Source organism: Charadrius vociferus, unplaced genomic scaffold (assembly GCF_000708025.1).
Source record: "Charadrius vociferus isolate BGI_N301 unplaced genomic scaffold, ASM70802v2 scaffold30, whole genome shotgun sequence".
Lineage (NCBI taxonomy): Eukaryota > Metazoa > Chordata > Aves > Charadriiformes > Charadriidae > Charadrius > Charadrius vociferus.
In genome coordinates this window covers 1699693-1843871 of record NW_009646636.1, presented here as the reverse complement: position 1 = coordinate 1843871, position 144179 = coordinate 1699693, and the positions used below count along the sequence as shown (strand labels likewise).

Here is a 144179-nt window from a genome sequence, read left to right as displayed (position 1 = left end):
TTTTTATTTTAAGGATTATTTTTTGGATAACAATAATAATGATTTAAAAAGTAAAACATTTAAATTTGAAAGAATTTGAAGGAGAAACTAAAAATATGGAGATTAGGTACAAAAAAGGAAATTATCTTCTTTCAACATAATAAAACAAGTAGGACCTGCAATTCAGTAGGGGTTTTAAAAAATGAAGAGGTATTTTCTGTGGAACAAGGGGCATCTAAAAAAGTTGAGAAGTGAAATAATGAAAAATCTGAATGCCAATGCCAGATAGTTTGCTTTATAAAGAAAATACAAGACCAGAGTTAATAAGGGTGCTTCACTAATACTAGGAAAATTGAAGTGCAATCTATAACTTTTCAGGAGATTAAAAGCAGCAAATTTGGCAGTGTCCTATAAATCTAGCTTGAGTTTTAGGGCTGAAGAAAGTTTTTTATAAAGATTACAGCCTTTTCTTACAAGTCAGCATGCATTTATGTGTGTTAAAATGTGGATAAAAGGTGCAGAAATATGCTCCAGCAGCATGAGTTCCTTTATCCTACTATAATACGGCCAAAAAAGAACAGAATTTTTTTTTTTCTTTTACCATGGATATTACACTAATTCTAGAAAATTGAGAGTTGTATTTTTCATTTTTATAGATAAAAATAGAATTGCTTTTATATATGCAACCATCAGTTTCAATGTGTTACTTTTGTTTTTCATCTTTCTTTTTACCATTGAATTTGACAAACTAGATTTAACTGAATAATAATATGATTTAATATGGAATTGCATATAACTGATTAGGCTTGTCACCTTGGTTTTCCATATATGAACATCCAAAAAAGCAAGCCAGAAATGGTAAATGGATACTTTTGAAGACAAATGGTTTATCAGTTTGTTTCTCAATGCTGATACTATTTAATCAAGTATGGTATAGTAATAATAATAATAGCAACAGTAAACAATGATAAATACTATGGAACATACAGGAAAAGACTTTGCAGGTGAAAATAGCAGATTGTGTAATAAATGCACAGTGTGATTCGTAGGTTTTCTAGAACTATTAAAAATTGTCATATTGGTAATTGCCTATGGTTTCCCTTTTTATTCGCCTGCTTGAATCATTGCATAACACTAACAATAGCGTTCTGTAGTAAACTTAGTAGCTTAGTTTGCTGCAGAACACTTACAAGTTTTTTGGTTGTTGTTGTTTTGTTTTGTTTTTCCTTCAAAATAAGGGTGTTAAAGCATTCAAAATTAAGACACCTAAATGTAAAGCTCTACACGAGGGTGTGTTCATAAAAGTTAGGTGTGAAAGTTCCAATGCTAGTGTTATTTTGGCACACCTGGGCATCCAATTTTCTTTCCAGATCCATAAAGGGTCTTAAGTTTATAAAAGCAATCTCAGTCTACAACTGTAAAGATAATTCCAGTAAAAGAAGAGCTGTATTTATAGCATATAAGGCACTTGAAAGGGCTCATCCATGCTTATGAAAGATGAACTGAAACTGTACCAAGGAGGGCTACTCTAAAAACAGAGGAAAGGGACAGCTTTACTGGAAGAAATTAAAAGTTTTGCTATCTTAATCTATTGAAATGAAAGCCAGAAGGGACACACTTTGACAATAGAAATGCATCCTGTGGATGAGCATGATGAAAAGAGAAAAACTTCTCTAGCCTTGAAGAGGCAGAAATGTGTTTGGGCCCTTTGGAGGATTTCTAATACATGATGATGAATGACATAGCAGTTTGGGAGACACAGAAAACTCATATTTCACCTCCTAAGAGACACAAGGTCCTTTTCATGTATAGAAGTCATGCTGCTTACACAGTATGTGTACTCGCAGCCCAGAAAGCCAACTGCATCCTGGGCTGCATCAAAAGAAGCGTGGTCAGAAGGTCGAAGGAGGTGATTCTGACTCTCTACTCTGCTCTTGTGAGACCACACACCTTTTCACTGTGAGGTGAGGTGCTGGAACAGGTTGCCCAGAGACATTGTGGAAGCTCCATCCTTGGAGTTGTTTAAGGCCAGGCTGGATGGGGCTTCGAGTAACCTGGTCTAGTGGGAGATGTCCCTGACCGCAGCAGGGGAGTTAGAACCGCATGATCTTCAGGTTTCTTCCAACATAAACCATTCTATGATTCTGTGATTCTATGATACCTGCTGGGCAGATATGACTTGCTGCACCTGAGCTGTGCACATATCGAAAGCTCCGTGACAGTGTCAACAAGATGCAGATCTCAGGTTTATAAACCTTACGGGGGAAAATGGTTCATTAACTGAAGGGGGTTTGCTTTGTTTTTTTTTATTTTTTTCTGTGTTAACAGTCTCATAGTCTTTGGTCATCTCAGAACTTATACAAACCAAATTCACATAAACTGAGAGCTAAGGCAAAGCAAAATTACTTCATAATATATCAGGAAATAGAATATATTCAGAATATGTCAGATGAATTCACAATATATTAGGAAAATATAATTATAGGGCTTTGTCATGGTTTATTCCAAACTGGCAATTAAGTACCACACAGCTGCTCGCTCACTTCCCCCTGGTGGGATGGGGGAGAGAATAAGAAGAATAAAAGTGAGAAAATTCATAGGTTGAGATAAAGACAGTTTAACAGAGAAAGTAAAAGCCTTGAGTACAAGCAAAGCAGAATAAGGAATTAATTCACTTCATTCAACAAGAAGTTGTCCAGCTATCCCAGGAAAACAGGGCTTCATTATGCATAATGGTTACTTGGAAAGACAAACATCATCACTCCAATCATCCTCCCTTCCTTCTTCTTCCACCAGCTTTTATTGCTGAGAATGATGTTATATGGTAGAGGATACTCCTTTGGTCATGTGGGGTCAGATGTCCTGGCTGTGTCCCCTCTCAACTTTTTGTGCATTCCCAGTGAGAAGCAAAAAAGGCCTTGATGCTGCGTGAGCACTGCTCAGCAACAGATAAAACATCCCTGTATTATCAACGCTGTTTTCAGCACAAATCCAAAACATAGCCCCATACTAGCTACTAAGAATAAAACTAAGTTCCTCCCAGCCAAAACCAGTACAGGCTTGACTAAAGAACATACAATTTAGGTCATCATAGAGGAACGTTAATTACACTAACACAAAAGAACAGTTATGCTAATACTGAAATTTTGAAAGAATACCAGCATGGTTTACAAGCAAAGGATAAGGATGTTTTAATAGGGAAATATTTAAATATACAGTTGGCTATATAACCTGTGCCTGGGTTTCTGACTATTTAAATATACAGTTGGATATATAACCTGTGTCTGGGTTTCTGACTATTAGGGCAAGTCAAATTTAAACTAGAAAAAAATGGCAAATCTTTACCAGAGATTACTTTTGATACTGGAAAATTTTATGAAATATGTAGTGGATTATTATTACTGAACCTTACTAAAAAGAAAAAAATATTATATATTTGTTTGTTTATTTGCTTGTTTTCCTGAAAGATATGTTCTAGTCCGAGATCAATACAGGGAAGTACTAATCCTGTGTCATATGGAGGATTAGGCTAAGAAGAAATAATCATTCCACCCGGCTTTGCAAATCTATAAATCTATAAACCTATAAATTTGCAAATCTATAAATTATGTTGAGTGCATTTAGAATTTTGAGCTAGGGAGTGTCACCTAGCATACTGCAATATGGGCTGATTCTAAATATATAAGTTTGGGAGGTCTTAGAAAAATATTATTAGCAGAAGATTGCCATATAAGTTAGAAATTTGTGAACATAATCGCAGCATAAGATATTTAGGCATTGAAGGAAGACCAGACATTACACCAGTAAATCTGTAACTTAATGTGATAAGGTGTGATACTCCATTTAATACTGTTACTTATGGTATAATGAAGGTAGTGATGTTGTGTTTATTTCATCCACTTTTATATGGCTTTTTCAAAAATTAATGGTACTCTATCTTTAATAAGATACATCCAAATTCCTATCAAATGTTATTATTAATTCATTTTGGGGAATCTTTCCTTGGAATTATTAAATAATTGTTCAAGTTTAGTAAATAAAAGAAGTATCTAAAAGCTGACATAAAAAGTACTGACACTTTAGGAAAAAAATTGTATTTAGGTGATTGGCTATGCATTGAGAAGTTCAAAAGTATTTCCTTCTCATAAGAATTCTTTCATTATAATTCTGAAGCAATATATATTTTCAGAAGCTACCTTTTTGTACATTCTATGTTGATGCATAAATGTATAAAAACTCTACTAATAGATGTTCTTGTTCTGATGCAATCTCATCTGAAATTCTTTGAGATGACATAGCAACACTAGTTTGAACCCATAGAAATAGCAAACAGCTTCCAGCAAGTGCAAAGCAGTACACTGATTATTATAATCACATCTTAGGGTTTCAGGAGAAACTATGCAGTCTATGTGTTCTGATATGCTGTCCTTTGAAACACTAGCTATTTAGACTGGCCCATCAAAATAACATGTGAACAACTATGACTGTCCATCACATCATATTATTAACTATTGTGTTCTATTAATGTTGTTCAATCACATCAAATTATTGTTGCATTACACCATGATGAAATTAAGGCTTGTAACATCCTGCTAATAAAGCAAAACATTTAAATAATAAAATATTGCAACTAAATATTTTTTGAACTTGCCATAAGAACCAGCATGGTAAAAAATGTCCACCTTTTCTTTTTTCGCTGACTACTTTGTACAAAGGATTTGAATTCTTCTGGGGTTTGAATGTTTTTTAAAGAAATGACAATAAATAAATAAATACCACCGGTATCCTCGTAGATAATTGAAAACTCATTGATTCACTCTGCAGCAGAAAACAGTTCCCTCCATCTGAAAAGGATGGGACAGTGTCAGCAAAAGATGCTATTCCTGTATGAATCAATGAGATGTACTTTGAGAAAATTCCAGTACAAAAATAAATACTAAAACACCAGGGAAAAAACAAAACAAAACAAAACAAAACAAAGCAAAACACCCCCCCCCAAAAAAAAAAAAACAAACAAAAAACAAAAGACGGGGAAAAAAAAAACACAGAAGATGTAACAGTCAAGGAATGATATTTCAACAGAAATATACAAATATTGAGATAAAAAATATCTCCCCACCCCCCAAGAAAAAAAAGGAAACAATGCTAAAGAACTGTTATAGGAAATTGAAACAGAATCAACATTCATTAAGGGCCGAGGTATCTATTACTTTTAAAATATAATTTGAAGGAAAACTCTAGAACTAAAAAACTAAAGACATTTTTATAAATAATTGATCAACTTACAAATATAATAGACAATTGTATTTTCTAGCATGGGGGTTTTGGGAATGATTTATAAAGCCCATAGGAAAACATTAGCGCACTGTATTAAATTTCACAGTTTTTCCAGAATAATTTCTTCAGAACTGTCACTAACTTCAATAAATCCTCTTGGCTTCTATGAAGGTCTGTACAATTTTTCATTAATGCTTTGTATGTGGATATGTTAAAAAGTTTTCAGTATCATTGAAATACTACGTGTTTTGAAAATGTTGACCCATAGATTAGACTCAGCAGGAGAACTCACACAAAATACGTAGATGACTTAGATATAGAGGAAAGATAAATTGCATCCAGATCAGTGGAAATTTGACCCATACACGATTTTCTACATACATTTTGTCTTTGTCTCCTACAAGTGCCACTTGCAGACAGATGACAGAAATGTAGTGCATTTATCATACAAGGAATTTGTTCATTACTTTGCTGCTCACAAATGTGAACTTCATACAAAGCACTGCATCCTTCACAGAAACAGAAAAGAAACACAGTTTTCCATGCTTCCCCTTACTTATACCTTGCTCACAGGATTTCATGTTGTTTTTTATAAAGGTTATGATGACCCTTCAGTTCATATTAAAAAAAAAACACCAAAAAGCAACAAAAAACTCGCTTCCCTTTGGTTAAACTGAAAGTTTCTGATTAATTTCAGATTCACTTGAAAAAGAGGCTATGAACGAGATTAATGATCCACTTTCTGTCTTTGAAAGAAAACGAGCTGCTGTATAAGACAGAAAATTGTTTGTGTGATATAATGGACTGAGAAAAATATGTAATTATAGGTTTCTTATCCTTTAGCAGAGCCACTCTCAATCCTGCTCTCAAGGGAGCAGGGAAGACAACACCAGTAAATTTGAGCATTTCTTAGCTGCTTTTTTGCATCCTAATAACAGTCCCAGGTTTTAGAAAATAGCCACTAATTGCATATTGCTGATTAATATTCTTTGAAGGTTTCTTTCTTCTTCTTTCCTTTAATCAGTTTGCTTGCATAGCACTGTCCCTGACTCATACTTTATCTAGAGAAAGCCAAAAGCATGTAGAGTAAAAATGCTGTCTCGAGAAAATTAAAAAAGAATAGGATTTATCTTACCTAACTTCAGGTCTCCAGAAATCTCTCTTCTAGTTATTCAAATTTCTTCTACAGTTAGTGGAGAAATATAATAACCCTTCAGGGAATTACTTGTTCCAACTACATGTGTTACAACCATGAACGACTTGATGGAGATGGCTTGCTCTCTCCACTACCAATGGAAGCAGCTTCCATCAATAACTTAAACTAGACACCTGACTTTTAGATGGCTAAAATTAGATGAGAAGAATCCTATAATAGACAACAGTAAACATGTGTTTGAAATCTTTTTATTCTTCAGATCTGTGGTGCCTGAATTTTGACTGCACATGGTGCCTCTGTATACTCAGAATGTAAAATCTGGAACCACTTCTTAAAGGTAGGCATATACAAAGAAGATCAGCTATGATAGACTTCTCCTATATCTTATCATGGTCAAAAGACAAAAAAAAAAAAAAAAGCCTACAAACATTTCCTTGGTGTTTCAAAGGTGGTGTTATAATTAAACATCTAAGTCAATCACGGGATGTTTTGCTTTGCAAACTTAAAAGACGATAGTGTAATGTACTGAACAACTCTTTATATTAAAACTCAAAAGGATGAACTAGACCATGATGATTTTGGTGTTCAGTTTATCTATGTGGCTAATAGAAATAAGGCATTTAACTAGTTTGAAGTCTCTTTCAGACTTTTGAAATCTCATAATAGAACAAAATGTCTTTCCTGGACAAATTAAAATATTTCCTTTTCCCCACCAGTAAATTAATAAAAACAAAGAAAATCAAAACCACCTGATGCATATTATAAGAATCTGAAAGCTTCTGATTTTCTATATATATTATCAGGAAAAGATAAATCTAAGAGAAAGAAGTTCGGTACCTTCCCTGAGGATTTTGCTGGTATTATATATCATTTGAGGGTCTTTCTAAGATTTCAATAACCTTTTATTAGAAAAGAAACATAATATATCATGAGTCTTAAAAAAAATGTGTGTGAAAGGGAAAAGACAAAGTGCATTGTGTAGCTCAGAGGTGCCAGAAGTAGTCTTCAAATGCAGATACCACTTGGTATATTGCTTATATCCTAAACAGAACATCTGATGCAATGAAGGAAAGAAAAAGAATGAAGCCAAATTGTTGCATCATTGTCCTTTAATACACATTGTATAGACTCTGTGAAATATTTCCACATGTGGATTAGGACATCCATACAGCCTAAAGTACTTTCTGTTAGAAGATCTGCACATATTTGACAAAGCAATATATATACTACACATGCAACAAGACAAAGGAAAGTGTGAAAATGCAGAGAAGGTCACTGTATTGGGTGTAGGTGTCAAGGTTTTGGCAGTGATGGGCACAGAGGAACCTCTGTGACAAGAGAACATGGGCTGCTCTGTGCTGGACACCAACAATTCTAGCTGCCCCAGCAGACCCACCACAGGGCACAACTGAGCCCCTCAGCCAAGATATTGGTGCCTCTAGGAAAATGCACTTAAGAAAAGGAAAAATGCTCCACAGGAGGGCGGAGTGAGGGGAAAAGAAAAAAAAAAGAGAAAAAAAAAAAAAAAGAGAAACAACCCTGCAGACACCAAAGTGACAGATGAATGATCAGTCACTGAAGCGAATTGCTCAGGAGCCAGTCCAACCCTCTATGGAGTGGCAGATCTCAGTGCACAGGTGGTTTTCTTCAGGTAGGGAAATGTCAGGGCAGTAGAGAGACCTGCCAGGAGCTGGCAGCTCTCATGAAAGATGCTGGCAAGACCTGGGATTGCCAGAACCAAGACCTCCCCCACGCCTGTAAAAAGCATCCTGGGGAGTGCAAGCGACCAGGAATGCTGTGCACAGAGTGGGCAAACATGGTGTGGCATGTCAGCCAGGGTGTGGTATGCCAACCACGGTGTGGCATGGCAGTTTGCGCGGCAGTTCACACAGGAAGGGTGCCACCCTACCAGCTCAAGAGGTGAGAGCAATTGGTGGTCATCACCCTCTCAAAAAGAGCTCAGCTATGGTACCCTCATGGCAGAAAACCACGTCCTCTGCACTCAGCTCAAAAGATGCGGCAACCCAAACAGAGTTCCCACGAAAATATACCACCATCCAGGTCTCGGGTTGCAGGGAGTGCCAGAACCTTTTCCTGGTAATGGATGGCAGTAATGAGAGCGGCTGTGTGAAGCATCTCCAGGCGGATGATCTGCTCAGCCTGGTGGCAGAGATACAAGAGGCAGTAGAAAGGTTAGGGAGCATCAGGGAGTCCGAGAAAGAGATAGACTGATGAAACCGTGCTCTCCCCTCCCTGAGACAGAAACAGGAACAACCACCAGGAAAAACACAAGATCAAGGATATCTTGTATCCTCCCCTCGACAAACTGCAGGCAGTAGCTTTAAGAAAAGGAGTGAATGGAGGCAAGTCCACACCTAAAGTGGCAGAGGAACCCCCCCTTTGCCTCCCCAGCCTTCCCACGTGCCTCTGCACAACAGGTATGAGGCTCTGGATATGGAAGGCCAGTCAATGGATGATGATGTAGATGATGGTCCGTATTCACCAGAGGTGCTGCCAAGGTCAGAAAGGCCTACCCCCTGTATCACGACCCCCGTATCTCCCTCCAAGTGGGAGAAAAGATGGGTTATTGTTGTAGGCGATTCCCTTCTGAGGGGAACAGAGGGTCCAATATGCTGGCCACACCCTGCTCTTAGGGAAGTCTTCTGCCTCCCTGGGGCCTGGGTTAAGGAAATTGATAGGAAAGTTCCTAGTCTGGTATGACCCTTGGGCTATTACCCACTGATGCTCTTTAATGTGGGTGATGATGAAGCCACAATGCGTAGTCCAAGAAGGAAAACCTTGTGGTTGGTGTCTGCTACACGCCGCCTGATCAAATGAGACTTCAGGTCCTTGGGACTTTAAACTAAGCTTGAGGGGGGAGGGGGGCAATATCAGGCTTGTCTGCGACAAGCTCTGGGATGACACACCAAAGTTAGAAGGACAAGGTGTTACCGAGGGCTCTCAGCCTGTTGCTCTGAAATGGGCTGGGTACACAGAAGCACACTTTAAGTCTTACAGAGATGAGACAGGGGCTCCTGAGGTAACAGGTTCCCTGAGCCAACAGGGAAACACCAGTGAAATACCTCAGAGGAAATGAGGGATGTTTTTCTAAGAAGGTGATACGGCCAACAGTCCAGCTGAAGTGCCTCTGTACCAATGCACAACAAACAGAAGGAGCTGGAAAACACTGTGCTATGACCTAGTTGCCATTACTGAAACCTGACAGGACTAATCTCCTGACTGGATTGTGGCTGTTGATGGCTACAGGCTGTTCAGAAAGGACAGACAAGGAAGGACAGGCAGAGGCGTAGCCCTCTACATCAAGAAATGGATAGAGTGTGAAGAGCTGTCTCTGAAGAATAGTCATGAACAGGCTGTGGTTGGTGTCTGCTACAGGCCGCCTGATCAAGGGAAGCCTGTTGAGGAAGCCTTCTTACTCCAGCTACAGAAGGCATCGCACTCCCAGGCTCTCGTCCTGCTGGGGGACTTGAACCACTCTGACATCTGCTGGAAAAGTGGCACAGAGAGCTGTAGGCAATCCAGGAGACTCCTGGAGTGCGTTGAGGGTAACTTCTTAAGCCAGGTAATAGACAGCCCCACCAGAGGAAATGTGATACCGAACCTGATGGTCACCACAGCAAGGGAGTTAATCGGTAAAATCAAGATTGCAGGCAGCCTGGGCTGCAGTGATCATGCACTGGTGGAGTTCGCAGTCCTGAGGGATATTGGTCAGGCAAAGAGTAAATTCAGGACGCTGAATTTTAGGAAAGCAAAATTCCAGTTCTCCAAGGAGTTAGTCAATAAGACCTCCTGGAAAACTGCCCTCAGGGACAAGGGAGCAGAACAGAGTTGGCAAATTGTTAAGGATGCTTTCTTTAGAGCACGAGAGCTCTCAATCCACAGGTGTAAGAAATCAGGAAAGGAAGGCAAGAGACCTGCATGGCTATCAAGACCTTCTGGTCAAAATAAAGGGCAAGAAATAGGTGCACAGGCAGAGGAAACAGGGACAGGTATCCTGAGAGGAGTATTGGGATGCTGCCGGTTGTGTAGGGATGGGGTCAGGAAGGCACCCTTGGAAATGTACTTGGCAAGGGACGCAAAGAGTAATAATATGGACTTCTACAGGTATGTCGGGCAGAAAAGGAAGGTCAAAGGAAGTGTACTCCCTCTGATGAGCAAGACTGGCAAACAGGTAATAACGGATGAGAAGGTGGCTGATGTACTCAAAAACGTTTTTGGCCTTAGTCTTCACTGCAGCCTCTCTCCCCACACCGCTTGAGTGGATGGTCAGTACTGGGCCCAGTTTTGTTCAACATATTCATCAATGATCTGGATGAAGGGATAGAGTGTACCATCAGCAAGTTTGCTGATGACACAAAACTGGGAGGAGTGGCTGACACGCCAGAAGGCTGTGCTGCCTTACAGCGTGACCTCGCCAGGCTGGAGAGTTGGGCAGAAAGAAACCTTATGAAGTTCAACAAGGGTAAGTGTAGGGTACTGCACCTGGGGAGGAATAACCCCATGCACCAGTACAGGTTGGGGGCTGACCTCCTGGAGAGCAGCTCTGTGGAGAGGGACCTGGGAGTCCTGGTGGACAACAGGATGACCATGAGCCAGCAATGTGCCCTGGCGGCCAAGAAGGCGAATGGCATCCTGGGGTGGAGTACTGCATCCAGTTCTGGGCTCCCCAGTTCAAGAAAGACCGGGAACTGCTAGAGAGGGTCCATCAAAGAGCTGCGAAGATGATTAGAGGATTAGAACATCTCTCATATGAGGAAAGGCTGAGGGACTTGGGTCTCTTTAGTCTAGAGAAAAGAAGATTGAGGGGGGATCTTATTAATACTCACAAATACTTAAAGGGAGGGTGCCAGGAGGATGGGAACAGTCTTTTTTCAGTGGTGCCCAGTGACAGGATGAGGGGCAACGAGCACAAACTTGAACATAGGAAGTTCCATCTTAACATGAGGAGGAACTTCTTTCCTTTGAGGTAGTGGAGCACTGGAACAGGCTGCCCAGAGGGGTGGTGGAGTCTCCCACTCTGGAAACATTCAAAACCCGCCTGGACACCGTCCTGTGCAACCAGTTGTAGGTGACCCTGCTGTGGTGGGGGGGTTGGACTAGATGATCTTCAGAGGTCCCTTCCAACCCTGACCGTCCTGTGATTCTGTGATTCTGCGATTCTGTGAAATATTCTTACCCTAAAGAGAGCTGATTTTAGATAAAATTTTCACATTTTAGTGGAAGGATAATAAATGAATCACAGTTAAACACCTTTGATTTAAGGGTTGATAGCATGATAAACCAATTTTCTCCTCATTCATCTTTTTATTGATAATCTCTGCCTAATTATTTCTCAGTTCTATCTAGTCTCTGTGTTCTATATATAAACCATCCCTGGGATTTCTGTTGGGTTTGTTTGTTTGTTTGATTGATTGATTGATTATTTTTTTGTTGGGGTTTTTTTCCCGTTACCAGAATTATTATCTTCTTCAAATGGAGACTTTTACAGCCATATATTCAAAGCTATCTTCCTGACATTGTGTTCATTGTTCCTCAAACCAGTTTTCTGCAGTATCTAGTTACTAGAGTTGCTTTGGAGTTTTGCTTTGTTTTGTTTTGTTTTTTTTACCAAGACATTGCCAGTCTTTTGTTGACAATAACTTTTACTCCCTGACTTCAAAACCAGAATACTGACAATAATAACTATTATAATTGAAAAAAAAAATAAAATAGAGATCTTGTAAAAAATATTTCAGCACACCAAAAAGGTAAATATTTAATGAAACTGGTAAGAAAACAAATGGTCTATTGTAAACTCTGATTGAAAGACTAAGAACAGACTAATAGAGAAACGGATTAAATGATAGATTTTATGTGTTTGTTGCACTTTTGTAGATATCATAGTAGCATGGAATGGGGTTCCTCATGAGCTTCACCCAAGAAAAGTCACAACCTGAAGGAGATCTTGTTTTTGAAGAATTAATTTTACGTAGAATGCCAAAGGATATCTACAACCATAGGTGAGTGACATGGACAAGGCACAGATTCTTCAGTATTACTTCCAGAACACCATACTAAGTTGCCCTAGCCTGTCTGAAACATTCACAGATGGCCGGTACAGCAGAGAGGAATTAAAGAAGACAGGGCATGAGACAGAACATGTTGCAGAACCTATAGGAGACCCAAGCCCTGTATAGCAGCAGCTGGGGAACTCACAGTACTTGTTGAATCTTTACATTCATCACATTAAACTTAACTTCTGATGAGGAGATCAGAGACAATTAGCAGGAAAATGTAGCAGATTTTCACTGTGAGAGAAGAATGGTCTGTCTTAAGCTTTGAAGGGTTAGACATAAGGCAGAGCAAGGCCATGGACAGTGTTGAAAGCAATTTAATCTCTAAAACAGGATTTGTATAATCTTGATAAAGCTGAAGCTACTTGCTGTAGGACTAGGCCTGGAAACAAATATGTGTGAAGTTAAATCCATTCAAGAAGTTGTAAGGCCACTTAAAGAGTCAATAGTATGCAGTAGTCAGGAAAAATGCAAACTTAGCCACAATTTTTAGTTCCAACTATTAAAAGTCTTATTTAAATGCCATCTATATATCATTTATCAGTGAACAACTAAACAGCTTCCTGATGCTGAACGTTTTTTAGTGGGTTTTTTTTTTGGCCTATTGACTGCAATTACATACCTCTCAGAGAACAAGTACTTCAAAAAAACCCCAGTTTATCAATATATGGATCCCAGGTGGTAGAAAACATAATATTAAAGGTGCGAGCAGATGTCAAACTAAAGTACAATAGCTAATCATGCTAATCACTCATGTACCTCATTTTTAAAAAAATATTTTTAATATAGATATCACTCATCATTCTGTGCACATTCCTGGAAGAAGTGCAAATGGTCATGAATTTACATATGAACCTATGCAAGATTCCCCTTCACCACCCAAAGGCCTTTTTTTTTTTTAATATTGAAAAAGCAAAAAGGTAATAAATTGGCAATGACATTCTCTGCCTCACTGTTGTCCTCCTTCCTCCACTGTCATTTCCAGCAACTCTGCAATTCTCTAAACACATAGTTTTGCAAGTGTAAACTGTTACTGAATTAACATGGTTTTACTCAAGTATGTACCAATTTTTATATAGGGTTCTACTAACAAAAAAATGCAACCATGAAATGCTGGGAATAGCTAACAATAAATAAGAACAGAAGGAAAATGTACACGTTATGTTTCTTCCACAATTTCACTATGTGCATCTTTACATAATGATCACATTTCTTTTATAGAGATACTCTTTAGAAATGGTCTTGTTAATTTATAATGAAGACTGATTTCTTAAATGAAATTTACTGTGGGATCTTTGTTGTGTTTTGTTGTTACTGTCTATAGTACAGAATGTTGACCTTGGTAGAAATTAAGTAACTGGGATATGAACAAAAGAATCATCAATGAATCCTGGCATCATGTAGCACTGATGTGGAGAGGGGAAAAAATAAATAAAAAGTCTTAACATTCACTTCTTTAATTTTTGCTAGAGCTGCCTGATATGTTATAAATTTTTGTAACTTACATGGAATCTCATTTTGATCAATGTTATTCAGCCTTTGTTCAGTATTCCACGGCAGAAGGCCATCAGGCAATATGTACTCAGTTTTGGGTTGTTTGAATAGTCTGTGGTTTATTGGAACTTAGATTTCTTCCCATTAGAAAAACCCTGAGAAGACTATATTGTTTTTTATTTCACTTTACATTATTATTAGTAGTAGTATTCCATTCAGAGCTAGAAATTCTGCAATAATAATCTTTCTATCATTATTTTATCTTTTTTGGATCTAAGTTGCAGATATAATCCTTAACAGAAAATGAAAATAAAAGGCAAACAATTAAGAATGTCCAGACTGCCTACTGATTAACTTTAGTTGTGGTTCAGTCTTCATTTTCCCTGTTGCATGATATTATATCCAGTATTTAAAAGAAACTTTGCTGCATACTTTCAATTTTTAAATATACTCACAATATGGTCACTTAGGAAAGGATTAACTTCTTGTATCTTGAGTTGCTTCAGAGGCAGCCATCTAGGTTCTCTCTTCTGTCAATGGAAAAAGCTAGAAACTTCTAAGAAGATATTGATCTTATTCTGTGTTCTTAATCACTTTCTAATCTAAATCACAGTTGATCTAAATTAGATGAGCTGAATCTTGGATCATTGGTTGCTGTGATACACAGTTAGCATATGTAGCTATATGTAAGTCTGCAATCTCAGAGTTTGAAAACTAATTGCTTAAATCCCTAGTTAGGCACCTGATTTCAAAAGCATTACTTGGATGTTCACGTTTCTAGAATCCTTCCTAAGATTTTCTAGGAGTCTGAATACAATCGTAAACTAGAACACGAACAGGTAACCAGATCTGAAAATCTCTGCTCTAAAACTCTGGCCTAAAAGCCAGATGTTGGAATGATGTTATGATGTTGGAATAAACGTAACAACTAAAAGATGTTGTGTGTTAATTGTGATGCACATAGGCCATATAAAGCAAACAGATGCCTTTAGGAAAAAAAAAAAAAAAAAGCTTAGGAAGGACAGTCTTTGAGAATTCTGAGTGTTTGTATCACTACCAAACTCCAGGGAAATAATTCTCAAAAATAACAACGGAATAGTAACAGATAAAACAAGCTGGCCTGCAAAAAAAAAAAAAAACCAAACCAAACAAACCAAACAAAAACACTTCTATCACAGTGACTCTTAAAATTACACCAGTTCTGAAGATAAATTTGTGCCAAAGTCTTAGCTGCTGCCAAGTAATATAGCTATTCTGAAGTGAGTTTGGTACTCATGGAACACTGCCATTATGTCTACTGTGACTCCTCTACCTCACATGAGTGTATTACAGTCACATCACAGTAATGTTTCTGAAGAAGTCAAGGAACTGGGTGATAAAGGCTATACATAGATGCTGGACATAAAATGGGAAATTTCCAAAGGAAGAGAAAGATGGAAACATCTCATATAAATTTTACTGTGTAAAAAGATAGATGATTAGTCTAAGCCAGGTATAGCTGTATCTAAAGAGGAGAGATAGGCACTTTCAAAAGTCTTGGACAGGCGTTTGAGATAAATGGGATAAATCTCTTTATACTGACCACAAAGTCACTTGATGCTCTTGTTTACATTGGATTTTTTTTCTTTTTGTGCATTTAAAAGAAGAGGAACTTATCCTAAGATATTTATTTCCAAATATCAAAACAAAATTACTACACAGAAATGCACAAGGACATATTTGGCAGTGAGGTACCAGGTGCTGTGGAAAAAAAAAAAAAAAAGTTAAAATCTTACTTACTAAGAAAGCATATGTACAGTTGATATGTTCTCTGGGAGTCCTGACTCCTGTGAAAGGAAGGCCCTTGATCCATTTAAGGGTCTAGATGATTTGGTATAAACTGAAGGTAGGTCTGGGTTTTGTTATGGGTGTAGTCCTGATCCCTGATTGTTCAGGATGGGGGACCTGTATACTAGCTGGGTTTCTTTCCAGTAGGAACCATAAGACATGCAGCAATGCCCTGCACCTGAGTCTTGTCCCAACACAGATTCAAGGTAGTGATGTAATATCGGTCTATCTTGGGATAGACATGGGATCTGGAACACCATCAGGATCTCCCCCACTTCTTGGAAGTATACATTAAGCTATTGGCTATTTAAATTTCCTAACAGACATTGCAGTTAAAAGTGTTGGGCATTAACTGCATATGCACATCTTCACCAAACAGGAATAAGAAACTGAAAAAAGAAATATCTCAGAAATATCTTCCTATTGGAACTCTGAATATGAAGGTGATCTAACTCTTTTGCTAATAAGTTCTATAACTAGGGCTATTGATTTAAAATTTCAGGGTTAAAATTGGAGACTATGCACACAAAATGAAAATGTCCTGATTGAATTAAAATATAATGCAAGAGAGAGCCCTACTGGCAGAGCTTAATAAATACAATCACTATTTTAGTAGCCTAAGTAAAAAACTTGCCTTATAATAAATAGGAGTGAAATACGTATCCTGGAATATTTGACTCTTTGTATCCTCCTTCAGTTTAGATGGTTCAATGAGAAATCAGATAATATATTCATACACTATGGATGCTTCATTATCCCATTGTCCATGTTAGTAGTGCTATGATGTAACGTGTTCCTCAATGGAATAAATGGACTATGAAATATTTCACCAGAAGAACATACACAAGCCCTCTCCTTCTTCCCTGTACTTTTAGTGCTCTAAAAGAGTGAGGGTAAATGTGAACTTTTAAGGTGTTAATCACTCTGTATTGAAACTTCAGGAAGTTTTAGAAATGAGGACCATAAATAATGCATCCAGATAAAAAGATAGAAGGCTGAAAAAGGAACCCTTTGCTGCTTATGTGGGTAGCAAGGAATATACAAAAATATCTATTCAGTTTAAGTATCTAAACTGTAGCTTTCTGCAGTACGTTTCTGTCATGTGTGGGTGGTGTTGGGGGTGGCAGGTGTTCCAGCAGATTTTATGTGTGCTTAAATTGATTCCTCTGTATAATAACATGAAAAATACCAAGAGCAGTTGGATTTGAATAAAGCTGTAGTAAACAGGCCAGCATCAAATCTAAATGAAGGTGAATGCAAGCAGCGTACCATACATACAAGAAAGAATTAATTACTGGTAAAAAAGAAGGAAAAAAAAAAAAAAAAAAAGAAGCTTGTCTCATTTTACATTATGATTTAGAAGATATATTACTCTCACTCATCAGCTTATGAAACAATCACTACAAGTGAAAAATTTGAGACTGGAGTAAAAGTGAAAAGATTTCTTCATACCTATTCATTGCCCTCTTTTCTTGTTAATCTTCCTTCAAAACATTTGAGACAGCCCACTAAAGAACAGGTGCAGCACTAAATCCTTTAATTTGTATGGAATATTAATTTACTAAACTAATTCATTCAGTAGTTAAGATTAAGCATCTAGTACAATATGAGACACTAAAAGAAATCCAGAGTACCTGCACGAGGTTGGCAGACTTGACACAGAAACTACAGGAGAACCACAACCATCTGGAACACCAGGTGGAGGGCATATAAAATACCTTACAGCCTCCCAAATCACACTAAAAGTCTTTGTCTAAGGTTTAAGATACTTGTGTGCAAAGGTGTCTAAGCTTTTATTACAATTCAGTGAGGAGCTAAGGGAAGAATCAGTTACCTAAATGTAAACAACTCCATGACAAGATGGCTCAGGGTATCCTCTCTGGCCTCTGGCTGCTGGTCCATAGGGTGCAGATCTCCCTGAATCATACCTTCTGGACCTCTGCAGATGTCCCAGACACCCTAAGACATCACAAATAATACTGGAAGCCCATATTTAGGCAAGTAGATCAAGATCCTTCTCAGTACTGACAGTGGAGACTAGAGAGCAATCCAGCTCATCCGGGAAAAGGTATTTACATCTGGACAGAACAGCTCCCAGAATCAACAACTGCATTGGCTGAATTGTCCCTGATTATAATGGCAATTTAGATGAATTAATGGTTGATTTAGTAACCTTTTTCATTTGTTCATTAGGAAAATAAATTGAAAGTTACTACCGAATGCAGTTTTATCCTGGGAAAATATAAGGCAAGTAAGACAAAAGGTCATTCTTGGAAATGTATATTTTGGGAGATGATGGCGAATAAACAACACAGAATAAAAATATATATTCAATGTAATTCACTTATGGCTTAAAGATGCAGAGCCCAGATTGTCTTTAATGGAATGAGTTGGCTCATGCCAAGATTATACATACACTTTTTTGACATATATGATTTTGTGATGGAGAGTAGGAAAAACTAGGAATGTAGAGTAAGAATAAAGATGAAGACATGAGTGCAAAACAGGAAGGGTAGTCTATACAGCCAGTCAGCCAGTCTATACAGTTTGTATCACAAACCTGGGTAACAGGTTTTGGAATGGTACACCAAGAATTTCAAAAGAAGATTAGCTGTGGTCCTAAGCAATATATACAGGACCTAAAAAAAACCAACCTATTAGAATTTACAAATACATTTACCAGAGCTGCATTCAGTGCGATCTTCTGTTTTAGCAAGCTATAGATGGAACCAATCCAATTATGTAATGCAGAGAAGCTGTACAGATACACAGCTTGCCCATGACAATGGTTTTCTAAATGAGGTATCTATCCCACTGTTGTCACTGGTAGGCTGTGTATCTGTACCTTTACAGGAGAAATCCCGTCATTTTCATACCTTTTTTTGTACTTTCTCATTTCTATATGCTTTGAAATAATGGGACCCAAAGAGAGAAGAGCAATCAAGGTCTGGGTGTACATTATGTATAAAATAGCTCAATGATGTTCTTACCAGCAATTCCCAACTTCTGTTTTCTTCTTTGATTTCTGGTAAGCAATGAGCTGAATATTTTCACAAAACTATCCATCATAAATTCAGTCAGTGGTCAGCTCAGAGCCCCTTGGTTACTTCATAAGATATATAAATAAAGTAGCGGGAAACGGAAAAGCTAGGACAGATCAAGTCATCCATACAAAGCTGATTAAATGAACAACTAAGGAAGATCTGAGTTAGTTTCTCAGCTGTGTGAACAAAAGTAAATTTTACTGCACCAAAAGGAGCAGAAGCCAGGTTGTTTCTGAAGAACATGGAGGTAAAAAGGGAAAAGGAAGGGAAGGGAAGGGAAGGGAAGGGAAGGGAAGAAGGGAAAAATATATGATGAGGAGTTAAGACAGGCCCCTGGACCCCTGAAGAGCAGGATTGTGCAAGAAGGGAAGGGAAGGGAAGGGAAGGGAAGGGAAGGGAAGGGAAGGGAAGGGAAGGGAAGGGAAGGGAAGGGAAGGGAAGGGAAGGGAAGAAGGGAAAAATATATGATGAGGAGTTAAGACAGGCCCCTGGACCCCTGAAGAGCAGGATTGTGCAAGGGCTATCAGTAGGGAAAAACTTTAGAAGTCCCTTTACTCTCTTTTCTTCTTTTCTCCTGTTTTGTTTTTGTTTCTCCTTTCAACAGTAGCATACATTGTTCAATCCCACACTTTCATGAGCAGCAACTGCAACTTCTTTTACTTTCATACAGCTGAAGTATGCAACTGATCTGTATTCACTTTGTTACCCTGTCAGTCTGCTGCCCTAACTAACTTCCTAACATTTCCCATGCCTGAAGCCAACACTGAATGAATACAGCATGGAATAAGGAGCACGAATTACAGAAATGAGGCCAACTAAGGTTATCCAAATTAAGAAGGATTTTTGGAGATGACTAATTAAAAATCAGTCTCTTTGTGAGTGAATACACATTTTTCTTCCTAAGTCATTCCCCACTGTACTGCTCGGTTTATGAAGATTTTTTTTTCCTCACAAACATTTTCAAATTAAGCTTAAGGTCCAAGGTTTTGCTTCATCATCCATGTTAAAGATTCTTCAGATCAAGTTCTCTCTTATGGGCTGTCATTACATTATTCAAATTACATTCTGAGAAAGAACTTTTCAATCCTATTATCTCTGGCAGGATACACAGTGCAAAACAAGGGCAGAAACTGTAGACAATGGGATAGCACAAGTATGCCTTTTCCATTAGAATTTGGGTAAGAATTCTGCTGATTGTGAACAATTCACTTCCCTCTCCCCTTGGCCCCAGACTATATTTCTTCTGCAGCCCTGCAGTCATAAAACTTTTTTTTTTTTTTTTAATAAAATGAAGACAACAGATCTCCTGATAAATGACACTTCCAGATATTCTTTTACACGCGGAGTATGCTTCAGAGTGAAACAGTTTTAGGCCAAACAGAATTAGGCCAAAATCTATTATCTAAAATTATGTTTAGTTGGGTTTTCAATTTGTGTCATAAATTTTATATAGTTCAGGGCTACAAAGCGACCACCAAACCTCTAAAAACTTCTGGATCGGAAACAGACATTATATTTTAAAAAGATTTCCCAGTTAATTTCTTCTTTTTCTAAATCTCACTTAATTAAAAAAAAAAAACAAACCACTTTTCTTAAGCAATTTATGTGAAAATAGATTACCTTTTCATTTACAAATTTGCAGTTTCATTCAAAACTGAATCTACCTAACTTAAGTTTTGAGTCTGTGCATATTTGTCTGTCCACTGGAGACTATTGAAAACCCCTGCATTACCAATCTCTTTTACACCAGTACTCAATCACTTCCAGGTCTTCTGTTCAATAAACTGAATTGATTGTTTCTTAATCATCTTATCATAAAATTTATAATCCATTTTCTGCATCATATTCTTTTTTTTGTCTGTTCCGAGTAAGTCCTGTTATCTTGCCAGTATTCCAGCAGCCTTCTGATAACAGTTCTCTGCACAGACTACATCTCCTTCTACTGCTTTTAATTATCTGAGAGACACCTTACTCTCACTGCACAACCTAGTTCCTGGCCACTGACTCTAAGTACAGTTGGAAAAGAAGGAAAAAAATTTCAAAGCTTTTTTTTTTTTTTTAACAGATTTTCATTCTTTTAATTCAATTAACGTTTCCAATGAACATCATTTATGCAGTTGTAATTCAATTCAACTGTGCATCTTCATTTATGTACAGGTGCGTGATTCTCAAGGTTCTGATGTCACATTGTGTTCAGTGTCCAGCCCTTTGAAGAACAGGACAGCCATTTAATAACTGAGCAAATACTTGGCACTTGTATAACCTCAAGCTCACTGTCTGCAAGGACATTCCTATTCATAACTCTCCAGCTACAAATTTCTAAATGAGGGACCTAGGAGCACTTCTCATTTTCCTGCCTTTTCTATGTACACTGACTGTAACCCTATTGTGTGTTGAAATGAGATACTATTCCATGCATGTAAATATTATGAAGTGTGAGTAATATTTTGCTCTCATTTTCTTCAGAAAGAAACTCTGGCAAATAACTAAGAAAGAAGTGATGATGTGCTGCCTCAACATGAATGTCTAGGGAGCAGCACTGCAGATTTTTGACACAGCTTAGTTAACACACCTAAAGCTGATCTGTTTTTTCTTCTCAACTTTATAAATTCTTAGGAATCTCTCAGTGAGGATATCTGAGTTGGCAGAAATGCCTCAAGGGTAATATTTTTCATCACTTGGATCTCTGCATTGGAAAAGGACATACGCAAGGCACAAGAATATGTTACTCTCTTGAACAGTCTCAGTAGAAAGTAGAATGAATTCTCTCATTTCAGGCATCTAGTGACAAAAGTTTCTGGCCAAAGTTTAACCTGCGAAGAGCAACACTTCTTTTCTTCTGCACCCAAGAACCATTTTGCTTCTACACACTTGAATGATTTTCACCATTAGTCTATATCCCAAGTATAAAAACTTTTACCATAGTGACCGTGAACATAAAGCCATAGATTTGAATGTAACTGCTTTAACCTCTATTATGAACACTTCTATTCCTTAATATTTCTAAGTATACAAGAGGTCCATCCTTTAAGTGCTTCTTGATATCTAAAGGATAATAAGCATGCTGTCACATTATGCAATCAGTGAAGTATGAAAAGAAACTACAGTGTTTAAAAGAGAATATTGGGGAAAAATAATATTTTTCTTGTATGTATTTTGAACATTTCATATTATCCCTAGTTTATATTCTTTTAAAATCTCGTATTCAGATGTTACCACTGTTGTCCCATACATCTTCCTTACGAGTCACATAGCTAAGTACTTTCCTTAATGGAAAAGTTCTCTTTAATTTAGAAAGACCTGTAAAAAGAAAAAATTATATCAGTGCAAAATTATTATTCAAACTTATTTAAACTTCTTAAGTTTTGAAACTATGATTTTTAAGATCTTGCAGCAAAAAAATCTTTTTTTACTTATTTTTTCTGAAATTTTGTATGTATAGAGAGAATGATAATTTTAATTATACCAGTTTTTAGCAAAATTTTTAAAAGCATAAGGTTTACAGTGACTTCTGGCTTTGTATATATCAACATTCAGATTATTAGACATATTTTAAAAAACATTGTTTCTTTTTATTTCCTACATTTTATTTTGGGGGTTTCTTGTTTATTTTTTTAATTTAAAGCTTCTTCCTGGTCATTCTCATATATTTTAATAGCTACTTGCAATATGTGTAAATCTATAAATTATGGGTTTTTTTCAGAGTCTTACTTATACTATTTTTTCAGTATTTGACTCATCTTTTGTTACATATCTGCTTGTTAAAATATTATCAATGAGAATTCAGCAGTGAGGAACAATCCTTTTTAAATTAACTTTGCTATTTTTAGCTGTATCTTTATTTTCTTTTGTGCATTTCTGATGCTCTGATTTTCCAGTACTATACCATAGACTTGATGGATGAGGAACGTTACATGAGACTGGAGCTATGGTAAGGGATACATGAGAAGCATCCATCCCTGAAACCACTTCAGGATGGAGAACCTAATTCTTACTAGACATGCTGCCGCTGTGCAGGCAGGAGAATAATGAAAGCCATTAAAGCCCAATGTATTGATTTTCCTCACCCCAGTGTGTTACTAAGACTTACTGTCAGCAACTTTCTTTTGCTTTTGCCTTTTCGCCTGCTTCTCACAGTGTCTTCCAACTGCTTCAAGCATTTCCAGTCATCAGCTGAGCCCACCTTCTGTGCAGGAACAGCATGACCACACACCAAATGAAGACCATGGCCAGTGACCAACAGGGCTGGCTGACTGAGGGAGCACTTTCAGCTTACTCACCAGCTGATCCTTAAAGGTGGTAGGAAAAGAAATTTGTGTAAGCAAGCAAGAAGCTATTGCAGTTTACCATATCACTTCAAAGTACAAATGGGACTTACAAGATGGGACTTACAAACTATACAGATAGAGCAGATCAGCTCTGGGTCTGCTACAAATAACCTAATCTTTGGTTAAACAAAGTTTAATCAAATCTCATACAAACCCTTAGGGAAGTCCAGGTTTTAATGCTACTTCTCAAGTTCTGGTGTTATTCTTTGGTGATGTCAGGTCAAGAAATTATTTTCTGGTTGTTTGTCCTGTTGTTCCTTTTTTCTGCACTCTCCTAAACCATCAATCACTGCTTATAAGCTCCTTGGTGTTATAAAACACTGATTTCTTCTACCCATCTTGAGCATATCCAATGCAGTTGACCATCACATCACACTCCCCCCAATATGCTGAGGCTTATAGAATTCCAGTTTACATTATCATTAAATTAGGTTCAGTGCAAGTAAAGGCATTCTTTGCTGCACTCTCAGCTTTTCCACAGTTCCTTGCTTGCCATATTTTTTGGCCAGGTCATTCCTGATGCCTTTTTTGTAGTCTGAATTATAACTTATCCACACTGACTCTGCAGTGCATCAGTGATTTACCATGTGCCCCTAAAACTTCTTGACACCTCCACCTGCAGCAGCACTACCTTCAGGCTAGATATCAGGAAGAAATTTTTTTATAATGATAGTGGACGTTTCACACTGGAACAGATTGCCCAGAGAGGTGGTAGATGCCCCATCCCTGCAAACATTTGAGGTCAGGTTAGACAGGGCTCTGAGCAACCTGATTTAGTTGAAGATGCCTCTGCTTATTGCAGGGTGGTTGGACTAGATGACCTTTAAAGGTGCCTTCCAACCCAAACCATTCTATGATTCTATGTTTCTATGAGACCTTGTGCTAGAGGAGAAACACCTCTGGGTCAGATATTTTGGCTGATCATCATGGTTTTGTACAAGACAGAATACCTTCCTTCCATTCAGACAGCTTACTAGAGGATCTCAAACAAAAAAAAAAGGAATTCCTTTCTGACTATGCAGTGTCAGTGGTTAATAAATATAGCAGGGTCATTTAGTTTAAATGGATGTTTTGAAGAAGACCCAAAGGTTGGTCTTACCAACTAAATGTTGGTCCTACCAACTAATTGCTCAAAGCTGACCTTCATGAATCATCACATGTGATTATGTGGGGAAGAGGAGAATGCGTAAATGTATGCCCATATATTGTGCAGTAAGAAGTTTGGCATGAGAAAAGAGGGAAGTTTGGGGGATTTTGCTATCTTCTGGTATAGCTAAGCATAATATATGTTTCAGCTCACCCCAGTCATTGAAGATTTTTTTTTCCTTTTCCTATTCAGCTGAAATCTGTAGAAGACAAAGGCCTAATAGTCTGATGAGCTATCCATAGTTCATTAATAATTTTGATAAAAGTTTCTCATTATTTTTCAGTCCCCATCAACTCACTACTATCAGGGCATGATTTTTTTAATAAATCAAGGAAAACACTAAAAGGACATAAAGATGAATAAAGAAAGTGAAAATGCATATCTACTCTGAATGCCTCTGTCTCCCAGTCAGTCAGGTATCTAGTGAACAATTCTGGGATTACCTCCAATGTAATTTCACTGTGAGTGCACACGAAGATGTTGTCTCCTAAGGATTGCATGTCCCTTAATCTTGTTTTGTTACATTCAGCAGTAATTTTTCTGTTTCAAGAATTTGTATCTGAATTGCATGTAAAATTGTATGAAAACTTGCTTCTTAAATTTGTTATTTTATTGTCACTGTTCAGGATTGATGCTTCTTTTTATCATACATGCCTGTGTATTTTAGTAAGGCAGTCAAGTGTGCTGACACTGATGCATAATTTATGATGTTCAAGGTACCTCTCATGCACATTTCTGAAGCTTCCTTTTTGCATTACTGTACAGCTGTTTCCTCTGTTTCTGTAGTACCTGTTTACTTCATGAAATGCAAAGTGGATAGTAGACGTTTCAGCCCAGTAAGTCTGATTTTTTCCCTTCACTAATAGAATCCCAGGCATTGTGTTCCTGGCAGTGGCAGGGAGGGTCACTCTCGGGGGCCAAGGATGCCTTGGCTGGCTGAAGCCAGTTGGAGCTAATTAGAGCTGGTCAACACTCACCCTGCCACTTCTGTCACCATCCCACTGGAGCTGCCACTGGCCTGGGGAAAACCACGAGCCCACCAAGGGGAAATGAGTTCTTTGGGTCCCACTATGGGACTCCCAGAAGGAGTCAGGGGAGAGTACGGGGGGAAAAATGCCCCCTCAGAGCTCCAGGCAAGGGTCCAGGCTGAGGAACCCACACCTGCCATGGACACCCCTCTCCTCCCGGCAGGTATGACAGGGCTGCCACAACTGCCCTGACCCCTGTGTGTGTAACGCTGCCAAGTGACTGCACAATTATTGCAGATACACAGACTTCATGAACACTTGCTGAAGGGGTTGGCTTTCTTTTATATAAATATAGATGTCTATGTCTACAATAAGAAAACCCCAGACTATTTTAGTAGCAGAAGGGAGATGCAGCTGGCAAGGAAGAGGAATAAAACTTTCCCTTTTAAAAAAATGACTACACTGGGAGAGTAACCATAGATTCAGTGTCCTCAATACTTACAGGGGAAAAAAAAAAAAAAAAAAAAAAAAAAAAAAAAAGGAAAGCCACAAACTTTGTGTTCAGATCCTTGCAAACAAATCCCTGTGAAGCCAGTGAAAACTATGAAAACATGCCTACACAGAGTTTGGGCCCTTGCTGTTTAATGGCACAGTGGTGAAAACTGGGAATTGAATATTTGAGCCATGGAACTTCTATGTAGTTCCCTAGTTGCATCTCACTGATCCTTAAAGGATCCTTTCAGTTGCCAACAAGTAGTCATGCAGCACTATGTGTGATGGCCTACAGCATTCGAGGTATCTACACAGAGCTAGGAAGCATCATATGGGATTTTGAGGGCAATTGTAGCAGAAGGTTTAGTGCATCTCAAAGGGCACTGGGCACCTGTGCAAGAGCAAACAAAGTGCACCTGGAGTGCTTAAGAATTAAGGATGGGTTTCATATTTTCTACTGTAAGGTATCCGAATGTCAGTCTTCTTATCTAAACTAATGAATAGAGATAGATAAGCACCTCGTAGAAACAATCATATTTGTCTTAGACACTTGCTATAGGATAGAAAAGCTTACCTTTTGGAGTTACCTGTCTCATTTCTTTGACTTAGGGGGAACCTAGGTGATGTGTTCGGGATGTTTGTCTCTAAGATGGGTAAAGTCACACAAATCTCATACTCCATGTGTCGCTGACAGGTATATCACAGATGGAGGCATAACATAGGTTGGACATTATCATATAAGGTTGGCATCAAGCTTCTGGCAAAGCACTATGCAAGATGTAGGAGTACAGTAGTCAGGTTTTACATTTCATCTCTGGAGCATTACTATATTTTCTGTTCTCATTCCTCTCCTCAAAACTACCAGTTTTATCTAGACATGCTGTAAACTGATTAAAATTGTGACTCTTGCTTGACAAGTCAGTGCACCGTAATATGGATTTCTGATCTTACCTTCACATTAATATTGACCTCTGAGTTACCTTGGTACAAGCCACATCCCCAGAAAAGGAGCATAAACACACACTATGTCATATGATGAGAGATGAAGGGAATGCAAATCTCCCTAATCCATACAATGGTTGCATGTCCGGTCATACTGTTCAGGAGGGCACTGGGTTCAGAAAAGACACTGACCTTCTCATATGTCTTGTGATGGGATCCTGCTCCGTGCAGAGGCCCATGGGAGACAAGTTTGCTGGAAGGATGCAGCCACAAAATCTTTGCACAAATCTTTCACCAAGTCTCTGAGAGGCTTTGCAATATCTCAAAATTTTCTGAAGAAACAAGTTCACAACCTGAATCACAAAATAATAGAGTGTATGAAAGAGTATTTTGCACTAACATTTTTCTCTTTAAATGCAAAAGAAATAAAATATTTTCCTTCAAAATCTCCAGATTATTTAAAAATTTCCTTAAAGAGAAAGAGGTCATGAATCAAACACAAAAGCACACAGCCAAATAAATAAGCTGATTTATTTTCCCTGTTACAAACTGTGACATTCCACTTGAGTAATGTATTTACATCTTTATGACTTCAAAATAGAATGGTAGTTACAAGTCTACATTTGGCAATAATTTGAGTATAATGGAATTAATAGAATGTAAAGTATAATTAAAAGCACCTTTGTTTACTTAGTTTTACTAGCTTTTTCACTTTTTTCTTTTATCTGTGAAATCATTCAAGCTATTATTTTTTTCTTCATTTGGAACAATTAATTTTAGATGGATTACATTAAAAATATGGAAATTGAACTATTACGCTATATCCAATACGGTTGGTGTGAAAAAAAAAGAGTTAATTTTAAAATCAAGTTTTAAAGCATTCATTCTTGCATAGTTGGGCATCTGACATGCTGTGATCAGTGCTTATCATAGTAATCAATATTGACTTTTTTCTCTGTGCTTCTGCTGTATAATACCCACCTGTTGCCTTTTGTTTTGCACTTAGATTATTAACTTGCATCAGCCAAGACTGTTCACAACAATAATAAATAATAATATCCCATGAAAAATTTGCTCTGTTGGGACTCCAAGGAAATGAAGCTGCTAGGGGTAAAGCCAAAACAAAGTTTGATTATTTGAATAAAATATTCAGGTAGTTTTCTAAGTGTGATAATTATAACTTCAGAGCGTCTTTTATTTTTCTCTTACACTCAAAGTATATGTGTGTATCTACATATGTATAAAAGCTATCATTCACTGTAAAAATGGCATTTTCACATAAAAGTATTGACATGAGGAATGATAATCCGATGAATCATGAACAGCACAACGAAAAATAGAAGGCGAATCAGGATTTATAGCTGGAAAGCTATACAACTTAGGGCATCAATACCTTCAGGTTAAAAACATAAAAGGAAAATAGTATATAAGTCACCAAAATAATAGTAAATTAACATTAACATCACAGTACTCACAAACAAAATTAGATTTGAATACACACATTCCTAAGTTAGATATAAAGGTGATGTAGTCAGCAGTAGTAAGTCAAATCCTATGCTTTCTTGTGAAAAAGGCCTGATCCTGCTTTTTTAACTGCAAAAATTCCGTTTACCAAAGAACAATTGGCTGTAGATCTGTCAGGTTTTGTGTTTGTATTACAGTAAAAAGTACTCCTTTCGCTTTGATCCATTTTTCTTTGAAAATTCACCTGTCTTAACAGCTTCCTGGATGCTTCTCCAAGAGTATTCTATCCCTCAATTAAAATGTTAAAGTTCACCTAACCACAGATCAACCATACATGTGGTATCACCTTTTACCTGTGAGGATGCCTACAAAAGCATGGCAGTGGTGCAGCGTCACCTGCTTTTTTTTCTTTATAATAAATGGGTACCCAAAGATCTTTCAAGCATTTTTTACAAAATGTGACAGTGATTATGACACATTATATTCACTACCTGTCTTATTATGATTTGGCTGAAAGGAGATTTAGTATTTTGCAATTATTTCATTTAGTGTAAATAATAGAGATTTTGTATCAGGTTCACTGTACATTCAAAATACGTGCACCCAATGTCATTGGCATTCTATTGAAAATATTGTAGTTAAATGAAGATAATAAGGATGTCAGGTCTACATTGATTAAACATGGGATGTGAATCTTCAAGAGTCTTACTCTGTAGATAAATGGGGAAGTCACTATTCTAAAGTACCAGTCATTGTTTCAATTTCTTTTCTGTTGGAAATATTGCATGTTATCTGAATAGATATTAATTGAGACCAAAAAAACCCCCAGCCTATATTTACACAAAGGTTAATTTAGAGAAGTTCTGAGATGTGTTAGACCACCACCTAGCGTTCTTTTCTAAACCTTGAAATGGATGAACAGTTATTTTGTAGCATGAGCCTGCCATTGGGCACCAAACAGTTGATCTGCTAGCTTTGCAAAGCTATTTGTAAACCAAGGACAAAAGCCTAAGCCTTCTTAAAACAAATTCTGCCTGTCCAGAAAAGCCTTTTTCCTCCATTATGATCTTATTCTACAAGAAAATGCAGTATATACTTGAATTTATTTACACAAATAGTACCACTAAAATTTGAACAAGTACCTGGATAGCAATGCTACGCATGTGAGAATCAGTGACACACTAGCAGTGCTAATGGAGCAACTTTATTACCAAGCCGCAGTTAGCTTTCCTGAAAAGGCAACTTCTTTGTTTCAGTAATTTGTAAAAACCAAAAAGATAGGTGACATTGAAACCAATGACTAAGTATACAGAGGGAAGGATATAACTACCCGGACATGTCATGCATGCAGAAAACCTACTAATACAAATCATTCATTACTATCAACGCCAGCAAAAGGTAAAACTGTAATAACAAGAATTAGATCCGAGAGATTAAATAAAAATGTCAAAATTAGTAGCAAATCTCATTACCAAGGCATTGAAAAGAAAAAGAAAAAAAAAACAAAAAAACCCAACAACTTTTCTCATAAACTCCTTGTCTACTACCTCGAAATATGAAGAAAAGACAATATAAGATGCATGTATGTGTATCTGTAAACAGATTAAGATTTTCAGTTCTCTTTCATAATTTTCTGTATATTGATTGCCATACAAATTAGACACAATTACAGTCTCGTGCCACTTTCCAAACCAGTGAGCACTGAGCATCTTAAGTGGAATTTTGTCTGGTTAACACTGATAAAAGATTTATCAGAATCAGTGACAAGGGTGCGTTTTCCTATGTGTGGCATCACTTCAGCAGATTGTATTTCCTATGTATAAAATAGATTATCAATTCATCATTATATTTTATGTACACCACGGGATCCTCAAACTAATACTTTCATACAAATCAGTCAGTTCATACTTCAGGGTGGTAGAGAAAAAGAGGTCACCTACACTTACAGAGTTCATAAACTCTGTCTTCATGCAGGATTGCATAAGAGCAGAGCTTTAAATTGCTGCTGAATGCAAGATGAAGCCTTGGTTCAGAAAAGATTGAGAAACAGTCTTCAGATAACATTTTGGTCCATGAGTTATCTTGGTTTTAATACTCTTTTTAATACTGAGTGTTGTATTCAACACCTGTAAGGTCTTCTCTAAATGAGTCATCTGAACTTTATTCTCCCTGATGAAGGCCACTATTCTTTAATAATAATATGGAACGAGGTCATTAGTCCAATCTGATATTTTGCTAAGCATTTGGACTCTATTGAATTATACTACATTGAAATGAAAAATGAAAATGTCATATTTTTCAAGGACCAAGAGAGATAATGTATTGCTGCCAAAGCATTCTCCTGGCCTCAGCCAAAGTTTTCTTTTTCATTACGCACCTGACCAGAACAGTTTCTATGTACTTGTGACACGTTTTGGCCCATAGCAGTTGGACAAAACTTTGTTTGGGAACTAGCCAATAATCAGGCATTTATATAAAAAAGATGTGGAAAAAACAAGAAAAAAAATCTCCTACCAGATGTCTGGCTCATGATGTTTTTTCTCTGTTCCATCTTTGAGTCTATGATCATTTTTCCAAAATAAATACAAACTTTTTGTTTGTTTGTTTGTTTGTTTGTTTTGTTTTGTTTGGGTTTTGGCTTTCTATTAATGCTGTCTAGATCACTGAGCAGGAAAAAAAAAAAGTTGCTCAATAAAAGCATGAATACAAAGAATAATAGGGAGAGGAGGGTCAATTTGTACCCACACGAAGAACAAACTCAATATGTTTTCTTTCTTCTGTTAACGATATGGATTGGTATCATTAAAATATTATATAGAGTAAAGGACCTTTGATTTGCAATAGAGATTTCAATGTGACTTCAATTAAAACAGGAGACAATTAAAACAGGAGATTAAAAGTAGTATGTACCTTTTCCTGTTGAATAAGCAATGTGATGACAGACAGCGTATCCGGTACATGGACAGCAAAATTTTCACAGTGATAAGCTTATTTTTCCAACCCTTGGAACACAGTACATGGAGTAGAATACTCCTAGTAGCAACATCCACATCTCTTAGTATTTTAATGAAAAATTAATGCAAGTAAAACTGATGACTTCAGAGGCCATATTATGTAAAATACTCATGGGCATCTGCAAGACAACTAAGTCATAATTATTTTTTTTTTAAATTATTTGTTCTCCATAAAACAATGGAGAGTTTACAAAATTTACAGAAAGATAACTGACTACCATGAACATGTGTGAGGTCACTGTAGACTGCAAGAACTGTTTACTCAGGAAGATAAATGTTGTATGAATTCCTTTGAATGTAAACCCTGAAGTTCAGAAATAAATACTGTTGATATAATTTACATTAAGATGCAGAGTAAGGCCAAACTCAAAGGTTTTTTTTCTCATGTTCAGGGAAGATTTCTAGGTAGGCTAAACAAAAGTTTAGCGTGTCATTATGCTGTTAAAATATCTCCAGCTTCTCAGTTCCTTGTACAGGAAATAGACTTTATGTAAAATGTTTGTTTTCTTTTGCACTTTAGTCATCCAGTTTCCATTTTATTAAAGGTACCTTTTCTGTTTGAAGACCTATATATCAGTACTTGACATATATTTCTGATTCAAGGAAAACAAGATCATTCAGAATGATAGAGTTCCATATAAAGAGCACAAAAACCACCAACAACCACCTCTATAGTAATATGAAAAATCTGTAAAATTATAAGTCAGAAGTAAAAGCGATGACCCAATGAGACATAACTGATCTCTCCAGTAAATTTCATAAACCTGAAGCTTAGTTCTGAGTCTGAATAGTTTTATTGATAGACACTTTCCCGCACAACTGTTTTTGTTGGTTTGGTTGTTTTTAATAATTATAAACATATATTGTATTTTTTTCCTGTACAGCTTTATTTACAAAAAATATTTAGTGAAAATATTATGCAGCATATCAACATTGTGATAGTTTTCTGTGCATGCGCAGGTCTCGGTAGACAGCAAGCTGAACATGAATCGGCACTGTACCAGTGCAGGAAACAAAGCCAACAGTATCCTGGGGTGTTTTACAAGCAGCACAGCCAGTAGAGCAAGGGAGGTGACTATCCCTTCTGCTCAGCACTTATTAGACCACATGTGGAATACTGCATCCATTTTGCTGCTTGCTATCCCTTGCCAACCCCTCCTACTACCAAACAAGAAAGGCATTGATCCGCTGGAGTGCAGGTCCAGGGAAGAGTCACCAGGATGAACAGGGCTAGCACACTTGCCATGTGAGTAGAGGTTGAGAAACCAAGACATGGTCAGCCTGGAGGCTGCAGGGGCAGCAGCTCCCAGTGCCTGTGGGAAGGTCATCAAGGAGACACAGTCAGGTTCTTCATAATGGTGCATGGTGGAAGGACAAGAGACAACAGAAACAAAAATATTTCAGACTGGATATGACAAAAAATCTTTACCCCCGTGAAGATAGTAGAGCATGTTTTCCCCAGGAGTTGTGCAGTCTCCAACCCTGGAAGGGGAAGAGGTTTTCAAGACCTAACTAGATACAGCCCTGGGCATCTTCCTTTGACTTCACAGCTGATCCTGCTTGCAGCGGGAAATTGGCCTAAAGACCTCCTGAAGTCCTTTGAACTTAAATTATCCTATGATCTTATGATATTTTTGGTGGAAATCAAAAGATTTTGAAGTGCCTAAAGTAACACTTAAATTGCTGGGAATATCTATGTTCCTCTGAAATATGCAAAGTTAAGAGGCATAGAAGAACCTGGTTCTTATGGGTAACTTCAACTACACAGACATCTGTTGGAAGAACAGTACAGCAGCTCACATGTCATCCATCAAGTTCCTGGAATGTGTAAAGGACTGCTTCCTCATACAAATGTTAGATGTGCCAAAGGAATGAGGCACTGCTGGACTTGCTACTCACAAACTAAGAAAACCTGCTTTGTAATATCTTGGTTAGTCACAGCCTTGGCTGCAGTGATCACAGTATTGTGGAGTTTGGGGTCTTCCTGAGCACACATAAAGTTAGTACTGAGACAAAGAGTTTAGATATTAGATATTAGAACGGCAAACTTCAGCTTTCTTAGAGCTCAGCTGGGAGGGATTCCATGAGAAGCTTCCATGGGGAATAAAGGAGCTAGCAAGTGCTGGGAGTTTTTCAAGAATGCTTTCCTGGAAGAACAAAACCAGCCCATACCTTTTAAAGGTAAGGGAAGTAGGCAGAGCAAGAGACCCCCTTGGCTTAACTATGAGCCTCTGAGTCTGCTCAAATCTAAAAGCGAAGCATTTAGAAGGGAAAAGCAGATGTAGGCCCATTGAGAACTACAAGGGCATTGACAAAGCATGCAGAGATCAAGTTAGAAAAGCAAAAGCTCAGGTCAAATTGAAACTGGTCAGAGATGTCAAAAACTACAAGAAAGGGTTCTTCGGGCACATAAACAACAAGCAGAAACAGAAGGAAAATATTGGCCCACTGTTATTAAGGCAAGGTGAATTCGTCACCAACAATGGAGAAAAGGCAGAGGTTCTCAACACTTCCTTCACCCCTGTCATTATCAGCACTGTTGGGTCCCAGGCCTTGGGAACAGCAAGCCAGGATGATGCAAACACAGAACCACCATTAGTGAAGAAAGAGTTGGTATGTAAACTATTACAGGAGCTTGACACTTACAAAATGATGGACCCTGACAATATCCACCTGAGGGTGTTAAGACGGCTGGCTGACATTGAGAGGCCACCCTCCATAACCTGTGAGAAGTTGTGGAGACCAGGGGACATCCCAGAAGACTGGAAGAAATCTATTGTCACCCTCATCTACAAGAAGGGCTTCAAGGAGGATCCAGGAAATTATAGGCCCATCAGTCTAACTTCAGTTCCTGGCAAAGTTAAGAAATGAATCCTCCTGGGGGCTATTGCAAGTCAAATGAACCGCGGTGTTGGGAGAAGCCAGCCTGGAGTCACCAAGGGCAAATCATGCTTGATAAACCTGATTACCTTCTACGACAATGTAACCTGCTCAGTTGATGTGGGGTAAGTGGTAGATGTTTTCTACCTGGATTTTTCCAAGACTTTCAGTATGGTTTCCTACAGCCTCCTCCTAGAGAAATTGATGGATTATGATCTAGACAAGTGGCCTGTGAGGTGGGTGGGGATCTGGCAGACAGGTCACACCCAGAGGGTGGTAGTAAATAGCTCCTTTTCAAACTGCCATCCTGTCACAAGTGGGGTCCCCCAGGGACCAATACTGGTCCAAACGCTGTTTAACATCTTCATAAGCGATCTGAATGACGGGATCAAGTTTACCCTGACAAAGTTTGCTGATGACACCAAACTGAGTGGGGAATTGGACACTTTGGAAGGGAGAGCCAACCTGCAGTAAGTCCTGGATAGGCTGGAAGAGGGGGCTAACAAGAACCTTATGAAGTTCGACAAGGACAAGTGTAAGGCCTTGCACTGAGGAAAACATAATTCAGGAGTGCAGCACAGGCTGGGATCTACCTGGCTGGGGAGCAGCTTTGTGGAAAGGGACCTGGAGGTCCTGGTGGACAACAAGCTCAATGAGTGAACAGTGTGCTGCTGCACCAAAGAAAGCCAACAGGATGCTGGGTTGCACCAGCAAGGGCATCACCAACAGAGCCAAAGAAGTCATTATCCCACTCTGCTCAGCACTTGTCAGGCCACACCTGGAATACTGTGTTCAGGTTTGGTCCCCCCTATGCAAAAAAGATATAGACAGGCTGGAGAGGGTCCAGAGAAGGGCCACAAAGATGATTAAATGACTGGGAAGCCTGCCGTATGAGGAAAGGCTGAGAGAACAAGGCTTGAGAAAAGAATACTTAGGGGAGACCTTATCACCTCGTTCCAGTATTTAAAAGGATTGCTAAAAAGAAGATGGAGACTCCCTTTTTACAAGGTGTCACACAGAAAAGAGGAGGGATAATGGGTACAAGTTACCCCTGGGGACATTCCAATCAGACATAAGAGAAAAAATTTTCACGATGAGAACAATCAGCCACTGGAATAATCTCCCCAGGGAAGTGGTGGATTCCTCATCATTGTACACTTTTAAGATTCAGACGGACAGGGTGCTGGGCCATCTCCATCTTGCCTAGACTGTGCTTTTGCCAAGAAAAGTTGGACCAGATGATCCTTGACATACCTTCCAATCTGGGATTCTATGGTTCTATGATTATACCAGTAGAAGATTCATTATTTTTTGATTGGGGAGAATGGTAACAGAAATATGGTCAAAACCAATTTTCAAACAGCCACTTCAGTGTTCTCAGGCATATTAAAGTCTATTATTCTCCATAAATTATTTGAGATTTATTTTGGAGTCATGTTTTTTTTTTTCTAATTATATTTCCATTTAGAGACATTTCACTGTATGCTGTATAATAAAAAATAAAATATAGGGAAAAAATGTGGAGGTTTATTTCATCTTTGATTTTTCTATTAAAAAAAAATATCCGGCATTTAAAATCTTAAAATGGTTACAAAATTCCCACCCAGCCTACGGTTTGCACCTAAACATGTATGGAGCATCATTGAGAGTGCACTTGAAATGATCAGTGTTAAAGTTAAATGCAGTTGAATGTCAGCATTATTCCATCTCCTGTACAAAAAGATGCCCAATCTCCTCCTTCCTATTCATGTTCTTTTTTAACAAATGTCTATGATTTTAAGTAGTATGCCTACATCTGAACAGAGAGTAAGTGACTTCCACCTTTTTGAGAATCACACTGTTGTAATAGTAGGTCATTAAAATCAGCATTATTGTTACATTTAAAAAATGAGCTGCTAGAACTGCACATTCACAGCTTCCAGAGGCTCCATCTGGAACCGAGGCTGCCGACTCTGAAAAGTCAAGTTTGGACTTCTGCAAGAAAGTGCAAGGATTTGACTTTCACATCATGAACAATGTCTTTTAGAAACTCACCATTCTTAGAAAGCAAGCAAGCAAAAGTACACATACATTTCTCCTTCCAGATAACTATAAATTATTAGAAACTCATAAACACTAAGTTCATACCTCTAGTCTTTCTCCTGTCTTATATATTAGACAGCAATGACATAAAGGGGCTGTGAGTTTTAAGTGAGCTTTAGATTACCGGTGCACTTCTCTAACTCTGAACTTGGTATACACTGTGAAAAACAGCATCCAGGGTATTCTTTCACTGCAGGAGCAGAAAGATGATATAAAAATTAGACACTATGATAACTCTGTACCATATGGGATATCTTTAGGGCTAACTGTGATCTTTGAGGTAGGTATGAGAAAGAATAAGGGGAGAGAGGTAAGATGAGGTAGATACGTATATCTATCATTTCTAAAATGGAATCACAGATTCACAGAATGATCAGGGTTGGGAGGGACCTTCGGAGATCTAGTCCAACGCCCCTATCAGAGCAGGTTCACCTACAGCATCTTGCACAGGAATACATCCAAGCGGGTTTTGAATATCTCCAGAGAAGGAGACTCCACAACCTCTCTGGGCAGCCTGTTCCAGTGCTCTGTCACCCTGAAAGTAAACCATTAAACCATTTAAAGTTGCACAGTCATAAAAAGACACTGAATTCTTCATTCTTCAAGGAGAAGAAAAAAAGTGAATCCAACTGCTTTTAAATTAGTAGTCACTTAATAGAAGATCCAGATATCTTTAACCTAAAGATATGTTTTAACAGGAGAGGAGATTCTATTAGGAATCATATAGTTTATTAAGCTGAACTTCTACTAAAAATATAAATATCAGAGTTTGTGTTTGCCAGAGTACAAAGGAGCCAAAAGCTTGGAAGAATGTTTTAAAACTTTTACTTCTACTTTTATTCCTGAAATATTTAATTTTGCTTTACAGACTCTAGAGTACATGTTGTTTATCAGTACATTAAATAAAAAATGGCTACTTTGGTACATTGGCCTTATTCAGCTACAAGGCTTTCTTAGTATTACACATTCACTGACAGTCCTACAAAATGTTGCTATTTGTAGTCCATAAATACAAGACAATAATAATAGGGGTAAATCGGACTTTATGAATAAGGAATTAGAGACCTTTATTACTTCATCAGATACATACAATACAGATCAGCAGAATTTCAGCAAACACCATGAGGTGTTCCTTCTGCTCTATCGGTTATCAGTAGAAAGTGTCAATACTTACTTTTTCTGCATGAGGGCCTTTCAAGGCGATATGCAAAAAACTCAGAAGTCTGTGACTACAAATCATGGTTTATTGATTGCAGAGAACAGTCAATGCCTCTGTGTTTTTCAAACATTTTTTTTTTTTAATTACTTTATCTGCCTGAGAATGAAGAAGCTGATCTTTGGGTCTAAAAACATCTGTTAATCAAGAAATTTAGTAAATGCCAACAGAACTGTGACTTAATCACCATGCATGTGTTAACATTCATCAAAAAGCTGAAAATTTACCTAAGAGTTAGATCTCTGAAGTATTTTTTTCCTGAGCTGTACAGTGGAGAAAGGCTAAAAATTATGTATATGGACTATCATGCAATAGGTAATTTGTATTGTTAAAAACATTATTTTCTGAAGTAACTTCTGGTTGTGAATTTTCCCATGACAGCATATGGCAGAGGAATTGGGTAAAATGATATGCAGGTCCAGTGCTGCTTTCAATGATGATGCATATGGGTCAATATTAAAAATTATTAAGTATTATCAGAAAAGTAGGGATGGCTCTGTGGCTGGGTTACAGTTCAAGAGATAAAATCTTTCTTTGTCTTTTTTTTTTTTTTAATTATCATTCAATTCCAGGTAAGATGAAGAAATTGACTTAAACCAGATCTTTGAAGATACATGGATCACCACTTTTATTAATATTGCTTTCAGAGAGCCGAAGTCACTTTTACTTCTTAGAATGGGATCCATTGACATCAAACTATAAATGTGAATAGATTATAGAAAAGATATGCATAAATATGTATCTTACATGTGCATATGTAGTGCAGGAAATCTGGGGAGCAACTGTCATACTTCAGCTGGGAACCAAGGTGGAGAGAGCAGACAGGAATATGAAAACACACTAAAATAGTCCTAGGATGACCCAAGAATGAGCAAGAAGGTGGCACCACCATGAACATTCCACTCCTCCTCATGAGTCTGGGACCCCAACAACTCACTGTTACACCCTGCCATGTCTCTGTTTGAAGAAGACAAGCACCATCAGCATTAGACCAAAAGGCGTGCACATAGAACAGAAACAGATAGTAGAACCTTTATGTAAAACATTTTAAACTGCCTTATTAATGAGGCTTTTCTCTATGCATTAGGTGATTTGAACTATTAGGCTGCTAAAAGTGAATTGAAATAACAATGGCTCCATATAGATGTGTTCCTTTTTTACCCATTACAAGATTTTGAGTGCAACATAGCCAAGCATGGTATTTTGTTAAAATGCATGCCACATCATAACATAAATATCTGTCAAACAATCAACAATAAAGTATTAATCAGAACAACTGAAAAATATTATAGATAAGTTTAACATTGTCAGCCTATATCTCTTCCTTCCTTTATATAAGCTTCTGTCCTTGTTTTAATCTTCCATAGAAAATGCAGCACAGAATCTTTTATTTTATATGTAGATTCTGCAGTCCTCACTATGATACCTAAATATTAAAACATTCTACTAAGAAATGTGTTTGACGACTGTCATGGTTTGTGGGTTGTTTTGGTTTTGGTTTTGTTTTTTCTATAGTATCCTCAGAAAAATAAATAAATCTGGAACACTTTTGGGTTTAGATTTTGAATTTTGTGGGTTTATTTTCATAAGAAGCAAATGTTACTGTATATTGTGATGTTACTCAGTGCTGGTGAGGCCACACCTCGAGTACTGTCTCCTGTTCTGGGCTCCCCACTACATGGACGTACTGGAGAGAGGCCAGCAAAGGACATTAAGATGATGAGGGCACTGGAGCGTCTCTTCTATGAGAAAAGACTGAGACCTGGAACTGTTTAGCCTGAAGAAGAGAAGTCTCAGGGGGATCTCACTGATGTCCTGTAAACACCTGAAGGGAGGGTTCAAGGAAGAAGGAACCAGTCTCTTTTCAGTGGTACCCAGTGACAGGACCAGAGAAAATGGGCACAAACTGAAGCACTGTAGAGTGTCTCTGAATATCAGGGAAGAGTTTTTAACTGGGAGGGTAAGCGAGCACTGGCACAGATTGCCAAGGGAAGTTTTGGAGTCTCCCTCCTTAGATATATCAAAAAACTGTTCTAGACACAATCCTGGGCAGCTTTCTGTAAGTGGCTTTGCTCAGGCAGGGAGGTTGGACACAATGACCTCCAGAGGTTCCTTCCAATCTCAACTATACCACAGTTCTGTGATCTCTAGCAGTGCCAAACTTTAAGCAAAGACTAATACACAAAGACTATCACTCCTCTTTTACCTCTCAGGGGCTCTTTCCGTCCTGCTTCTATGTGGGATATTCACACGAAACCTTGCCTTTACTCAGGACTGTGATTCCACACGTAATGATACCGGAGTTAAGTTCATGAATGGACACACAATCCTTTTTTTAAGATGAGAGTGCTATGGCATCCTGTAGACTTGTTATCTAATATCTGACAATTGTGCATTGTCCAGCATAGCCCCTTTTGCATCGTGTACTGTCATCTTTGTTGTATTATAAGCATATATATGGGGTCTCTTCTGCAAGACAGGTAGAAACTTGGGGTTTTGTTTAAACCAACACATTCAGAAACAGCTTGATGAGAATCCTTTAGTACTACCAAACTGCTATTACATCTCACTGGAGGCCATATTTCTTTTGCCTCTTGCCTGAAAAACACCTCAGAATAGATTTGTGCCTAGCAGTGATGGTGTAACACGGCAGCAGTGAGGCTGTAATGTGGCTACAGCATATGTTAGGGCTTTAGGGAAAGTGTTTAATTGATTAATAAATTGTTCATAACTTTTCAGTTTTACTGTAGCTACTACCAACACCATTCAGGTGTGTAGATCATCCAAATTCCCTCAGCTGCTTACCTTTCATTTCCTTCAGGACCTTGAGCATCCACTGCATTGTAAGTCTGCATCTCATATATATTCAGCAAATCTTTCTTTACTGTGAGGGTGTTTAAATCAGTAGAGTCCAACAAACCTTCAAAACCATTAAAATTATCTTCCATCCAAACGAGCACAGATAGTAATCAAGCTGTTGCTGCCTCTTGTTTAATGAAATCTTGTTTGCAAAATTGCCCCTTTAAACAGTAGTAGGTCATATTAGAAGTCTGTGTACTGCTTTTCCTTCAGAACACTCTTCTTGATCTCCTAACAACCAATCCAGTTGATGTTCAGAGAAGTATTCCGTTTCCTTGGTCCAGTTGCTGTTGAGATAAGTGTTCTTTTTCTTTGGTCTTAAACCCAATGAGCCAAATTTTTTGTGCTGTAAGCTAATAACTTTAGAAACATTTGCTACAAAATGACTTTTGCTGAGCACACAGTGATGTAAAAGATGCTTAATGTCATGTTTTACAGCTGCTGCCTTTATGGCCTATGCTTTTTTACGGTATGAAACGTTTACTGTTGCATTTTTCTACTTCAATATGCAGCAAAGAAATTAACTGAAAATATTACAGACATGATGTAGCTGATGAAAACAATAAAACAGGAAACTATGTAAGTGATGTCTCAGCTATGAAGATATATTTTTAGTTGCAACTTTTGAAGAAATTTTGGTTTTGTTCATTTGTTTTAAATTGAAGACCACTAGTACACCGAGAAAAAAATCTATGTTCATCATTAAAATGTAACAAGAAATATAAAAGCACATTTATGCACTAGTGCACTCCATGCAAAAGCTTCACCTGCATAGTACTATATGTAACGTAATCAGGGGTTTCTGAACTTTCAGATCTTCTTTTTCCATTCTTTTCTGCCCTCCTGCTTCATTCAGAGGAAGTAAAAACTGTTTTACAGTATGTAACAACATAGACCATCTTAAAGTAAATTTTCTATCGAATATTGGGTACGAGACTGAAGTACCTGAAGATCATAAGACAGGGAACTACTATGGCTGACCTGTTCTTCACATTTATTAAAAGTTTCTACAGGCCTCTCTTGCTTCCTGGTTTTTGGGCAGCCTTCCAGAAAAGGATCCATAAGTGCATCTTTAAATGTATCCTTCCTTTAAGAGTCCTCTGAGACTACAAGTTTTCACATAAATGTCTACAGGTGATTACACGGCTGTAATCCCCTTTGACTGTAATATCATTCGACATTAGTACTTGTTAATGTGTTGTCCTATCTTACATTAACAAAATATGCGTGCAAAACAAATTATCCGCTTGCAGAGAACTGATGGCAAATTTTTGTTTAATGTGCTGAGTGTTATTTTGCTCTCACTGGTCATTATTATTTTTTTAACCTGATTTGACTCAATTGTGTCTTCTGTGATTATTGCTGTTTTGAACAATGCTCCCCAAAAGGTTAATTTCAAGGGCATTTGGCATGTTTAAAAAACAAGTAGTGAGTCATTGAATAAAGACAGGTACTCCAGAAATGTTATCAGCAGTAGAGTAGTAATCTCCGTAGGAATATATGTAGATAACTGATCATCTCCCTACAACTAGCTGACAGTCTTGCATTTGTAATCGAAGGATCTTCTTTGTTGTTTTAGTTAGTGTCACATTATGATCTGTTATCGTCTGACATAATTCCAACAGCTGTACTTGGATTCAGTACTTTACATTCATGACATATTGCAAGTGAAGTCACAGTGATGTTCCTAGATGTATAATGTAGTATATGAATACAGTAATGTCAGATACCCCAAAATCCATTTTACAACATTGCATAAATTTCATACAGCTAACATATTCCTGTGATTATTTGATAACTGTTAGTTACTTCTGGTATTTTGAGACACTAGTAATCTTAACATTAGGGCCCTCAGATGCTATTTGATTCATTAATTGCTAAAAGTAGAATGGAATTTATGCAGCCTCATTTAGCTGTCTAAAATGGTAGCAGAGGTGTAAGTAGTGTTGTCTTCCATCAGCGAACAGAGATAAGCACATTCAGAGCACAGTGTGTCTTACTACAAGATAAGAATCCAAGGCTGATAGGAAAAATTGGCTACAGTCTCTCTATGCACCATGGAGAAGTGGAGGTCTGATCACTAGTGGTCAGAGGAGGTCTGACCGCTGGTCCAGACTGGTTTCCTAACTAGTGCTTCTTTAAAAGGAAACCTTAATCTGTCTGTAGTTTCCAGTGTCTGATTTTGATTTTTCCAGTTTGCTATTTGTTACTTTTCCCCCTCATTCCCTTTCTTTCCTACTAACCAAAGAACAGATTTCAGAATTGTACTTTTCCTAAAATTCTTAATTAAAACTTTCCCCAAACCTCTGAATCGTTTGTACTTTACATCTAGCTATTTCTGATATTCAGGGTTGTTCTTTTTTTTTTTTTTTTTAATAAATATAGAACAAGACGATATATACTTATACTTAGTCTATTATCAGGTTTTAGTTACACTATAGCTATCAAATCTTAAGTAAAATCAGTTCAGCTGATTGCTTTATTTTAAATTTTAAACAATTATGCATAAATCGTAAAGACATTATACAAGCACAAAATAAGACTTCTTATATTTACTGCCTTCCTTAAAATCCACTATGATAAACTCAGTTTTAGTGAAGTCCTTAACAAAATTAAGCTTACATAAGTTAACTATCTGTCCATCTGTTTCTCAATATTTTTTTAAATGATTGATCAATTTCTTCCAAATTTGAGAAGAGTAGAACTCTCAAAGACAATTTATCTTCTGTTTCATCAGTTGGGTGGCTGGAAAGGAAAGGCTGGCCCATATACTTGCAGTCTGAGAAAGGCTTCAGCTCATTAATTTTCCATTCTGTTTGGCCTCTTACCAGCCAAAAAATAACAAATGGATCAACATATACCACTTCTCATGTAACTGATAATTAATGGGTGAACGGGGAAGTCTGAGGTATCTTGAGAACAGAGCGTGCAAGGTCAGAGGAAAAAAATATAGACAAGTGTGAGAAACACTGAAAGGGAAAATATAGATACAGGACATATCAGGGGAGCTGAATTTGTTCTGTCATTGGAGCATAGTACAGAAAGCTATGGGAAATCAAGCTGCACTATTTTCACTGCTCAGAAAACAATTTCATCACTCGTTATAGATAAATGTTAGAGAAATTACTCATCCTGTTGCTTGTCTGATTTGCCAGTCTACAGCTGACCTCTGCCAATGTATCAATGTGTGCCTTGTTTCATACTGTATTTATATTGATTTTCACTCACAGCAAGCCCTGCTCATTGCTAAGTTCTCTATGAAGCCTACGTCCTTAACTCTCCACTCAAATGTAGCAGAAGGCATATACTACTGTGGAATAAAGAATAATTGACATTATGTTGCATCCTAGAAAATAAGAGGTATTTTGATTTTCCTTGTTTCTTTCTTGGTTATAACCTCTTATTTAAGGACAATCATTTACCGATTGTTTATATGGCGCTAAGCTATTGGAGGAATTACCACACTACATGTAATGGCAACAGTTAGCTCTAGTTAAAAGGGAATGGACACAAAAGCACTGTTATATATTGAATTCAAACTAATATAAAATATAACAATATTAAAAAGTATTTTTTGGAGAATGTCTGTCCAATGGCACTGATCACTTGTAAGTTTTCATCACCTATTTATTACATTAGACCCTCTGCAAATAGCATTGTTTAACTAACAAAATAATTAGTATTCAGGATTTTAAGCTTCATTATATCCCCACTGTGACAAGCGCATTTTTAAATAAAAGAGTAATTTATTTAATGAGATAGCAGAAACTTAACAGCCTATAGTTAAAGCATAGATTCCAGTTCCTAGATGGACATACAGGCTTCACTACTTCACTTATATCATCACTAATTCCCATATTTCAATGAATGCAAACTGTTTTCTTTCTTTTTTTTTTTTTTGAGTCTTCTTAATGTAATGAGTCCACTTCTATTATTTTATTTCAAGCTGCTGACAACACTGCTGCAGAAGCATAGCAGTGACAGGTGGCTGCAGTAAATAGGTCAGAGCAATTATCTCACACCTTTCCTTTCAATCTCCTATCACTTTAGGACATTAGGTGTAGACATGGTGATGAAAATATCTTTGTCCAGCTCAGCAACATGCTGTGAGAGGCAGCTTATGGAATAAGATAGTGAAAAAGACAGCAGCATGAGAAAGTGTAAAAATATAACAGGAGGGACAGAAAGAAAATGTCTCTGACATTAAAGCAGTATAAAAGGGTGAGACCTGATTTTCTTTACAGTCGCTATTTTAAATCAAGAATAATGATATCAAAGCAGTGAAGTTAACAATAGTTTATCTGAGAAGATATTCAAAAATTTAATTTTCAAACATAGCTACCCTTTTGTCTAGGGAAATAAAATATGGCAAAGTTATGTTATGAGGCAAAAGGTAGTTTTGGAAGTCTAGGCATCAAAATTAATTCTTCTTTTAATTTTGACCTTATGTGAAACTTGCAGGTCAGTGTACAGGGTGTACACTGAACTCAGTTTATCTTTTATTGTTTTCTTTAACAACAAACTGTGTACATTGACATGGACAGGGACTTAATAAATAATTTGAATGTCATGATATTTCAGAAACCAAGGCATGTGAGCTGGAAAGATGACTACTGACTAAAGTAGGGTTCTATCGGGCTTTTTCATAACTGTGTTGAGAGGAAATATATTTCACTAAGTTGAACTGAAAGTTACTGATTTTTCTGCATAGAAATACAATAAGGAGTAAGCAATTCAATCAGCAATGGAAACTGATCAATGAACCCATTCCCACTGCTATCAACATATGAAACCTATTAGAAATGCTGAAAACTCAGATCTTACATGCACAAGACCTAAAATAAAACCCTTCAGAAACAGCTGTATATGTTTTACTGATCATGGAACAATTTCTGCCTTGCCATATGTGCAATTAAAGGTTTTGTTCTTTTTTTTTTTTTTCTTGCTTATTTTAGAAATACTGGTGTAGATAAATATCTATCATAAAACTGAGGGATTCTGTTGGGCAACTGCCTGTGATTTGCAGCTGACAATTTCACCTGTTTCCAAAAATATTCAGAAAAGCAAACTGGTTAAAATGCAAAACCCAAAACCAAAATCAAAGAGAAAGTATATTTTAATGATTCAATAAGAAACACAAGACACAGATTACCCTGAGGTTTTATATTTGTATTTGACATGCTTAGTGTGGAAAATCATATTAACTTATTCTAGGTCCCTCCATTCAGTTATTATCCTATTTGCAATACATTTTCCGAGAAAAGTCTCCTAGAGTGGTTGGAAAAACATATAACAGATCTAAAACCTGTTTTTCTCAGCATGAACTGCTTGATATCTCAATATCAAACAGCATAAGTTCTAAAAATTTGGTCTTTTGCAAATTTCTGGGGTTTTTTTTTTACAATTTTTTACCAAGTTTGAATGTCAGCTAAAGCAGTCATTGACACATATTCTTACTGAGTTTATGTTGCTGCAACAAATAAATTGGCATGACTCTACCCATTAATGCTGTTGTAATTTGCAAATCGATTTTTAACAAGATCTAATTTTTACTTTTGGGGTTTTGGGGGGAAAACCAGAATTCAGTGAAAAAGGTTCAGTCTCTCAAAGTTATGACAACTGCATAAAAGAGTTGTTGCATGGTGTCTTTGTGAGGCCTATTGGTTCCTCATAAGCTTAAACTGCATTACAGCTGTCTGTTTATTAAAGGAGCATTCATGCTAGAAACACAAAAGTAGAACACCAATGGGTAATAAAGGTCTACAGAGCACTGTCTACCTATGCATCAGTTATCCCTGTCTGATGTAAAGAAGGAAAACTTTTAAGAGGCTAAAAATGTCAATCTCATAACTTTAAACATTGCATTTGATGCCAACTAATACTCTATCAAGGAATAATTGATCTACAAAATGTGTTTTCAGGCATTTTGCCCCTGTGGGCTAACTAGCATTCAAACAAGATCAAAAGCGCCTTTGAAATCCTATATTCAGAGAGAAGGCAAAAATGTGTCAGATGATCTAGGGCACAATAACTAACATACAGAGAAAAAAGATTAGTACATTTCTCCTCAGATGGTGCATCAGATCAAGTGACGCACTGCTGAAATGCTGAAGTAACATTGGTTTGAGATGGTAGCGACTTCTGTGAGACTTTGAATAGTGTAAGATCGACATGATAGAGTCTTATGAGGAGCAGCTGAGAGAATTGGGGTTGTTCAGTCTGGAGAAAAGGAGGCTCAGGGGAGACCTTATTACTCTCTGCAACTGGCTGAAAGGAGGTTGTAGTGAGGTGGGAGTCGGTCTCTTCTGCCAAGTAACAAACAATAGGCCAAGAGGAAATGGCCTCTAGCACCAGGAGAGGTTTAGATTAGATATTAAACTTCTTCAGAGAAAGAATGTCAAACATTCGAACAGGCTGCCCAGGGAAGTGGTGAAATGGTCATCCCTGGTGCTATTTAAAAGATGGGTAGGAGTGGTGCTTAGGGACATGGTTTAGTGGTGGTTTTGGCAGTGTTACATTGATGGTTGGACTTGATGATCTTCAAGGTCCCTTCCAACATAGACAATTCTATGGTTCTATGATCATAAACACTAGGTACATAGCAGATGACCAATCATCTAGCCGATAGATTTCTGTCTTAGAAGTGTAAACATTTTCATGTTATGCTATGTCATGTCACGTCATGTCATGAACTGAACTAATAACCTTTAGTTTCCCAAACAAGGTGTGGATGACTATTAGACTTTTTGGTATTTTTCTATGGAAAGAGGCTGCAGCTACCCAGGAAAACATTTATGAATGCACTGTGCCATTACAGCAGAATGCTAGCAAATGAGATTTAAAATTCTTCACTTAACATCCCATTTGAGATACCTGGGATGGCTTACAGCTATGTTTCTAGGTGCTTAACATTCTAACTTTAATTCAACGTGATGTTCATTTTTTCTCATAATAGCTTGTATTCAAGTTCCATCTCATGAACAAGGGGCTAGAACCTGCATCTGCTATATTCCAAGAAAACAACTTTAAACACAGAAGGTATTTGGATAGCATGTTTTCCATTCTCCTATAGAAGCTGGGACATTCTTTGTTTAGTTTGTCAAGCTCCACAGTTTAGAGGATGTATAGCTCATCGGAAAATTCTAAAAAGAAGGATGACTCGGTTTCTACTGATAACTGTACTTTGAGGAATATAACTCTGGACACATTCTGCCTTCTGGAAAGGAAGAATCTAACACCAGTTAAGAACATGTGAGAGAAAAGACATGTAAGCTGTTCCAAACAGCAATCTTCTCCACACTTCCTTTACCTTTGTTACTATGCATAATAAAATTCAAGTTTCACTCAACAACAGGATCATCTTGGCAGACTAGTACTTAGGGCACTCACCCGGAATAGCTGAGACCTGAGCATCTTGTGCTCTTTATAAATTTTATCTGGTGCTTGTTTAATAGAAAATTATAAATGCACATGAAGCCTCATGAAAACATACACACTCTTGCCCTGCCTTTCTGGCTAAATAAGTTTTTAAGCTATTTGCATTTTCAGTTGATTTTTTCAGCCTGACCTAATATAACAGTGCTGGTGGACAGGGACACAATTATGCAAGTTATTTGACACCTTGTTAGAATCTTCAGGGAACTTTTTTGGATAATAAATGAATCTTAAAAAAAAAATAAAAAAATCCAAAAAAATATGTTTAAAGTAGCTGAAAGAACTCAAAATTAAGAATCTAATCAACCTCTCTGCCCAATTCCTAAGCACTTAAATATTTCTAACTTTTTAAGAATGAAATTACCTGTATAAACCTGCATTTCATAATGATGAAATTTCATATATATGTAATATATATATTATTCATTATATTATATTGCTTTGCACACACAAAAAAAGAATTAGACAAGTTTTCCACCAAGAGGGACTTCCTGCTTGTTATTCTGCCTTGACCTCTCTAGCTAAATTATAAACTAGAGTTTTTCTAAGGAGAGCAACTTTTGAAAGAAAATTATTATTGTTCAAATCCCCTAAAATACTGTCAATTTAACATAGCATAGTATTTAATGATTGTCCGACAAAACCCTCAGAGGATTCCAGAGTTTTTCATAAAATCTAAGGGAACTTAAACAAGTTTTAAGACTTGTGCTATACTGCAGTTTCAGTGACATGTTCTGTAAAAGCAGACACAATAGAAAATGAGCCATGTAGTCAATTGTTTGTGTAGTTTTGCTGTCAGTGATTGGTAGCTAAGAGATATTATTCTGCTTTCATTTGTCAGATATCGTAGTACTGACAACTACTTTTCTCTAGCTTTGACCAGAGCAGATTTCACTAACAGAGCCAAACCGCAAGATTCATCAGGCATCACATTTTAAAAGTGTTCAGCCTTGAAAGTTTATAAAATTATTTTCATTATCAAGTTCATAGAATGCCTTTGGACAGATGTGATTTGATTAGTTAATACAATGTGTGGGTTGAATTAATGATTAACACAGTATAAAATTTGCTGAATATGTTAAATTTTCAGTTGTTCTTGGTATTAATGAAAATTATCAGTCCTACTGACTATAAATCAAAATTACCATACAGGAAAACAACCACTCTGCTATTTTTTGTGGGGTTTAAATATATTTTTATGGAAAACAGTTCCATACTAGAAACATAGCTGTATAATATGGTAAGAAAGATTATAAAATTGCATAGCAGTGGCTTATAACAATTTTCAAAATTACTTGTCCTTATCCAAAGTCAAAAACATACTATGATGTACAGGATACGTAAGAAATAATACTTTTGCATTATACCATTTTTTATACCTTTAATTTTAAGTAGTGTGGGTTAGTGTGTTAATAAAATAGTAAAAAAATGTCTCTTAAATAAGATAAAACTTTTCTCTACCCTGTATGTGTAAAAAGATTACGGTGGTTGACTTCTTAAAAGTACAAGGTTTACAGAAGAACTGGAAAAAAAAACAAACCCCAACCCCAAAAATTACATAAGATGTTTTGATTACAGAGACTATTAATGTCAGTAAATTGCGATACTTGTCAGATTTCAATTTCCAGTTGTATAAAATTATTGACTTTATCATTCCTATCTAGTTGTTTGATTTGCCACAATAAGTAAGTGCTGCAAATTTGACCTCATCCTCATGGTGTGTCAAGCAAGGACATTACCTCACAGACATGTCATAATGATGAATTAATTAAAGCTGGGGAAGTGCTCATATTATGCCAATGAACTCTACTGACAAAGCTAAAAATAAGTAACTTCAAAAATAGCCATGGAAACCTTTCGAGAAGCAATTATTTAATTACAGGGCACCTTTAAAGAAATGAACGATAACTCAAATGAATATAATTATTTTTCCAGTTATGCAACTTCACAACAGCAACTAAAAAACAGCATTCAAAGTAGAGAATTTCAGGTGACATAGATCAAAACAGCTCAATGGAGTTCAGTTCAATGACAACTGTTTCTGATAACTGTGCATTAACGTTTTAATTGTTTAGTTACTATAACTGTGTTTGACATCCAAGATGTCACTCAGCTCCCTCTTAAATTTATCATTAAAAATAGTATAAAGGTATCATGTACTAAGCTCTTAAGATTTTGTTACACATAGAAGCCTTGACTGTACCTTCAGAAAACTCCCAGTAGTACTGAAAATGAGTGATACATTAATTAAAGTAACTATAACGCTCAGACGTTATGATAATCCAGTCTTAATGGGTTGTTGATGGCGTTTTACACCATTCATTTCTGTTTACTGCAGAGGTGATGCAGAGGAACCAAAATGGAACCCCACAACAACTTTACACTAAAAATATTTAGGCCAGACTGAAAGAAAAAACTTGGTAGTATTTAACCACTTCAGTTCAGCTTTTGTGATTGGAAAGACACCTGCTAAATGGCTAGCTAAATTCAGTAGGTTCTTCCCTTTTTGATGTGAAATTTTCCTCCAGAGTTCTTGTAGCAGTAGATATAACTTTCCTGATCTGAGAAGTCAGGTTATTTGCTCTCCAAATAAGACCCACTGGAATTAGAAAATAGGCTGACAAGATCTTAATGTCCTGAGGGACACAGTTGACAAGTAATGCTCTAAAAACACTCCGCATATACAGATTTCATTGAGATGCCGAAAGTAAACCCAGAAAAAGCACAGGTGTCTAGGCCTCTCATTTCAAAACACAAGGGGTAGAGATGCTTTCTTTTTATATAATGTCCTAACAAACAGATAGCTTCAGTCTGACAGCTTTGGCATACCTCAGTCCACCATGGTTCAAACTTGCTTTCAATGCTCAAGGACATGACTAAGTCACCAGGTCAGAAGCTAAATGAAGTGTTGCAGATGTTCAGTTCTAGTGAAAATGAGCTGCTCTGTAATGGGCCAAAAGACAAAGAAAAATACCCTCATATGTCATGCTTTGATTTCCACAATTATCGTGCTGTTTCTCGTATGAAGTTTGACTGTGGGCTTTAAACACAGTTGAAAGTAACATTTTGTATTTTCCTCTATCGCTGTGCTATAAAAAACAAAGATGTCAAAGGAACAAGGAAGATAATAGATTCACAACTTAACACTCAGGCAACTGAGCCTTTTATGCAACTCCAGCCAAACCAACACACCCCCACACATTGGGAAAATATTAATTGCACAGAATGAAAATATAATCAAAACAAAGAGTATTGAAAACCTTCAAGATGCTAAAACAGTTGTTATAGATATCTAAGTGCAAGGTCCTACATCTGGGTCGGGGCAATCCCAAGCACAAATACAGGCTCAGTGGGGTATGGCTGGAGAGCAGCCCTGAGGAGAAGGACCTGGGCGTGCTGATTGACGAGAAGCTCAACATGAGCCAGTAATGTGCGATCACAGCCCAGAAGGCCAGCCGTATCCTGGGCTGCATCAGAAGTGTGGCCAGCAGGTCAAAGGAGGTGATTCTGGCATCCCTCTGATGGCAGGGAACTTGATGATCTTCAAGGTCCCTTCCAATTTAAACCATTCTATGATTCTATGATTCTGTGAAATTTAAGGATTCCCTTCTAGAGACAGAAGAGGATTTATGTTTTTGCACCTTTCACTTGCTATACCCTAGGATAGTCCTATAGTAGATTCCTGGGCTATTAGTATGAAAAGGAAAATGAGTTAAACTGTCTGTGATAGAAACGAAGAATCCCTGAGACTGATGAGGAAACATTTGTTAAAAATCACTATATAGAACTCAAAGCTTTTACTACAGTATTTAGAATACATGCCAGAGGAGAAAGGAGATAGGGTATTCTGGGCTGACTACTAATTTTGCCTGTTGACATCCTGTCTTTTTGGGACAGCTGCCTTTTCTTCAGGTCAGCAAGCAAACAGTGTAGAACTGATAATGCACATTTCTCTGAACAGGGGATATCTTATTTTCAATAATTTCTCCAAAATATCTTAACGTCAAACCAAAATTATTTTAGGTTTGCAACAATTCTTCTTCTCTGAACCACACTACCCATATAGTTAATATAGCATCATAAAAGTGAGATCCCAGGAACTTCAGTAGTATTACACATTTCCATTACAGTAGAAGCAGGCTCAAACAAATTGATCCTTTTTGGTGGATTTTAGTGTTTTGTTTTGTTTTCCCCCTTGTCACCTCTTTTCAGATGTCCAAAAATGTTGGAGTTTTGGAGTCTCCAGCATCTAGATTAGTCTGTGTTATCTACCGTCAGAGATAACATCAGAAGCATAACTGTTCCTAGCTAAAGGTCACTGTATGGTGTGCAAATATAACCAATGTGAAATTCTCATAAGCAATTGTAAAGACAAGGTTATAAGATTTGTGACCACATTTTTACCAGTGAATTTAGCCCAGTATTTTAACAATAAGGATCCATGGATTATGGATCAAATTGGTATCGTGAGCCTAGTGCTTGTTTTCTCTTGATTAGAAAAAGGACTTGTTAAAAATGTACAGTCACTATTTCTGCATTTTCTTATTCTGAGAAAACCCACTGGCTTCTGCTCAGAAGACACTTGATATTCTTTTTCCTATTCTAATCAGTGGTATTATGTACTACTTAAAGATAAATCTCTTGCTTTCTTCGTTGGTATTATAGTTGTAGTAATGAAACATATTTGAAGTCATCATCTAAAACTATGTTTATATTTATTGTCTAATGATTTTTTTTTCCTTTCTTTTATGTCTAACATTTAGGGCCTGATTATGTCTAGAGAAATATTGTATATCTTTATTCTCCATGAAGCCAAGAAATGCACCATACAGTTGTAAGAAGATACCTGATGTTCATCTTCTTTGCTGATATGACATCATTTCAAATGAATTCTGCTAAATATTGTGACTGGGACCAGAGCTATAGAATATCCTGAAGTCAAAATTTTAGATTAAACATATATCTCAGCCTATTTGGCCTCCCTTGTCAGAGTGTAAAGAAAATGGATAAAGTATTATCGCTTCCAAGGAAGCAAAACAAATACTGAAGAGTTTAGTGTTTTTTCAACAGACCCAGGATCATGAAGAGGCAGTCACATCTCTTCCTTGGTCATATTTTCTTACAATTCTTAATGTGAAGTAGTGATTCTAACTCCTCAGAGCCCTCATTCCACTTCTAAGGGTATTTGTGTTTCTTTCTGTAGTTACAGAAGCTGTCTCAGCTGTTTCTGTCCCTTTTTTTATGCTTCTTTTTTAAATCCAGTGTTACAACTCTGGTATAACAGCAGAGCAGTAGCAGAGTATGAATTTTCCAAAATGGACATGTTTGCTAGGAAAGTTTCTTAAAAGACTGTAATCGTCTGGTATTCCCTAGAAACAAAGCAAAATCAAGTCCAGCAGGAAATCATGTTTAACTGGTCATTTTCAGAATTTGGCACCATCACAAAATCAAATTATGGGCTTAAACTCACTCCAGTGCAAGAAGATCTGATTATATTTCATTGCTTTGTCTTCCTTTAACCCCACCCTCAAATTTCTTCCACAGTTTCTACCATTTCTGTAGGGGCTAGGCTAATTTTTGGCACTTGTACAAAACTATATTTAAAAAAAAAACAGAACTCCAGCTAAAATAATGAGTATTTGTTTCTAATACAATACCACAAGACCTTTTCCACAAACATTTACACTTCTGCAAAGCAGATACGTAGTTCTGAATTTTACTCATTGCCTCTGTTTTGTTTTGTTCCGTTTTGTTTTGCTTTGTTTTGTTTTGTTTCCCTTCAAGTTTCCCTGGCAGTATTTTCTTTCACAATTTTAGATTCTTTTTTATTTGAATTTTTTGACCCATATCCTTTTTTGCAACTGTTAGTCAGATTAAAGTATTTTGTTGACCTATAAGATAAATTTGCAAGATTAGAGGTGCTGTGTGCCTGTCAGTCAATGGCAACTTTTAAAGAGCTTTTTGTAACTTAATTTATTCTTTCAAGCTGTGGAGGACTTATCCACCAGAGGCTGTTAGAGGTGCAAGGTGTTCACTAGCTACAAGGTTGTTTATTTCAAATGCCAGTTGTATTTGGTTTCTCATCTTCATCAACAAATCACGAGAAAACTGTTGTAAATTGGTTGTTCAAGATGTGAGGTGGCATGTGTAGATAAAAATTAAAATGCACATGAAAAAGGATGCAGGAAAATGGGAGAGGATGACAGAATTTGACCTAAAGTCACTGATATTGTTAAATATTATAACAAATTAGGGAAAAAAATATTTATAACAGTATTTGCTATTGACCAAGAGTAGCTCTTACATTGCTTTATGTGGCATCCTACCCCACTTAAGTTTTACCAAGGCGCACTTCAGTAACATCTGAATTATTTTCCTCTTAAGCTAAACACAAATGAAAGCAGTGGTACACATGCCAGCACCAATACTACAACCACAATACACCCGAACAGGAAATACAGCACAAAGTAGTGTGAGGACACCCCCATCAACTAATAAGTGCTAGAGCTGTGACTGTTATCAAACCAAAAAAATATTTTTCATGAGTAGACATTCCCATGTGTGAACAGTGCTATATTATACTATAGTTGTCTTCTACCACATATCATGCCAATCTCATACATATTTGTAAAACATACATTTTAAACTTTCTGAATGCCAAATTACTGAAAACTGATAAAGCAAATTTATTTCCTATGCTTTGGGAATTCTAACAACTAAGAAGAAATTAAGTGCCTCCATAGAGGGACTAATTTTTTTCTTCTGACATTGGTTTGACATCGAGACTTTCAGTTGGCTGTTAAACTTCGATTTTAAAGACTTGTGATGTAAGGACTAACTTGCAAAATACATAGAAGTGCATCACAGCTGAATCAAAATTTTGCTTATGACGAGTAGAATTATAAGAAAACTCCTATCGGTGTACCTTTTAATTGGAAAATCTAAAACTTGAGACAGTTCTCACTGAAAAAAAATTATGTGGACAAAGTTCTTAAGGTTGGGTATATAGTAACTTCAAATTCCTCTCAAACAGTAATTTGGGGATAGGGATTAATGGCTTCCCTATAATAGAAGGTAAAACATGTTCGTTTTAACTGAATTTTCTTGGAGTTTTCTATGTCTATAAATCTTGAATTGAAAATGACACTTGTTAAGTGAACCTGGAATCTTGAACATTAACTTAAGAGATAAAAATTAATTCTGATAAAGTCTGTGATAAAAAGAAGAACCAGTTTCATGCAGGTCTGCTAATACCTTCTCTACAAAGAGATCACTTGAGCAGTAATTGTTTCTGCAAGGGGAAAAAGAGAGCCAACAAAATGAAATAAAGCCAAGAAAAACGCACAGACCTTGATTTGACTTATCTGCTAGATAAATGCTGAGTTTGGTCCTGTCAACACTCATAAGCCTCTGGGATTCCCCAGATGTGGAGCTTTTACGTTAAAAGCTGACTCAACTTTAAGTGGAAAAGTTTTGAGGATCACAATAATGACAATCAAGTCTGAGGATGTCAACTTAAGGCACAATAATACATTCTATAGAGAAAAAAAAATAGATACAAAGGAATATGCTAGCTGCTCTACAATAACTATGCCTGTACTTTTCTCTCCCTATGTAATGAGAGTAATATGTACTTATTTTCTTTATATTATTTTATAATTATAATTTTTAAAAAATTAAAAATATATTAAAAGTAATATGTCCTTGTCATAATTAAATATAATATCATAATCAGTTTCTTTAGATATCCTAAGAAAAAGGATGATTGTGCTTAGAATACATTAAACCCCTGCTTAATCTTCTTACTCTGAAACAAGTAGAATCTTCAATAAACTGAAGATCTCAAAATTATCCTGACTGTTCCAAATGGCAATTACTACTGACTCTTTTGTTGGTTGTGTGTCAACCACGGAAATGTCTAACACACTGCTCATAAATACATATTTTTTATTCTGAAATCTTTGATCTGGAAATTTTCTAGATCAAGAAAAAATCCTTTTTTGCTCTCAGTGATTATGATGAAAATTGAAAGCAAATAATTTTTCACTTTTACTAGAAAAGAAATTCTGTGAAAGAGGTGTAACTGTTCTCTTTTAAATTTAGAAAATATCTGCATTTTTCACCGAAACGAATTCAATACACAAACATAAATTCAATGCTTCACCTTTTCTTCAGCCTTGCTGGGACAACAAGCCCAATAATCATGTTCTTTAGAAATATTTAATGTATCCCCCCTCCTACTCAGACACTAGTAGTACTTAAATGAAATGACTGAAGATGACAAGGGGCTGTAAAGAAAAGACAAGATAGGGAAGAAGATAGACAACAGCTTGAGAGAACATGGAAAGTTACAGGACAGAGCAGACTCTTGGAGGGAAGAAAACTCTTGTCAGTGTAAATGAAAGATCATCCCCCCAGTCATATTCCCCCAAAACCTCATAGTATCTCAGTCCTTTTCCTTCCCCTAAAATCTAAAAAGTATTTTGATCATAAATTTTAGTTTGCTATTCCAAACACAATAACATAACAGAATGGCAAAATTCTATTTCCTATGTTCCTGAAAAGACTTGAGTCCTTTCCACTTTCTATATTCACATACATGCTACTTTCATATCAAACAGTGGCTCAGATGTGTCTCACAAAAACTCTCTTTTGCACATCAAATTTCAGTGAAGAGGTGAATTGACTTAAAGGAATAGAACAACTCATTTAGACAGAAAGTACTTACCGTTTTCACTCAGTATATTCATTTCTTTTACTTTATCTTCACAAAGAGTAAAGATACATAGATCAAAAAAAATTGCGGGGAATTGCTGTAAACTTCCTGATTTTATACTAACTGAAATCCTTTGTGATTAAATAATTCTGTATCCAAACCTGCAGAACCCTATACTGCATTCTGTCTCTCACTATATTGTATGTACATTTTACTGGCAAACATACCATAAAGTTTCATACCTACTTTCAGTTCCACGTAGAACACCCTTCAATGTGTTAGTCTGTGTGTTCTTATATTCTCCCCTAAGAACCTGAACACTACGAGCTTTCCTGTCTAGTTCATTAAATTCTTTATTAAAACCTGTGATGGATTTGTGATAACCTCATTAGAAACATTGCATAATTTGGGAATAAGCATATGTACTTACATAAAGTCAAGCCCAGGATGCTCTTGCTCCCTTGTACACCTGACAGTGCTGTGCTATTATTACGCTGGTGTCCCTGACTATGGCAGGGGGGTTGGAACTCGATGATCTTCAAGGTCCCTTCCAACCTAAACCATTCCATGATTCTATGATTATTGCTTAATCAGTCGTTTAGCCTTGGCAGTGAAGGTGGATTTGAAATTATATCAAAATTCAAAAGCTGCCATTTATCCTGGCTATATGTCAGTCATTGCAGTTATCATTGGAAGTCTATTTATCCTGGTTTTTGTAGTAGCCATGTTGAAATAAACACAAGTGAAAATAAATAATAATAATAATTGAAGCGTGAAATAGATGAAAGAATATCGGAATCTAATGTTTCAGGGCCCCTCAAATTAAGGGAAGCTAAGCAATACACAGTATTGGAGATGGACTTATGAGGTGGGAGCAAGCTCATGTCCTGGTATCTCTGAATTCTAGTTCTTGGGTATCACCTGCTGGAAAATCATCCTACCTGAAAGGATGTTTGCAGATGAACTCACTCTGTCTTTGAAATTCTACTCCTGAAGAAAGAAAACATTCAGTACTAGTGGGGTCAGAAGAAGACAGAGGAGAATCTATAGGCTAGGATGAGGGTTAACCATTTTTCAGTGCTCAAGATTGCTTTTCTTTCCAGTTTGAGATTTAAACATACTGATAGCATGCCACAATCTAAGAGGAGGAGAAGGAACTTCTGCACAAGGCAATCACGTGCTGGAAGTATAAGACATTGAGTAAATTGATATGTTAGTGCTGCAACTTCTCAGACAGCCCAAGGTAACAGTGATGATGATTCTATACTACATGCTGGTGTGACTTTACCAGACCATGAATGCTGAGCTGTTAATTCAGCAGCTTGATTAAAAATTGTCTCATAATGTAGCAGAAGACTCCACAGGTGTTCTTTCAATAAAAGGGAAACACTTTGTGAAAATACAAACCCTGCAATGACAGAATTCCTTTAATAATCTAGTATTTTAAATTCCTCCAACAGGCATGTTATTCGTCTCAAACAAATCAGAGAGCTGCAGGTGCTGAAGCCATGTCAGGATTTAGGTTGAGATTTTTCAGGTAGTATCTATATGCCCCAAATGTAGTCAGTGTTTCTGACAATGTTTTCATACTTAATTTAGGAGTATGGAAGAAGATTCCTATCAGCCTATCAGTCTGATATTTTCCATGGATTTTTTTTTTTCAGCATTACTTAGCATGAACATCTTTAAGTATTTGCTTCATAAGAATATGTTCAGACATAACAAAATTGTTTGCATGTTCAAGTATACTATCTGCAGCTTATGCTTTTTTTTCAGATTTATAAATGTTAGATATTGTTTACTCAGAGCACTAGATGTAATGGAAAATATTTGAATCAAGGTGAATTTATTGTTAAAGATGGTCCAACTTAAACCTAAAAGCACTCACTTGTGACTTTAAAGTTCTACATTACCACTTCATATTTTAGGTTGAAGCAAATTTGTAACAGTCTGAACACTCAGCAAGCTATTTAATTTAGTAGCTTAAGTCCACTTGCTGTATATTATCTCAAAAAGCTTTGTATGAGTGTTCCTCTGATAAAAGAGAAATGTTTAATGCAATGATAATATATTTCCAGCCTGATTAACACATCTCATAATCCTTCTTAAAACAAATTAGGCTACACTGCCTAAAGTTCTGCCTCTGGATATTTCCCAAAAAATTTCATTTGCTGTACAGCTGTAAAGCTGGAGCAAAGTTGTTAACAAGCTTTTGTAATTGAAGTGCAAATTAAGCAGAATTTAAGAGTTGATGTCCAAAGTGATGTCCGTGTTCTGCCTCCTGCAAATGCTGAAGTACTTGACAAACCTAAGTTTTACTCAGAAACATTAAATCATGCACCTAAAGCTTGATTTTACACAAGACTAAAAGTCTTGAAGTCTAAAAGACAAGTTGGGTGAGCCTTGAAAGTGGTCTGCTACCTTATTTTTGAGGCTGTTTGGGTATAAAAAACCTGCTGCTATACAAATTTAATCTTCTTTCTCCTGAGGTTCTTTATACTTTTAATCATGGGATCATAAAACCAGGGCAGGATAGGACTACAGGAGGTCAGCAATTTTATGTCAGGATCAACTCTAATAAAACCATTCTTGACAGGTATTTACTGAAGATGTATTTAAAAACCTCCAGTTATGTAAATTCAGCAGCTATGTAGGCAACGTGTCATTTGGAAACAGTCCCAGTTTTGCTCCAGGGTACTGGTCCTCAGTTCATCTTCTCTGCAGCCTCAGAGCATTTCTGAGATCCCTTCTGGAAGGCAGTCCTCTTAGGAGGAAAGACAACCAGGGCTATTCCTAGCAAAGCCTGTATGACTATGGTTCACAAATTAGTTCCCTACAGAAGCCTCTCCAACAACCAGTGTACAGTGGATCACACTAAGTCTTCCTCTTTCAGGCCATGTTGGCCCTCCAACAGCATAGATACTCTCAGGAGATGCCTTTTTTTTTTTTTTTTTTGTTGTTGTTGTATGCAGGAACTTTGGTATCTTGCCTTAGAAACATAAAGATTGTTGTATGTGAGCCAACCAAAAAAATAATATTATCTTGGCCACATTAGGAAGAATGTCACTTAAAAAAAAATAAATAAAAAATTGCAAAATGTTTCCGCTCAAAGAGGGCTGAGAGAAATCCTTAATTGCTACATAAAATTAACTCCTTCCTCCCCCAAAGCATTAAGGACCTTTATGAAATCTTCCATAGTCATGCAATGAACAAGAGCAAACAAGTGTGATGGGTACAGTGCACCTGACAAACCTGTGGATGAATAAGTACAAACACCTTAGTGGTACCAGGACAAACTGTACTCTAAGCAGTGTGTCATATGGACAAATCTAGACTACTAACGAATGTCAGATAAGAGAAATAAATAAATGGGCCTCTGAGGGTCTCCTACAAGGGAAACAGGGACCACTCCCTTAACCATGTTATTAGAACAGAATACATGTAGCCAATCTAATTCAATACTTTATTATTCTATCAAATACTTTACCTTTTTTCTTGTTTGTTTTTTTTTTTTTAATCTAAATGTAGTATTTATTGCCAGCCAGTTTATTATTATTTTCTTTGTTTGTAAACTTAAAATGTATATGAAAACTGTTAACATTTTTTTCTTTGGTTGCACTTCCGTAAATTCTATCATCCCAGCTCTTTTGGACTGTTAACCCCATTAGAAGTTCAGGTACAAACCTTGTAGCTTTAAGGGAGACAACACTGCAGTATAGACTGTGAAGAAAATTAGGTCCCCTGGGTCTTGATTATCCACACTGCTTAATTTTTAATTTACTAACAATTGGTCTTCTTATGGAACCTTCTAGTTCTCTCTCAGACAAACCCGGATGCAATTCTGCTGGATGGCTCGCACCAGAGGCTACTCCCAAAATGGAAGCTGGCAGACTACATCATACTGACTTCTACCTGCTGTAGATAATCCTATGCTCTTAACTCTGCAAACGTCCTGCAGATATCTCTGCACCTTGCAACATCCCCATAATGCTCTCATGTCGTACCACAGGACACACTACACATACCTTGAATTTAATCATGTAAAAACACTATTTCACTTAATTAAAGCACATTCCTCACATTGAGAAACTTTTTACTGGGAAAAAATCCCATTATGCTTACGTAACAAAACCAGTAATTAAGTCCTAGAGCTATGAAGACACTACATGGAGGGAAGAGGGGACCTGAAGCTAAGTTCTATGCAGTGCAGATGCAGCCACTCTGCCATCGGGTGTCTCCCTGGAAAAATACAGGCATGAGCAGCACCAAGCTTGGGAGCAAGACACTGCTCCCTGGGTATCTATTCAGCAGCATAGATGAAGTTAGTAGAACTTGGATATCTGCATTTATATTGCATGTATTTCAACTATTCCAAAGAATGATTACTTTTCGGTTATAGATCACAATAATTATAATAATTTACATACAATTATGATAATAATAATTTACATATAACAAAACTATGCAGTAATAGTGGTGGTTTTATTTGACTGTGAACTTTTTTTTCCTGAAAGATGATGCTAAGTTCCTGATAAAACAATTATCAAAAGGCTATCATAACTTTTGTTTCTAACCATTACGTAGGGGTCTTCAAAACTAATGATGCTTTAACTGGGCTTTGTATAGGTCTGTCTTACCCTGTGTTTCATGAGAAAGTGAAGAAGACACTGTTACCCGGTGATAAAATACTTAACCTGAAACTACTGTAGCTTCACATTAGAAAAGGGAAAAAATTGCAAATTTAACTACGTGATGGAGCAAAACTAAGCTAATACCATGAAACTAGCATATCTTCCAACATTAATGGAACGTCATGGATTTTGGAGACGAGGAGCAAAATTGCTATTTAACCAGGAGTACCAGATGTAATGAAACTCATAACATTCAATATGTTTGTTCCACAAAGCAACTTCAAATATCTCCTAGAAAGGTAAACAGGCAAAAAGAAATCATGCACATACAATAAAACAATAGTTCACATCACTCAAACCTGTTCATATCACAAAGTCTTTCCTTCAAGTTTAAATAATGGTTAATTGCCAATTGTCAATGTATGAACAATAAAATTGGGCAATTTATTTTATTAATAGCCTAGTATTCCTGCTATAGACTGGAGGAAGATGATAGTATCTCTTTTGAGACATCATTATGATGTCATTGATGGTTGTTGCCATCTATAAAAAGATGTGTCATAATCAACCTACTTCTTTAAAAGAAGTATCGAAAGACCTGTTTACAGTAGTTGCAATGTCTGTTTGTACTGCATAACATTGTACTTTCATCTCTTACTTATGTTTAGCATCATAAATCTGAACACAGTCTGTTCCAACTCAGTATTGCTCTACCTTTTCATAAATACAGTGTATAAGCATTCTGAGCATTACAATAGGAAAACTTGTTTTATTTTTATCCTGACACTATCTTCTGTGTCCTCATCCTCCTTTTATCACACTTTCTGGTATTGTGACCTCTTTAGATTTACATGGGAAAATGTCAGAATAAAGTAAAGATCGGAGTCTATTGTAGTCCAGGAAGAAAGATCAATGGACTTCCTGAAGGCAAACTAAGATATATAAAGGGGAGTATTCAGGGTCACAAGGAATTCATTTATTTCTGCCACAGCTCAGATTCATTGAAATTTACAAATAAAGCCCGATGCTGAAACTCTTATGCATGCCAATAATCTTAATTTTGTGTGTTATCCATCAGCCTCAATAGCAGTAGATACTGAAATTTAGGGATTATTCACCTGTATAAAGATTAAGATATCATCTTTACCAACATAAAGGTAAGTAACAGAAAATATCACTGCTTGTGGGCCAGGGATGCTGAGTCAGCTGCACATTAAGATTTTTACATGTTAATTTAGAAATGGGAGTCACTTCCAAACACACACTTAGATGTCTGCAGTCTAGGTGTCTTGCTGAGCCAATGGTTTGAATCTCCATTGGAGATAACAGAGAAATAGTTAGTGGATAGATGTAGTCACTGGCGGTGAAAGAACTACTCAGTAGATCAAATCCAAGCATTTACTTCAGAATTAACTAAATAGTTCTCTAGCCTCTATTTAACAGTGGTCAGAAACCAAATAAAATATCAAGCAGAATATTGTTTTTAAGAAAAGATGTGAGGTACCTAATATATTCTCCTCAGTGACCACTGAACAAAATAATACATCCCATTTCTACGTAAATTTGACATTCCTCTTTTGCTGCCAATATTCAGATTAAATGTCTTCAAGCACAACTGAAATGTTTTAGCAAACAAATACCTCTTTCTTATTCTGCTTACCATTTGGGAAAGAAACCAGACAGAGGTAAAACAGGTTCATCCTCTGATCTATGCTAGACATCCAATATTAAACTTACTTATCTTTGAAATAAATAATGAGGCAAAATGTCTGTGGATCTCTCTTCCAATGGTGGATAGCCTGCAACTGCCATTTATCTTTGCTTAATTGTCTAGCCTGTGGTTGCTTTGTATAACATTTTATCATTCAATTTTACCATAATTCTCGAATAGTGCCAGCAAGGTCAATGCAAATGATTCTTTAGTACTCCATGTCACAGACCAGGCAACATGTCTAGGGAATTTCCTGTTCATGTTGCATTAATTCCTTCATCATTACCCATGCACATTTGTTTTAGGTAGCCCTCAGACAGCATGAGAGTGAAGAGCTGGAAAACATGGTTTGGAACATGTAAAACAAAATTGCACCTCTTTATATAAAATAGAAACTTTTGATTAGAATAAATTTTTAAGGACTGAATACTACGAAAGGGGAAAGACTTATTAGTAACTGAGTATTTCTGAACTTAATCTTTATTTTAATGGGTACAGTAAGAAATAAGAAGAGTAAAGGTAGTGGAATCACAATGTGGCATTTAAGAGTGGAAAAGGAAAAATTATCTGAGGCAACTTTTGCAAAGGTGGGTGCTGTTTAATAAATACATGCAAGATATACCTATTTAAGATTTATTTCCTGAAAAAAATGCATTATTAGAAATAATTGCAATTTCTGGAAGTGACAAATGCTTGCATGGATTGCTACTGACTGAATATTTTTTGGCCTTTGATTTTGTTTCTACTGCACAGAGATAAATATTTGGTATTGATAATTTCAACAAAATAATTGTTTTGTGTGTTGTTTCTTTTGTTTGTTTTCCTGGTATTTTGGCAATCATAGAGGAATGTAACTATGCATGAAATAGTACTAAACAAACTCCTGTATAAAGGGAGGTACATCATTTCTCATCCTTAGCAAGAAGCTACATCTGCGGTGCTGATATAGGTAATTAGCTGCTTCTTACAGCTGATACAAGCCACATTTGCTGCCTGGCTGCTCTGTGCTATACAAATAGGCAGCTCCTATTTGCAGAAGTCAGAAATAATAATAAAAACCCTTTTGCATAAGAGTTCAGAAATCAGAAGCCTTCTTCAGAGTGATTTGTGTTGAATTTGTCATCTAACCAGGCACAAATAATGTCTTTGAAACGTCTGAATAAAAATGGTTCAACTATTGTATTGGATTTGCATGACAAGGTTTTGGTAGCAGAGGTGCTACAGGGGTGGCTTCTGTGAGAAGACTCTATAAGGTTCCCCCATGTCCAAGATAGACCCACCTTGGTGAAGGCCAAGACAGTCAGCGACAGTGTTATCACCTCTGTGATAACAAGTTTCAGAATGGAAAAAAAACCCTAGTACACAACAGCAACAGGTGGAGATGCAGAAGAATATGTGAGAAAAACAACTGTGCAGACCCCAAGGTAAGTGAAGGAGGGGGAGGAGCTGGTCCAGATGCCGGAGCAGAGATTCCCCTGCAGCCTGTGGTGAAGACCATGGTGAGGCAGGCTGTCCCCCTGAGACCTACGGAGGTTAACAGTAGAACAAATATCCACCTGCAGCCCATGGAGGACTCTACACCGGAACAGGTGGTTGCCCAAAGGAGGTAGTTACTCCGTGGGAGCCCATGCTGGAGCAGGTTCCTGGCAGGACCTGTGGAGAGAGGAACCCACACTGTAGAAGGTTTGCTGGCAGAACTTGTGACCCCACAGGGGGACCCATGCTGGAGCAGTCTGTTGAAGGACTGCACCACATGGAAAAGACTCATGTTGGAGAATTCCGTGGAAGACTGTCTCCCATGGGAGGGACCCTACTCTGGAGCAGGGGAAGAGCATGGGGACTCCTGCCTCTGAGGAGGAAAGAGCGGCAGAAACAACATGTGATGAACTGACCAAAATCCCCATTCCCCATCCCACTGCACTCCAGGGGAAGAGGTAGAGAATTCAGGAGTAAAGTTAAGCCCAAGAAGAAGGGAGGGATTAGGGGAAGGCATTTTAAGGTTTGTTTTTTATTTCTCATTACCCAACTCTGATTGGTAATAAATTACACTAATTTGCCCAAGCTGAGTTGGTTTTCCTCACGATGGTAATTGCTGAATGATCTCTCCCTGTCCTTATCTCGACCCACGAGCCTTTTGTTGTATTTTCTCTTCCCCTGTCAAGCTGAGAAGGGGGAGTGATAGAGCGGCTTGATGGGCACCTGGCATCCAGCCAACCACAACTATTTATAACACTGTAGAAGGTAAATAAAATACTTTACTGGCAGTTTAACATCACTTTTGCATCCTACTTTTTAAGCATTGTAGCATCTGAGCTGTGTGGTAACTGCTAGAAATCTGAGATTTGGCAGCGATGTTTTGTGACCTGTGAAAATTGGTTTGCATTTGGCCAAGAGAGCTTAAAGCAATCCTCTGCATGTGAAGGCTGTATTAGCATGGGCAACTAATAGATGAAAGAAGTAATGATCCATCAACATTTTATCTCCTTCATGCCTCTGTATGCATACATGTTTAGTGGAAGTTTTCAGTTAGTGCATGTCCTGTTGCTATCAAAATGGAACAGAAAAATAAAATAATGTTAAGATAGAGATATTGTAGGTATCGTTTTCCAGATGGGAGAAGGATACATGACAAGAGGTTAAGAAACAGCACTGTCATCCCAGAGTTTTCAGCGTATTTATTATGCAGCAAATACATCAGTATGGCAATCATTTCCTTCTTGTGCTGTGAAAGCAGTATGGAAAATGTTCAGGCTTCGTCCAATAGAAGAAGAAGACTTGCCTCAGGCAGGACTGGAAATCTATCTTTCCATAGGCCTGAGCAAAGCAGAAGCATCCAGGTGTATATATTTTTTAATGGCTCTACAGGAAGAAAATAATTCTTGTAGTTATGGTGGTGCCTATTGCAAAATAATAATGCATGGTGATATTGCATCATTGCAGAAAAGCCACAGCATGTCACTGTCTTCTTCAGATAACCTAGTACTTTTTGTGAAAGTGTTTCAATATGGTTTGCTTTGTTTGTTTGCTTTTTTGGGTTTTTTTTTAATTTAATCACATTCTATTAAAGAAACACGCAACTAATAATCTATAAACTAAAATGCTGTGTGCAAAGGAGAGAAGTATACTGTGAGTGCTGTTCTGCAATTATATTGCTTTTCAGTGAGTAGATACGGTATTCTGGATGCATGTGCAAATGAACATGCATGTGTGCCATTCCATTCCATTCACTTAATGAGATATCTGCAGCTTCTTCAAGTCACAATACAGTAGCAGCATGTGTTCAAGAGCAACACAAAATTAGAATTGCTGTTTAATGCAAAAAATATTCTTATAAAAAAAAAACATAAAACAAACAGTTCCTTTGGTTTTCTTACTACAGGACTAGAATATAAAATTTTGAACTCTAGGTACAGTTTGTTCTGACTCCATTTTGTGCCTATCGAAATGCACTGTTGGTTATGCATGAAATTTCAGAAGCCTGCTCGCACAAAGTTCCTATTAAAATCCATGTCAATTAGAACTGCCTTGTGTTTTATTCTACTTCATACTTCATATTTAAATGATTATGAGAACACTTGAACAGAGTCCGCACAGGTGATTTTTAATCTCTAACTGTCATTATGTACTTCTTCACAGTCCAATTCACTAAACATCCAATCACATTTTTGTTCAGTGGAAAAGAGATTTTAATAATCCAAAACAGTTCAGCCTTATACCCTCTGCATTATGATTCAGTCAGGTACAGGACAAAAGGACAGAACATTCTGCTAACAAATGGTATTCCTCACTCTGAGTAGGGGTATATAGTTCTGTCCTAAAAAGTGACATTTCCCAGTGCCTGAGAGAACAATACATTTCTTATAAAATCATCAGCTTTTATTATAACCTAATCCTTATGTGGATGTCATTTAAGTATAGTTATTCTATGTAGTTTTCCGTTCTCATTTTTCTACCAGCTTTCTGAAAAACATTAGGAAAAATTCAGAACTAAATCCCAGTTCCAAATACCTTCAAAACATATATGTTTAATGGTTTGTTGTAGTTTAACCCTACTCAGCAGCTAGAACCACACAGCTTCTCATGCAGTTCTTCCCATTTCTCCAGAAGGGTAGGGAGAAGAGGGAGGAAAGGATGGGAAAGGAAAAGAATAAAAACCCTCATGATGTGAGATGACAACAGTTTAGTAGAACAGTATCAGAAAGGAAAAGCAGCAATAATAATAAAAATAATAGTAATGACACAAGTCACTCTCACCACTCAGTAAACTGGTGAATTTGTACTCTCCTGAGCAGTGATCAGATTCCGGACAACCCCCATTTATAGACCGCGCATGACACCTATGGTATAGAATATTCCATTGGCCATTCCATCGATGTGTCTATGCTCCTTTTCAGCTTCTACGGGAAGCTGAAGAGAGCCCTTGAAAAATATAAATATCGCTTAGCAACAACTAAAACGATATGCATTATTGACATTCCTGTCACAGCAATCACTAGAAAAAACTCTCCCAGCTGAAACCAGGACATGGTTACATCAAATTAAAATTCTCTACTTTTATAAAGAACAAATGAAACCCCAAGACTAAAGGTTTTGGCCTTTTAAGTCATGATTTATTCAATATAAATTTTTAGAACAATTGGGGGGTGAGGGGATGGAATGTTCAGATCCAATAAGAAAAGTTACATACATAAAATGAGGTACGAGAGTAAGTAGGTCCTTGGCCTGAACATGAGGTTAACAGTCTAGGATGAGAACCTGTGGAAGAATATTGGGCTGTAATGGAAGCTTCATGAAAGACTGCTTTTGAAAGCATGTTTCTTTTTTCTTTCCCCTTCCATTTCAGCCTACATTTTTGAATACTCAGAATTGCTTATGAGTGCTAAGCAAACACTGAGGAAACCGGAGGAGGGGGGAGTTACTTAAAAATCCTAAATACTGAGTTGAATATTTCTAAATAAACAGCTTTGTTTAGGATATGTATCTTTTGTTTATGATACGTATCCTTTGTTAAGGATACTTGAACTGTAATTGCTCCCAAAAGATTATACTGCTTGGACTTCATTTACAAGAATATTCTGAAATACTTCCCTAAAAATACAAATTTAAAGGATCATGTTCTTTGCACCGGAAGTACTTGCTTGCTGTCACTGAGATAGGAAAAGAAAACATTATATCTCACTGTGTTTCATGAAAGCATGTTCTCCTCGTTTTATCACTTGCCAAAATTACACAGGACTGCAAAATATGCATCTTGTTTATAGGCAAAACCAGAGAACATATGGAGGACATGGGACCATCCTTTTATAGGACAGTTCCCATTCACTCAAGGCTTTCAGGTCAGTCACTGAATGGAAATTTGCCTTAAGGGTTTTGCCTGAAACCGAAGATGGAAATGTGTACTGAGCTGTAGCAAATAATGTGCAAGTTTTCTGATGTGGGCAATTGCCCAGTAGGCACCAAACCACAAGCCCGTTTCCAGAAGAAACTGCATCCTTATTTTCAACTGTTAACTGAGATGGATCCAATAAAGGAAGAAGCACCTGCAGATTGGATATTCTGTCATATGTCCAAACTTAATTTTGACTCAGTCAAAAGTTTTTAAAATCTTGCAACGTAATATCATTGCCCTATCATTGGATTACTGTACAGGCTGTCACATGTAGGTGGCTGTCAACAAGCTGCACTTCATTACTTTATGCCTCAGATTCGCAGTGAGCCATTATGAGTCATTAAGTGATCAGAGTCATTTGTGCAGAACTGCAGCTTCTACACTTTTCATCTCACTGTCTATTTTTGCACATGGGATGTGTTTCCATATTTGTGTTGTATATATATAAACACTAATCACAGTAATCCAGAGTGAATATATTAATATAGATTAATACAAAGTTTATAATTACGTGGAGCTTCAGTCCATGAAAACCAGGTGATAATAAAAATTCTCTCTTGCTTTGCATGTGTAACAGATGATAGAGTTGAGTTTTTTTGATGTGATTACCTGAATTCCTTGCTTTACAGCTGATGCTAATGAATATAACATGACTCAAGTCATTCATCTGGAGTTTGCATAGTCCTCTAGATGTCCTTGAGCATAGGAGTGAATCCTAACAGGTACTCAATGACACTCAGTGAAAGCCAGTGAAGGCAGTAAATGTTGTAGATGCGCAGCACTTCACAGAGTTCTTTGCAGAACTGAGCCAAAACCGAATATGCCCTGGAGTATTCACACTAAAATTGCTCTGGTTCAAATGCAGTTAGTCACAGCACTCCAGGGAGTAGCAGATTCTTTTCCTTCAGTCAAACACATATATGCATATGTGTACATATATTTATAATCTTTCATAAAGCTGATGCTTAGAACAGTGCTAAAATACTGCTTTAGTTAAGTCAGTAAATGGAAAATAAGTACGTGTTCATATCATTTCATCAAAAGGTACATTTGAAAAAACATCTTCAATTCAGACCTTGAAATGTGTGGATAACTTATGTAACGTATTTTACTAAATAAAAGGAAGTAAAATCATTATGCCATTATTTAATTACTCAATAACAAGCATTTCAGCAATTGGGTGCTGACCAGAAATTTATCCATGAAGTAAAAGCAAGGGTTAGTTTGTCTTCAAATCAGAATGTAAAGTGGTTTCGTCCTTGTTTTAACTTAAGTATACATTTTTTTTCTAGATAAAATCTTCTCTATTTCATTCTCTCTCTGGAAACAAAGTGTTTGCTAAGCTCCACAGCACCTTCTGAATCAACATTTACATCTTACATTTCAACAGAGGCTGAAAAACAGTGCCCTTGCCTCACTAACAAGCTTCCCTGTCCTGTCTTTCTGAGAAGGTCAGAATTAAAACTGAAGTAGGATAAAGACAGTATAAAGAGTAGGATGATCTCTTGTTCTTTATCTTAATAGGAATAGGCACTTTATTTGAAAGATGGAAGCACTTAAGCACAGGATGCAGCACTGAAATATTGCTTCAAGACAAATTTCAACTAACTATCCTTGCAGTCTAAACAATTTCCTTTTTATAAGTCAAAGTGAAGGTGACTGTTCTACCAAGATGCCTTTCTGGTTGCATTATAAATGCAAGTGGAAAGAGGATCTGTGTTCAGGACCCAGGACCCACACTGCCAAGAATATAAAAGCTTAGCAATGTAAGTGTGAGCCTGGGACACAAACAAATGAGATTTATTCTGTCAGACTGGCCTCCCAGTATATCTTGCAGAAGGCTATTTTTGTCTCCCTCCATCAGCACTTACTGTTAGTAGAGCATTGGCAAAAAGCCTTCCTCAGAATTGAGAGATGGTGTTTTATGCATAAGGAAGCCAATCCCAAAACATCTATTCTTATACATTATTCTGCCATCCTTATTCACTGTTGGAAATAGAGAAGCAATATACCATCAATAATAATTATTATGCTTACGCTTTATAGGAACAGTTCCAGAATTTCCAGATGATCTTTACTTTCCAAACAGCCCTACTGATTTCCCAGTGTACTGGAATAGCATTTTTGCATGATTTATGTGCCAGATCTTCAGCTGGTCTAAATCAGTGCACTTCTACTAAATCCAGGGGATAGATGTTGTACAACAACAGGGAACCTGGACTGTGTTCTGTTCTTCAAAAAGAATACTGATTATTGAGTTTATTTGAAATCAGTGGGACTATTTGCAGAACAAACTGCTTTTCAAGGTGAGCTGTGGGGTGTTATCACCTAATGCATGCTCCTGAAAAACTCTTTAATAATAAATAAAAAATATACCTGTATTAGAAGCACTCTACAGATTCTCATACCAAATATCCATATGACCGCTTTTCTGTAGTGGGTGGATTAGTGTTACTTAAAATGAGAGGAAGCTTTGTAGTGTCACTTGAGGATGCAATTTAAAAAAATATAGCTGAGAGGAAAAATAAAAGTGCTTCTCATACTGGTGCTTATTCTTACAGAATTTCATAGCACCAATCAGTCACCGAACCTATGGCTTACTTTAACCCCAGGCAGAAATGCAAAAAAAGTTGAATAAAATTTCCCACAAAACAAAACCTAAAACTCCTTACTAGACAGCCCTCTGCCATAAATAAATTAAAATACTGCTATAGCGTAATATTAAGACCTTGAACAGGATCTTTAATCATAGAATCACAGAATGCTTTAGTTTGGAAGGGACCTTAAAGATCTTCTAGTTCCAACCCCCCTGCCATGGGCAGGGACACCTTCCACTAGACCAGGTTTATTAAAGCCCCATCCAACCTGGCCTTGAACACTTCTAGGTACGGGGTCTCCACAGCTTCCCTGGGGAATCCGCTCCAGTGTCTCACCACCCTCACAGTAAAGAATTTCTTCCTAATATCTGATTTAATCTACCCTCTTTCATTTGAAAACTGTTACCCCTTGTCCTATCACTACAATCCCTGATATATAGTCCCTCTCCATCTTTATTGTTGGCCCCATTTAGGTACTGGAAGGCCACTATAAAGTCTCCCTGGAGCCTTCCCTTCTCTAGGCTAAACAACCCCTACTGTCTCAGCCTCTTCTCATCAGAAAGGTGCTCCAGACCCCTGATCATCTTCATGGCCCTCCTTTAGACCCACTTGAGCAGGTCCATGTCTTTCTCATTCTGGGGACCCCACAGCTGAACACAGTACTGCAGGTGGGGTCTCACGAAAGCAAAGTAGAGGGGGAGAATCACCTCCCTCAACCTGCTGGCCATGCTTCTTTTGCACACTTTATGGACAAACTTTTAAATTCCTAATCTTTTAATTAATTGTCAGGTTTGATGTGGGTCATAGTAGTCAATATGTGTTTACCTTGGTAAGAGCATGAAAGTCACTGAGATAAAGACATGCAAATCATTGTTCTCTCAAATATAGAAAGAACAGGTTTTTTTAAGCCACTGTATGTTATTTGATTGTGTTTGATCTGTAGAATTTCATACTTCAGATGCAAGACAGTATGAACATTTCCAGTTCATTTCAATATAAACTAGGAAATGGATTAAATTAATTTAAATTCAGCTATAAATTTTTCAGCTACTACATCTGAATCTATGAGAATGCATCTGTCCATCCCTTAAAGGCAAAAAAATAGTGAATCAAGCACGTGCATTGAGAAAAGGAGAAAAGTCATACCTCCCTGAAGCCTTCAGTGTTTCGAATATCTGTGGTGTAATATATTAACTTCTAGTTTCAAATAGCATGGTTCATTATTATATTAGGTCAATACGGTAATTTAAACTTCATTAATTATAATTTCACCTCAGCAAAAGTCATTATCTAATTATTATTTAAGTGTGTATTACTGTTACTTAGCTTAATAAGGCAGTTGAGGGTAGACAATGTAGGAGGCTTTAAGCAAAGTTCAATTTAATTGTTTCTTTTAATGCACATCATTTTAAGAAATTGTGATAACAATAACTAGCAAATGGCAACTAAACTGGTGAAGCAGGATAAGATATGGGGTACTGAGTCAGACTCTGTGCTAGATCTCTTTGACACAAACCATGCCTCGAAAAGTTTGTGTTTTGTATCCCAGCACAGAGGTTCGAATTCAGACATTCAAAATACAGCTTAAGCAGAGTCTTGAGTGGATATGTAATGGTCAGCTAAGAACCTCTCAGCAGAAGGCTGAATGGTGAATGGGCACAGCTGTGATCTCATCTGTACTACACCCTGGATAAAAGATTAACACATCTCCAGTAGTTCTGATAAATACTAGATTTTTAGGTTGTTTTGCAAGCTACTTCATTCTCTGCACACAACTCAATTGCTCATGGTTTAAGTATAGGTTGCTAGAGAACAGCCCAGTGTAGCATACCGTGGTTAGAGCTAAAGGAATCTACCATTAGGTTGTGTTCTACCCACTGGTCTTATTCACATCTTTCTCCTTCATTTTTATTGCATCATTGTCACTGCCTAGTTCATAATGAATATTCAGTTGTTTCTTCTCCCACTAGATGGGGAGCTAATGAACTTGCACAGTATAATATTATATTTATATCACTGTGATTAGAATAATAGAAAATTCACATTCAGATATATTACCAGCCTAAAATCCATGATCTATTATATGAAATGCTTTTTTTTCACACCTGACTCTATCTGTCAAGACTGAATTGGAGTTAAAAAGCGAAGAGGAAATAGACTTTTTCTTTTTAGAGGGCTGTGCTGTCAGAGTTCTAATTTGTAATTCTCCTTTTGAGACTGTCAGAGGCCCTTATTGCAACTGAAAAGTTTAATTACTGCAGTTGCAAGGGTCATCACTCACTCACTGCAGGGAAGATGAATAGTGCAGAGCTATTAAATAAAGGATACTTGCTAGAGTTATTTTTAAAAGTAGTTATGACAAAAGTACTACTGTTCTTTAGGACGATAACTTGATGTCTCATGTAAATTTCTGCTGTCATTTGGAATCAAATGCCCTTCCATCTATTCCATGTACCTAGCTTTTAAAATCCTTTCATAGTTCACAGGTATTGCTAACTGCAGCTTTGCTGGTATTCATATCTTTATAATTCATAAATTAAACTGGAATTTTCTGTATTATTTTGACTATATACTGCTAATCAAAAGATAGAAATAAAATCATCAGACACTCATTCAGACATAGATATGAATCTGACATGATCTGCTGGCCAGGTTCAAAACCTTTTTCTAGTTTCACTCTATGAACATTTGGGTATTCAAGTAGATCAAGCACACGTACTCATACAAAGAACTGTAATTCACCTCAAATATTTAGCAGAAGTCCTATTCTGGTGTTTTTCATAACTCACCTTTAGCCAAAGAACAGCAACAGCAAAAAGTTATGTAGTTTTGTAACTAACCAAACCTCTGCCAATTCTAATAATAGCTACGAACTCAAAATTCTTATTTGTAAATTAATTACAAGTAAAAAAAATATTTATTTGTTTTGGTATCACTTGACTTACATTAGTGGGACGTTAAATATTCTTACTTTGATCTTTATTTGCAGTATTTCTCTTGATCATACCATTTAGCCAAAGCAGCCACCTGGGGGATCTACCCATATGAAACAACTTTCTCTTTGTCTCAGGTTTTCCCAGAAATTTCAGTACTTGCATTAGACACTGATGATGTGTTTGTTGCAGGACCTCAATTCCACAAGACTTTGCCCCAACTCCTATATAAATTAGATATCCAGAGACTGTACATTTTACCACATTCCCTTCAATGAATGAAAACTTCATGATTTTGTTAAATATAATACTTTTTCATAAGGCGCTATCTCAAGCAATTTCCTAGTTCTTGACATTTTTTTAAAATAATGTTTCCATACTGTAAGTGAATGTTTATAATGTGCATTATAAATTGTATAATATGATGGAAATTGTGCTAATGTGACTTATTTATTGTGATTTCTGTCAACAGTACCAAAATTCTTTTTTCTGTTAATTTACCTTTGAAAGTTCTGATTGAAAATTGATTAAATCTAAGTCACCTGAGGCTTGACATTTAAGAATATCTTCAAAATAATAAATGACATTGACCATTTGATCAAATGTTTTACCTTTTTAGAAAACTTCTCCTCTCCTGCTCCCTCTTCCCCCACCACTCAGTGAATCACTGTTATTGCTTTTCTTAGGTACTCTGTGAGAAACAAAAACTTTAGTTTTCATATGTCTCTCTACTGCTTCTCAACACTATTATATTTCTCAATCTTCTTAAAGACTGCTGTTGAATAATGACATGATCTGCATTTAATGAACATCACTATGAACTCTTACCCTAAGACTACTTTTGTAAAATTAATGCAGCACTAGGATATTGGAGGAAGGATTTTCAGAAAAAAAAAAACACTTAATCAAACCAGAAATCCAGCAGCTCATTTTAATGATGGAAAGCTATGTTCTACCTAAATGTAATCACATAGTTGCAGTATCTCAGTGTCTCTTAATTCATGATTCATAGCTTTGAGTATACTCTAACATAGATACCTAGAGTGACTGCTAACAGGTTTTTCTGTTTTGATTTTTTTTCCCCCACAAATATCAGTGAAATTTTATGGTTAGATTTAGCTCTATCCATAAGCTATTATAACCAAATACCTAACTTCATTTCTAATATAATATCTTAAAGTATAAACTCTCATTTAAAGCTGAACACAGCATAAGTAGATGGAAATTTGATTAGCTACTTCACTGCTTACATTCTAGTATACTGCCAAAACAGAGTTGCTGTATTTAACTGAATTTTATTTAGGTTTGCTGAACAAAAAGGTTACTTTGCTGGAAATGCAATGAACAAAGTATAAACATTTTCTGTTCCAGTCTAAAAAAGCAAAACAAAACAAAACAAGCCACTAAAAAAAAACCCAAATAAACAAAACCAACAACACAAAACCTAAACCCATAGGAATCTATATTCCTTTTGGTAATGACCAAAGGTGTAGACTACAAGTCTAGGAAAAGACTAAGATTTTATTAGGTATTTGATTAAATTCATTGTTTCACAATCGTTGTAGACTGTATGTCAAGTAAAGATAAAAATACCTGTCCAGTTATGTAGCTAGTTTGGCACCTGTATAGAAGCCTAATGAGATGGAGTTGTCTGTTTCTCTCTGTTCCAAATAGATGGTCCTGGGACCAATGACAATTCACTAGCTTTGTTTAAGTTAGAAGCATAAATACAATGTAAAAAACAACCAACCAACCAAAAAAACCCCAAACAAACAAAATTCTCTCAATGATATTATAGGTTAGATATTTAATGATCTCTCACTGGAAACATGGTTTAATCTGCCTCCTTTCTGTTCACATATGTGTCCTGTAAATAAAGTGAGTCCCTTTCAAAAGAGAACACTTCAAAGGCTAGTTTAGCAGTACAAAACCCTTATAGACCGGTTATTGTTCATTCAGAGTTAGTATAGGTAGGATTGGCCTGGCTTAGTGTCTGCCCTGTACACTAGGACAGATCTAATACAAGATGTCTGTAATGTGGATGCCTACTTCTCAGTTAACCATCCTGGTTTGTTTCTTTTGTAAAGATTAAGAAATAGACACCTCCAAGGAACAATATACCTGCCCTGATTTGAAAATGCTCTTTAGAATAAGATTAAAAGATTATTACTGTCTGTTCATAAAAAGGGAAGCCTAAGGTGACTAATTCAGACATTACAAAATCCAAGCTTGATCATCTGAATTATAGCATGGATATTGGTTGACAAAATGATAAAAACTACTCAGTTCGGTCTTCTAATTTTAGGGACTCATGAGTTGGCACCAACATTTTTCCAGGTAAAACTCTCCATTTAAGATCCCCCAAGAGTTTTTGCCCTTTCCAGACAAAATATAGCAGGGCCCTGCAAGCAAACATTTCCACTTACAAATTAATTCAGCTGCAAGGAAGAAGGATGTCAGGAAGTGCATACACCAGAAACAAGGATTTCTGTCTCTGAAAGGGACCCTAAAGCTACTCAACACTTTTTCTTCAGCATGAAAACTCCTCCACAGCAGAACCATACCAGGCACACTGCGTGGTGTCAGCCATCCTCCCTAGCAATTGTGTAGACAAAGCAAAGATCTGAAACATTTAGAAATCATTAGTGTATTAATTAGGATATAATTCATATTAGTTTGCCGTACACCCCAGTATAAGTATATATGCTGGTGGTGTAACCAGCAACAGTATGTAAGTATTTTGTTTACACTGTGATGGAATAGCCAGGTGCAACACTTACGAATTTTATATATGTGAGCAATATGACCACAAAAGAGGCAAACAGTGATGTGTATGGCTGCACACAGGAAACATCTCAGTAACACAGGTTGCAAGATGAAGAACAATGCAAACAAAAGGGACTGCAAATATACTGAATGCAGAAGAAGGATGACTGGCAAAAATGAAAGATATGGAATATCAAGAGCACTTAAAGATGATGTGAGAAACAGTATCAAAAGCCTTACTAAAATCCAGAAAAACTACATCCATGGCCTCTCCATCATCCACTAGGTGTGTGATCTTACCATAAACGGATATCAAATTAGTTAAATGGGACTTGCCTTTTGTGAACCCATGTTGATTGTGCCTGATGACTGCATTGTTCTTTAAATATCTTTCTATAGCACCCAGTATGATCTCCTCCATAATTTTTCCAGGTACTGGGGTTAGATAAGAAGTCTGTAGTTTCCTGGGTCTCGTGCCCTTCTTGCAAACTGGAATGACATTGGCTAGCTTCCAGCCAGTGGAGACCTCCCCATACTCCCCAGACCTTTGGTAGATGGTTGAGAGGGGTCTTGCTGTAACATCTGCTAGCTCCTTCAGTACTCTGAGATGAATCCCATCAGGTCCCATGGACTTATGAACATTCAGCTGATACAGCTGGTCCCTTACAATTTCAGTGTCCACAAATGGAAAGTCACTGTTCCCACACTTGTGGTTTTCGAACTCAGAGGGCTGGGCAGTCCAAAACCTACCAGTATTATTAAAGACTGAGGCCAAAAAAATCATTGAATGCCTCTCCTTTTTCTTCATCCGTATTAGTCAGATGACCATCTTCAACAAGTATTAGTCTAATGTTTTCCTTGGACCTCCTCTTGCTATTGACTTACTTAAAAAGACTTAACATCTGTCGTAACGCTGGCCAGTTCCAACTTCAGTTGAGCTTTGGCCTTTTGTGTTTTCTCCCTGCGTACACAAACAACAGCGCTGCAATTTTCCTTGAGAAGCCTGACCTCACTTCCATAGACCATACAATTTTTTTTTCCTCCTGTGTTCCAAGAGTTCCTCATTCAGCCAAGCTGGTCTTGTGCCCCACTTGTTTGTTTTCAACAACAGTATCCATATTGTAATAGACTATATACTGTAATAATCACATTCCACAATTAAAGAATCCAAGTCTCACGTGGAAGTGGAGAATTTTTACTGCAAAATAGCCTATGACAAAGCTGAGAAATGTGTAAACCATCATAAATTTAAAAACATTCAAACTAAGCTGCACAGCCTAGGGAAGGTCAGCAAAACACAGTCAATTCCTCTGAAGCGGTTCTAATAAAGCTTTGCTGTATATTTACATATGACAGGAAAAAAAAATGCAATAATCAGATAAGCCCATTTTCCCATCAATTTTCAGCACCATGGTAATATTTTCGCTATTATCAAGCTAAATAATACTGAAAAATAAATGGTTACATTTATTAGAATCCTAGCAAATCCAAGAAATCTTGTCCGTCAGCATCTACTGCATGAATACAAATGTAACCTATTTACCAGTACATCAGAAGGATCATTTTTATTAAGGGAAAAAAAAAAAAAAAAAGCCAGGAAATCCTGAAGATATGGTACAAAATCCCCTTAATCTTCTGTTCAGTTAGTGAAACTTTCCAGTGCAACATGAGAACATTATCGACATCATTCATCTAATCTGAGCTGCCATTCCCACACCACTTTTGGTAGAAATATAAAAATAAATGAAGATTTTAGAGTTTGTTTAGATATGTTTTTTGAAGGTTCCCCTACTTATTTTCATTTTATTTTGTTATTGAGAATAATGAAAGTCCAAAATGTCTCAGAGAAATACTGTTCCTTGGATGAAACAAACACAATAATTCATCATGAAGGTACAGACTGAAAAATCATTTGTTCTTCTATCTCCCTATATATCATACAAGTAAAAAGGTAAATAAGAACAGCTCTCACTTATTTCATGGATTGAAAAGCTTGACTGAAAATGTCCAGTATGTAACTGCTCTAGTCAATGGATACATGAAAAGGTTATTGTGCAAGTAGCACAAGTAGTACTTTACATATGGCTTAATTTGTTTTTTATTTGAAGATTCTATGTACAGGATTATTTTTAAACCTTTCTTAACTGTCAGTGTTCACTGAACCGTTCAGGAGACTTTTTTGACAAAAGAAGATGTCATTTCAAAGTAACTAAGCTAAAATCTTTTTCATTGTTTGTTTGAGTACTAAGCTACAGTCTCGTTGAATTTAATGAGAGCACTTTTGTGGGAAAGTACTACCTAGTACATGTATAGCCTGCAAAGCTGGTTATACAAGTCATAGTTCTTTACCTTATGTCTATTTGGGTAATAACCACCATTCACAAAAGGTGAATAACTGTGCAACTTTCCAGAGGATTAGTGCTGAGCATTTTTCATCAAGTGATTAATTTCAGGTATCTTGCCCATCTTGCACTACATCAAGTGCATCAAGTATCATTCAGCTTCTCTGTTGAATTACGTAAAGCGAATTGCCTTGCTTTTCAGATCTGATAGCTATAAGGTGGTAAGTATTTGGGTAACCAACACTGTCTTCGTCTTTATCACACTTATTTTGTAGTAGAGCAGAATGTGGGTGCCAAAGTATAGTGAAGAAAAAGTGCTTATGTGATTTATAAAGTTACATCTCCTCAGACTAATGAATCATTGAAACTAAAGTCTGAAGTGCAGCGACGTGCACTTTAGCTGTAATTATCATCCTATATATTCCAGAAAAAAAAAAAAAAAACCAAACACATGTTCTTATTGGAGATTTAACACTTATAACAAAAGCAATATAAACAAAATAATAATTTTAAAAATTGTAACCCATTCTAAAACTTAAGAAAGAGGAAAAACACTTGTAAGTCATTGTGAAATTTATGAATTCTTTTGAATTGCCAGCTTTTTAACTTTAACAAGTTTCTGATAAATATGTTAATTAAAAAAAAATAAGGAAAACCACTCTTTTCTTCATTAAGTGACAATCATATAACTCTGGCTGTTATCTGTAAAGGCTTAAAAGACATTGCTTGCCATATTGCTGTCCTACTTCAAGAGCAGTTGCATGAAAGGCTGCTCCTTCAGACTGTATTGCATGGTTGCCCCAAGCTGGGTAGCATTAGAATTCAGGTGTTGCAATACCGGATCAGAGTATCTGGTCCACTGTCTTAACCCTGACAGTGGCAAGTTCATATACTTCATATCCAGAAAGCTTCTGAAGACAACTGCTGAACTGCCATCCAAAGTGAAAAATTTCTTGAATTTTCCTTAGTGACTGGCCTAGGACCTGAAACTTGGAGGTTTTATTTCCCTTTGTGCATATGCATGCACACGCATGTGTGTGTTGTGTGTGCATGTATGTATGTGTGTAGGTGTTTTATGGTGGGACAGTTAGTACCTTATTACCCCCATAAATAGACAGATGGGTTTTTTTATTTTTTTTAACAAGATGGTGGGGCACTATCTGGATAGCTAAAAAAGGAGAAGAGGGGAAAGCTGTGATTTTTCTCATACTGTAGTCCGTCTACAAAGAGAATATGAGAAAGTTAATTTGGTCTTTGAGCTGCTTAGATGAGGCTACCTTAAGAAGTTAGTCTACAGAGACCATTGATACATATATGAGACAGCAGTCACAACATGCTTATCTCATTCAGATAGTGTTTCCTAGTTTCAACCTAAACAATGGAATAATTTGACTTAGTGCTGACAGTCTCAGACTGTGGAAAAAAGATATTATCCTCTTTGCAAGTGTGTATTCTTTGTTGTCTTGGAATATAATATATACTAGACATCAGTGCCAGCATTGCAGCATATTACCTGCATGCTTACTTCTCCATATAATGAATTATCTATTGTGTATATATCAGCAGTGGAAGTTTGGGTGATAATTAGAACTTGCATTATTTGGGTTTTGGTTTGGGCATTTTTTATCTGTTTGGCGGGGGGTGGTGTAAAAACTAGAAGTAAAAACTCAAAGCAGAAAAAGAATCTATGCTTTTACAATGTGGTCATACTTTACATTGGATATATTTTACTCAAAACTAAAGACCTTCTGGTGGAGTCAAGTTTAACTAAACTCATCAGCTCAAGTTACTAGTTAAATGGGACTACATCCAAGACACAGTTACTATCCCTGGAGTATTCCCTACTCTGTCTAAAGCCACTTTAACTTTCTTATCTCCAGAAATGTCTCCTCTGGGGAAATAAGTCTCTATCACAAACCAAGTTTCAATGAACAGGCGCCTAGACTTTATGTTGCTGGAGAAATCTAAAGTCAGCTGTTATCAAATCTGTAGCTAATTTCATTAAGGATGTGGTCCACATTTTTTGTGAGAATGCACGGTTCAGGGTATTCTTCCATCATACTTGAGTTCCAGTCTTTTCTCAGGGAATTTCACTTCTAGACTAAGTAGGACATTATAACCACATCCCAAGAGAATAACTAAATTTATTGGTTATGGGGTGATCTTTGGGAGGGAGAAGAGAGGTTATGCTTGAAGCTAATATACAGCTGGGAATATCATTACATTGTAGCTTAGTGATAAGAATACATATCTGCAAATGAAAAACCCAAGCAAACAAAATAAAACCACCAAGCCACCACCCAATGTGTAGATCTTAGGGCTGTTTTTGTTGATTATTTATATCTTTGTAGGTTCACAGAATGGGCCAATAACTTAAAGGCCTTTAACACATTTTGTCTTTATGTGGAGTCTCCACCAAACCCTTGTAATTTGGAAGTCTACTGATAGAGGTCTTCATGATTTTGTCTTATTTCTCCTTTCTCCTCAAGAGTATTTGATATGCAAAACATTCGTATTTTCCCAGAAAATTCTGGAAAAGCATGTTGCAGTCAGACCAGGTAGAGAAACAGATGAAATAAGAGATTCTTGTACTTTACTGCCAGATTCCTCAGTGGAGGATTATGCTATGCCCAGTTAGTTTAGAATTTCAGTTACCATTGTACTCTAAGAAACCAAAGAACATTGAGTGAAACAATGGAATTTGGTGTATGTAAAGAAAACACATTTAATTTCATAACCTGTGAAGGTCACAGGCAAATAGCATACATGTTAGAAAATATATGCATATGAGCATGCAAATATCTCTCTAAAGAGTGGTTTTACAAGCTGACTGTAGCAAAAGAGAACAGATTGGGGGTCCTGGTAGATAGTAAATTGTCAATGAGCCAGCAGTGTGCCCTTGCTGCCAAAAAGGCCAATGGAATCCTGGGCTGCAGGGAAGAGTGTGTCTAGTAGGTCAAGGGAGGTCATTCTCCCCCTCTACTCGGCACTGGTGAGGCCACAACTGGAATACTGTGTCCAGTTTTGGGCTCCCCAGTTCAAGAGGGACAGGGAATTGCTGGAGAGAGTCCAGCAAAGGGCAACCAAGATGATTGAGGGATTGGAGCATCTCCCTTACGAGGAAAGGCTGAAAGAGCTGGGACTCTTTAGCCTGGAGAAGAGAAGGCTGAGGGGAGACCTTATTACTGCTTACAAATATCTAAAGGGTGGGTTGAAGGAGGATGGAGCTACACTCCCATTCCAACTCTGAAAATTCTGTGATTCTGCGATTCTGTGATTCTGTGAACTATGAAATAAATCAATAATATTAGGAATATCAGACAGATATTTTTATAAGACTTCATGCTGTCAGCTATTAAAATGAAGAATATAGTTTGGAAAAAAAGTCTTCCCAAAAGAGTGTAAACTGTTCATTTTCATTTCTGTCTAAAGTCTACAAAAAATAAAAAAAGATCCATTTCTTACAAAAAAAAAAAGTAAAAATGACAATTAAATATTTTTATTTTACCTGAGGTCATTAATCAATTTAAAAAATCTACTGTCTTAAGCCTTTTACATAAAAATACTGCATGACAGTCTTTGTCAAAATGCTTTGACTATAAAACTATATGCTTTGACCATATAACTAGAAAAGGTGGGGAAGTATGTCAAAAACTAAAAAGTCTATACAAAATGAAAATGGTGTCCAGAATCTTTGAAAATATTTTCTTCTAGCAAATAGCTACTTTGCACATGTTTTGTACCATGCTTCTTTTGGAAATTTTCACTTTCTTTTATATTTGTATATCCGCCTAATGTATTAATTGCTGTTACCCACATCCTCCTCCAGCTTTAGGATAAAGAAAATAAAGTGTCTTTAGTTTCCTTTAATTTATATTGAATTTTATTATTCTCACTTTCCATCTTTTTATCTGTTTAATTTCAGATAACTTTTCCTGCACCTTCATGATCAGAGTAGTTTATGGAAACAAAGTCTCACTATGGTTCACAAATCACTATTTCACTTTCACTATTGGTTATACTTCAGCTGAATCTTTCTACAGTCGCATTTATTTCAAAATCTGGTTTCTATTGGTGACAGATTGCACTATTAATACTGTGGCCTACTTATCCTCTTCATTATTTGTCTCCAGAGATAAGTTGCCATCTTATAGCTGAAATTAATTTTATATTTGACCTTGATGTTGTATCCCTAGAAGTTGCCCTACTTCAGTGTTACAAAGGTCAGTTGTTTCTTCCCATGTAATGTTCCGGTCCTTCTTTGTGTTAACATTACTGCCCAATTTTGTGACAGTGTTTCTTCATATGGACTTGTTTATTTACAACAGTATCAGGGATTTGAGGGCCCTTCCTTGTTGAATTCCTTTGCACATTTTAAAAGAAATGAAAACTGTCTGTACTGTAGGTATAAAAGCTTATCTCATTATAAACTAGAATGTTCATTTCTGAAATCCACAGCATCTTACACATGTAATTAAACATACTGAACATTTCAAAGCAATACTGATATATGACTAGTCCAAGAGCTCAGAAATCTTGTAAATTTATTTTTCACTCTGATCATCTACATTTATTTGAAGATTTTTCGTTTTTAATCCCAGCAAGAAGTCTTAAACATAATATACTTGAGATTCTCTTTGCAACTGTCTTTTCAAATGCAATAGCATCTGGACATGTCTTAACAAACATTTTTTAAGTCCTTGATTAAGCCTTTTCTTGATAAGTTCAAAGACTTGAAGCATACAAAAAGAGAACTCCATGTAAATATTATTCAGTCAGACATATTTTCTTTTACTCCCTGGTGACAGCTATGAAATGAAATTCCTATTACATTTTTCAGCAGAGATCTGGGTTGTGTATGGAGGAATCCCAAAAGACCGAAGCAAACACATATTTTACAGTGTATGCATGATAAGGATTTTGCCTCTGGGATAGCTGTCATTTGACTACAAAATGTATTAGATTTACATTCTGAATATATAATCATTACTATAATGTTTCATATCAATAAATTAAAAGATAAAGCTTATGATAGGAAAGCAGCAAAATAACATTTCAAAGTCAGTTTACTTTCATATTTCCTTTATGAAGAAGCCCTCAATCATAAATCTTGAGAAAAAAGCCTAAAGGCAAATAAATCTGTAGGCAAGGTTGTGTTGTTTTGTGTTGGGCTTTTTTTTTCATAAAATTTTTACTTGGTGATATGCTTCCCCAGCATGTGATAGTTTGCCGTATTAGTTGTGGATAAAGTGTAAAATTGATGTTTGGATTATTGTGTACTGTATTGATATTGCCACAGTTTCCACAAGAGAATGCATGTCTTCGCTAAATTCCTGTCTGGAGAACTAAATTTCTGGATTCTCTAGGCAGTTTTATTTCAAGTAGTCACTTCCTTTACTTTTGACTGGCGTTTAATTTCCTTTTCTAAACAGTAAGCAATCTTGGCTACCAAACAGTTCAATCTCATTCAGATTTGCTGGAGTTCGGTGATATGCTAGAGATATTTTGACATGGAGAGAACCAAGAAGAAAACATAATTCATAGCTCCTGGCTGTTATCCAGTGGCAAATGCCCCTCAATTGTTTTTGTCAATTTAAAATGTTCTGCTTTCAGGAATGCATTCTGGAGAATTTTCTTATTAAAAGTTCAATTATAGAAAACAGTTCAGTACTACTCAGCCAGTTCTGAAGAGAAGTGTTTTAAAAGGACAGACTTAATTACGCCTTTTTTTTTTTTTTTAATAAATAAATCTATTAAAGTGCACTTGCTGATTTACAGCCAAGTTGAAACCAAATTATTTATTATATTATTATATAGGGCAACCAAGATGATTGAGGGATTGGAGCATCTCCCTTACGAGGAAAGGCTGAGAGAGCTGGGACTCTTTAGCCTGGAGAAGAGAAGGCTGAGGGGAGACCTTATTACTACTTATAAATATCTAAAGGGTGGGTTGAAGGAGGATGGAGTCACACTCTTCTCGGTGGTTCCCAGTGACAGGACGAGGAGCAATGGGTACAAGTTGGAACATAGGAAGTTCTGTTCCAACACACGGAAAAACTTCTTTACAGTTAGGGTGACAGAGCACTGGCACAGGCTGCCCAGGGAGGTTGTGGAGTCTCCTTCTCTGGAGATTTTCAAAACCCGCCTGGATGCAGTCCTGAGTAATGTGCTCTAGGCAATCCTGCTTTAGCAGGGGAGTTGGACTAGATGATCTCTAGAGGTCCCTTCCAACTGTGAAAATTCTGTGATTCTGTGATTTTAAAAATGTTTTGCTTGGTAATCCTTTCAGTATAAATATGCAAGTGTTAAATACGTATTACATTTGTTTTCTGTGCAGCACTGTACATTTAGATATAAAAGACTTCATAAAATATAGCAAATCTAATTTATAATGGAAAGTGAAACATTCAGTTAAGTAGGTTCTGACTGCGCACCTCTAGAAAGGAAATTCCATGTTTATTGTGTTTATGAAAGTGTAAAGGAAATTGAAGAGGTGATGAACAATAATGACAAAAGTTGGAGATAAGAAATATGTCCTTAAGGTTTTCCTTCTTCTATGTCACTGTGGACCCCTCCCACATAATTCTGTTACATCGCCCAGCTAGTTCTTACAATCTGCATTTTTGCTGCTACAATCTACAAGTTCAACCAGCACATTCTCTCCTAGAAGACTGTCGCTTGCAAGTGCTTGAAAGTTTGTGTCTTTTGGCATCAGGAGAAAGCCTCCACTTTCAGATCTGAATTTACAGAATGAATGCAGTGCCCAAATCACCAAAGACAGGGATCAGGCTCCATTAAGGAAAGCTTTGGAGCTAGCTCAGCTGAAAACAGATAGGCTTCTACTACTTCCCACAGGTGAAGGGAAAGGGCTGGGTGGGACTGGATGCATTCTCTAAACTAACAACTGTAAGTGCAGTTGGTGGTGCAGGTAATACTTCGGTTTTAATGACCATGGATCCCTCTTTGAAGAATAAGGACCGTTAGTGAAAGACAGCATCTATTTGTCAAATTGAGGTAAAGGCAACTTCGCTAACAAGGTGAGGAAAGTTTTAAACTAAGTATGTCAGGGGATATTAATCAGAGGAAGAACAGTGAGGATGACACAGTGGGGGGAGCTTGTTACAGAAAACCAATTGAGGCAATGAACTATGGACAGACTTATCTTAAAATAGCTTGATGAAGTCTCTGTATAGGAGACCCTAGTTCTTATGGGAACTTGAACCTCCCTGCTAGTTGCTGAAAGGGAAGTACGACAGGATGCAAGCAGCAAGAGAAGTAACTTAAGCAATGCAATCAGAAAACACAGAGAATCTCTTAAGACCAGCAAAGGAACACAATTAAGCCGTTGTCCCCACTGCATAAACCCACCAAGATGATCCAGCAGAAGAAACTAAATTTCCAGAATGCCTTGCAAACTAAGACAGTTTATTACCTAAATGGCTATAGGATTTACTGTGGGAGGCAGGGGGAAGAGAGTTCTGGGATGGAAAAGAGAGAATTTTGGGACTGTGTGAAGCTCACTATGAAATATTTTAAAGGAACTAACTGAAACCTCTTGTGAGACGTATAGAGTGAGGACAAAAGAGGGGAAATGAAAGAATGCAGATGGATAGGTAAGGAAGGAGTATGGGAAAACACAGGGAAAGACCACTGCTTCTTTGAGAAATAGTTTGTCCTGGTTCCGGCAGGGATGGGGTTAATCTCCCCAGGAGCCGGCAGGGGGCAGGTATTCCATACCACGTGACCCATGCCCGGGCTATAAGAGGAGCTAGCCGGGGCAAGGAGAGGAGTTGCCACTCGGGGGTGGGCTGCGGCGGTGCGGGTCTGGTCGGTGCGCTTCGCGGCGGTACTGTAATCGCGTTTTCGTCTTTTCCTTTTGCTGTTCTGTTAAATTGCACTCTTTTAACCCACGAGTTTTGCCCTGACGGTTTCTTTTTCCACGACTGTGGGAGTTGTGCGAGCAGCTGCGTGGTTCTTTGTTGCTGGCTGAGGCCAAACCACGACATAGTTGTTTTCGGGATACATACATGCACTGATTCTGTTTTACATACAGAATATTAAATCATTAAACATAAGAAGTTGCTACTATGGTCCTGAAATTAAAATACAATTAAAAAAATTAGTAGCACAATTAGAGTTTTCTGTTTTTCTCTTTAAGAAAGGATGACATTTAAATAGCTTAGCTACTTCTGAGATGACAGGAAAAAAGCCAAGAATTAATAAAGTTGTGATTTACTTTATGCAGTAGATGAAATATTTTCTATGTATCAAAATAATTCTTAAGATACATTTTCAAAAAATCTGTAAACCGGAATGTGCCTTACATGTTTTTTGGTCATTGTATGAGGATGGTAAATCTGTGGAATACTAGGAAGAGGTAGATAGATATAACCTTTAGGTTTTATTTCTAAGTAAAACTTAAGTAAAACTTTAAGTAAAACTGACTTTTAACACTTTATTAAAATTGTTGATGTATTCTACATACACTGCTTAGTTATCAGAGATCTTCCTGCACAATCTGAATGGGCCCTACTCTAAAAATGAACACAACACATTTTAATTCAGAAGAATCATCCTGATCACACATGAAAAAAGGCTGAACTTTCTTGGGTTTAGTACTAAAAATCTCTTGGAAGAGACTAAGCTAGGAAAGCTTTATCCGGATAAGTAAAAAATTTAGAAATCACAATTGACAGATAATACAAAGACCTGTAAGAAAAACAATTATTATGTTAAAATTGTGATCTTTACTAGAATTCCAGCTGTAGAAATACTACTGGAATATTATTTCCTTCATTACTACTATATTGAATTCCAGTAGGACCAATGAATCTTAACTGTAAATACCATAAATAACAAAAGAGACTTGTTATGCATCTGTATATTCTGATATTTTCATGCTTCACATCTCATTTGGGCTCTCACAGCATTTCATAGTCACTCTAGCCACATCAGTTGAGCAGTCAAAAACGTTCCTACTAGTAGACCCATCGCTATGTAGACATAGGTTTTTACTTACAGTGTCTTTCCAGGGACCGTCTGCTTTATTGTTAAGGATTACACATCTCATTTTTCTTGATTCAGTATTTATTTTTTGCTATGATGTATTTAATTTTACATAGATTTGGGGAACCCAGCTTCATCTCCATATAGCAGACTGCTTCTTTTCTTAAAGCTGTATTCCCTGTTCAGTCAGACTATCCTTTACGTTGTTCACTTTTTTGTTTTTAAGCTTTTTCTTGAATTAGCATGAGACATTTATTATTGCCATCATTAATGTCAAGATGTGGCGAATACAAATATTAGACAAAAAGCCCACCATATTTGAAATGTTGTTAGCAAACCCACAGAAAGAAGTGACTCTTGACTTAGTCCTGCAGTGGGTGGGACTCTGTACTCAATACAGACTATCAGAGTAATGCACTAAAAGTCAATACCCTTGAACAAAAAAAGAAAAAATCCTTAGTAACCTTCATTTTAAAATTACTATGTACATAAAATTGAGGAAGATAATTAAAAGGAACATCTGAAAGATTAACATTAGTTTAAAGACAAAATGAAGGTAGTGTAAAGATGAAATATTAGAAATTCAGAGAAGATATATGCTACTTATCAAAAGCAATTCAAAAGCCAATATGCTTCAACATGAGAGAAAAGACAGCTATTTTAAGTAAGAATTGGAAGTGTTATCCAAATGAGAAAAATAGACAGGGGCATAAACTCTAGCGTGGGAAAATAACAGAAGATTGGTGAGAAGGATTGTAAACATGCTCAAGTGACCTGCAGCTGAGGTGTTGATAAACACATATATCATGCTAATTGTTGCTTAGCCTTGTGTGTTTGACAAGTAGAACATCTGTGTTTAGGTAACATAGGCCTGTGATAGACTTAGAGATACCCTGTCGAGTATGTTTGAGATTCCTGCCCTGCTGTGGGAAAGATCAAAGCACAGTGGTAAACTATGCCTGTGTGAATTCCTGAAATACAGCTGAAAACAGCAGGTTCAGTGATCTTCTAACATGGACTGAGGTCTGTGGTGCCTGCATCCCCACTTGTGTGCCGTCAGCCCAGGTGCTGCTTCAGGGATCCCCTGGTTGGCGAGGTAATGAAAATAAATTTACTCATTTAATTTCATCCATGATTTTGTGGTTGTTCCTGCATCCTGTCTGTGCCAGCTCACACATCTAGCAAGTTAAATATAAAATCATAGTAAGACAGTCCAAAAAATATTTTGAGAAAAATCTGCCAAAGGCATAAGAACAAATACTAAAAACATCTTAAGTGCTTCAGAAGTAGGAAATATGCCAGTGGGTGTATGCAACCAATAGATGAGATGTAGAAGGAACATCCTATGAAGATAAATCCAAACCAAAAATGTTACATTGGTTTTTCACAACACTGTCCACTATGGGATGTTCCCACACTGATGGCATTCTTTATATGGACAAGTCAGATGAGTAGTTCCAAATCAAGTGTAGGTGGCAAAGGTTTTAACACAAATTGATAGAATGAACATCTTGGCCAAGTGACATTTACCCAAGTAAACAGATCTCAAAAGGAACTGAAGGAACTAAATATAAATGTTTGCATCCCATCTGTTTAAACCAACTTTGGTAGAAAATGAAAATTATTATATTTAATAACACATTTTTGAAAAAGGACTTTGGTGGTGAAGGGGAAACTAGAACAGGTCAACCTACACATTTGGTAAAAGGTTGAAATAGTAGACATATTACTATACGCAACATATAAGGGAGAGGACTAAAAATCTTTTGTATGAGAAATTCCTACCCCACAAATCTACAGGAATTTTTAAAGAAATCAAGTAGCACATCAGTCTACCTCATCTAGGTGTAATGCAGTCAAATTTCCAAAATCTGACAGTGACCTTTGTTTCTAAATGTTTTTAAAGAAAAAAATAAGGTAAACAGAAGGTTCTATAAAGGGTTAGTAGACGTTAAGAAATAGAGGGTATGAACAAAAGTGAAGTTTTCACTCTGTAGGGAATTTACCATATATCTATCTGGAAACTGTGCTTCTCAATATATTTGTAAATGTTCTAGAAAGCTATAAATAATAAGACTACTAAGTTTACTGGTAACATTTAATTATTTAACATATATCATCAGTGACACCTTGAAAAAAAATCTCACTATATTGACACAGGGCACAATGAAACTGAAATTCCATGTCAATAAATGCAAGGAAGGTAATGGAGGAAAATGTCTTAACTAAACATATAAAATACTGTCTGCCAAGTGAATTATTATCACTTTAGGAAAGAGGCAAATTAATTTATCTCATGTCTAAAATAAAATAAATAATGAAGGATGTGAAGGCTTTTCTTTAGACTTGACATAATTAAATTGTGAAATTTGCCGTACTGTGTATATAGGCCAAAAATATAATGGAATTAAAACAGGACCAGAAGTAAGCCACAGAGGACAGATTTATTAGTGCCCATCAAGAACAATAAGTCCAAATGTAATCTATATCTGAAAAAGTCCTTAGGACACTTATTTCCAAGTGTAATGACAGTAGAAAGGTTATTCTTCACTTACTGTTATGCTGTTTTTCCGAAGTATATGCTAATAATCTTTGGAATTTATCCATTTTGCACTAAAGAAGTAATAATACATTTTAAGTTTTCACTGTCTGTATGAGCTAGCTTTCAAAAAACAAGCTTGACAGATAATTTTGTATTTTTTATTAATATGCATAAAAGCATTTTGACCTTTCTAAGATTGTCTAAGAATTATTCAATATCTAAAAATGACTGGAAGAGGATTAGCATTTAAAGCTATCTTAAAAAGAAATTCCAGAACTGTAATTCATCATATTTTAAGTTATTCTTTGAAGTTTTAAACTATTTTGGTTTTAGTTTTCATTATATTTTCATTAGACAATAACAAAATGTTTCTTTCTAGCAGCTGGTGTGGGGCTATGTTTTGGATTTGGGATGAGAAACAGTGACAATAGTGCACTAATGTTTTTGCTTGTTGCTAAGCAGTCAAGGCCTTTCCTGCTTCTCACACCGCCCTGCCAGCAAGCGGGCTTGGAGGGCAAAAGAAGTTGGGAGGACACACAGCCAGGACAGCCGGCCCCAACTGACCAAAGGGATATTCCATGCCATATGACGTCATGCTCAGCATACAAAGCTGGGGGAAGAAGAAGGAAGGGGGGCACTTTCAGAGCTATGGCATTTGTCTTCCCGAGTAACCATTACGAGTGATGGAGCCCTGCTTTCCTGGAGATGGCTGAACGCCTGCCCACCAATGGGAAGTAGTGAATTAATTGCTTGTTTTGCTTTGCTTGTGTGCACTGGTTTTGGTCTACCTATTAAACTCTCTTTATCTCAACCCACGAGTTTTTCCTCACTGTTACTCTTCCTATTCTCTCCCCCATTGCAACCGAGGGGAGTGAATCAGCAACTGTGTGGTTCTAGTTGCCTGCTGTCATTAAACCGTAACACCTGAAGGCAAACCTTGCCAGTGAACACTGAGGCAAGGAAGGCCATCTGGTCCTTAATCTTTTCCATGTCCTTGGTCAGTAGGTGCCTTACCCTATTGAGTAGAAGGCCCACACTTTTCTTAGCCTTTCTTTAGCTGCTATTGTGCTTACAGTAGCTCTTCTTGCATTTCACAATCCTCTCTAGTTTTAGGTACAGCTTTTGGGTCATGTGTCTCTATTCCATCTGGTAGCCCATTTCTGTTTCCACTTTCTGCTTACTTCTCTTTTTTGTGTGGCTGAGCTTAGTGGGGAGTTCCCTGTTCATCCATGCTGGATGTCTGAAGAATTTGCTCAGATTTCTGCACATTAGAATGAATCATTCTTGTTCTGTGAGGGGGTTGTCTTTGAGAAGAAAACGGCTCCTGAGCCCCTTTGCTCTCCAATGCTCTTTCCTAATGGATCTTGCCAAACAAGGTGAAATTCCCAGAGCAAGCTGAAATCTACTCTCCTGAATTCCAGGTCTGTGGTTCTACTATTGATCTTTCTCACATCTTGCAGGATTTTAAACTCCCTAATCTCATAGTTACTGCTGCCAAGTCTGCACTCCACTGGGAGTGGGAACTTCCTTCTTTGTGAGTAACAGATCCAACAGAGCATCACACCTATTTGACCTATGAACCAACTGCATCAAGCTAGCAAAATATTACAGTAACATAAACTTGCCTGGTGATGTTAACTTAGCAGAACCCTGACTACACATCTGATGAGGGTCTCGCCCAATATAGAATCATAGAACTTATTTTCTCAATGTGATTTTTTCACAAGGTTGTATTGATCTCAATTCTGCTTTTAAATCTGCTGGGGAAAGATCTACGTATACATAAAATAGCTTTTAAATGTTATTACCTTTTAAATCAGATGCAAATGCATTTTTGGAGAGGAAGTATGGGTTGACTGACAGTGAATCTAAAAGCTAAGTGATTCAGTTCACTTTAATGTTATATTTATTTCAAAAGCCACTTTTGAGATGAAATGGTAAATATTTTTAGTTATCATTCATCAATGGTCTACAGGAAAAATGTTAGAGTAAACTAGTCCAGATCCAATAAATCTCCTTTACAGTACCATGTTTTTTAATTTTTCCTTCCTGTTTTACTCCTTTCAATTATTTAAAAGGCTATTCTATTTATGAGCCTCTCCAAGGGAATTTAAAATCCCTCATGAAATTCTTCCTCAATATTATACTTCTTATCAACTTGAACTTACTTCCCACTAGTTTGTCATGCAGTCTCATAAGGGTTATTTAGTTTAATCACCTTTTAGAATTTTAGAATTATTTATACCAAGAGACATTACTTTGCAGAAACAGTTACTGAAATTATTCTTAACAATAAATATAAGTTCATCTTTTGTACAATTTAGTGATTAGAGGGTACTAATGTAAAAGGTCTGGTTTTCAAGACTTTTCTTGGAAGTATATCCAGTTAAGCTACTCTTGTGTTCTGCAGTTTATTTATTTTTTTTATTATTATTTATTTGAGACTTCGTTTGGGTTTTTAGCAGTACTTACATTGTACTTTACCTTATTCATCTGTGGAAGGTTCAGTCTCCTCATGATTGATAAGTGCCAGAAAAAATTATGCACACCTATTGAGATTGTTCATCACTGCTTAAATCGAAAGGCAGAACTCTGGGAAAAACAGTGCTTGCTTACTTGAAAACTTTGAAACATTAAAGCTAATACAAGTCCAATTGCTACTGATGACAATGCATGTTTTCTTTTAACAGTTTCTTTATTTGATATACATTTTTCGAGGGAAAAAGCACTTGAAGCTACTACTTCTGTAACTTTGTTTCATGCTTAGCCTAGACTGAAATTATGCTGTTTGTACAAATGAGACCTCTTTAACACTGTAATTCTGTAAATGTGTTAATAAATACTTGTGTTTCCAAAACAAAGGAATTCAAATTCTAATGACCTTCAAATATTTATAAAAGAGCAACAGTGATGTATAAAATTAATAGATTTGAAATCTGGCTGCTATTTACATTTATATGTGTAGTAGAGAATATATGAGATCTTACAGCCAAAGTCAAATTCAAAACCTCTTCTGTAAAACATAAAGACTGGATTTTTCCTCTTACAAAAAAAAAAAAAAATTCTTATGTTCCTAAAATATTAATGTCAGATTGCATATAAACACATATCCTGCAAGTACAAGACTGAGGCTTGCATCCTCTGTTTTGAAGAGAAACCCAAATACACATGTAATTACTAAATCATTTTTAATGAAATGTTGATTGCCATTAATAATGCAAGCTACTGAAGATGATCAATACCCTTGACAGATATAGAGTTGTGGCATATTTAAGTGGATATATGATACTTAATAATGTAATTCTGCAGCTTTTCACTAATATCCTTATGTCGAAGGGAAATTTTTTAAATTAAAAAAAAATAAAAATTGCAGATACATATATACAAAAACTAATCATGTATGCAATTACTTCATAGGAAAATGATGACAAGCAAATTCAAACTTAGATTAAAAACTTAATCTATTTACTTTCCAGGGGATATCATCTCCCTTTTAAAGCAAAGAGAGAACCCATGCATTTTAAAATCTAGGATTTATCAATGTGATGGGACTTCACATGCTTCTGCAATGCTCTGGCTAGCCTTCTGCTTGATGAACACAGAAGGAACAAAAACATCAGATGTTTTGTAAGAAGTCATGCAGTTTGAATATTAGGAGTTTAATAGAAGAAAGGCTAAGAGCGATCAGTTGGGGAGTAGAGTTGGACCACTTTTGCATTGCTTTTCACTTGAATATCCTGCAAAAGCTGCTGATGAAATGAAGGTCTGTTTCAGGATTCTTTTGCTTGCACAGAACAAGTATCATGTAATTGCAACTCAGTCTCATATAATTGCAAACATTTGACGGTTATTAACAGAAAAAATTAAACATACACTGTTCTTTCCACTGTATCAGATGTTTTATTTTCATCCCATCTCATAAACTCTCTTCCCTTTTATTTTTTTCACCCTCTCATAGAATTTAGGAAATGGGAACAACAAGTTTTATAGAATTGGAGACACCAGTTTTTCCAGTGATTTTTCTTTGTTTTAATTTGCTTGCAATATCTTTTAAACTGTATCTATATCAATTTTTATTAAAGTTGTCTTTAGTTTTTCTTATCATGGTGGTAAATAATTGTTCTGTTTTTAGGAATTTGAAGAAGGAACTGCTGGGCAGAGTAGATCAGTTAGTAGTTGGTGTCTTTGCTGTATTAAATTTTCTCATTTTGCATCACCTCTGGTTCTAATCCCAAATGTCCTCTTAACTATACCATTCCTTTATCAGAATGCTTTCTTGAGTGGAAAACTGTGAAACGTGACATGTTGAAAATAAAATTTTACAAAAACTAACTGCAGGAAATTACCTGGTGAAGCTTTAATAGCAAGATGACAGTGAATATACTTGCATAAAGCACAGATGATCAGAACTTACTCTCAGGTCTTCATTGCCCACTCATTCATTTTGTTTGCTTAATTACAAATCAGAAGATAGAACCCTGAGTTACATTTTGAAGAGTAGTGATTGCAGTAACAGTGTGACAGTTTTTACCTTTATGCTAAATATTTGCATGTTCTGTACCTTATATTCCACTATGCTTTTTAACAGAAAAGATTCTTAAATTATGCACCAAATTCCTGGCTGAAATATGTATATATACACATTGAGAATATATATACACATATAGAATACATATACATTTCTCTATATATTCATATTATGTACGTACTTACCCACACACACTTATGTAGGAGAGCTTTTTAAGAAGCTGTCATTATAATTATCACAAAATTTAACCCATTTAGGCTTCAGCCACAAGAAATATGGTCCTTAAAAAAAGAAACTCATGGCTCCTACTCCTTCTGGAGTCTGTCAAGGCTAATGGGAGCTAAGTGAATTGCTGCCAATAACTCAAAAAAAAAAAAGAAAAAAGAAAATTAATAAAAGCTATGTGGGTCTTCTCAGAAACTTCTTTAATTCATAGGAGAACCTGATTTCCGCGTTATATTGAAGTTTTCATAAACACACAATAAAATCAGATTTTTTTTAAGGTATGCTCTTGAAAAGGATTTAACAAAGCGGTAACAAATATTTTAGATCACTACACATGCTGGTTTAGAAATATTTTTTCCCCAGTACTATGCCATGTATCAGACCGTTCACATGTTGGAGAAGATATTTTCTTATCCATTTTGTTAAACTAAAAGAAGAGAATAGAAACTTTGGGGCTCCAAAGTGTCATTAGTCACAAAGAATCTGAATGTTGAACGCTAGAGAAATCCAATGACTCAGTAGCGATCAAGTTACTTCCTGGCTTTTCTAATACCCGCTTTTCTTCCCAAAGTGTATGCGGATGTGTAACAAATATTATAAACCTATTTGTCAAGTATGTCATGTGTTTTCTGGAAGGTTCTCTCTGTCTTATTCATTCTTTGTCTGAAGTTACACACAGAACACACATGTATATAGATGTAGATATATATGTGTGCATTTTTATTTATCCTTAATGAATATAACTATAGAATGGTTTAGGTTGGAAAGGACCTTAAAGATCATCGAGTTCCAACCTCCCTGCCATATATTATTATGCATATAATAAACTTTTTTGAAGAAAATCTTATAAAATGGCTAATATAGCAGGCTCCTTTCAGATTCTGGGAGAGAACGAGGATCTGAACATCAAAGAATTTTCTAAATTTATAGTCGTTATTCGTCTCTGTTGGGGTATCTTCAGTGTAAACCTCTATTTAAGTTACACCTTTATTGTCAACGAAGAGATAGAAATACTTTCAAAACAGAAGCAATCTAGCCTTTGTATCTACATTAAGTTGAGAAGACTCACTCTCTGAAAGTATCTTACAAAAGCACTAGGAGTGACTGGGTGACTAGCTTGGATGAAGATGCCTGCCCTGTAGATAACCTGTGTTGTGACACATGAATTCTATCCCATTTCTCCTGAGTACATGAATAGTGTTTACAAAGGCTATTTAACTAATTAGATTTCCTACCTTATTCATAATAATTGTGTGCAGAAAAGCTGTTCTGAGGGGTGTATCTTAATGTAAGATTGCATTGTCATAAGTCATTGAAGTATTACAGGGAATTGCAAATAATAGATTGTTTTTCACATGGCCTAGAGATTCAACAGAAAAGTACTGGAAATGGAGTGTTACTTATTTATCTGACATACATTAAGAAAAAGAATAGCATGGGTAACTACACCTTTACAGTGTAAAGGTTTTCTCTTTTTCTCTCATTGCCTTAATTTCTTCCTTTTTTTTTTTTTTTTTTTTTTTTTTGCTGGTTGTTTAGCCGTTTAAGTAAGATTCACCTCATCAGATCAGAGAATAGTAGACTGCTGGCAGAAATTTGCTTTTTTGATATAGGAGGTGACAGCAGTATTAAAGAAAAAGTGATTTCTTGAGTCACTCAATTATAATCCCATAATGAAGCAAAATTACTCATAGTGAAAGACCTTTGTTGAGGAAATAAAGTCAGCATAATCTCAAGAAGAAAATTAAATCCAGTGGCCAATTAAATGCATTACAATCTTATGTGTACGTGCAGTCTTAATTTTCCACAGTGGCCTGGATTCATTCCACCCTCCTTTCAGCAACTTAATTGAGGGCAGAAAGAATTTCTCAGTTATCCTCACTTTCTAAGTTTAACAGCCTTTGAATGCCAAAACTAGTTTTTTTCCCAGATTAAAACTATACAGGAAAGTGCAGATCAGAAGAGCACCTAGTGTATTACAACTCCTATGCAGAATTTAGCCCATGGGAGCGTGCCAGAATTATCGTACACCACAATGCCTAAAACTAATATAGCATGGGATCTTGGTCTTCACACCAACTATTTCACTCTATAGCTCAACTCAAGTGGTGCCACACTACTTGCTAATGTAGACCCAGCCTTTGACATCTGAGTTTGGAGGAAAGTCTTACTAACTACCCACTGGAGTCAGCTGACAAGGGTGCCTAATTTCAGAGGTTTTTTTCCATCTCCATAAGATCTGTTACCTTTCAAAATACTGCACTGTCTGCACTCATTATGGGCAGCTAGGCTAAGGTCGTGTCATTCATAAGTAAGTGCTTGAAGCAAAATGTCTTGAAGCTCTGTCTGTGTCCTCACTTAGACCTACTCCTTCCTGCAAAACCCTTATCTTAAAATAAAAGCATCTACTCACATCCTTTGAGCTCAAAGTTCCACAAGCACACTCCACAAAGTTGCTGCAATCCATCCAGGCTAATAATATTAAGAAACTTCTAATTAGATGCAAGGAAATATGCTATTCTAGCAAGTGGGAAACCTATATAAACTAACCATGACAATTACAATTTTCAAGGTAATATAATTTTTATATTTCTTGGAGAAAAAATAGTTCCATACAGCAAAACTAATGGTATTTTTATTTAACAAATTTATTGAAAGCTGAAGGAAAATCCTTGGTAAGAAATTGAATCCATCTGCAATTAAGATGTTGCATGAATATCAAAGGAAAATATGTCAACATATCAGTGGGGTTAAAAAAAAAGAGAATGAAAGTTAAGAGAATCTCTCTGTGAGATTAACCTTTGAGATAAATTAACAGAAATGATCAGAACTGAGCAATAAATGAGCCTGCTCTGTTTATTCAGTCTTTCATTCTCTGTTAATACTTTATGTAATCCTTAAGTTACAAGTCACAAGAAGTTTACAGATACAGGAGGGGTGGTTTATCTGAAAGGAGCTATTTTATTTTTTACAGATTTGAGGTGAAGTAGTTAGAACAGAAAACCTGGGGTAGGTAACTATCGAAATTTATACATATACTATACAGTAAATATATTAAAATAATAAATCTGCAGCCAAAAGCTCATATGTTTTTCCTGTTATTATTTATGATTCTATGCATGAATACCACCTGAGCATCAACGTTTGGCAATTGTAATATTTCCTTATTTCAAGTGGATTTCCGAATGTTGTATCTTCAACTGGGAATGCTTCTGAAAGTACAACTTTCATAGTCTCTCCAGCAGATACAATCTTTACTACTTTCCTCTCATTTCATTTTTATCTATAATTCATTAATTCATGAAGGTCAAAAGTCCTTCAACTAGTATGAAAAAACTCAACAGTTTAAAATCCCACAGCAGGAAAAAATAAAAAAAAAATATTTAAAGATGTTTAACTTTCCACTCCTTCTGCCTTTTGGAAAGTGGATCAGTCCCTATGTGATAGTAATATTAATGATGATTTCTTGAAGAGTAGATGTCCTCAATTATGCGGTATAAATTGAAGGTAAAAACAAAACTCTATTAGTATGCATCCTTACACTTCTTTGCCTCTCCACAGTTTCCTCATAACAATACACTTTCTCCTCTACTTATTGCAAAGAACTATTCCCTTACCTCCTCCAGAGACTTTGTAATAGTAATACATTAAGCTCAAAACCACCTGGATTTTGGTATTTGAATAGCTGAAGGGAATTTTTATTCCCTTTTAGTTTTTTGGGGGTTTTTGTTTTAAGCAAAAGAGGAATATTACATTAAATATTTGAATGTCACAAGTATTGAAAAATTATTCAAAAACTTCACATGTAGAAAAGCAAAAATTAACATGTGAATACAATTTGAAAAACTTGTTTCTTTGTCCTAATGTATTTGGTTTTATTTTATTTAGATAATTGTAGCTAATGAATATTATTTATTTCAATTAATGAATACTGCTAAGTTTCTGGACACATTCATACAGTGGTCTCATTCCTACCCTTTGTTCAACAATGGTCCAATGTAAAGTGTGAGACCAGTCTGATATGGGAGAATTTGGGTGCTGCAGTGTGATGGTTTGGGCTGGACTGGACACTGAAACGGATGAAAAATGCTGTCTTTTACTTCTCTCCCCTGCAAAGAACAGAGAGCATCTCCCTTCATGGAGAGAAGGATGAAACAGAAAAGAGACTTATAAGTTCAAAAATGGAACTAAACTAATGAAAAAAATAATAAAATAATAAAAATAAAATAGTGAAATACATACAATATATGTAAACTGCATCAGGCTCTGAGTATGACATTCACATCATTGACAGGCACTGAGAAAGTCCCAGACTGGACTCAGCGACGGAAGGGAACTGGATTCTGGATCTGGATGCAAGCATGTAGGGATCAGGATCAAATGCAGACGAACAAACGGAGTCGTCCTCGGATGTCAGCCATTGAAGAAAGAGGGCTGACCCTTTGATCCCTCACCTTTTATACTGAGCATGAGGCAGATGGGATGGAATACCCTGTTGGTCAGTTTTGGGTCACCTGTCCTGTCCGCTCCTCGCCACAGGTGTGATGCCTCTACGCTTTTCCACTTCCGACCCTCCAACGGGGCAAATAAAGTGAACTGACCTTGGGTGTTAGAGCAATAAGTATAAGCAAAAGCCTCCCTGCATATCATTCCTTGGCATAAATTACAATCAGGTTTTACCACTCTGGGAGCAGATTACACTCTTAAAAATAAGCCGCTAATTTCAGAGAGTTCAGTTAGAAGAGGATTAGCTGCAAAGTAAAATTACTGAACTGAAAATGGGTCCTGTTTTACCTCAAACCAGGATGTGCAGCCATAACAACAGAACCACAGTATTCAGTGTCACATAGTCTCAAATTTAGTTACTAAACATTATGAGTACAGCAGCTGGTTAGTGATTCCTATGTAACAATGTGCACACACTTCACACTTGTCAAAATTAAGGTTCCAACCCCTCAGGTTCTTTTTAGACCTCTACCGTGGATCCAGGGTGTCCTCACATACAGCGATAATTAGTACTTGTTACATAAGTCATAAACACAGCCCTCAAATGAGACACCCAAATATAAAGTTGTTAACAGTTACAGGACAACTTGGGTCATATGTGCTTCTTTCTTTCTTTCCCATAGGTACGAGAGTAACCTAAACAGGCAGAGCTAGGTAGGCGTACTCTGGGTGTCATCTACCTGAGCAGTGATGTCAGGGGTAGGCCTTATCCCATTGCAATAGCAAAGTTATGATTGACCTAGGTCAAAATTCAGTACGTAAGGCTTGCATGAGTAATTAACAATGATGAAAACTAGAAAAAGATACCATATTACTGGAGTGAGTCCAGTCAAAGGCCACAAAGAGGATTAAGGGACTGGACCATCTTTGATATGAGAAGAAGTGGAGAGGACTGAGACTGTTCAGCCTGGAGAAGAGAGTCTCAGAGATATGAAGAAGAGAGAGACAGACTCTTCTCAGTGGTACCAAAAGGCAATCTGCATAAATTGAAACATATGCTATTCTCTCTGAACATAAGAAAACAGTTGTTTACTGTGAGGGTGCTTGAACACTGAAACAGGTTTCCCAGGTAAGTTGTGATGTCTCCATCTGTGGAGAGACCCAAAACCTGACTGAACAGAGTCCTAGGCAACCTGCTGTAGGTGACCACACTCTGATTTGGGCAGAAGGTGGCCGAAACAATCTCCAGAGCTGTTTTCTGACTTCAACTATCCTGTGATTCAGTAATTCAGCTTTTCCATCTTCTCTTCACCCACCCCAGTAATTTTATTGATGTTTTTTGTCCTCTCTCAAGAAGGTAACATAAGTCTAGTGGACACGCTTGATACCATGTGTGCCACCTCTCGTGAGTTCACTCTCGTCAGTGAGACCCCAATGAAAAATGCACTGGGTCGCTGTTTGTATGGTCTGCATCATCCGATTGGATTCTTTCATCTTTGGAGTGGCTCAGCTTCAAAAAGAGGGCTGGTGAATGCCCCTTTTGGAGTGCTAGTATGATCCCTACTCCTAAATTCTTTTTCTGACCACAAACAACAATGTCAGGTGCCTTAAGAACTTCCTGCTTGGCTGTGCACACATCAAGGAAAATATTCATCTTCCCTTAAACACAGACTTACTAAAGTTAGATAATCAAGTTTGCGCTGGTTACCGTAGGCTCACTTTAATGTGAATGGATACAGTTAGTGCTGGAGGGTTAGAATTTCAGAAACTCAGGATCATATATCAAAATAATAGTTTTGAGCTAATTTTTCAGACAACCTACAAATTAATATCTTCAGCTGTGTTAATAAATGATTCTAATTCCACACCAGTGAGGTTGTATAATCACAAAAAGGGAGTTCATGCTAAATATTATTTAAACAAAATTTACATTTCTTACCAGAGTTAAAAATCTGAATTCGTCTAGCAGTGTTAGCCATTATTTAAGGCATTTAGCAACTCCGCCTTATCTGGATCCTTCTTATCTGGATCACTTTGAGACTTTATTTATAATTCTGTCTGGGTTTTTTTTCAAGACATGCTGAAATACCACTACAGCTGCCTGAAAAATCCAGGGCTTGATTTAGCAAATTCTGGCTTATTCAGACTGCCTAACTGGCTTTAAATTATATGGGTTATTAAAAAATAGTTACGTGGGTAATGAGTTCAAGATATGTCATGGAACAGAGATGATGTGAGTGAATGCTGAAATAAATTAGCAATATTCATTGTTATTTTTGGTATGTAGTAGTAGTAAAGCAATTAAGAATCAAATTGCCTTAATTAGGCCTTACTGTCATCTTATTTGATATTTGATTATAGATTAAATATAAAACATTGCTTTTTGAAGGGTAAGCAACCTAAAATCTGTTTAGGTAGTTCAAGTGTAATACTTTTGTTATCAGGACATATTAGAAAATATACAAATATCTGAAGAATAGTGTATCACTTAAAAAATTTAAAAAGCAGATAAAAAGGAACGCTATTAGAATGATTGAATCTGTCTATAAATAATACAAATCTACTATGTTCTTTAACATTTTTTGCTAAATGTGAAGCCAGAGAAAGTTCCAAGTAAAACATTGGCAAGTTGAATTCTACTGACGAGATTTGGTTGAACAACCTATCCTCCCTACTCCCCCAGCCCCAAATACTTAGTACTTCCAAATTAACCAGATATAATTCTTCCATAACATGAAGTCCAAATTCAGACTTAAGCAGTGCTTATCTGCTTCAAAATATGAAACTTAAAATTCTCTTTATTAAACAAAGAACTACCTACAATTAGCCAGTTGTAAATGTCATTTTTTTATTTGCGTATAAATGGGTAGATATAGATATGTAGATACAGATCATTGCCAGAAGTTGATGTGCTCATTCATGAAGTGGAATACTTGGCTTTTTTTGCCTTCTTCAGATGGAAGATACAGGAATATTATTAGTATCCAGAACAGCTGCGTGAACTTCCACCAACTGCAACACTTTGAATAAATTCTACTTTCTGTCCAGTGTTTTTTTTTGACTACGATATGTATAAACAAACCAGGCAAAAGAGCAATAAGAGTTCCATTTGTCATATGAGCTTCCTTACTGCAAAGTTATTGTTCTTTTTTTCTTTTTTTTTTTTATTTTTGAGTCTTTCATCCTTTTATACATATGACTTCACTTCAGTAGGAATTCAAAAAGATAATACAATGGCTTCTAGCTTTTAAACACCCACCTATATCTACCACAATTAACCAAACTTTTATAGGAGACTGGAAAAACAGAATAAAGCAAGAGCAACAAAATGATTGCAAAAAAAGCCATTGCTAGATTAAGTAATGTCTTAAGGTAGATAATGATCAAACTCAACAGCGTATACAACAGCAAATCTGAGGGGTAAGCAGGGCACTGCTTCTTTGCTTCCTCACTTTCTCACCCATCCATTTCTTTTCCTATATCAACTTCATAAACAGAGATGAACTACCAGGGAAATCAAAGATGTAAAAGGATTACTAGGTCACCTCATCTGCAGAGACTGTATGCATCTTAGACAATGTACTAATAGGGCCTGGTTCATTCTAGCAACTCTATTTTCTGTTTCCTTTATTGAATTTTACAAAAAATGGGCAAGCAGTGCAAATGTGCTCTATTAGAGAAAAAAAAGAATTTATACTGGTCTTTGTTGTATCTTCTGTTTATTTGTCTTCTACTGCAATAGAAAACCTTGTTTTTAAAGATTTCAGCTCTTCTGAAAGCAAGTGTGAAAGGGCCTCCTTTTCCTTTTTAAGAGTACTGTGATTTGTCTAAGACTTTTGCATGTTTCATCCCCTGTCCCTATTTTTATCACTTTCATGAAGAATTAGAATAACCAGTTTAATTTCAAAAGTGCTAAATGTTCCCATTTGAAATCTAATTTCAGTCCATATGGGCTTAGTTTAAGCAGCAGCTAAATAGAAGGTATTAAGTAGAATATAATTACATATTACGTTTCAAAATTTGAAAATTAGAAGGTAACTCCATTGAAAAAACTGTGGTGCAACAATATACATCACACAGTACATGCATTCATTCCAAAACTAACTGCTAACTAGGATAATTTGTATAATCATTATCATGTGTTTCCTCTTTCTGAATTTTCCTCTTTGACATTTTTGCATTAAGAAATCATTATGTTTTGTATTTTAATGTAATATTTTTCATTTAAATTACCAAGCAGTTACTCATTATGGTTATGACTATGTATGACTTTTGGCATTAATATATCTCTGAAAACATATTGTTTATAATTCTAAATCCTCAGCTTTATCATTTAAAATTTTAACTTCTCTCTGAAGCTGTAGTAATTTTGTTCCTCTGCCTTCAGCAAAATTACTCTGGTTTAGAGAAGCTAGGGAATTTGCTCTTTTTTATTACACCTTTCTTTCTCATAGGCTTTAATTCAGTAAAATAACTAAATATGTTCCTCAAGTAAGAAATGTGGATTTCCTATACCTGCTCTAGAACTTCTAATTTTCTTTTCCAGCTGTGAATGTGTATGGATTGTTCTAAATGCAACATGTATGATGGTGTTGGTATAGGATTCTCTTCCTTTTCACTGCTACTGACACCAGGTTTTCCCTTCTGCACCCCTTCAGTTGCCTCTTCAGTTGCCCTTCAATCCTTTATTGCCTCCTGTGAGCTAAGGATGCTTCTTGGTTTTATCTACCCCTTTCTTATCATTACCTGCTGTCATCTTACTCTTCTTCAGACCCTTGTGCATGCAAGCCTGCTGTCCTGGTTTGAGCGACACAGGACTAATTTATCTTCTAATACCTGGGAAGACTGCACTTCTAGAAGACTCTGGTGTCTGAATTTGTGAAAATATTTACTTTGTAGCCAGCTATGGTTTGTGGGTTTCAAGGTCTCAGTGTTTTTGAGCTTGCCAGGTGCAAGGATGAGGAGGAGCGAGGAACTTGACCCAAGCTGGCCAACAGGGTTATTTCATACCATCAACATCACATTCACTATGAAAGTTTGCTGCAAAGTTCTCTCTCTCCCTTGATGGCTGCCACCCTGAGAACTTCATGCCCTGGTGCCAGACCCCTGAGGCCTTCTTTTCTTCCTGAAGCTGTAGCGCTCGGTGTCCGACATTTGCTGTCCACTGCTGGGAGTGCACAGCTTCCTACTGATATAATTGCCTGAGTATAATCTTTGCATATTCTGTATTGGTGTCAGGATCAATATTGGTTCTTTAGTGCTGTTAATGTTAATTATCTAAGCTTAGTCTATTAAATTCATTTATACTTGAGCTCCCGTGTTTCCTTGTTTTTCCCGATTCCCCTTCCCGGGTGGGCGAGGGGTCATCAGGTGATAGAATGATTGTCTAAATGACAATAAATTATTATGGGTGTCTCAAACCATAACACCTGCATACTGGGCCCTTGCCTATCCTTCTGCTGGCCACCTGGCTTTCTGTTTTTAAACGGCAGAAACTGGAGAGACCAGACAGTGGGATTCATCTGGGCTTCTCTCACGCAAAATGTTACAACACTTTATACACTAATCACAACAGATTAGTAATAGTAGGCTATGATTACACCTGACATACTGTGCTATGTTCATATGACAGAAAAAAGTACCAGGGAAGTGCATGTCAAAAGTCCCATCAGTTTAATATTAGGATTTAATCCTAGCACACATATGTACAGTTCAAAATTGAAGTTAATGCTCAACTGTGTCTGCAGTTGCCTGTGTATCCGTTAAACAGCAAAAGAAAAGAAAAGAGAATGTACAGACATACAAATGTATCGCTGAGTTACCACTTTAAAGTCCCGAAGCAAAGACATCTGACAAACTGCATCATTCCCTGAAATGTACTGACTTACATATGTTCTATAAAATTAAAAACAAACAAAAAAAAAACAAAAAACCCACACTGCATCAAGTTTATTAAACTCTGTGTTTACCAAATAAAGATCTGAATACATAGCAATTCACAAAGACAAGTTTCATATAAGCTTAGTAAACTGCTCAATAGCAAGTGCTCTTCATTTTCCTTTCTCCAGCAGAGGAGATAACTAGAGCAAGCGTATGCAATGTTTAAATGTTCAAAGAATGCTAGGAATGTCCATTTTGTTTTGTGTAAAATGACTTTACTCCTTTTCCTAAGAAGAAAAGATTATGTTCACCATTTGATTTCACATAAGGCATTAACTTCTAACATACATAAAAGCTAAGGTTTGTTAAAATATCTCTTAAAGCAAGCATATGAATTTCAGCAACATAGTGTACATAATATAATGCTTTCCTCAGAATTTTTGGGAAGTACACTAAAAATGAAGTAACCCATGACATGAAATAAGGTCATTTAAGGCATTAGTAATATAAATACTTGGCCTTGGTGGACTGTTGATGAGTTGAATGTTATGCTTCTGCTGTGAAAAAACAGAAAAGCCCTAAAGCCTGTTCAGATCTGCATAATGATCTACTGATTGCAGCTTTTTGCTGTTACTGAAAAAATCTGGTGGTAGAACCACATTTAAATATGGGGTTTATTTTTTTGTGATAAAAATTGGTATGGTCTTCAAAGTCATGTTTAAGTCAAGTTGCACATACAGAGGTTTTCTCCCAGGTTTTGGGGTTTGGCTTTTTTTCAAGGTAACAATGTGTCTACCCTTGCTTAATTTTTGCAGTATTTCCTTACACAAATTATGTCATTTGTTTCCACAGGATGACATGCACAGTTTAATTACATTCAGCAAAGTTTCTAAGTGCTTAGCTTTAGGCACATACTTTATGAGTGGCATATGAATAAATGCATTTGGAAGCAAAGATTAACTTAGATATATGTCTAACTGCTTTGTTGAACTAATAACTCAGGGGTTACGCCATGGAAGTAAGAAAATAGGATTCAATAAAAGTTTGAGAAACCTAAAAAGTATGTTTCTTTATGTACAATCGTAGGTTATAAGTAATGTTGAGGTCAGGTTGGTGTCTACATGAGCTTGGTGTTGAAGATCCTCATGGAGATCAGCAGCTTAAGTACTTGCTTAACAATGCATATCTTGTGCTATTTGGGCTTTGGCAGGTATGCTTCAGGACTGATCACACCCTCCTGGAATGACAATTAGGAGTTGAGCATGTCCATAGACCCTGCAGGTGACACTCACATTTTCACAACTGATTCAAATGCAGACTGCCAAACTGGGCAAAAAGAGTGTTTTCTTTTGAGTCTTTAAAAAGTTCAGAAAGAAAAAGCAAACAGCTCCAAACAGGTAAGTTTCTTAATCCAACTCAGAATTAAAATACAGAGGTTTAATCCAGTTTTTCTTTTTATTTTTCTACCTTAGAAAAACAAGCAAAAAATAAACAAACAAAACCCAAACCAAAGAAACCTGCAGGTTCAGAGATACCAACTATAAAGGTATACCACAGGACAAAAGAATGAGTTCTCAGTAGGTGACTTGCTTTTATGTTTCTCTCTTTTATTTTTTTTTTTCAAAGGGGGATAAAAAATAAATCACAGAGAAATCATTCAGTAGAACTTTTCCGCTATTTCATTTAAACGTGACTGTAGGCAGGAGACAGATGGGTATTCCTGACAAGACCTCTGAATAGAATGGTAAAACCTAAATGGCAACTAGGCAGTGTAGAATAGGAACCTATGACAAGAATAACTCGTGGGATGGATCAAATGTCTTCCAAATCTCTGTAATTAAAAGAAATAACACATATCAGGGATGGAGGAGCCATCCCTGTTTCATGGTTATGGTGTGAATGGGATGAATTGCCACTCCATCCATGGATATCGTTTTTACTCTACCTTTCTGAAAATAGTGTACATTTAGCCACCAGAGCGTATAGATTTTAAACACTTAAATGCTGCTATGATATTTTAAAAGTAGAGCTAAAATGCAAAACTTGCTAATACTTTCCTTGGTCTATTTTTTTACATTCTTACTGAAGAAAGAAGGCACACTCAGAATTAAACTTGTGGGAGAGGAAGGAATTTAGCCTGCATTACCACTTCATCAGTACAGTTAGAAGGAAAACAAACATGATAATAATGTGGGTTGTTAGTATTTTTCTTCTGTGTAGTTAATACAAATGTGTCTTTTTAAAATCTGCAATGCCTAAAGCATTCAGATCAGCATTAGTGTTAGGCAAGATTACTTCATGCAACTTGAAAATGAAAGACAGAGAACACAGTCAGAAAGAAGTAACAGTTTGTTCATGAAGAGTTTTAGAAAGAGATTATGGAAGTCAAGGCATGTGTAACGGAAGAAAAATTATGACATGATAGATGCGTTGTCCAAATTTTCTGAAGGTAGCTTTTAGTTCTTGTACTTATTCCACTGCAACATCATAGACTGCATTTTTTCTAGTGATGAGTGATTCAGATTTACTGGCCAAAATTCTCAAAGGGAGGATTTTGAGGGCAGAAGCAAAGTTCCCTAATGCCAACAAAGCCAACCATGGAAAGAGCACTCAGTAGAAAATTCTTCCAGTAAGTAACACAGAGATGACACAAAGACTGTTTAAGGGAAAAGATGTGATATCTGGTGCATTTTCCTGCACTCAGCTGTCAATTTCAAGTGCTGCATTTATCCCACTTCCTAAGTGGGTAGAAATTATTATGTCAAATCATTTGCTTATCTAAAGCAACACAAAAAAAAAAAAAAAAGTCTTAAGTTAACCTGAAATTTAGTGAGCAAACTATAGCCTGGTTGATGTAATGATAAGGTAATCAGTAGTTAATCTATGCAGTCCCTCTCCCCAGGATACTGCTCCTGATGATGGGTATTGGCTTCACACTTGTGTGAATGACTGTGGAGTTCCTCTCAGAAGGCATATTTTTATCCAGGCATGTCAGCCAAAAAAAGAGAAAATCCATTAACACTTCAAACTAGAAAGGGGATTTTATTTATGGCAGAGACGCATATTTCTTTAAATATCCAAATCCATCATAGTTTGACAGTGAATGTCTGAGGTCAACAAAAGCCCACCCAAGATGTCCTGATGTAGGTATCCATGACAGAGTGAACTAAGAACCAGCAGAAAGGCAGAAGCATACCAGTGATCTGCTACCCGTTCAAGCAGAAGCAGAATAAAAACAAGAATAAAATGAGAATAACTTATTTACTTGGAAAAGGAGAGCTAAATGAAAGTTTTCACTAGAAGACAACATTCTGATGGGAATAGAGGGAATGGATTCTCATGTTGGTATAAAATAGTGCAATAGATAATGACTGTAGTGGATGCAGAAAATAAAAATAAAAATCTTACAACAAAACCCTATAGATTTTGAGGAGCTTGTAAGAAAGAGTGATAGTAATTTAAACGGAGTTAGAAATATACCATCAGCCATTTCTTCAGTGTTGATTTCTACATAAGACAAAAGCTGAATCTGAGATATCAAAGATAAAAGTTATGGGATAAGAAAATGCTGTATGAGGAGTTGTTGTGATTTAAGTTGGGATAGAGTTAACTTCCTTGCTAGCAGATGGTGCAATGCTATGTTTTGGATTTGGGATGAGAAACAGTGATGACAGTACACTAATGTTTTTTGGCTGTTGCTAGGCAGTCAAGATCTTTTCTGCTTCTCACACCGCCCTGCCAGCAAGTGGGCTTGGAGGGCAAAAGGAGTTGGGAGGAGACACAGCCAGGACAGCTGGCCCCAACTGACCAAAAGGATATTCCATGCCATATGATGTCATGCTCAGCATACAAAGCTGGGGGAAGAAGAAGGAAAGGGGGCATGTTTGGAGTTATGGCATTTGTCTTCCCGAGTAACCATTATGAGTGATGGAGCCCTGCTTTCCTGGAGATGGCTGAACGCCTGCCCTCCAATGGGAAGTAGTGAATGAATTGCTTGTTTTGCTTTGCTTTGCTTTGCTTGTATGCATGGCTTTTGCTTTACCTATTAAATTCTCTTTACCTCAACCCACGAGTTTTTCCTCACTTTTACTCTTCCTGTTGTCTCGCCTATCACAACTGGGGGGAGTGAGTGATCAGCTGTGTGGTTCTAGCTGCCAGCTGGGGTTAAACCACAACAAGAATTAAGGAATATGTAAAAGCCAGAGGATGTTCATGAAATTAAACATGCAGAATTATGGGAAAAATATAAATTAAATCTCTCATAAAAGGTGCAATGAGTTTTTGTTGTGTAAGGAGTTTTAGCTGAACTTGATCCCAACTTCAAACCTAAAGATAAAGGCAATATAAAATAAGATTTCCTTATTGTCAGTTAGTGAGATGGTGTTGAAGCACAGAATGCTCATTTTCAATGGACTAGGCAAACAAAACATAAGTATTTCCTTTTATTTTGGACTAGGTAATATAAGAATAAAATGTAACTTGAAACAAAAGCAAATTTAAATCAAACAGTATTTTCACCCACACTGAGAAAATTGTTTGAGAAAAAACAGATACAATTTTCTTTATAAAAATCATGATTTAAACTCCTCAGATATTCTGGAAAAAAAGTGAGCAAGGGACAATCAGTGCTAACAACTCATATTTTGAGTTATTTCTGAGCTATTTTATTACTGGTTTAACCAAGGTTATTTGACAGCAGCATTCTGTTGTCCAGTGTTACTCGATGCACCCTACCACATTCTACGTAGTAGTCAGTTGCTAGTCCACAAAACACAGCTTTTTCTTAAATCCTGTGTTTTATCGCCCAGCCCTGTTCAAATACCTTTGACATGCTGTTGTGTACCAATGGTGCTAGATGTTGCTCAAGCAGGTGAATAAATCCCTGAGTGTTTTCTGCAGCAATTAATGATAGAAAAGCATGGAACACCAAGAATATTATAGCTGACATGCACAATCATTATCAAAATAAAACCACTTTAAGTGCTTCAGAAAGTAGAAAACTGACCTTTTCCGAAAAGTTAGGTGTCATGGCACAAAAGCCTCTGTCACACTGTAGAGTGCTACTGTAAGTCAGCATTTTAATTACCTGACTGATTTACACTTCCAGTTTATTTACCTCTTCTCAACAGCCAGCTCATCTGTCATCTTCTGTGTGCAATCACAAGCAGTGTGAAATGTTATTAAAACTCTTAGGCATAATTGATAAAGAGGCAATTTCCCAGCATGCTTAAATGACTTTCAGCATGACTTGTTTTCTTAAGTTATTTTTAAGATCCTGCCCTAAAGGTTTTCTAAAGCCTGGTTTCCAAACTCGAGATAGCTGTGGTTTCTTACAGAAAACACTGCCTAATTCTGTGGATTACTGTAAAAGACTAGTGCAGCAAAAAAATCTCAGTACAGAGGCAGGGAATGCAATGTAAAAGAAATGTCTGGGAGGGAGGAAAAAACCCTGACATGCTAGCTAGAAAGGAAATACAGAGTTATACTATTTTGCATTATCCCTATTCAGTTGCAATTAAGAAAAATGGGATAACTGCTTCCTTAGTAGTGATTCCAGAAGTGTAGCCCTGATTTGCCCTTTACATAGATGTCTATTTTCAGTCAAATGTGGTCCATAGTCTTTCCTGATTACCTAAGGATGAAGAAAACAAGTTTTCTTAGCTTACTTCAGATACCATTTTTCCACAATGCTCATAAAAGTAAAGTTGATTTTTCTCCCAAGGTGATTCTCATTTTATGGAGTCATAAAGTGCACATAGAACTAAAGGCTTTAATCTGCATGTCTTGTTCTGAGAAGTATTTTTATTTCAAGCATAATTAAGGTCCTATTCCAAACAGCCTAATTTCTAATTACTACATACTGAGTAAGAGGCTGTATTATTCTTATCAGCAGAATTTTATTAAAAGGGAATCTACAGTCTTCAGCAGACAAGAAGCCTTATCTGAACTCTGCCTTCATCACCTAACCAAAGCAGATTTACAGAAAACTGTGCATGTCTAAGGGACTAAGTATTTTGTTGAAAAGACCATATTGCAAAGGAATGACATCTACATCATGAAGGACAGAATGTTACTAGATTTATAAGCTGCCAGGCATCATAAAAGAAATTGCTGACTGAAGCCCTATACTGTTTGCCATGTGATGTCACACTGGATATAATGTAACAGGATCTGGCATATCTGTGATATGATTAAAGGATAATATTAGTCCTGTGCCTTTTTAACTAAGGAATAATTCAGTTCCTAGGTGGATAAATGAGGAGACTGACGAGATAGTAGTTTATGCCCTGAGGTTACTGCAAGGAAAAATAGTCCATGATTCTCTCTTCAACTCTTATTTTATGAATGTACATCAAAAGTTGGTTTGATAATTGATATTTGCAACCACTCCTGAGTTTTAACTGTGTATTTAGGATTTGCTTTTTAATTAGCTTTACATAAAATAATGTGGGGTTTTTTTAAACCTTGAAACATTTATTTTAGGAGTTGTGTTTATATTGTCACTTGAAGAGATGGCACTTCAGTCTCTCTTCACCAAAGAAGTCCAGTTATAAAGGGATCAGATTATCCACCTGTGATTCAACTCTCTAAGTCAATACTCTTCTCACAATTTTTTCTGAAAGTCACAGTTAGTTTTCTTGAAATGAGTTATGCTAGCAGTGTGATGCTTCTCTTAGGTAATCGCTTACTTCATATATTGAAACATAAAACCTTAAAACAAAAAGACTGGTCTTTGGTGTCTATACATTTTACTAAATGTATAGTTTCTAACATGTGTTCTATGCTTACAGCTGTAGAGACAGTACATATACACTAATAATACAGATAACAGAGAGCCTTGTTAAAAACAACTTCTATATTTTTCTGGGAAAATAATCTTCTTGGCTTCTACTGTCAGAAGAGATACTGTCAGTATCTCTGATTCTGGAAATTATTCAATCACAGGAGAACAAACTGAAGTCCTAATACACTCAGTGGTAAAACTGTAATTAACTTCAGTGAATATAGGAATTTATCTTTTATCATTTTGTCTACAAATGGTATCTATCAATGATCAAACCATTGTTAAGAAAAGCTAATCTCATACAGACTCAATTAACAAAATAGGTGTCTCTCAGCAATGATACATTTTTGCATTCTGCTAGGAATCAGAACAACTATCCCATGATACTTTGGACTGCTAGTTAGGTACCAGCTCATTGCCAGTGGACACAGGACTCACAGGGGAATTTGCACTGGTTCCAGTCAATGCGAGCACCTCATTTTCCTCAGCACACTCCCAGAATCAAGCCATGAAACGGCAGCGACTGCCACCAACAAGCAACAGAAAAACAAGGAGACAGCAACCACCTTAAAATGGCGGGTGGGTGAGGAGCTGAACCCAGTATTTCATAAATGGCCTAGATGTCAAATGATTGAGAATGGCTGGCACATGGAAGATATAGCACTGTGAGGGGGTTTAGGAGACCGTGACACTGATTCTTCTTCGGATGCTACTGCTGGTCTTAGAAGCTGTGCTTATACCAGGAAAACTAGACAGCACCAGAACACGCACTCATGCTCAGGCATGAATTCAGTGTTATGATTAACCAGTGTGATTTTGTCTTGGAGTAGTAGCCTACTTTCACACAATTCAGGGGCACAGTTCAAAGAATAGTTCATACAAGGGACTGTTGCTAATAAGCAACCTAAAGGGAATCATTCTGATCTAGGGATGGGGGTCAGAGGAAAGAGCCCAGGATGGGAGCTGTGCATGCTCTTTGGCACTAGAAACAGCAAAATGTTCCTGGCCCATTTATTTACCAGTAGACAGGTAGCCTGGAATTAGCTTCAGTTCTCAGTGCTCCAGCTTTAAGAGAATACTAATGAAGTCTTTTGCTAAATGTTGTCATCTACTTAGAAAAAAAAATAATAGTTAAAACGAGACTTTTCATTATTATATTCTTTCAGCCCAACTAACATTCTATTAAGGAAATTCTCACCTTTTCACTAAGGTGAAATTCTCACCTTTCATCAAGGTCTGGTTCTCATTTTCAAGACCTTTCCCAGCTCGGCTCCCCACTACTTATTGATTTTCATCTCTTATCACTTTACCATCAATGCACTGCCTCTGTTCTGCAGATGATGCCTTAGTTGTTTGCTTGCCTTACTCCTGCCCCAAATGTCTCTGTGCTTCCTACCGAGGCAGCGTACTTGAGCAGGCTGATTAATTTAAGACATTTCTACCTTCAGTTGTCTCTGAGGGACCACTTTTATGCAACTTTTTCAGTAAGACACTCAATATATAACTTAAAAGTGGACAGCTCAAGAAAACTAAAGTTTATAATGCAATCACTAAATAAAAAAATGAATAAGCAAACAAGAGGTATGTGGGTTTTTTCCTCTGTTAACTCTTTTGTTGCTTTTCCTACTTTTTTTAAAAAAAATGAGACAGGTACCATACCTAGCTTTTTAAATTTATAAGCTTACAAACTTAGAGGGTCCAAGCAAAGTGTTACAAGAAAACCAGTCATAGATTACAACATAATTACTTAGTGCATTTAACTTAATAGCATACTACCACACTGGTATGATCTGGTTCTTGACATAATATATATTCTGGTTGTGTGGTCACTTGTGAGAACTTGTATGGCTACAAACCAAAAATTGCAAATATTGTGCTTTTAGGTTTATTTCAGATTTGTTTAACTAAAGCTTGAACATGTTTATAACAAACTCATAATCACTAATCTCTTTTACCAGTTGAGAATAGTGACAAGTATAATTTTGTTGTAATTTTCAAACCACTTGCCATTGCCTTGTTTTTAAGTTACAGGAAATGCTATTGCAATTTACGTCTGCAATCTGGTTCTTGGTGCTTCTCAGTCTTTAATGTCCCCATTATGTTTCTCTAATAGGTCTTCTTCCATACAATTGTTTGGGTTTTTTCCTTCTCAAATGTAAGACCTGTATTTCTGTTTCTTCTATCATTTTCTTCTCCAACCCTCGGCTTTCTCATCTACATCATTGTTCTACTGTGAAGCTTCTCTGACATTAAGGAAGAACCAGAAGGTTTTATCTCTGCAGCTAAATATTTTCCTATAACTTTCTTGGTAATCTAATAGCTCTTTGATTACATGGATTTTTCATAATTTGATCAGAACTAGTCCAAGTCCAGTAGTAACTCTGAGCAAAAGTCCTATAATTACGTATAAGCTGCAGATGTTATGGAATATATAGAATTCTAAAGCATTATTGTTGGCCTGAAAGCATTGTTATTAAAGACAGCTCACAAGAGTAACCATGAAATAAATATGCAGTCATTACACTACTATATGCAACCTGTCATATCAGTTCTCCTTTCTTAAAATTATCAGTGTAAAAGACCATGATGCTGGAGCAGAGCTGAAAGCAAGGAGGAATCTCCAAGGATAGCTCAAATGTCAAAGGATGTTTATCTCAAGATAATTGAATCCAACTCCTTTTGCCCTTCAGTTTGGAAAAGTGAGGATTCTTTCTGAGATTAAGACACCTAAATCTAATTAGCTAGGTCTGGAGATCTTTTCTTTTGGAAAAAAAAAAAAAAGAAACAAAGAAAAAGCAGCTGTTTTGGCTCTCATGGGAGAAATATGAGGTCTGCTGGAAGAACATTCCTGTCCACAACATCTAAAGCTATGAGAAAAAATGGAGTTACTGGAATATTCAACACTTAGTACTACTGCCAAGCATTAGGCAACCTTCTACACCTCCTACTGTGTGACTACTGTGTCTAATAATTTTCCTAGTTTAGCTGTATAAATCAAGAATGTATTTCTTGGAAAAAAAAAAAGTGTCCTTTGTTCTTTGGAGAATGTAGGTTATATATCTTGCTTTATAATGAATAATTATGTATTCATAAACAAGCACGGCTCTAATATTTTACAGTAAAAGACTAGAGGATATTTGCTTAACTGCTTAACTGCTACTTTGCAGATCCCTATTTTAGGTCAAAGAAATTGCAGTCAATGCATAAATACATTAAAAGCTCAGGTACTCATATATATTTAAAATAGCACAACAGCAATAATTCGTGAACACATATTTACCATTGTTGTGCATAATCAGATGCTCTAGCCTTCTTAGTCAAAGCAGATAATAGTAAGAAGGAGGTAATGTGCCCCTAGCCTATCCAGTGGCTGACTGCTTTAAGATCTCATACAGGATACAGATGAAGTAATTCTTTTTACCCTTGGTGAAGGGACTTGAACCTGCTGTCATCACTGAAAATACATTAAAAAGAGGCTACTATGGGATGACAGAGGTGAGAAGATTCTTAATCCCCTGCAGCTAAACAGTCTTTTTACTGTGCTTTACTGGAAGAGCTCGCTATACCCTATACAACTGCAACTAAGATAAAGGAGGCTGCTGAGTTACTGGTTCTATTTCACTTACTTTAAAAATAATAATATTTATAAAAATTTGGTAGTGTGGGAAATGGAAGCTGGAAAGTTCCCTAATCACAAGCTCATAGAGGGACACTAGACACCTTAGCTGCTAAGCAGAAGTAAACTGAAAGCTGCTGTATCCTTCTAGTCCAGTAATACTGTACTACCATTGCTAGTAACAGGCCACTGAGTTTTCAGGTCATCAGAACAGAGGCTTATCAAACTTGTCTTGTCTGAACCTGTCTTGAATGCTTTCAGCTTTATTTTTTCTTTCTTAATTGTGACAACATTTTTTCTAATTTCTTTTTCTAAATTTTTTTTTTCCTAATCTCTGTGGCTGAGTTCATTTCCCTTTGCTTATTTCTATATGTTAGGCTTACAGGTTTTGTACAAATAGCAGTAGTAAGCAGTTACTCTTTTTATAATGTATTTATAACTGATGTAGTGATGTCATGTAGACAAATACAGTCTTGGTCTGATAGCAGAAGCCCTGAGAACTGGGAACACAGAATGTGGAGGAAGGAGCACTGGCACAGGATGAAAGGAGACAGGGCCCAGGCTGACACTGGAGACCCCATGGCTCTAAGAAACACACTCATGGTTGGTTAAAGAAACGTAGAACAGGATGTGAACAGGTAGTTTTAGACATGACAGAACAACAAACAAGGCTCTGACATATGTCAAATGCACTACATCATACAGTAAATTTAGGTGTAACTTGAAGGCCAAAAGCAAGGTTTAAAAGCACATTATCAAATATATGGGAACAAACCAAACGGAATCCTAGAAGGTAGGAAAGGAAACAGCTAACATCAACATTATGCTTCTTTCCAGCAAAGGACTTGAGATGTTGATGACTCCCTGTATCCCCCCATATACACACCAAACTGGGGCTGTTGACCTTAGGACCGAGACGGGCAGTGGAAGAGTGAACATGGCATGAAGGAAAGGCATGGATACAAGGTGCTGTGTGTGTAAAACCGTCCTGTCTTTGTTCACTGTGTTTGGTAAAGACACTGTCCATCTTTGCTGTTCTCTGCATAAGAAGTGCAGACAATTGTAGCAGCTGAATTAATCTGCAAAAAGCACTTTGAAAAAGGGGGTTACTCATTTCAAATTCAGTGTTAAGTACATTGCTGACTTTTCAATTTTAACAGTTGCTATTAAGTGAGAAAATATTGGAGAGATATACTCAGACAGACATCATACCTAACAAAGGAAAGATATGGCATTTAAAAATGAAAAAAACCCTTTCATTTATATATTGTTTTTTACAGAATTGTGTTTCTCTTGAAACTAGATTGATTGCATAGACTCCAAATATTACAGCTTCTGTTTAAAGCAAATGAATAAACAATTTATCTTTGCCATGTACAGAAAGCAGGTCTGCACATTTTTAGAAATTATATGTTCAGAATGATAAAGCAATCACTAGAAAAAGTAAAGATTTTCATGCCATGGACCAATTTATACTATTAAAAAGAGTATTTATTATTCTTGTCTAAAAACATAGTTATTTTAGACAAAGGACCCTCTCCATCATCAGAGTTTCATATAGTTACAGTCTAGAATTTATTTAAATAATTCTCATATAGGTCTCTCTTTTTGGCTGAGTATTAGCTATTGTATGATTTTTCTTGAAATGAACATATTCTGAAGGATTTTGTTTTCTCCTGACAAACTTACATAGAGTCTGAGACATTGGGGAAGTAAGTACAAAAGATGTGCAAATAAATAATTTCAGTCATCCACCTTTCTGTGTAGATAACTTTTTAGTTAATACTGGAAAAATATGGAACGCTGCAAAGTATTAAACCTCACAGAAAATAAGAGTACGATCCGGTAGTTACTTCCAGCAGATACCTTAATCATACTGAATAGTATTTTGTTTTGAGGATAACATCACTGGAAGAAAAATAACTAATTATTTGTGCTAATTGCTGCTCAGAATGTGTAAATCTTCCACAATTCAGTCATAGAATCATAGAATGGTTTAGGTTGGAAAGGACCTTGAAGATCACTGAGTTCCAACCTCCCTGCCATGGGCAGGGACACCTCTGACTAGACCAGGTTGCCCAAGGCCACATCCAGCCTGGCCTTGAACACCTCCAGGGATGGGGCCTCAACAACCTCTCTGGGCAACCTGTTCCAGTGCTTTACCACCCTCAAAGTGAAAAATTGCTTCCTAATGTTTAATCTAAACCTGTCCTCTTCCAGTTTAAAGCCATTCTCCCTCGTCCTATCACTACATGCCCCAGTAAAAAGTCCTTCCCCAGCTAATGCCAGTGTTTCTGCAGGTTAATTCAGCCAGTACAGCTGGTTAGCTGTCCGCACAGCTCTCTTTCCTTCACAGTTAGATGGCCATAAACATACTGGGAGCAGCAGTCAGGGACTCTAAGGCACAGTTAATTTTTTCATCAGTCCTCTTGGTCAAAGGGAAGGGGGTTGACAGGGCCAGTTGAATCTGGTAAATCAACAAATGGCTACAGGACTGATACCACAGCCAGGGGTTTGGCTTCTTACACCATGGGACTCTCTTTGAGAAACCTGGTCTACTTGGGCCTGATGGGGTCCATCTGTCAGAGAAGGTGAAGAGCATCTTCAGTCAGAGGATCACCAAGCTGGTGAATAGAGCTTTAAACTAAAATTGCCAGGGCAGGGAAATCTCAATCCATCCCACTCCTACCAGTATGATGCCAACGCCAGTAATAGATGCCCGGAGCCTGGAGAAGGATCACAGGTCAGCAGGAGAGCATCTGGAGTGCAGCATAAAGGAATACCAGCCTGTCCTGGTTTGAGGTAAAACAGGACTAATTTTGTTCAGTAACTTCGCTTCTTAGCTGGGCCTCTTCTAACTACTGAAATTAACAGCATATTGTGCAGACAATGTTCACTCTCTCAGAGTGATAAGACATATGTTTACAGTTGATGCCCAGGCATGGTATGCAGAGAGGATCTTGCTTATACTTATTGCTATAACACCCAAGGCCAAACAACTTTGTTATTTGCCCCGTTGGAGGGTCGGAAGTGGAAAAGCATAGTGGGGTCCCACCTGCAGGGAGGAGCGGACTAGGACAGGTGACCCAAAACTGACCAACAGCGTATTCCATCCCATCTGCCTCATGCTCACTATAAAAGCTGAGGATCAAAGGGTCAGCTCTCTTCTTTCAATGGCTGACATCTGAGGAGGACTCTGTTCGTTTGCCTTTGATCCTGATCCTGAATGCAGATCTGGAATACGGTTCCCGTCCATAACTGAATCCATCCTGGGACTGTGCCAGTGCCAGCTGGTGTCGTGATTGTCATCTTGGGAGCTTGATACGGTTTTGTATATATTTCATCACTTCTTTTTTATTTTATTATTGATATTTCATTAAAGTAGTTTAGTTCCTTCTAAACTCATAAGTCTCTTTTTCGTCCTCTGCCTCTCTCTTTGAAGAGAGGTAGAGGGGAGCATCTGTCAGTCCCATCTGGGGTCCCCCAGGTCCCCAGTAGCTGATTTGGCCTAAACCACGACACAGCCACTCCAGCCAGTGAGTCACCTTCACTGGAGGTCCAACTTAAATGCCTCTGTGCGAATCCACGTAGCACGGGGAATAAACAAGGGGAGTTAGAGATGAGTGCACACCTGCAGGGCTATGATATTATTGGCATCATGGAGACATGGTGGGATGGCGTCTATGACTGGAGTGTTGGAATGAAAAGACACAGGCTTTTTAGGAAGGACAGGCAGGGAAGATAAGGAGGGGGAGTGTCACCCTCTCTGACATCTGACCAGCTGGAGTGCAGAGAACTCCACCTGGGGATGGATGAGGAGCTGACCAAGAGTTTGTGGGTCAGGATTAAAGGGAGGGCAGGGACAGGTTACATTACAGTGGGGATCTGCTACAGGCCACCCGACCAGGAAGACCAAGCAAATAAGGCCCTCTATAGATAGATAGGAGCAGCTTCACATTCACAAGCCCTGGTCCTCATGGGGGACTTCAACCACCCCAACATCTACTGGAAGGACAAAACAGCAGGGCATTAGCAATCCAGGATGTTCCTGGAATGTGTCAATAACAACTTCCTTCTCCAAGTGATTGAGGAACCAACAAAGATAAGTGCCATGCTGGACCTTGGTCTCACTAACAAGGAGGGACTGGTGTGGAATGTGAAGCTCAGGGGTGGCCTTGGCTGCAGTGACCATGAAATGGTGAAGTTCAAGATCCTTAGGATAGTGAGGAGGGCACACAGCAAGCTCACTACTCTGGACTTCAGGAAAGCAGACTTTGTCCTCTTCAGGGATCTGCTTGGCAGAGTACCGTGGGTAAAGCAAGCCCTGGGGGGAAAAGGGGCTCAAGAACTCTGGTTAATATTCAAGAATCACCTCCAACCTCAGAAGTGATGCATCACAACAAAAAGGAAGTTAGGCAAAAATGCCAGGAGGCCTGCATGGATGAACAAGAAGAAAGAAGAAACTCAAACACAAAAAAGGAAGCCTACAGAGGATGGAAGCAAGGACAGGTAGCCTGGGAGGAATACAGATAAATTGTCCAAGCAGCCAGGGACCAGGTTAGGAAAGCTAAAGCCCAGATAGAATTAAATCTGGCCAGGGGACATCAAAGACAACAAGAAAATCTTCTCTACATATGTCACTGATTAAAAAAAAAGACTAGGGACAGTGTGGGTCCTCTTTGGAAGGCAATGGGAGACATGGTCACTTGGGATATGGAGAAGGTTGAGGTACTCAATGACTTTTTTGGCTCAGTCTTCACCAGCAAGTGCTATAACCACACTGCCCAAGTCACTGAAGGCAAAGGCAGAAACGGAGAATGAAGAAGCGCCTGCTGTAGGAGAAGATCAGGTTTGAGACCACCTGAGGAACCTGAAGGTGCATAAGTCCATAGGATGTGATGAGAGACACGGATCCTGAGGGAACTGGTGGATGAAGTTGCTAAACCACTATCCATCATATTTGAGAAGTTATGGCAGTCTGGTGAAGTTCCTGCTTACTAGAGAAGGGGAAACATAACCCCTGTTTTCAAAAAGGGGGAAAAAAGAAGACCTGTGGGACTACAGGCCAGTCAGTTTCATCTCTGTGCCTGGCAGGATCATGGAGTAGATCTTCCTGGAAACTATGCTGAGGCACATGGAAAGTGACTGGTGACAGCCAACATGTTTTTAGTAAGGGCAAATTGTGCCTGACAAATTTGGTGGCCTTCTTTGATGGTATTACAGCATTGGTCGATAAGGAAAAAGCAACTGACGTGATCTACCTGGACTTGTGTAAAGCATTTGACACTGTCCTGCACGGCATCCTTGTCTCTATATTGGAGACATATGAATTTGATGGATGGACCACTCAGTGGATAAGGAATTAGCTGGATGGACGCACTCAAAGGGTTGTGGTCAATGGCTCAATGTCCAAGTGGTGAGTAGTGATGAGTGGTGTTCCTCAGGGGTCGGTACTGGGACTGGTGCTGTCTGACATCTTTGTTGGTGACATGGACAGTGGTATCACATGCACCCTCAGCAAGTTTGCCAATGATACCAATTTGTATAGAGTGGTGAACACGCTGGTGGGAAGGGATGCCATCCAGAGGGACCTGGACAGGCTGGAGAGGTGAGCCTGTGCGAACCTCATGAAGTTCAACGAGGCCAAGTGCAAGGTCTTGCACCTGCATGAGGGCAAGTATCCCTGGAAGTATTCAAGGCCAGGTTGAATAGGGCCCTGAGCAATCTAGTTTTGTGGAACGTGTCCCTGCCCATTGCAGGGGGGTTGGAACTAGATGATCTTTAAGATCTTTTCCAACTCTAACCATTCCATGATTCTATGATTCTATGATTTCAGTAGCTGAATCTAATTCTTAGTCTCTACAGGGACCACAAAATTTTAATAATAGGTTACATGAAGTTCCATATGCAGTAGACTCTTATTCGAAACCTGGAACAGAAACCCATCTGTGACTGAAGACAAAACATGACAATGTTCATAAAAAATTAACTTCTATTCTACCATGTGTTGTACAAAGAAGAACAAACATGTCTGAGGTCTGATGAAATCAATGTTGGATGAAAAAGAAGTTATGTATGCAATATATATTTTTGTAAGTGCCTCTGTGTATGAAAAAGTACTAACCCTTCTTCTATGTCCTAAGATAGCATGCAAAAACAGGAGAAATCCAGTAGCAGTGACAAGCTCCTGCTACTGTGCAAAAAAGATTATTATAAAAGCTCACTGAGTGTAAACTCAATCTTAGAGCCCACAAGGCCACTAAAGCCACATTGAAGCAAAGACTCTTACTGGGTCACCTTCACAGCTCCGTGATTACACTAGTGCTGTTCTGTTTTACACAAAAGGATGGTCCACTCGAGCATATCTGGTGCAAGCAATTTTTAGGGAATTACCCTGATCTCTACCTTCACTGCAGTACTTTTGTTTAACTATTGCTATTTCTACTGGAAAAGACCGCAGAGAGGATATCTGGATATAAGGCTTTTCAACTAAGTGACTCTATTCTTTGGTGTTGAAAAGAGCAGAACCACAAGATTTCTTCATCACTATGCAAGTTATGCTCCTTCGTGCTTCATATGATACAGTCACAGTTCTTTTTAGAGTTCTAGAACAAGATTTTAGCTCAACAGCTCAGAATACATTGGCTAATAAATTTTATGCAAAGCTTTTGAGCTGCTTGTAGTAAACAACATGATAAAAACAACAAAGTCCTTTTTATTATATTTAAAATGCAGATCTCTGAGCTACTTTTAATTTTAGGGTAGGATGGAGGGAAATAAAGACTGAAGTTTCAAAATACTCTGGAACTAAAACACCTACAGTAAAACCAATTTAAAACCTTTATATAAAATATTTCTGCATGTCATGGGCGTACTTTCTTATGCTTATCTGCAAGTACCACATTACAATCTGATGAGTCAGAGGTAAACAATTTTTGATGGAAGCCATAAGTCTCATAAGGGATATGCTCATTCTAGTAAGTTTGGCACAAACATAATCTTTTGCAGTTTCTTTTCTCTTTAAGACACAAATACCCTCTAAGGAGAAAAAATCTTCAGCATGTTCTAGTTCTTCAAAATTTCAAACGTTAGAAGAAGTTCTCTTTGGTAATGGCATATTATAGCTGTCAAGGTATGTGTACTTTTCATAAATGCAAGATAACTTGGAACACTGGGTAAAAGTTGACTTTTTTTCTGTCTTATTCAGAGTCTTGGGATTCTGGATTGGACCTTCTGACATTTAACTAACCTGCAGGGCAGGTGCCTTCTGGAAAACATTCTATGGATTCTGAAAAAAAGGCAACCCAATATTTGGGTTTTATTTCCAATACTACCTCAGTTAACATTTACAAAGGTTTAGCCTCTAGAAATTATTTTGCACATTATTTAGTATAGAATTTTTTTTTATCACTGTTCAAAATCACATACTGCGTTTTTGAACTTTCAGGCCCTAATTCACCATTTGTTTAATGTCAAATACAGTAATTCTTTCAGACATCTCATGCTTGAATGTAAGCATCCTACTAAATATTTACTGAAGTAACACTACAACATTCAGCAGCATCCAGCAATCATAAAAGTAAATCCCATCTCTTAATTTTTTGTCCTTTTTTTATTCTTTGAAATGTAGGATTTCAGTGTGTCTTTCATTTTAAAAAGAGGTTTGTTGAAGCCATGTAAAGTTTTTTTACATAAATTTGCTGACATGCTTATTACTAAGTATTTTAGGAAACTAATAGCCAATTTAATGCGGTTGTTTTTCTCCTTTTATAGGAGAAGGGAACTATACAAGACATAACTCAATATATAGCTTTTAAAAGAGCAATTAACATTTTTTTCTTCTCTATGGAAATTATCATCTATTCCTTTTATGTCATTTTGTCCTAACAGTATAAGCCATCTTAAGTACCTCTGGTGTATTTCTGAGTTGGGATTGCTTTAATGAATGTCACAATCAGGTTTTTATGTGAAATTATTTCCTATTTTGCTATTCTAGGAGGAATGAATATCATAATAATGACATGAAACATGGAATAAATTAAATGTCTTGTTATAGGTCTATCCAGTGTTTTCAAGATATTTGTGTATACTGTATTGTTACAACAACTGAGAAAAAAAGTAAATAACACAGTATTTGTTAATATTATACAAAAAATATAAAAGATTTCATATAATTCTGAAACCAATAAATTTAGTTATTGAGTTAGCTTATAATTAAGTTTGCCGCAATAAGTGCTATAGCATTTAAGGAAACAACAAAATGGGGATTTAATCAATACTGTTTGGTATTTCAGATATCATTCAGATGTCATTAAGATACTTTGATAATAATTGTAAGCTTTAAATATATATGGAAAGCCAGATGATTTTGAAAAGCAAAGCCTTGAACAGTATGGAATGATGAATTAAGGTAATTTATATGAATATTTTGAAACTGTGATAATTCATACAATGACTACATTGTGATAATATTGCATCCAAAACCATCACATATCTGGTAAAAATCAGGTTGTCCAGTTTTGAACTTTGTCTAATGCAAACATTTTTAATGTGATCCCTATGGACAGTCTATGATGACATTATATTCCAGATTTTAATGCACAATCCCTACATTCATATTCGAATAAGTGGGGGGAAATAAAAACCCACAAAACAACAAAAAAAAACCACTGAAGCTTTGAATCTTCACTCTGTCATTGCAATGGCACATAAAGAGGAAGTCAAGGAAAGGGCACTTGACATCATACATATAACTGAGAGACAGAACTTAGTAAAAATATTTAACAGAAAAATAATTTGAAATAAACTGGTCATAATTTAAATGCCTTGAATTTCACTTAAGAAACTACCATTTTGTAGCTATGGGAACATCTATAGACACTACTGAATTATACAAAGCAATGAGATATAATGCAATAGCAGATCTCTAGGATTAAAGCAGTAGGTAAATGGAAGAAAACAGAGAAATATACTCAGGCGTAGAGGAGGGAGGAGAAGATGATAACGGAAATAGATGTGATTGCACAGGTGACTGCTTTAAGGGTCTCAGAATTACTGAGAACAGTCAATAGCAAAACAGAGAGGATACTCGACAAAATTAATTAGTGAAAAGAAAAAGCACGTGTGCAGCATCTGGCATTTTTGCATAGCTGCTGCAGGGTCCTCTTGCTGATTAGAAGAAAAATACAAACAGCAGGTAGGTTGTTTTGTCTTTGACTACACTACCACTGAAAAAAGGGAACATTCTTTTCTCTCCTATCTTGCATCATTTATAGTTTGCCTCCACAGCTGGTGGCTGAGATATATTACTGTACTATTTCTCCAAGCTTCCCTCTAACCTTTGTATTCTATTAACTGTCTTGCTCTCTTGGATACGTCAAGAAATTAACAATATTTCCAGATTGAAACAAAGGACAAAACTTATACTAGCAAGGTGAGTACTATCACTTGTTCACTGAGACTTGCAAACATTCCCCTTGCACCCACTTGTCCTTGGCTTTGCTGTATGATTTTGACAAAAATGAGATTTTTTTTTTTTTTTTTTTCCACAGGACAGAATGTCTCATTACATACCAGGTGCACTGTTCTGTCTTTGAGCTCTACATGGATGAGTGGCTTTGTAAGTCTGCATGATAGTTGCTGGTAAACTAAGAATCCAAAAGATTGATGCTGTGCTTTGAAACAAGTTCCTTTCCTTGTATACCCTCCTGGTTTCTCACAAATAACATGTTAGGATCTTCCAGAGTTGAAACTTGTGTCTGGCTCATGAATGATTCTGGTGTATGTCAGATAATCAGAACAAATTTATTATCTGCACAATTTAGCTTTAACTTCTGTTAAATGTAAGAAACTATAGAAATTAAATAAGTAAAATTCTTTCATTCTCATTGTCTTGTATTGGGTGACCGATATAGTCATCTAATAGCTGAGCAACATGATACAACATGTAAGAGTACCTAACAAGTACAGGTTTTTTCGCCCATTTTTGTACAAGGTATAAGCAGCAACACAAGCTGAAAAGACAAGGTTATTGTAATAGACTGACTTGGTTTAAGCATTACAACAGTTATTACACACAGAAATACATGTACTTGTACGTGCAGCTCAGTAACTTAGTTCAAGATTCGCACATGATAAAATGGAGAGGGAAGTCATGGACTTAGTCTCTTCACCCTAAAAATATGTAATGGTAATGGAATTACTTTGAAGATATTGCCTTATCAAGGATTAAGTGGCAGTTATAATTCTGCACTTCCCAGTATTTATAACAGTCCATAACATCTCTAACTGTTTGCTGATATTCTGTTGTGATGAAAGCTGCATAGAAGGATTATTTATTGCCTCTGAGTTCTGTGCAGTTATCCTTTTTGCTCTTCAAACCTTGCCAGGCCAATTAATATTCCTTATCTCTAAGAAGAGTACTTCTTCTTATCCCTAAATAAATGTGGTTTTACAGCAGCTCCCAACACACCAATTATTCTAGAATACCAGTATGATTCCATTATATTACGGATAAGTGCAGACTTTGCTCCACTTATCAAACTCAAAAAATTCAGAACATGTTATATAGAACATCAATAATGCTTTAACATTTTGCTTTTTGCCTTCTGCTTCAATTTTCCTATCTTATCCTTTTTTAGAGAAATGGCTACTCAACACAGCTAAAAGCAAAAATCTAAACTCTAAATATCTATTGAAACTATAATGATTTTTTTTTTTTTTCAAGAGGGATATTGTCATTTTCTGTTCATAGTTGAAGCCAAACTGATGCGAATTTACTCAAGTAACTGACTGATGGGCAAAGGGGTACCTAAAGAGCTCAAATCATGCATAGGAACTGATACTCAGCTTCAAACAGATGCTGCTCAACCCAGTGACCTGGATTTTCAGCAGATGTCACAGGGGTCTTCTAGACCTATTCTAAAATGTATCTATATTAATAATTCATTACCTCCTCTCCTCTGTAACCACTACAGCTGTTTATGTAATATTAAGAAACTCCAGTGTAGTGTTCCTTATGCCACCATTTACATAAAGAAAAAGACAAAGAAACGTACATCTACCCCACTTCTCCTTTCTCCAAATCCTACAACTGTTTAATACTTTCTTTAACGCTAAATGATTTTATCTCCTGTCAGTACTGATGAGAAATGAGATTGCTTAACACCGTCACACAATAGTAGTACTGAATATGGAATAAAACAAAAAGTAGAATATATTGTGATACCTTATAAGCAATTTCATGAAACAAAGTTTGTAAATTGATAGAAGATGAAGATAAAATGCCTTTCCTGCAAGGGCAAGCCACTACATTTTGCAGAATCCATTCTTTGTCTCTTTTTTAGGCACCCTTTTACAAGTTTCCTATTTGTACTCTACTCAGAAGGCTGCATTACAGCATTACCAATTACAGTGGATTCACCCTAAAACATGAACATCTCAACAGAAAAGCACATTTAACGTACATATAAAAACAGTCTGAACCACAATTTTCTCAGTGTGAGAGTTCATGGAATTAATTCTATAAAATTAATTATTAAGATTCACATTGGTTCAGAAATCTTAGAAAGCATTTCATATTCATCAAGGCATAACTATATTTAAGAGCTGTTTCTTATAGCACCAGTCATTGTAAAATGTCAGAATATAACATTCATTGCCCGTTTTTCTAGTTCCAAAATATTTCAAAGTAATTTACATTTTTTACCTTTGCATACCTTTAAGCTTTAGGTAGAAGTAACTAACTAAAAATGAAAAAAAAAAAAAATCTTTGTAAGTGATTTCCTAAGTTTTGCCACTAATAATGACCAGGCAAGGGGATGATAGCCTCAGCTCTGCAATAAAATGCATTTAGTTTTGAGACACAATGACATAGATATTTTATCCTATTTTTTATGTAAAAGCTATTTAAGGTTACAAGTATATATATTTAAAACAGCAGTTCAAAAACCCAGAAAACATTCTTTTTCTTTACATTTATTGATATTATTTTTCCCTATCACCATGATTTCACCAACGTATTTTTTTCTGCTGTGATGGAAACTGCAGAAAGAAAATTTCCTCATAAGAATCACAGAAGGTATGATCCACTTCACTCAATTTTGGCATATAAATTCAGGCTACTACATTTACTAATTCATCAAGCTGCATGTACATTCAGTGGAGGGAGCTAGGTAGCTCCATTTACAGAATAAAAATGATAACTTTTCTCCTGAATGTCTTTCTCACTCCATTTACTAAAGTGGGGCTGGTTAATATTTCCTCATAAGAAGAACAGTTTACCATTTTTTAAATAAAACATTAACACTTCCTTCTAAAAGCATTTCTTTGTCATTAAGACCGTTTTAGAAGAATTTCCTTCTGAAATAAACAATTTGACAGCCTGTCTTTGTTTATGCACATATATTTTTTGTGGTCTGTTCTAAAAGTATTTAAAAAACATGGAAACTACTCCTTGTCTTGAAGGACTAACATAATGAAAATTAAAATGCTTTCACACATTTTTTGTATCTGTAGCTGATTTGATATATGATTACAGGCAAAAATACATCTCTGTGCACAAAATATGAACACTCTCAAAGATATATATTTCCTTTTTCTTCTCTCTTTCTCCTGAAATGACTTGTAATCTATTTATGTGAAACTGTTCCAGAGATGAGTACAGGATTTCTGATATTACGTACAAACCAGAGGCACTCCTTATAACTCTGCTCTGTGAAACGGAGCCACTTATTTTACAGCAGAACATTCCTCTATATTCTGTAATGTCTCTATAATGTTGCAATCCAGAATATTTTTTTTTTTTTATTTTAATCTTTCAGTTCTTGTTCGAGGGAGTAGATGTCACGTCTTAAGGTTCATGCTATAGAATGCCAGCAGCACTGACACTTTTTGAAGTAGAACAAAGTTCAAATGTCACTTTAAAAAATGTGGATGGTACATTGGGGAAACTCTTCTCTGTAGCCATAACCAGGGCGTTAGTTATCTTCCTCTGCATGGTATCTGCATTGTTGCATCCCATGGTTAGGAAAAGAGGTTCATGGGGGTGGCAGCGTAGGCTGGCATGAACAGGTAACTAAAATAGAAAAAAAACCCTAAATCTTAAACTTCCTCTAAAGATCAGTTCTTCAAACTTCAGGCTGGGGCATAGAAGTCTGACATAAGTAAAGAAAGGACAAATTAAATCATCTATGGGGTTAGGGTTCTGCTTGTTGACAGGTTCTTGTCAACAGACTTTACACTACCACATTCAGCTCTATCAAAGAGGCTTTAGAAGTGGTGGGAAGATGATTTTTTGAAATAAATCTACAGTGTGACTCACCTAAATCATATTAAGAATGGGAAGAATAAGGAAGAAAGGTACAATTTTAATTGGTTCCATGTATAAGGCATTCACTGTATAGAAAATGAGAATTTTAGGAGAACTTTAAATATTTTTTTTTTAATTACTGGTTTAGGAGTCGAAATAAGAAAAAAACAGTAATCACTTGCATGACTAGGTGATGTGTTCAAAGGAAGAAAAAGGCAGTATGACCCAGTGAGCAAATTACAGGCTGAATCATACTCTGGTTTATTTTCTATTATATTTTAATGTCAACTTGTAATGTTTTCACAGGTGTTAAAGCCTAGGCTTTTGGGGTTTTCTTTTACTTTTATAGATGAACTGACTTTTCAGAAAGAAAATTATTTATTTGGAAGAGTTGTGGTAGATTCTTTCAATTTCTCATTCTTCTTTGAAGATAAAGGTCATGACAGAGAGAAAGAATTTTAAGCAGATTTGGTTGTTCCTATAGAAATGTAAATACCTTCACTTTGGTTTAAGCTTCATTTTAAGGAAAACAACATGGGATAGATGAAAATTGTGAGAAGGCAGAGCACATAAGAAACCCTTTTTATGCAGTACACCTTAGTTGTTTACCTTTACTAGTTTTAAAATGTTGCAGGCTAGTTACGTCTTTATTCTGGGCTACACTTTTATTATTTTTACTTCTACCTCCACATGCAGAGCCCTAAATTATTCATGGTGTTTAGTTGTCATGCTTGTAACCTCATACAAATGGTCTGATCAAAACAACTTATAAGGAGGAGCACTTGTAACGCATTTCTTTGTGTGGTGAAAGGGTTAACCTTGACAGACCTGAAGTGCAATAGTTCAACATTAGGTGTCAAGATATAATATAATGTACACAATTCTTGATTTCACATATATACAGATTATTTCTCGATGTAATGTATTTTTTTCTATGTTTAGTCTTGATGAGTGATATAAAGCAATAGTTCCCGAGTGCTGAGCTGTTACTAAAGGAAATAGCATGATGTGTATAGGCATATATATGTTTTATATGTATAATAATAGATATGGTTTATATAAGCAAAGTACATGTAGCAGCAGTTGCAATTCTTAATGAAGATTATAGCTTGAAATTGAATTTGATATAAATTACTGGAGAAGTTCGATTCCATCACAGAACACCTTCAAAATAATAATAAAAATATTCTAGTTGCCTTTTAAATGTGTTTTCGAACAGCCATGGTGAACCCACTTTTTGCTTTTAATAGCAGCAGAATGCCAGTCATGATATTTCATTAGAAAATGATGTAATAATTAAGATTTTTTTCAGTATCAGGGCGTTTCATAAATTTTGGCATGTGACACCAGATTCCAGGTATGAACTTATTTACAAGACTCCAGTTTATTCTTTTAACTGTAGCAATATCATTACTCTTCCTGTCATGCAAGTGTTCATAACCTAGACTAAATCCAAATTTCTTACCAGTGTTGAAATAAGGATATTTCAGAAATTTATTGACAAAAGGGGAAAAAAAAAAAAAAAAAAGGAAATAAACACAGAGGAGAAGTGTTTGTGTCAAAAATATTGCTATATGATCTGGAAAAGTTAATCAATTTTTATTCATTCACAGTAATTAAGCACAACCTGTAATAATAGGGAGAATTATTTATCAGAAACTGAAGCTGTTTGTTAATTATGAACCATTCGAACTTTTTATATTTCAGCAAAAGCTTTTACATTATCTTCAGTTTGCAAGAGTAATGCTAATTACTCTACAGATTAATACCTGTCAAGTATGTGCTACATTCAGTATAAGTGAGTGGAAATTAGTCTCATATTTAATAAATAAACCACATTGTCCATAGGCTGCTTTTAACTCCTACATACCTACATGGCACTCAGAACAGCCATTATAATGTCTTTTGCATTTATAAGGTTGAGAAAATACATATCTCATAATGTCATAAAGCAAAGTGACCTTGGCACAAGTCATATAAAACCATAAGCCCTGTACCAGGCAGTGGATAGGCTCTTATTAGTTTGACTGGCAGCTGCTCATGTACTGTTTATACTCTCAGTAATTTAATTCTGACAAGTGTTACTGTCATCCTAGGATGGCAGATAGACTAACCACAGTAGTAAGGAAACTTACTTATATGTAAGAAACTTAGTTATGATCCTTGATATTCCTTTGCCTCTTTTTCATTATGAATCAGGACATTATTTTTAAAGCATGCAGGTTCCCAGCTGTCATGCACAGGTATCCTTGGGCATGTTCTATCACATTCCAAAACCACCTCAAGTTCCTATAGGACCAAGTAATAGACACCAGCCTTCTCTCTTTGGATAATTGACTGTAGCAGTGAGAACCATTCTTGAATACCAGTTTTCTAATCCATCAAGTAATGGCCATGATACGTTCTGGGGGTGAGAGGATGAGAGAAAAGAGTGTGAAGTGACAAGTCTGGGAACTGATTTAAAAAAAAAAACAGACAGTGTGTTCATGTGAGACAGAAATCATTTTTATATTTTTGTGTCTGCAATGAAATATATATGACAAGTACCAGCTGATAGTAGTTTCTCTGCTCCACACAGCAATCCAAATTTTATCATTTTAGGCTGTATTTTAGTCACTGTCGCCCATGCAGAGCCGGAAGGGGTAAGAAGTAGTGTTTTCACAAGTAAAGTGAGTCCTCAGGTTCCCTCAAGACCACAAATAACAAACAATCATCTGATTATTGCAAAACACCTTGCCTTGAGGCAAGTTTAGGTTGTATAGATAGTTTCACTGTGCTTTTCTATGCCTTAATATTTTTGGAATCTTTAAGTACTTTTTTTTATAGTTTAATTTGTGGATAATTATAACATATTGCAATAATCATTTGGGGGGATATAGTTGTTTTGTTGGGTGTTTTAATATAAATTCTTCATATTGTTTGATACAGGCTCTAACACTTAAATCTTCTACAAAAGAGATTTTCTTTCTCTGCGTTTTTTTTATTCCTGTCTGCTCTTCCTCTGAGAACACAGAGGTCAGCATTATTTTTTCCTCCAGAGCTTTTTTTTTTTGTTTCTCTTTTCCCATTATTGCCTGACTTGAACATGTTTTTGCTCCTCTGGGCTTCTGTAACAACAAGCCTAGAGGCTTGCTGTAGAACACTTAGCCTCTGAATCTGACCTTTCACACACGGGATGAATTTCTTATAAGAACTCTCTCTTCTAACAGGGATAGTCAGTCAGGTACAGAGTTATAACTTATGTTGAAAAAAAAATATTTCAGTCTACCCTTTTTTCTTGACTAAAGCAGACTGCTGTGTTTATCTCAGTGGGATTTAATACCAGTGGGGAGATTGCAAGTCTTAACATTTGTGCACCACTTTCAAATAGACCACTTGGGGAATAAAGTTAAAAAAAAAAAAAAAAAAAGGAAAGGTTGTATCTGGAATGTAATCAAAGGATGGTTCTGTGTAAGAAGGAATTGTAAGTTTTTTTTCTTTCTGGGCATGCATGATACAAAAGCATGGAATCAGACAAATGGTTATACGCCAGCTACTCTAATGTTTTTTAAACACCTCTGTATTGATTGTATAGTCTGTTCACTAAGTAAAATGTGGGGGGTTTTGGTGGAGTTTGGGAAGGAAATGTTTCTTTCCTCCCAGCCATAGAGGACAGAATCCATGTAAATAAAACAGAACAAGTTTTATTCTGTGAGAAGTGTCAGGGTTCAGATTTTGTGCCTACGGCTCTTTCTTCCAACCCAACGTGACCTCGCCCAAACTGCATATGGGAGACAATCTCCAACCTCTCCTGAACCCTGAAACTTATCTATGTGCTGGTAGACTGCTAGCTGGCACAAACCTAAACTGTGATTCCCGGCAGTTAAAGAATACACACAACCACAGGCCTGTGCTTGAGACAAATGCTCTGACTTTTCTAGGTTTTCCAGCACGGGCATCATTCATCAGATTGTAAACACACCCCACCCTTTAAACAAAAGCACAGCAACGAGTACCGGAGCACTGTCTCATGTTAAATGGTTTTCAGTGTCAGGAGGAAAAAAAAATATAAGCTGCAAGAAGATTCACACCAGCAAGGAGGAAGCCTTGAGTAACGTTGTTGTGATTCCCTTTGCAATGGGAAGGCTTCTCTTCCCCTTTAGGGAGACATGGTAGTACAGCACAGGGGATTAGGATACTGCTTTTACCGAAGTCCACTTGGAAACTTTGTCTGCTTAGTATGATGCAATATGTTAGAAAAACACTGTAAAAATAGTCCTTAACACTGTGCTTTTCTTTGGTATCTGGTAATACAAGAGTGCATGGCAGCTGCTGCCCAAAAATCAAGAATATTGTTAAGAAATATGGTGTCTCTTAAGGAATATCTGGGTCCTTGACATTGCTATTATGATCCATGGTTGAGGAAAGAGTACTATATTTTCCCACTACAGTGACCAGATCCTTCAGAGCAGGACCATTGTTTTCTGTAATAAGAGGAGAAAGAATCACAAAGACATTGCAGGTTTTAAAATGAGGGCTGTAGCCCTGCAGGGTGAGTAATGAAAAAGGAGATTGACTCTGTGACTCTGTGATGTAATGCATAGAACCACTAGCTAGGAAGATCTATATTCCAGTTTTTGCTTCCCTACAACGTCATTGGACAGATATTGAAGGAAATACAGAAACATGCAAAAGTGAAGAAATGCCTGTCGTTTCCCACTAGTATGCAAATATGTAGTAATTTAGCTGAAATTAATGGATTAACACAAATAATAACCAAAGATGGTAAGACTAGAAGCAAATTTCATGGTTTTGCCAAGTGTATCTTTTTGTTCCTTTCCTCAGATGATGACATTTCAGAGTATCTTCTATTGAAAAAAGCAATGTACGTGACCGAGTCTAGTGATAGTTCAAACACATACACTCTACTTGATCTAGAAACTTTGTGTTTATTGGCTTGGGAAGCATTTGTAACAAGACTGAGGTTGTTTAAAAAAGGAAAAAAATCATATCATAAAACAGCAATGTCACTGTAACTTAAATAATGTAGGATGTGTTATCACATGACAAACTATCATGAGTTGTATGATTGAGGCACAGAAGTAAAAAGTTCACTTATAGCTATTTTCGTATCTATATGTGTTGGCAATATGGATGATTGTTTCTCTGTCAAAGAGAAGTTTATTGTTTTCGCTGCCAAGTTATTCCATCTTTGAGGTTAAAATACATTAGCTGCACTTTTAGGTGAGATTTCTCAAGTGTTTTAGAAGATTATTTTGCAAAATAAAATTCCCACTATTCTGAAAAGGGCACAGATTTCTAAATAAACAGTAGGGTTAAACTTCAAATTTGTTTACCCTTTTTTTAGTATATTGGAATGCTTGAACAATTTAAGAGTTTAAAAGAGCCCCAAACCCCACCAAAAACCTTGAAAAGGAAGTGTGTCCCAATTGTGGTTGCAACTAGTGAGAATTAGGACATGTAGATTATTCTCAACAGCCACACTGAGAACTTTAAACACAGTTTAAACATTAGTTGTCAAACAGGCATTTCTGACATGACACTAAGATTCATTTCATAATGCAGTCCCCAAGGCTGTGTAATTAGATCCCCAGGTGGCAACAGCAATGTGCTCCAATGACATGAAAATACTTGCTGTTAACGTACATTTGTTTAAGATCTGACAGTCAACCAAAATACAAAACCTCTTCGAGAAGGTCAAGACTGAAAGATGAGATTTTGTGTGCAAGAGACAACAAGAGTTCCAAATCCTTCCTTAAAGCAAATATATATATATATATATATATAAGTTGGAAACACGGACAGTATTTGTGCTGTTTGCTTTTTTTGTGTGCATATGGGGATTAAGACTCCCAGAAACAGTTGATAAGAAAAATAGACACTGAGGTTGTTTCTATATAATTATAGAATGCAAAACCACAGAAGAACATTGGTACTTTGCCAATTAGAAAAGTAAAACATTTAAAGACCGATAAACTTTAAGAAAGAGATATTTTTAAAGTTAATAGCAAAGACTCTCCATTTAAGATAAAATCCCCACAATTAAAAATTGAGGCTTTATTATAATTTTTACTTAATTAATAGGCCAAACAATCCACATAATCCATATCCCAGGTAAATGCTTATACCCAGCCTACAGGGTATAAAATCAGCACCTCCTTCAGTTTTGTATATTATGTTACATATTAAAATCATGTTTGATCTAAAATCACCTACTACATCAGCTCCCATAGATAAGATTTAGGCTATTTAATAGAAAGATACTTAAGAAACCTGCCATCACCTTGAATATCAAACAATGTTGATTGAGATTTTGAAAATCAACATTTTGGATTTTTTACCTACGATGACAACTAAGTGCATTATCTCCTCTTGGAGATCTTGCTCCTTATACTTACCCATTAATAGGTATAGGAATACTTCTTAATGTCACAATTTAATATCACAACAAATTCACATACTGTGAATAGATTATGTGTTTAAATGTGTATATGGATATATTTATTCTCTAAGAGGTACTGTTCACTAATATTGCTAATATTGCTGATATTGCTAATATTACAACCATAGTATAAGAAGCAGTAAATACCTCCGGTCCGTAAAGTAACTGCAATAAGAAAAAGTCCTATGTTGACTCAGAGGAAATCACAGTCTCTGCTGTTGTGTTTCTTAGCCTTTTTAATTCTTTATCTGTGAGTCTGTTTTTTTCAGGCACAGAAATTTTCTTTTCCACAGTCTAATGCCATTTTGTGATCTCTCCATAACAATGCACCAAAGTGCAATGCAGATTCTGATTTATTTAAATAATCCATTTATCAAGCTGTTGCTGTGACCACTATTCCTGCTCTGCCTTAAAATTACTCTAGAAATGTTCTGTGGTCAATTATTCAATTTTGCCAAATCAAAAGCTTTTAAAATGCAAGTTAACAATCCACACACTGTATCTTTTTCTCCAAATCAGAATAGTGTACTCAGATATCCCCTCATAGACCACTTCAGATTTGGATTCCCACAGACTTCAACATTACTATTCACCATCTCCTGTTTCAAACTGCTTAGCAGAATTGTTCTTACCATGCTCAACTTGAGGGAATGATACACTTCCATACTGTGTAAAGCCTTTTTATATACTATTTGAATAGAATATTTCTTGCAAGAAATATGAGGCATTTGGGGTTTAGTGTTGATGAAATGCAGAAAATACATATATTATAAGTATTTGTTTTTAAAGGATTAGGAGTCAGGGAAGTAAGCATCTCCAATACGAAATCAGTTGCATGCTTGGTATCACTACCATACATCGTTCATTGCAGAATCACAGAATCACGGAATGGTCAGGGTTGGAAGGGACCTCTGGAGATCATCTAGTCCAACCCCCCCGCCAGAGCAGGGTCACCTACAACAGGTGGCACAGAACGGCATCCAGGTGTGTTTGGAATGTCTCCAGAGAGGGAGACTCCACCACCTCTCTGGGCAGCCTGTTCCAGTGCTCCACTACCCTCAAAGTCAAGAAGTTCCTCCTCATGTTAAGATGGAACTGCCTATGTTCAAGTTTGTGCCCATTACCTCTTGTCCTATCACTGGGCACCACTGAAAAAAGACTGTTCCCATCCCCCTGGCACCCTCCTTTTGAGTATTTGTAAGCATTAAAAACATCCCCCCTCAGTCTTCTTTGCTCTAGACTAAGAGGCCTTCTTGGCCGCCAGGGCACATTGCTGGCTCATGGCCACCCTGTTGTCCACCAGGACTCCCAGGTCCCTTTCCACACAGCTGCTCTCCAGGAGGTCAACCCCCAACCTGTACTGATGCATGGGTTTATTTCTCCCCAGATGCAGTACCCTACACTTGCCCTTGTTGAATTTCATCAGGTTCCTCTTTGCCCAACTCTCCAGCCTGTCCAGGTCATGCTGTGAGGCGGCACAGCCTTCTGGCGTGTCAGCTACCCCTCCCAGTTTTGTGTCATCAGCAAACTTGCTGATGGTACACTCTATCCCTTCATCCAGATCATCAGTGAATATATTGAACGGGACTGGGCCCAGTACTGACCCCTGAAGGACACCACTCGTTACTGACCTCCAACTAGACTCTGCACCACTAACCACAACCCTCTGAGCTCTATCTGTCAGCCAGTTCTCAATCCACCCCACTGTCCATTCATCTAAGCCACACTTCCTAAGCTTGCCTGCGAGGATGATGTGGGAGGCAGTGTCGAAAGCCTTGCAGAAGTCAAGGTAGACAACATCTGTTGCCCTCCCCTCATCCACCCATCCAGTCACTTCATCATAGGTGGCTATCAGATTAGTCAGACATGACTTCCCCTTGGTGAATCCATGTTGACTACTTCTGATAACCTTCTTTTCATCCAGGTGCTTTGAGATGACACCCAGCACAAGCTGTTCCATCATCTTTCCAGGGATGGTGAGGCTGACTGGCCTGTAGTTTCCCGGGTCATCCTTCTTGCCCTTTTTGAAGACTGGACTGGCTATCTTCCAGTCCTCAGGCACCTCACTTGTCCTCCAGGACCTTTCAAAGATGATGGAGAGCGGCCCAGCAATGACTTCCCCCAGCTCCCTCAGCACTTGAGGGTGCATCCCATCAGACCCCATGGATTTGTGTATATCCAGTTTATCTAATTGATCTCTAACTTGCTCCTTGTCAACCAAGAGAAAGTCTTGCTTCCCCCAGACTTTCTCTGTTACCTGCAAAGTCTGGGTCTCCCGAGGACTAGCCCGAACAGTGAAGACAGCAGCAAAGAAGGCATTTAGCAGCTCCGCCTTCTCTGCATCATCTGTCACCACAGCACCTGTCTCGTTCAACAGCGGGCCCACATTTTCCCTAGTTTTCCATTGCCCTGACTTCTTTTTCGGTTTCATTAGAGTACAGGATTTTTCATTGAATAGTAGAGATATTAAAGCATTGTATTAGCAGCATGAAAGAGAAAAAGATTTAGTATCTGCATGATGTTGAACTCTTTCTTTTAATTGATTCAAATTCCAATAATGTTGTCATAGTCAAAATCTAAATACATTAAAATTCTCCCAGAACATGCAAGGGGAAAAAATGTATTTATTACTACTAGGGAAAAAAAAAAAAAAAAAGTAAAATGACAATATCCAAAGAAGACTTCCTGAGCAATTTCTGAGTCAGAATAAATCACCTAAATCCATATTCAATCATCTAAATCCATATTCTGGATCAAGCAGTGGTATAACACTGCTTCAACCAAGTATTGGTGCTGAGTAGAAAAATTGACCTGGGATTCTGATTATCTGGACCTGTCATTATTTTTTTTTTTCTCTCCAGGATGCATATGAAAGTGTAATCTTCTGCTTGAAATAAGGAAATGAGTGCTTCAAGGGTGACTGAGACTTCATAACATAAATAATCCAAATTCATATGTCAATATAAGCTCTTACTCTCTATCAAAATATAGGATATAAAATGTACATTTGGTCAAAAGTATCATTTAAGCAGATTTAAATTTTATGCATAATAATGATTTCATATCACTATATATTTGAAAATCTTCCAAAAAAATAGACAATATACAATGAGTGTACAATGAGGGTTTTGAATCTGTAAAAATCTATAAAAAATAAATTGTTAGGCAAACAATTTGCGTCTGTATTTTAAAAGAAAACTAAAATAACTCTCACTTTCACTTGACATAAAAACATTGACATGACCTTTCTTTCTAAGTTAAGTTTGATAATGCATTCTAAAATACCATTATTTTCCAGATGGCCGGAATAATCAAAGATACAGGGTGCAAAACTGTTCAGAGAATTCCTTATTGCACCTGAGAAGATGAGAGAGCAGGCAACTGACATTTCCAATGCCTTGATAACATCTGTTTTTTTCCACAGTATCATTTCACTAGGCTTTCATTTTTTTACCCCACTGCTACCAACTTCTCAATTCTTTAAAAAGAAGAATCTGCGATATGCATTTTCTGCCGAGATTGTTTGATGTTATCCTCAATTTCTGCAGTAATTTAGCACTAGTCCCTGACATTTATTAAATTCCTGTTACTGATGGATTTGTTTAGTTTCTAGAAAATAGGTTTCACTTCCTTTCGTCTTCTACAGGGATGACAGTATTGCTTTTGTTCTTTAAACTACCTTGTTTCAAGCTTTTGTTCTTTAAGCTATTTCCTTACTTGTAAATCATCAGTTTATGGAATAAAGGGCAATACAGTATGAACTCTTTGATTTGGTAGAGAGAAAGGCTATGAAACAAAATACTGCATTTCAAAGTCATGTTCCTTTTAACATAGTCTTTGTGGTTTTCCACAATCTTCATATTTATGTAGTAATTGGGTGATCAAACTCCCCCAGGTTTTCTACTGCAGCATAGACACATAGGAGATGATTCTTCTCACCTGACTTTAGGCACCTGCAACCTAGATAGCTTAGAGAAATATGTTGGACTGTGCAAATCACTCTAGGCTCTCTATTTAATCTACTGAGAAGAAAAGGGTTTCCTGAACACTTATTTGGGGATGCAAAAAATTTAACTTTTTCTAGAGGTATGCCTTTTCTCCACTTGATAGGAAGGGAATCTGGTATTTCCAGCTCAAAAGAAAATGTCTGACTTAGAATATTTCTCAAGTAATTTAGTTTTATGCTTGTGCTTTTTAATTCTTCGGCTTAATTTTTTTGGCATTTTATTTAAATTTCTAAGCTGTTTGTAGCTGCAGCTGATATGTATTATGTGCAGCTGAGGTTTCCGTATGTAACTTTTAAGAGTAAAACTGGTTAAAATTTGTGAGATCAACTTCATTGCCAGTTTGATTTTTAAAAGCCTGTTCAGAAGCAAAGTTTTTGAATGATTGTTATATTTGAATTTTTTTCTTCGGTGAATTATTTTATCTGTCATTAGCAAAGGCATTTCTTAATTGATATCCACTCGTCTTTGATTCTAACTTTTATTTTTGCAATCATTTTTTGTTATCTCTTATTAAATACATATAATACATAAAATAATATACGTAATTTGATAACAGCATAATCTGAGTGAATGATGATTAGAGAAGTCGTAATACATAAAATCATACATAATTTGACAATAGCATAATGAGTGAAATTGTAGTTGTTAATCTGATAGATATCTGAAAATAACTTTTTGTACATCCATGTGTTTGGTACCCTTGAAATCCCAGCACCAAGCAATAAGAACATTAAACACAAGAATTTAGGTGGAATTGATACCAGCTAAATTGTAGATCTCTATATTGTTTATTCTCGTATCTGCTCTGGGACCTCATCACCTCTTCACTACCTGTTTGCAATAGGGGAACATGGTACAATTCTCTAAACTAATTTTCTTTGCTGCCTTTTCCCTTTTTCCTGAAATGTTTCAAGCAGAAAGCTAGTCCCAGTCAAAATGACCTTTTCCTTCAAAAAACGTTAGGAAATGTCTCTAAAGCAGCTCCTTTCTTTCTGGCTTTGTGTTTCAGAACTGTGTCAAGTGGACTGGTAATTAACAGAAGTCGAGAATTGTTGAGTTACAGGAGACAGAGATGTGGATAAGAAAATAAAGGACCTAGAAAAGAATCCAAAGTTTAGGTTTGTTCCTGATTTTACCATCTAAACAGTTGATTGTAATTCAGAAAATGAATAAAATTACTAGACAATAAATAAAGATTTTTTTGTCTGTGTGTGCCTTGATCTAGATGTTTCATTACTAGATATAATTAACTGACTTCAGTTTGTGTGAGATTCTTTTTCTATACCATAAGGGAAATAATTCAGACATACATGTTGGCTATCATTGTTTCCCAGCGTGTGGCATGGAGAAGATGAGTCTTCTCTTGGTTTTGAGAAATGATTTATTTTTAGGTTTTTAAACAGAAGAATGAAAAAATAGAGAGTGAGGTTTTAGAGAAATAATGAATGCGTGGGCAGCAAATCAGGAATGAAGGACCCAGAATCCGCTCATTAATCAACAAACTAGATCTAATATTTTGAGTTGAGTGATGTCTCTTGAATCACTGTCTGACTGGTAATATTAAAGCTCATTTTTCAACCAAGACATAACAAAGAACATGAATACCTAAGGTGTTTCCATTTATATGTCACAAATAATTGGAGCAAGTCTCTGAGTTGTTTATTTTCTTTTTTTTTTCAGAGCAAAGATGGAGAAAAATTTCACCTGTGTCTCTTTAAACCATAAGAAAAAACAATAACTCACTGTGCTTGCCTGAGTAGTTGCACTGACTTGATTTCTGATGTAAGGAAGCCAAAAGACACAGAAAACTTAAGAGCTAAACTCTCTGCTTAGCCAATTTGCCAGAGACAACCAATCTGTATCATGTCAAGAGAAAACAGAGTGGAAATACAAACTAAGGAATAGCAGGTGCAAAGATTTTAGATGATATGATGTGGCATAACAGGAGATAATCTATCTGTAAATCAAAAGAGATTTAAAATGCAGATTCAGTTTTCTGCTTTTGTTATGAAAAATGCCTCTGTCTCTTTACATCTGAGTATAAAATAAATTGAGGCAATGAGAACAATTATATATAATTTTGCAACTGAATATATGTGCATATATACATGCACAGAGAAAGAGAAAAGTTGATTACTGTGATAAGAATGATTAGAAGACAGGTAAGTCAGATTGCCTTTAAACTTTAAAGTAAATCTCTGCTAAATTCATTCATTAACTGCACACTTCATGCCAACGCTTAGTTCTTACACATTAAAAATCATCAATATTGCTAGAAAATGTATCAAAGCGTCTTCAGCAAAGTGTCAACACAAAGTGTACAAAGTGTCTTCAACACTTATATTCTGAATTAGCTGTGTGTATACAGCACCACATCACTGATGCCACGTACTGATGCCACTGATGACTATGGTTTGTGGTGGTCCTTAGTTGATGAGACCAAGATGATCAGGTTTGAGCACTCTTTGATAAGGTAAGTCAGAAACACAATGTCTTATATTGTTTCTTTTACAATTTTCCTCATTTATGTCTGATTTCATGCTGTCTGTCACTCCCCTCCCACCATCAGGGGGATATCATCTGCTCCTAATACTGCTTATTTGGGGATGGTGTAGTGCCTTTCCAGTTATCCTGGTGTATTTGATAAGTAGCCCTATGAATTTGCAGCCCTTGTGCTTGTATTGATGATCAGAATAGTGATAGGATGAGGGGGAATGGCTTCAAGATGGAAGAAAGTAGATTTAGATTAAATATTAGGAAGAAATTTTTTACTTTGAGGGTGATAAGGCACTGAAACAGGTTGCCCAGGGAAGTTGTTGAGGCCCTATCCCTGGAAGTGATTAAGGCCAGGTTGGATGGGGCTTTGAGCAACCTGGTCTAGTGGGAGGTGTCCCTGCCTATGGCAGGGGGGTCGAACTAGATGCTCTTCAAGGTCCCTTCCAACCTAAATCATTCTATGATTCTATTGTCCTCTGTAACTTTTTTTTTTTACTTGGATGCCTCCTACGTGCAACTTGTCTTTTCCCCTTTGGTGTTCACGTTATTCCCATACTTATGTAAAATGCTGAAGGATTGTGTCTGGCTATGCACTCACCATGTTACAAAGCTCTTACATACTTTTGTTGGTTACATTATTTCACTATGCTTATATTTGAGTTAGTATTAATTATAACCTCATCAATAAATTTATAATTTCTGGCCTCTGTTTTGGCTACAATTAGTTCTAATAAACTGCCCCTGTGCCTGCTGTTGAACATATAGGCTTCTCAAAACAAAACAAAAGCCTCTCCATTTTAGATGTCCAAAGTGCACAGAGTTTCTCTGGCCGAGGAGTTTCAGCCAGTATCTCTCTAAACAGGGTCGGTAGAAAACTTCAACTTCTGGCCTTCTATATTGTCATAGTTCATACAGTTTAGCAGCACTATTTAAGTCTATTTTCTCTTTGCAAAGATTATTTCTAGAATTTTGTCTAAACCATAGTGGAAATAGTAAGGAGCAAAACCACATGTGGATCGGAGGTATACAGTTCAGGTATGCTGAGGTCTTTGTGCCTTGAGGTTTTTTTCTTGCCAGGAAACCGCCAGTCTTGCTAGCTTGCTAAAATAAACCATCTCCATCTATGCCACTGTGACTTGCCTCCCATTCCTCCTGAATAAATAGTAGATTATTACATCAGGGACACTTCAGCATCAAAAGCCAAGGAGATTAATGTCTTCACTGAAGAGTCTTGGCTGAGCAAAGGTGACTGTTGAATGAAAGGGATGTGGCTGTTTGCAAATGGGAGGAGACTGAAATGGAATGAGGAAGCATAAGTGGAAGTACAAATTAAACATGTTATTTTGGAACAGACTTCTATTGATGCTAAATTTCCTTTCAATTCTTGACACCGAACTAGCACCTCAAATCCATAAATCCAGTTCAGTACCTGTAGGGAAGCCATGTTCTGTGGGTTGTCGATCCACAGTAATTAGGTGTAGAGTGGTGACATCAGCTACATTCCTCCTGTAATTTAAGGGAAATTGATATCTGCTCAAATTATCCGTTACAGCTAAATCAAGTATTCATCTCTTTTTCCCTTATAATAGAAAGCTGCAAAATTATTCTGGTTTCTCTGCATGTGTTGGAGAATTAGTTTTCAAAATTATTCACTAAATAGTATAGGTAAAGCCAATTAATCTCTGGAATTCTTCACAAATTATTCACTTTATGTATTTGCAGTCAGTGTTACATGTTCTTGGTGTCTGGTGACCAATTACATTTAATTGTTTCTGTTTCTGGCTGCTTTGTCTTATTTAGGTGAGAAGTAAATAATAAAGAGTGAATGGAAAATGCTATGTCCACATTAGAAAGCAATTTTGTACCATACGAGAGGTTCTTTAGATCAAAATACCGAAGGTAAAGAGACAACATTGACAATATATGTAATATTTTGTATGCAATATGGTTTGTTCTTACTCCAGATTAGATTTAGTCTGTTTCCCCGGATAAATATTCCTACCATCCTTATAATTTGAAGATATCCAACAGGACAGATCATTGGTTCAAACACTTAAATCTGCCCCAGCAGTTTGAGTGCATCTGGTGCAAATCTGAGAGCAGATCTCAGGTTGTGGTTACCTCCAAACCCAATCA

The 144179-nt window shown here is 36.8% G+C and overlaps 1 pseudogene; it reads left to right on the top strand.

Annotated features, from left to right (window-relative positions):
• The first annotated feature begins 33302 nt into the window (after window positions 1-33302).
• LOC104289909 lies at window positions 33303-36112 on the top strand (annotated as a pseudogene).
• Window positions 36113-144179: the final 108067 nt, after the last annotated feature.